Here is a 144,179-nt window from a genome sequence, read left to right on the forward strand (position 1 = left end):
ACTTTTTAATAGTAAAATTGTTATTTTCCCATTTGGGATTCCATCAAACCCCCAAAACAAGTTTGAAAACTACTTATCAAAATCAGTGGGGTTGGGCAGATGCAGTGGGGTTGGGCAGGCACAGTGGGGTTGGGCAGGTGCAGTGGGGTTGGGCACCTGCAGTGCAGTTGGGCAGGTGCAGTTCGGTTGGACAGCTGCAGTGCTGTTGAGCAGGTGCAGTGCGGTTGGGCAGGTGCAGTGGGGTTAGATTAGGCGGTTTTCAATTTACTACTCAATTGGGTATTTCTTGCTCTCATTTTAATCATCAATCAAAATTTAAATATTAAATAATAATATTAAATAATAAAAGGATCAAATAAAAATGTTAAACAACCAGGGGGAGGGGTGAGGGATAGCATTAGGAGATATACCTAATGCTAAATGATGAGTTAATGCTTCTGAGCTAAATGGGGCCTGAGGTCTCTGAAAACCCACAGGTTCCTACCCAGGGATGTGGTGCTCCCTTGGGGAGGTGGACCTGCTTCCTGGGGCACTCCGTGAGGGTCTCCTCCTCTCACTTCTAGCGGGCCCAGGGGATTCCACACTTTTTCTTCCGTGCTGTGTTTTAGACGCTTCTCCCCACCAAGAGCCTGGCCCCATCTCCTCCCCAAGCTTTGACTTGTGAATCAAAAGGTCAGGGGTAGAAGGTTCTGGAAGGCTGCCTCTGCTCCATCATCAAATCTCCCCTGAAACTCGGAAGCAAGGGGCTGGCTGGGGTTTGCAGGAGGGAAGTGGAATGCCCATGAGGGAGGAAAGAGCTGCCATCTCATCATCAGATCCATCCCAAGCTCAGCTCTCCCTTGGCTCCAAGCCCTGAAGTCCCCTATAGGCTCTAGACCACCTATCAGCCACCATCTCACATCTGTGGCAAGTGAATCAATCACTGATAGTGGGAGGCAAAATAATGTCCCGTAAATATGGTCATGTCCTAATCCCATGTGGCAGACAGAATAATGGCCCCAAAGATGGCCACGTCCTAATCCTCATGTGGGAGAAAGAATGATGGCCCCAAAGATGTCCACGTCCTGATCCCATGTGGGAGACAGACTAATGGCCCCAAAGATGGCCACGTCCTAATTCCATGTGGGAGACAGAATATTGTCCCCAAATATGGCCACGTCTTAATCCCATGTGGTAGACAGAATAATGGTCCCAAAGATGTCCACGTCCTAATTCCCATGTGTTACACAGAATAACAGCCCCCAACATGTTCTTACCTGGATAAGCATCCTGTCGACACAATACATAATTCTTTCTATGGAAGGAGGACTTTTATTCCAGGGATATTGACATGGAGAGATGATTCTGGACTGTCCACGTGGGCCTGACATTTAATTATAATTGTCCTTATAAGGGCCAGGTGCAGTGGTTCATGCCTGTAATCCCAGCACTTTGAGAGGTTGAGGCAGGTGGATCACGTGCGGTCAGGTCAACATGGTGAAACCACATCTCTACTAAAAATACAAAAATTAGCCAGGTGTGGTGGCAGGCGCCTGTCATCCCAGCTACTGAAGAGGCTGAGGCATGAGAATTGCCTGAACCTGGGAGGCAGAGGTTGTAGTGAGCTGAGATCATGCCACTGCACTCCAGCCTGAGTGACAGAGTGAGACTCCATCTCAAATAATAATAATAATTAATAATAATAATAATAATAATTGTCCTTATAAGAGGGAGGCAGGAGAGTCACAGTCTAGTGAGATATGAGGAGGCAAGAGCAGGCCTGAGTGACAGCAACCATCAATGAAGAAAGTCAACCTTTTCTAGATGTGGGAAATGGAGGGAAATGAGTTTCCGTCTTGTCTTAGTCAGTTTTGTGTTGCTACAAAGGAATTCCCCAGGCTGGATAATGTATTTTAAAAAGAGGTTTATTTTGTCAGAGGTGGTGGCTCACGCCTGTCATCCCAGCACTTTGAGAGGCCGAGGGGGTCAGATCACGAGGTCAGGAGTTCGAGACCAGCCTGACCAACATAGTGAAACACTGTCTCTACTAAAAATACAAAACAAAACACAAAATAGCTGGGTGTGGTGGCTGGCGCCTGTATTCCCAGCCACTTGGGAGGCTGAGGCAGGGGAACTGCTTGAACCGGGGAGGCGGAGGTTGCAGTGAGCCGAGATTGCGCCACTGCACTCCAGCCTGGGGAGTGCAGACTCCATCTCAAAAAAAAAAAAAAGGTTTATTTGGCTCATGATTCTGCAGACTGTACAAGAATCATGCCTTCAGCATCTGCTGCAGGTGAGAACCTCAGCAACTTCCACTCCTGGTGGGAGAGGAAGGGGAGCTGGTGTTACATGGTGGGAGAGGTGGCAAGAGGCAGGGAAGGAGGTACCAGCCTCTTTTTGTTTCTACTTTTTTTTTTTCTTGGAGACAGAGTCTCACTCTGTTGCCCAGGCTGGAGTGCAATGGCATGATCTTGGCTCACTGCAACCTCCACCTCCCAGGTTCAAGCGATTCTGCTGCCTCAGCCTCCTGAGTACCTGGGACTACAGGTGCACGCCACCACGCTCAGCTAATTTTTTGTACTTTAGTACAGACGGGTTTCACCATGTTGCCCAGGCTGGTCTTGAACTCCCGAGCTCAGGCAATCCACCCGCCTCAGCCTCCCAAAGTGCTTGGATTACAGGTGTGAGCCACCATGCCCAGCCACCAGCCTCTTTTTCATAACCAGCTCTTTCAGGAACAAAGAGAGAAAGAACTCACTCATTGCTACAAGAAAGGCACCAAGCCATTTATAAGGAGTCTGCCCCCCTTGATTCAAACACCTCCTGCCAGATCCCACCTCCAACCCGGAGAACCAAATTTCAAAGCGAGATTTGCAAGGGAGAAACAACCAAACTATATCATCACTTTGTCCTCCAGAAGGAACCACACCTACTAAAAACTGGATTTTCAACCCAGGGAAGCCTGGCACTGTACAATAATAAATTAAATTTTTTTTTTTTTTTTGAGATGGAGTCTCGCTATGTCTCCCAGGCTGGAGGGCAGTGGTGTGATCTAGGCTCACTGCAACCTCCCCCTCCTGGGTTCACGCCATTCTCCTGCCTCAGCCTCCCGAGTAGCTGGGACTACAGGCGCCCGCTACCACGCTCGGCTAATTTTTTGTATTTTTAGTAGAGACGGGGTTTCACCATGTTAGTCAGGATGCTCTCAATCTCCTGACCTCGTGATCCACCTGCCTCGGCCTCCCAAAGTGCTGGGATTACAGGTGTGAGCCACTGCACCTGGCTATGAATTTTTGTTTTTTTTAATGAGATGGAGTTTCACTCTTGTGGCCCAGGCTGGATTGCAATTGTGCAATCTCAGCTCACCAGGTCAGTTATTTAAGGAGGAGGCAAGACAGTGCCTCAGTGGTTGGGTTGGAAGAAGATGCAAAAGCTTCTTGGAGTCTAAGCATCTTTGTGAAATATCACTTTTTTTGAGACAGAGAGATGGGGTTTTAGTTTGTTACCCAGGCTGGAGTGCAGGGGTGCAATCATAGCTTACTGTCAGCTTGAACTCAAGTGATCTCCCACCCCAGCCTCCCAGATACCTGGGACTACAGGCACAAGCCACCACGCCCAGCTAATTTTTGCATTTTTTTGTAGAGAAAGGGTCTTGCTATGTTGCTCAGACTGGTCTTAAACTCCTGTCTCAAGCAATACTCCAAAGTGTTAGGATTACAGGAATGAGCCACGGCGCCTAGCCAAATATCAGGATTTATTATTTATTATTTATTATTATTATTTGCTTTGAGATGCAATCTTGCTCTGTTGCCCAGGTTGGCATGCAATGGCATGATCTCGGCTCACTGCAACCTCTGCCTCCTGGGTTCAAGCGATTCTCCTGCCTCAGCCTCCCGAGCAGCTCGGATGATGGGCATCCACCTGGGTAAGTTCCTGCATTTTTAGTCCAGATGGGGTTTTACCATGTTGGGCAGGCTGGTCTTGAATTTTTGACCTCAGGTGATCTGCCCGCCTTGGCCTCCCAAAGTGCTGGGATTACAGGCATGCGCCACTGTGCCTGGCCCGAAATATCATGTTTTTAAATAAAAACATAGAAAATTATATAAAGGCTCACAGCATCATCAACAAGAAAACAGTTCCCCAATGTCACAGAGGCGGAGATGTCCACGCCATTCCTACACCCTCTGGGTCTCAGGTAATTTCCTTCACGGTCAAGACCTCTTTGCAGTAGTCTTTCCCTTCCTCTGGGGTGAATTCCTCCCAGATGATCTGAGAAAAAGGAGGATTCAGGCTGTCAGATCTTCACGACCTCAGCCTGGGACTTAGTGGGCTGTGTTATTTTCTTTTCCTCCCTCGAGATGGAGTCTCACTCTGTTGCCCAGGCTGGAGTGCAGTGGTGTGATCTCAGCTCACTGCAACCTCGGCCTCCCGGGTTGAAGTGATTCTCCTGCCTCAGCCTCCCGAGTAGCTGGGATTACAGGTGCCCACCACCACAAATTTGACTGATTAGATGAGGCCCACCCTTCTCCTTTAGACCTCCAGCTGATTAGAGGAGACCCACTCTTCCCCCTTTAGACCTTCGACTGATTAGATGAGGCCCACCCTTCCCCCTATTTACCTTCGACTGATTAGATGAGGCCCACACTTCCCCCTTTAGACTTTTGACTGATTAGATGAGGCCCACCCTTCCCCCTTTAGACCTTTGACTGATTAGATGAGGCCCACCCTTCCCCCTATATACCTTCAACTGATTAGATGAGGCCCACCCTTCCCCCTGTATACCTTCAACTGATTAGATGAGGCCCACCCTTCCCCCTTTAGCTGCCACTGGCTAAATTTTGTATTTTCAGTAGAGATGGGGTTTCACCATGTTGGCCAGGCTCATCTCGAACTCCTGACCTCGAGGTGATCCACTCTCCTCGGCCTCCAAAGTGCTGGGATGACAGGCATGAGCCACTGCACCTGGCCAGGGGTTTTTCCTGGGGTAAAGATCTGAGACAGATCCACCCGTCACGATGAACACGGTGGCTTTTGGAAGAGCTTGTGAGTGTGAAACCTGGGCAGGGTACAGCAGACGCTAAGCCCCTGGGGCCGACGGAGCTCAGAGAAGGGAAGGTTGAAGCCTGAAGCCATCATCCTGGCACTTCGATGTGGGGGACCCCGGGAGTCAGTGGAAAGCAGGGGCCAAGGAGGAGGCTGGCGTGGGGGTGGAAGGTAACGGAATGACAGATGGCCGGGTCTAGGATGGGGGTGTGCAAGTGGCAGCCAGGAGGATGCGGATCACACAGATCCCTCACCCTTAGTCGCCCTCTCTAGGGTCTTGCTGTTGAGCCTCTCTCTTGGTCTCTCTGCCTCTTTTCTCTGTCTCTCTCTCTCTCTGTCTCTCTTTCCTCCCCCTCTCACTGTCTTCCACCCCCATCTCTGGGTCTCTCTCTATCTCCATCTTCCTGTGTGTCTACCTCTTTCGGGTTCAGTCTCTCTGTTTCTCTTTCATCTCTTGGTCTCTGTTTCGGATACCTGGCACCAATGATGCCTTGGATACCTGGCACCAATGACGTGTCCCTGTGACTAGGCTACAATCCCTAGTTATTGAATCAAGCCATGACTCAGGGGCTGCTATGAAGGTGCTTTGTAGATGTCAAGTTCACAATCAGATGATTTCCAGGAAAAGAGACTGGACTGGAGAATGTGGGTGGGCCTTATCTAATCAGTCAAAAGTCTAAAGGGGGTGGGCCTCATCTAATCAGTTGAAGGTCTAAAGGGGGTGGGCCTTGTCTAATTAATAAGCTGAAGGTCTAAAGGGGAAGGCGGAAAGGGTGGGCTTCACCTAATGAGTTGAAGGTCTAAATGAGAAGGGTGGGTCTCATCTAATCAGTCAAAGGTCTAAAAAGGGAAAGGTGGGCTTCATCTAGTGAGTCAAAGGTATATAGGGGGAAAGGTGGGCCTCGTCTAATCAGTTGAAAATCTAAAGGGGAAGGATGGACCTCATCCAATCAGTCAAAGGTATGAAGGGGAGGGTAGGCCTCATCTAATCAGTTGAAGGACTGAAGAGGAAGGGTGGGCCTCATCTAATCAGGTGAAGGACTGAAGGGGAAGGATGGGCCTCATCTAATCAGTTGAAGGTCCAAAGGACAAGCATGGGCCTCATCTAATCAGTCAAAGGTATAAGGAGAATGGTGGGCTTCATCTAATCAGTCAAAGGACTAAACAAGGAGAGTGGGCCTCATTTAATCAGTTGAAAGTCTAAAGGGTAAGGGTGGGCCTTATCTAATTAATAAGCTGAAGGTCTAAAGGGGGAAGGATGGGCCTCATCTAGTCAGTTGAAGGTATATAGGGGAAGGGTGGGCCTCATCTAATCAGTCAAAAGTCTAAAGGGGAAGAGTGGGCCTCATCTAATCAGTTGAAGGTCTAAAGGAGAAGGGTGGGCCTCATTTAATCAGTCGAAGGTCTAGAGGATAAAAGCTGAGGTTCCCCAGACAAGAGTTTTATTTCCTTTTTAAAAATTTCATCTCCTACTCTGAGAATGCAGGATGATTCTGCCTCTGGGATGCAGCATCAGCCCTGACCTGACTTTCCAGCCTGCCAGCCTACTGCAACATAAGACACAGAGAGGTGGGTGGGAGATGAGCACCAATGGGGTCTCAGGGTGCAGGTCACATGGTTCCTCGCCCTTGTTCACCTTCTCTGGGCTGTCACTGAGACTAAGTCTCACTCCTCTGTCTTCCCTGTCTCTCTCAGTGTCTCTGTATCTCTTTTCTCTGCCTCCCTCTCTGTCTCTTTCCCCTTTCTGTCTCTCTCTTCCACTCCCATCCCTTGGTCTCTTTCTCTTTCTGTCTCTCTCTCTCTCTCCCCTCTCCGTGTCCACCTATGTCTCTCTGTTTCTCCCTCTATCTCTCTGTCTTTTTCTCTTTGTCCCTGTCTGTATCTCTCCTTCTCCATCTCTCTCTCTTTCTGTCTTTATGTCTTTCTCTGTGTCTCTCGGTCTTTGTCTCTCTCACCTCTCTGTGCCTCTGTTCTTTGTCTCTCTCCTCTCCCTGCTGCGGTTGTTTTTTGTTTTGTTTTGTTTTGTTTTTGATAGAGAGTTTTGCTCTTGTTGCCCAGGTTAGAGTGCAATGGCACTGTCTTGGCTCACTGCAACCTCCGCCTCCTGGGTTCTAGTGATTCTCCTGCCTCAGCCTCCAGAGTAGGTGGGATTACACACGTGCGCCACTACACCTGGCTAATTTTTGTAATTTTAGTAGAGACAAGGTTTCTCCATGTTGGTCAGGCTGGTCTCGAACTCCCGACCTCAAGTGATCCACCCGCCTAGGCCTCCCAAAGTGCTGGGATGACAGGTGTGAGCCACCGCGCCCAGCCTCCGCCTGGGTCTTTATGTTTGTTGTTTGTCTGTCTCTGTTTCTCCATCTCTGTCTCTCTGTCTTTTTCTCTCCGTATGTGTCTGTCTTCCTGTCTGTCTTTCTCTCTCTCTCTTTCCTTCTCCCTTTTCTCCCTCCCTTTCTCTGTTTCTTTCTGTCTGTGTGTCTGCCTTTGTTTCTGTCTGTCTGCCTGTTTCCCTCTCTCGTGTCTCCTTCTCATTATCTCCTATGTTCCTCGCTCTCTCCTCCATCTCTCTCCCTCCATCTTTCTCCACCTCTGTCTCTTGTCTCTTTATTTCTGCCTCTCCTCTCTACCTTCATTTTTTTCTTTTGAGATAGAGTCTCACTCTGTCACCCAGGCTGGAGTGCAGTGGTGCGATCTCGGCTCACTGCAACCTCTGCCTCCTGGGTTCAAGCCATTCTCCCACCCCAGCCTCCCTAGTAACTGGGATTACAGGCGTACACCACCACACCCGGCTAACTTTTTGTATTTTTAGCAGAGATGGGGTTTCACCATGTTGGCCAGGCTGGTCTCGAACTTCTGACCTCACGTGATCCATCTGCCTCCACCTCCCAAAGTGCTGGGATGACAGGCGTGAGCCACCGTGCCTGGCCCTCTCTGCCATCTTCTCCTCCTTTTTTTGACCACTACCCTGCCTCAATTTCTCCTGATGGAGCTCACAGAGACAACCCTGACCCCAACCTGGGAGAAGACCCAGGAGAGGGATACAGATTCCAGCCACATCCATGGCGACACTGCGGTCGCAGCTGGTGGAGAAGCAAGATAGTCGACACTCAGAGGCCGTGTCCCACGCTCCCCACTACCCACTTTCCATCCCAGGTCACCGCTCCGCCCATCCCTACTTACCTCGTCTTCCACCTCATGGTTATCATTCAGTTTGTCTTTGATCTGTGGAACTGGTGGCAACAGTCGCTGTATCCTAAGGAACCTGAGACACAGAGAAAAAGTGTGAAGAGAATGAACCGCAGGTCACCAGAGTTCTTTCCATCAATGCCCTGTGCCGAGGGATGCTGCGTGCGGGGTGTCCGCCCTCAACCACACAAAACAACTTCACTAAGAATCACCAAGTGATGAAAATCTTAAGGAACTAGGCCGGGCGCAGTGGCTCACGCCTGTAATCCCAGCACTTTGGGAGGCTGAGGCGGGTGGATCACTTGATGTCTGGAGTTCGAGAACAGCCTGGCCAACGTGGTGAAACCACGTCTCTACTAAAAATACAAAAATTAGCTGAGTATCGTGGTGCACAGCTGTAATCCCAGCTACTCAGGAGGCTGAGGCAGGAGAATCGCTTGAACCCGGGGGGTGGAGGTTGCAGTGAGCCAAGATTGCACCACTGCACTCCAGCCTGGATGACAGAGCAAGACTCTATCTTAAAAAAAAAAAAAAAAAAATCACCAAATGACGAAAATCTTAAGGAACTAGGCCAGTTGTGGTGGCTCATCCCTGTAATCCCAGCACTTTGGGAGGCCAAGGCGGGTGGATCACTTGAGGTCAAGAGTTCGAGATTAGACCGGGCATGGTGGCTCATGCCTGTAATCCCAACACTTTGGGAGGCCAAGGCGGGTGAATCATAAGGTCAGGAGTTCGAGACCAGCCTGGCCAACATGGTGAAACCCCGTCTCTACTAAAAATACAAAAAATTAGCTGGGTGTGGTGGCGGATGCCTGTATTCCCAGCTACTAGGGAGGCTGAGGCAAGAGAATCATTTGAACCTGGGAGGCAGAGGTTGCAATGAGCTGAGATTGTGCCACTGCACTCTAGCCCAGGCAACAGTATGAGACTCCGTCTCAAAAAGAGTTTGAGACCAGCCTGGCCAACATGGAGAAACCCCATCTCTACTAAAATTACAAAAATTAGCTGAGCATCATTGGGCATGCCTGTAATCCCAGCTACTCAGGAGGCTGAGGCAGGAGAATCGCTTTAACCTGGGAGGCAGAGGATGCAGTGAGCCAAGATTGCACCACTGCACTCCAGCCTGGGCAACAGAGTGAGACTCCATCTCAAAAAAATAAAATAAAATAAAAAAGAACACCTCCAACCCAGAAACCATGCTCTTCAAGGCTGGTGGGATCAAGCTCCCCTCTGGAGCTCAGCCCTTCAACACCAGTCACCTCAGACTCCCTGAAGCTTCCCACAGCTGACCACCTCTTCCATTCCCATCCCTGTGCCTGAGAGGCTGAGGGAAGATTCTAGAAAGATTCCCTGTGAGCATCACTGCATATTCCTGTAGGATCTCCTGTTTTTTCAGTTCTTTTTGTTTGTTTTGAGTCTCACTCTGTCACCCAGGCTGGACTGCAGTGGTGCAATCTCAGCTCACTGCAAGCTCTGCCTCCTGAGTTCAAGTGATTCTCCTACTTCAGCCTCATGAGTCGCTGGGACTACAGGAATGCACCACCACGCTCGGCTAATTTTGTAATTTTAGTAGAGACAGAGTTTTCCCATGTTAGTCAGGCTGGTCTCAAACTCCTGACCTCGGATGATCCTCCCACCTCAGCCTCCCAAAGTTCTGGGATTACAGGCGTGGGCCACCACGCCTAGCCTAATTCCTGAAGATTTTCATAATTTGGTTTTTTTTTTTTTTTTTGAGACGGAGTCTCATTCTGTCACCCAGGCTGGAGTGCAGTGGCGCGATCTCCACTCACTGCAAGCTCTGCCTCCCGGGTTCATGCCATTCTTCTGCCTAAGCCTCCCCGAGTAGCTGGGACTACAGGTGCCCTCCATCACGCCCAGCTAATTTTTTAGTAGAGACGGTGTTTCACTATGTTAGCCAGGATGGTCTCAATCTCCTGACCTCGTGATCCACGTGCCTCAACCTCCCAAAGTGCTGGGATTACAGGTGTGAGCCACCATGCCCGGCCCATTTGGTGATTCTTAGTGTGTATCTGTGTGCTCCCTGAATCCAATGACAGATGCCCTTCTAAGAGACAGAAGAGGAGACACAGACACAGAGGAAGAGGTCACGTGGAGACAGAAGCGGAGATGGAGGCAGAGACGGCAGTGATGCGGCCACAAGCCCAGGGACGCAGGGAGACTCCAGGAGCTGGGAAAGGCAGAAAAGATCTTCCCTTAGAGGCAAAGCCACAGGAGACAGGAAGATACCGTAACCTTTGTGACCTCAGCTGAGCTCTGCGGGTGTCTCATGTCTGTCAAAAAGGTGGGGTCCCAAGCAAGTTCTCCATATTACTGGATGGGTCATGGAACCACCAGGCAGCTTTGCAGGCTGTGTTTCTCTCTTTTTATTTATTATTATTATTTTTTTCTTTTGAGATGGAGTTTCACTTTTGTTGCCCAGGCTGGAGTGCAATGGCATGATCTCGGCTCACTGCAACCTCCGCCTCCCGGGTTCCAGCGATTCTCCTGCCTCAGCCTCCCGAGTAGCTGGGATTACAGGCGCCCGCCACCACACCTGGCTAATTTTGTATTTTTAATAGAGACGGGGTTTCTCCACGTTGGTCAGGCTGGTCTCGAACTCCCGACCTCAAGAGATCCACCCGCCTCGGCCTCCCAAAGTGCTGGGATGACAGGCATGAGCCGCTGCACCCGGCCAAGGCTGTGTTTCTCTTTCTCAGAGACAGAGACAGAGACTTTGGAGAAAGCGCTTTTTTTCCCGGCCTGGCCTGTTTGCCTGGGGGGAGGCCCAGGTGTTTCACAGATTACCTTTTAAAGAGGAAGCTGAGGATGAGGCCACAGACAAGGGTTCCCACGATCAGGAGCACATAAATGTGCACAGAGCTGAGGTTTCTGCTGTCAGAGCCTAGAGAGACACACCGGTTTGCGTCTGCAGTGAATCACTGATGAACGTGTGAAAGGAAATTAAAACTCTTTGGATGTCCAAACGCATTTAGCCAAAGGGAACAGTCAAGCTGGGAACTGGGTCCAACAAACCTGCCTCCCTCTTTTTGGTTCCTAAGTAAGATGGCTCTGAGATGAAAGGTGACCCACCTGCCCCATGTTTTGCCCACAAGGAAATTTGTGGTGAGCTGTTAAAACTTTGCCACCATGGGCTGGGCATGGTGGCTCATGCCTGTAATCCCAGCACTTTGAGAGGCTGAGGAAGACAGATGACTTGAGGTCAGGAGTTCGAGACCAGCCTAGGCAACATGGTGAAACCCCCGTCTCTACTAAAAACACAAAAATTAGGCCAGGCACGGTGGCTCATACCTGTCATCCCAGCACTTTGGGAGGCCAAAGCCACAGGAGACAGGAAGATACCGTAACCTTTGTGCCCTCAGCTGAGCTCTGCGGGTGTCTCATGTCTGTCAAAAAGGTGGGGTCCCAAGCAAGTTCTCCATATTACTGGATGGGTCATGGAACCACCAGGCAGCTTTGCAGGCTGTGTTTCTCTCTTTTTATTTATTATTATTATTATTTTTTTTTTGAGATGGAGTTTTGCTTTTGTTGCCCAGGCTGGAGTGCAATGGCATGATCTCGGCTCACTGCAACCTCCGCCTCCCGGGTTCCAGCGATTCTCCTGCCTCAGCCTCCCAAGTAGCTGGGATTACAGGCCTGAGGTCAGGAGGTCAGGAGTTCGAGACAAGCCTCACTAACATGGCGAAACCCCGTCTCTACTAAAAAAAAAATACAAAATTAGCCAGACATAATGGTGTGCACCTGTAATCCTATCTACTTGGGAGTCTGAAGCAGGATAATCGCTTGAACCTGGGAGGTGGAGGTTGCAGTGAGCCGAGATTGTGCCATTGCACTCCAGCCTGGGTGACAGAGTGAGACTTTCTCAAAAAACAAAAAATCAACAAACAAATAACATTTCTTACAGATGCAGTCACCCCAGCCCACCAGACACGAATGGATCCCTGATCATCTCTGTACCCATTTTGTCTGTGTGATCTGGGAGGTGGAGGTGCACCACTGCATTCCAGCCCACATTTTTTCCTCCATCCCCTTTGTTTAGGTGAAAACCGTGTACTTCTCAATATCCTGCCCCTTCCACTTTTCAATTTGGAGCCCTCAAAACCATCTTCAGAGAAAAGCATAGACCCGTCTCCTGGGTGACCCAGACCTGGCTTTGAAGAGACCTTCCCCGGCCGGGCATGGTGGCTCACGCCTGTCATCCCAGCACCTTGGGAGGGAGAGGCAGGTGGATCACCTGAGGTTGGGAGTTCGAGACCAGCCTGACCAACATGGAGAAACCCCGTCTCTATTAAAAATACAAAATTAGCCGGGTGTGGTGGCAGGTGCCTGTAATCCCAGCTACTCAGAAGACAGGCTGGACAATCACTTGAACCTGAGAGGCGGAGATTGCGGTGAGCCGAGATGGTGCCATTGCACTCCAGCCTGGGCAACAAGAGTGAAACGCCATCTCAAAAAAAAAAAAAAAAAAAAAAGAGGGAGAGAGCATCCCCTTGGCCAGGGAGCCAGAATGGTGATGGTTTAACTGGACAAAGACTGACTGATTATTTCTCAGTGGAGCAGAGGGAGGTGGGGCTTTAGGAGGGCTATTAGTGGGGTCCTTGTCTGGCTATTAAGGGATTCCAGCTCATCCACCCTGAAAAAAACACCAGCAAAGCAATGTTGCATGACCCTGTACGAGTATGAGACCACCTCCTTCTACTTTTTGTTTTTTTTTTTTTTTTTTTTTTTTGAGACAGAGTCTCACTCTGTCGCCTGAGCTGGAGTGCAGTGGTGTGATCTCGGCACACTGCAACCTCTGCCGCCTGGGTTCAAGCCATTCTCCTGCCCTCAGCCTCCTGAGTAGCTGGGATTACAGGCATGTGCCACCATGTCTGGTTAGTTTTTTTTTCTGAGATGGAATCTTGTTCTGTCATGCAGGCTAGAGTGCAGTGGTGTGATCCCAGCTCACTGCAACCTCTGCCTCCCAGGTTCAAGTGATTCTCCTGCCCCCAGCCTCCTGAGTAGCTGGGATTACAGGCATGTGCCACCATGCCTGGCTAGTTTTTGTATTTTTTTTTTTTTGAGATGGAGTCTTGCTCTGTCACCCAGGCTGGAGTGCAGTGGCATGATCCCAGCTCACTGCAACCTCCGCCTCCAGGGTTCAAGTGATTCTCCTGCCTCAGCCTCACGAGTAGCTGGGATTACAGGCACCTGCCACCACGCCGGGCTAATTTTGTATTTTTAGAAGAGACGGGGTTTCACCATGTTAGACAGGCTGGCCTCAAACTCCTGACCTTTTGATCCACCTGCCTCGGCCTCCCAAAGTGCTGGGATTACAGGCGTGAGCCACCGCACCCGGCCGAGTATTTGTATTTTTAGTAGAGATGGGGTGTCACCATGTTGGCCAGGCTGGTCTCAAACTCCTGACCTCATCTGCCCGCCTCAGCCTCTCGAAGTGCTGGGATTACAGACGTGAACTGCTGCGCCTGGCCCTTCTCTGGTTATTAAGGGAGCCTAGCTCATCCGTCCTGAAAAAACATCAGCAAAGCAATGTTGCTTGACCGAGTAGGAGACCACCTCCTTCTTTTGAGCCTCAGCGATAAACTCAGAGCCTGACACTACTCCCAGTGACGTTCACAACTCAATCTCAGTACCCAGGACAGAGCACCTGACCTCTGTGCCTGCTCCAAGGTGGCGGCAGATGGCACAAACATCCCTTACCTCCGCCCAACACTTACCAAATTCAGTGGCTTCACTCCAGGAACTCCAATTCAGGATGCGGACGTCTGCAGCTCTGATCTTCACACTATGTTTTGCTCTGGGCTCAGAGCTTGGAAAGTTGTATCTATTTTCCAAATCACCAGAAACATTAATCTTTGGAGGAAAAAAGAAAGTTAGAGATAGGCGTCTTCTGCGTGGAGGAAAAGGTTGCCTTTTTTCATTCTTTTGTCTTTTACAGTTTTTCTCCTTTTTTTTTTTCTACTATTCTGAATGCACTTAGTCTGATCGGGTCTTGGAAGCTAAGCAGAGTCAAGCCTCGTTAGTATTTGGATGGGAGACAAGTTGGGAAAATTTGGGTGATGTAGGCTTTAAATCATTTTATTTTATTTATTTATTTATTTATTTATTTATTTATTTATTTATTTATTTATGAGAGGGAGTCTCGCTCTGTCTCCCAGGCTGGAGTGGAGTGGTGCAATCTCGGCTCACTGCAAGCTCCGCCTCTCGGGTTCATGCCATTCTCCTGCCTCATCCTCCTGAGTAGCTGGGACTACAGGTGCCCAGCACTATCCCTGGCTAATTTTTGTATTTTTTAGTAGAGACAGGGTTTCAACATGTTAGCCAGGATGGTCTCAAACCCCTGACCTCGTGATCCACCCACCTCGGCCTCCCAAAGTGCTGGGATTATAGGTGTAAGCCACCGCACCCAGCCTATTGTATTTTGTTTGAGACAGTATCTCACTCTGTTGCCCGGGCTGGAGTGCAGTGGCATGATCTGGGCTCACCACAACCTCCACCTCCTGAGTTCAAGTGATTCTCCTGCCTCAGCCTCCCACATAGCTGGGATTACAGGTACCCGCCACCACGCATGGGTAATTTTTGTATTTTTAGTAGAGATGGGGTTTCTCCATGTTGGCCAGGCTGGTCATGAACTCGTGACCTCTACTGATTTGCCTGCCTCAGCCTCCCAAGGTGCTGGGATGACAGGTGTGAGCCACCATGCCTAGCTAAAATTTTATTTTTTGATAGAGAAATTGTTGGCCAGGTGTGGTGGCAGGCACCTATAGTCCCAGCTACCAGGGAGGCTGAGGCAGGAGAATCGCTTGAACCTGGGAGGTGGAGGTTGCAGTGAGCTGAGATCACACCACTGCACTCCAGCCTGGGGGACAGAGCGAGACTCCATCTCAAAAATAAATACATACATAAATAAATGATTCAGGAGCAACAACTGGTATTAACAGAGCGTCAGATGGATAGTTTAGCAAGGGATATTAAGATCCCCAAGTCTAGCATACGCATTGGACAGAGGTGAATACTGAGGGTCAGAGTGGCCGTAAGACTTGGTAAATATCCAGCAACAGTACTCACCCTAAAGGCATTTTAGAGGGAGACATTATCTCCTTAGACTGTCACTGGAATATATTCTTAACCCAAGTACAGGAAAGAGGAATAAAATGGGAAAATTGGTAGAACAGGCTGAGCATAAATATTTCAACCACTGGGACATGAAGGTTGAGGCCAAGAGTAGACCCTGCCCAGTGAGAACTATAGGGGGCCCTCACCCATGTGAGATCTGCATCCTCCGGTTCAGGGTCCACCGTGTCCACCCCTGGGCCACACTGGCACTAAGTGTCCCATAAACCAAGACTGTAGGGTTATGCTGGGTTCATGGAGACTGTACGGTGACACTAGGGTTGTGAGTGGTTCAACTGTATGTGGGGCAGAGTATTCTCCTGTCTACACTGGATCCAGGTAGATGTGGGGCAGGCTCTCCTTCTTGTCTACACTGGGTCTAGGTGGAGGTGGGACAGGGTCTCCTCCTGTCTACACTGGGTCCAGGTAGACATGGGTCATGGGCAGGGGACTGTAGGGTTATACTGGGGGTCATGTGGGGTTATGCTAGGGGTCATCAGTAAGGGACTGTAGGGTTCCACCAGGGGTCATGGGTACGGGACTGTACAGTTACACTGGGGTCGTGAGTAGGGGACTGTAGGGTTCCACCAGAGGTCATGGGTAGGGGACTGTAGGTTTCCAACCGGGGGTTGTGAGTAGGGGATTTTAGGGTCACACTATGGCTCGTGAATAGGGGACTGTAGGGTTACTCCAGGGGTCATGAGTAGGAGACTGTAGAGGTCGTGAGTAGGGGACTGTAGGGTTATGCTAGGGGTTGTGAGTAGGGGACTGTAGGGGTCGTGAGTAGAGGACTGTAGGGTTCCACCAGGGTTGTGAATAGGGAACTGTAGTGTTCCACCAGGGGTCATGGGTAGAGAACTTTATGGTTACACTAGGTGTGGTGAGTAGGGAACTGTAGGGTTGTGAAAGGGGTCATGCGTAGGGGACTGTATGGTTACGCTAGGGGTCATGAGTAGGGGACTGTAGGGTTATGCTAGGGGTCATGAGTAGGGGACTGTATGGTTACGCTAGGGGTCATGAGTAGGGGACTGTAGAGGTCGTGAGTAGGGGACTGTAGGGTTATGCTAGGTGTCATGAGTAGGGGATTGTAGGGTTATGCCAGGGGCCATGGGTAGGGGACTGTATGGTTACGCTAGGGGTCATGAGTAGGGAACTGTAAGGATCGTGAGTAGGAGACTATAGGGTTACCCTGGGGGTTGTGACTAGGGGACTGTAGGGTTACACTAGGTGTGGTGAGTAGGGGACTGTAGGGTTACCCTAGGTGTGTTGAGTAGGGGACTGTAGGGTTACACTAGGTATTGTGAGTAGGGGAATGTAGGGTTACACTAGGTCTGGTGATAGGGGACTGTAGGGTTACACTAGGTCTGGTGAATAGGGGACTGTAGGGTTACGCTGAGGGTCGTCAGTAGGGTCTGTGGTTTCACTTACCAGTAGGTTTTCAGTGCCAGGCTGGGTATTCTAGAAACAAAACAGAACACAATACAAGGTTCACTGTTCCCATTTCTAAAACACTTTAGATGGTTCACACAGTATCCCCCTTGGTGTGGGTACCGAATGGGAAAGAGTCCCTGAGGAGTGGTGGGCAGGTCTCCCTCCACAAACCCCGAATCTACAAGACAGGTAGGATGAGGAGCTGCAAACACAGAATTCTTCCTCGCCAGATATCTTCCTGTAACCCATCCAGCAAGGTCCCACTGGCCTTGGGGCAGGGTATTCTCCTGTCGTCCAGGTAGATATGGAGCAGGCTCTCCTTGTCTACACTGGGTCCAGGTGGTTGTAGGACAAGATCTCCTCCTGTCTACACTGGATCGAGGTGGACGTGGGGCAGGGTCTCCTCCTGTCTACACTGGGTCTCCGTGGAGGTGGGGCAGGGTCTCCTTCTGTCTACACTGAGTGTAGGTGGAGGTGGGATCGGGTCTCCTCCTATCTACACTGGTTCTACGTAGACATGGGGTAGGCTCTCCTTGTCTACACTGGGTCCAGGTGGTTGTGGGACAAGATCTCCTCTTTTCTACACTGGATCGAGGTGGAGGTGGGGTCGGATCTCCTGTCTACACTGGGTCCAGGTAGACATGGGTCAGGGTTTCCTTCTGTCTACACTGGGTGTAAGTGGAGGTGGGGTTTGGTCTCCTCCTATCTACACTGGTTCCAGGTAGACATGGGGCAGGCTCTCTTTGTCTACACTGGGTCCAAGTGGTTGTGGGACAAGATCTCATCTTGTCTACACTGGATTGAGGTTGACATGGGGCAGGGTCTCTCCCTGTCTACACTGGGTCCAGGTAGTTGTGGGACAAGATCTCCTCTTGTCTACACTGGATCGAGGTGGACATGAGGCAGTCTTTCTTCCTGTCTACACTGGGTCCAGGTGGTTGTGGGACAAGAGCTCCTCCTGTCTACACTGGCTCTGCGTGGAGGTGGGGCAAGGTTTCCTCCTGTCTACACTGAATGTAGGTGGAGGTGGGGTCAGGTCTCCTCCTATCTACACTGGTTCTAGGTAGACATGGGGCAGGTTCTCCTTGTCTACACTGGGTCCAGGTGGTTGTAGGACAAGATCTCCTCTTGTCTACACTGGATCGAGGTGGAGGTGGGGTCGGATCTCCTGTCTACACTGGGTCCAGGTAGACATGGGGCAGGGTCTCCTTCTGTCTACACTGGGTGTAGGTGGAGGTGGGGTTTGGTCTCCTCCTATCTACACTGCTTCCAGGTAGACATGGGGCAGGCTCTCCTTCTGTCTACACCGCGTCCAGCTCCAGGTGGAGCAGAGGCTCTCCCTTGCTTGTGGCATCATCCCCCACACCTCCCGGTCCACTTCCTGGTTCCATGGTTGCAGGATCATCCTTGTCCATCCTCCCCACAACCTCCTTCAAAGTGGCTTCACAGGCCACAGATCCTTCACCTCTTCCTCTGCTACCTGAAGTGCGTTCACCCCAGAGTCCCTGCTCACCACCCACCCATCCTTCCCCCAGGCCACTTCCCAGGGATTCCCAGGCTCCTCTGTGGCCGTGTCGCATACACCTCCCTCCTGGTGCCCAGCCCCGGGGAGCTCTCACCGACCTTTCTATGGACGTCCAGCTGGTACTGAGAGTCCAGGTACGACAGCTTCTGATAGGTCCTGGGCTGTTTCCACCATACGAGGCAGTGCGTTGTGTTGCAACGTACAGTGACATTGCCGGGAGGGTTGAATCGTTCTGTAATGAGGGCACAGGACACACCCCTGAACCTGAGAGGTCCTGTCTACACTGGGTCCAGGTGGAGGTGGTGCAGAGTCTCCTGTCTACACTGGGTCCAGGTGGAGGTGGAGTAGGGACATCTCTTTGTCTACACTGGGTCCAGTTGGAGGTGGGGCAGGGTCTCCTCCTGTCTACACTCAGTCCAGTTGGATGTGGACTAGGGACACCTCATTGTCTACCCTGGGTCCAGGTGGATGTGGAGTCGGAACACCTCTTTCTCTACACTGGGTCCAGGTGGAGATGGAGTAGAGACACCACTTTGTCTACATTGGGTCCAGGTGGAGGTTGGGCCAGGGTCTCCTCCTGTCTACACTGGGTCCAGGTAAATGTGGAGTAGGGACACCTCTTTGTCTACTCTGTGTAGGGAAAAGAAAGACCAGGGGGCTGGGCATGGTGGCTCACACCTGTAATTTCAGCACTTTGGGAGGTCAAGGTGGGCGGATCACGAGGTCAGGAGATCGAGACAATCCTGGCTAACACAGTGAAACCCTGTCTCTACTAAAAATCCAAAAAAAATTAGGGGGTGTGGTGGCGGGTGCCTGTAGTCCCAGCTACTGCGGGAGGAGAATGGCGTGAACCTAGGAGGTGGAGCTTGCAGTGAGCCAAGATTGCGCCACTGCACTCCAGCCTGGGTGGGCAACAGAGTGAGACTCTGTCTCAGGAAAAAAAAAAAAAAAACAACAACCAAAAAAAAAAAAAAAAAAAAAAAGAAAGAGTGATCAGACTGTTACTGTGTCTACGCAGAAAAGGAAGGTAAGAAGCTCCATTTTGATCTGTTTTGCCTTGAGATGCTGTTAGTCTGTAAATTTAGCCCTAAACTTGTGCTCACAGAAACATGTATGGAATCAAGGTTTAAGGGATTTAGGGCTGTGCAGGATGTGCCTTGTTAACAATATGTTTGCAGACAGTGTGCTTGGTAAAAGTCATTGCCATTCTCCATTCTCTATTAACCAGGGACAAAATGCACTGCGGAAAGCCACAGGGACCTCTGCCCAAGAAAGCCTGGGTATTGTCCAAGGTTTCCCCCAACTGAGACAGCCTGAGATATGGCCTCATGGGAAGGGAAAGACCTGACCATCCCCCAGCCCGACACCCATAAAGGTTCTGTGCTGAGGTGGATTAGTAAAAGAGGAAGGCCTCTCACGATTGAGATAAGAGGAAGCCCTCTGTCTCCTGCCTGTCCCTGGGAATGAAATGTCTTGTGTAAAACCCGATCGTACATTCATTCTATTCTGACTGGAGAAAACCGCCCTGTGGCTGGAGGCCAGATATGCTGGCGGCAATACTGCTCTGTTACTCTTTGCTACACTGAGATGTTTGGGTAGAGAGAAGCATAAACCTGGCTGGTGTGCACATCCAGGCATAGTAGCTTCCCGTGAACTTATTTGTGACACAGATTCCTTTGCTCACATTTTCCTGCTGACCTTCTCCCCACTATACTGTGTCCTCCTGCCGCATTCCTCTTGCTGAGATAGTGAAAATAGTAATCAATAAATACTGAGAGAACTCAGAGACTGGTGCCAGTGCCGGTCCTCTGTCTGCTGAGCGCCGGTCCTCTGGGCTTACTGTTCTTTCTCTATACTTTGTCTCTGTGTCTTATTTCTTTTCTCAGTCTCTCATCCCACCTGACGAGAAATACTCACAGGTGTGGAGGGACTGGCCCCCTTTGCACTGGGTCCAGGTAGAGGTGGGGCAGTGTCTCCTCCTGTCTACACTGGGTCCAGGTAAATGTGGAGTAGGGACACCTCTTTGTCTACACTGGGTCCAGGTGGAGGTGGTGCAGGGTCTCCTCCTGTCTACACTGGGTCCAGGTGGAGGTGGTGCTGTCTCCTCCTGTCTACACTGGGTCCAGGTGGATGTGGAGTAGAGATACCTCCTTGTCTACACTGGGTCCAAGTGGAGGTGGTGCAGGGTCTCCTCCTGTCTACACTGGGTCCAGGTGGACGTGGAGTAGGGACACCTCTTTGTCTACACTGGGTCCAAGTGGAGGTGGTACAGGGTCTCCTCCTGTCTACACTGGGTCCAGGTGGACGTGGAGTAGGGACACCTCTTTGTCTACACTGGGTCCAGGTGGAGGTGGTGCAGGGTCTCTTTCTGTCTACACTGGGTCCAAGTGGAGGTGGGGCAGCTACCATGTACAGGAGAGATACCCAATGGGGCAAGTGGTCTAGGGTGGGAGGTGGGGAAGGGCTCGGTGGGCAGGAGTCACACTTCTGTGAGATTCCTAAGCCTGAAGAGGCTGGGAACGTCCAACGGGATGAAGGAGTCCACAGGTGGGATGCAGTGGGCTTGGGAAGAGGACAGTGTGTGGGCATATGGGGCTGGCTCCAAGAGGCCATCCAGGAGTGGGGCACTGGGACACGAAGAGATGTTGGTGAGGAAAAAATGAACAAAAAGAGGAAGGAAGGAGGAAAGGAGTGAAGGTGAAGGAAGGAGAGGAAGAAAGAAGGAAGGAAGAAGGGAGGGAGAGAGGGAGGAAGGGAAGGAAGGAGGGAGGGAAGAAGGGAGGGAGGGAAGGAAGGAAGGGAGGGAGGGAAGGAAGGAAGGAAATAAAGAAAGAAGGGAAGAAAGAAGAAAGGCAGAAAGGCAGGAAGGAAAGAAGGAAGGAGAGAAACAGGGAGGTCGGGTGCGTTTGCTGACACCTGTAATCCCAGCACTTTGGGAGACCAAGGCCAGCCCAGCCAAGATGGTGAAACACCGTCTCTACTAAAAATACAAAAATTAGCTGGGCATGGTGGCGAGCACCTGTAATCCAAGCTACTAAGGAGGCTGAGACAGGAGAATCGCTTGAACCTGGGAGGCAGAGGTTGCAGTGAGCTGAGATTGCACCACTGCACTCCAGTCTGGGCAACCGCATGAGACTGTGTCTCAAAAAGAGGAAAGTTAAATCGGCTCAGTTCTAATTTGTTACAGCACCAAAGTTACACTTTTTTTTGTTGTTTGTTTGTTTGCTTGTTTTTGAGAAAGAGTCTTGCTCTGTCGCTCAAGCTGGAGTGCAGTGGCACAATCTCACCTCACTGCAACGTCCACCTCCTAGGTTCAAGTGATTCTCCTCAGCCTCCCAAGTAGCTGGGATTACAGGCACGTGCCACCAAGCCTGGCTAATTTTTGTATTTTTAGTAGAGATGGGGTTTCCCCATGTTTGTCAGGCTGGTCTCAAACACCCGATCTCAGGTGACTGGCCTGCCTCGGCCTCCCAAAGTGCTGGGATTACAGGTGTGAGCCATCACACCTGGCCTCAGTTACACAGATTTTAAGGCAAATTCCATTTCACGTATAAACAATAGGAAAATCATATGTGTTATTCTCACCTATTTTCTTTGTGTCCAAAAGTGAATCGAAGAATTGAATGCCAATTTCTCGGCTGGTTCTGTTAACCAGAAAGTAATTGTGAGACGTTAATCCTGACAGTTTATCCAGGTGACATCCCACATGGGTCCCCGAGTCTTGTATGTAATAAGGACAATGGATCTCCCTCTTTCTCCTGAAAGATTAGAAAGTGCTCAGAGAGCAATCAGGAAAACAAAACAAAACACAATAACACAAAACAAAACAAAAACACAAAAACACAAAACAAAACAAAAACAAACACAAAACAAAACACAAAAAAACAAAACAAACACAAAACAAAACAAAAACACAAAAACACAAAACAAAAGAAAAACAAACACAAAACAAAACAAAAACACAAGACAAACACAAAAACACAAAACAAAACAAAAACAAACACAAAACAAAACAACACAAAACAAACACAAAAACACAAAACAAAAACACAAAACAAAAAAACACAAAAACACGAAACGAAAAAACACAAGAACACAAAACAAAACAAAAACAAAAACACAAAACACAAAAACACGAAACACAAAAACATGAAACATAAAAACAGAAACACAAAACAAAAGAAAAACACAAGACAAAAGAAAAACACAAAAACAGAAAACTAAATAACACAAAACAAAACAAAAAAAACAACAGGCCTGGTGCGGTGGCTCACGCCTGTAATCCCAACACTTTGGGAGGCCTAGACGGGTGGATCACTTGAGGTCAGGAGTTGGAGACCAACCTGGCCAGCATGGTGAAACCCTGTCTCTACTAAAAATAGAAAAATTATATGGGTATGGTGGAATGCACCTGTAGTTCCGGCTACTCGGGAGGCTGAGGCAAGAGAATCCCTTGAACCTGGGAGGGAGGATCAGGTTGCAGGGAGCTGAGATTGCATCACTACACTCCAGCCTGGGCGACAGAGCAAGACTCCATCTCTAAATAAATATGTGGAGCCTGGTGTGGTGACTCACGCCTGCAATTCCAGCACCTTGGGAGGCCAAGGCAGGCAGATCACTTCAGGTCAGGAGTTCGAGACCAACCTGGGCAACATGACAAAACCCTGTCTCTACTAAAAATACAAAATTTAGCTGGATGTGGTGGTGGGCGCCTGTAATCCCAGCTACCTGGGAAGCTGAGGCAGGAAAATTGCTTGAACCCAGGAGGTCGAGGTTGCGGTGAGCTGAGATGGTGCCATTGCACTCCAGCCTGGGCAAGAGAGCAAGAATATGTCTTGGAAAAAAAATAAAATAAAATAAAATCAGCATGATTTTTCTCCCATCCCTCCATTCCTCATAATTCTTCACATGAGGTGAACACTTACTTTGAATTTTGTATGTACAAAAAATACTGGATGTCATGGGGGGCCATTGGACCCCACACCCAGGTACAGTTCATGAAATCCACATTGTAGATGAAACAGGAGAAATTCTGAGCAGCAGTACCCTCCCTTCCTGGGAAGAGGCAGGAACAAAATAATTTTCACTCTGAAGTTCAATGGGGTGTACTTTGATGGTGGTGGGATGGTGGGGGGTAGTGCTGTAAATGGATCCCTGAGCTGTCTTGCTTACCTGAGTTTGGATAAAGCAGTTTTTGCTGAAATCCTCTTTGACTGGTATTCACGTGAACCTCAAATGTGACTCCTCCATGTATACAATTTCATGAAATGTGCACGAACATTCATTGTTACTGAGCTGAAGAGTTGCAACCAGACAGAGCCGATTAGGAAACAACCTTCTGTCTCCTACACTCTTCAGGCTGGAGTGCAGTGGCGCAATCTCGGCTCACTGCAACCTCCGCCTCCCAGGTTCAAGTGATTCTCCTGCCTCAGCCTCCCGAGTAGCTTGGATTACAGACACCTGCCACCACACCCAGCTAATTTGTGTATTTGTAGTAGAGACAGGATTTCACCATGTTGGCCAGGCTGGTCTCAAACTCCTGATCTCAGGTGAGCCACCCACCTCACCCTCCCAAAGTGCTGGGATTACAGGCATGAGCCACCACGCCTGGCCATGGTATTAGTTTTTACCTGGATTTGGTGACACACTCCTGCCTCCCTTTGTGAAATCATCCCCCTACGCTTCCTCTGAGGACTCTGAGTGGATACACCAAATACCGGCTTGCAGGTGAAAACTCAATCTTATACTCTAGCAGTGCTGAAAGTATCAGACTAGAGACCAGGTGCAGTGGCTCACACCTGTAATCCCAGCACTTTGGGAGGCCGAGGTGGGTGGATCACTTGAGGTCTGGAGTTTGAGACCAGCCCGGCCAACATGGTGAAACCCTGTCTCTACTAAAAATACAAAAATTAGCCAGGTGTGGTGGCGGGTGCCTTTAATGCCAGCTACTCAGGAGGCTGAGGCAGGAGAATCTCTTGAACCCGGGAGGCGGAGGTTGCAGTGAGCTGAGATCGCGCCAGTGCACTCCAGCCTGGGCGACAGAGCAAAACTCCATCCCAAAAAATAAAGGTTGGACACGATGGCTCACACCTGTAATGCCAGCACTTTGGGAGGCCAAGGGGGGGCAGATCATGAGGTCAGGAGTTGGAGACCAGCCTGGCCAAAATGGTGAAACCTCGTCTCTACTAAAAATACAAAAATTAGCCGTGCATGGTGGCAGGCACCTGTAATCCCAGTTACTCGGGAGGCTGAGGCAGGAGACTCACTTGAATCTGGGAGGTGAAGGTTGCAGTGAGCCAAGATCACACCAGTGCATTCCAGCCTGGGGAACAAGAGCGAAACTCCATCTCAAAAAAAAAAAAAAAAATGTATGTCATCTGGGGTAACATAGCAAGACCACCCGTCCATCCATGTAACATCTATCTATAGAATTGATTATCAATCTCCCAATTATCTATTGTCACCTATCAATCAATAAATCATCTATCACCTATCTATCAATCATCTATATTTCTCTCTTCCTCTCCCTCTTCTGTTCTCTCTTTCTCTGTGTTTCTCCCTCCTTCCCTCCCCTCTCCCCGCTCTTCTGTCTCTGTCTCCTGTGTTCCAAAAACCCTGACCTTTATCCCTTGGGGGACCAGGACGGTGACACACTGACAAAGTCACTGACACTTTAGTTTTCTCCACCCTTCTTCCACCACAGACCCAGGCTCACATCCAGCTGCATTTGCCAGGATTTCTGTTATCTTGGGGTAAAATATGCTCTTGGGGTAAAATACAGTAAAATATGCTCTGCCTCAGGGAATCAGCCTCTGGTACACATTGCAGACATGAGCCAACAGCACTTTCCCAGTCCCCCTGAGATTGTGGCTCCAACATCTCTCCAAATACCACACTTGTGTTGTGTCCGTGGCCTTCTCACTTTTATTTAATTTGATTTATTATTATTATTTTTTGAGACAGAGTTTTGCTCTTGTTGCCCAGGCTGGAGTGCAATGGCGCCATCTCGGCTCACCGCAACCTCCACCTTCCAAGTTTGAGTAATTCTCCTGCCTCAGCCTCCCGAGTAGCTGGGATTACAGGCATGCACCAGCACACCTGGCTAATTTTGTATTTGTAGTAGAGATGGGGTTTCACCATGTTGGTCAGGCTGGTCTCGAACTTCTGACCTCAGGTGATCCACCCGCCTCCACCTCCCAAAGTGCTGGGATTACAGGCGTGAGCCACCGTGCCCGGCCATCCCTGTTGCTTTTAACTCAGAAAGGGCTGTGTAAAAGACAGGGGTTGAGCATGGGAAATTCATCTCACCCTGGGTTCCACGACTCTGTTCTTGTCAATTAAGAAACACCTGCTGAAGGTTGTATTTTCTTGGCAGTCCCAGCTTAGATTCATCGTCCTGGAGTCAAACCTCACATTAAGACTAGAGGCTGGTACCACTGTTCGTGGCTCTGCAAGGAGTGGGCACTGGATTCAGAATTTCCTCTTTTCCTTTTTTTTTTTTTTTTTTTTGAGGCGGAGTCTGGCTCTGTCACCCAGGCTAGAGTGCAATAGCATGATCTTGGCTCACTGCAAGCTCTGCCACCCGGGTTCAAGTGATTCTCCTGCCTCAGCCTCCTGAGTAGCTGGGATTACAGGCACCGACAACCATGCCCAGCTAATTTTTGTATTTTTAGTAGAGATGGGGTTTCACCATGTTGGTCAGGCTGGTCTCAAACTCCCGACCTCAGGTGATCCACCCACCTTGGCCTCCCAAAGTGCTGGGATTACAGGCATGAGCCACCACGCCTGGCCGGCCCTGTTTTCTCTCCTCCCACCCAGCTCTGGGAGGTGAAGTTCAGGGCTGGAGCCTGCTGACTTTCCTCTCTCACCACGTGGCCCCAGGACGTCCCAATCCTCAGGTATCTGTTCCTCCCTTGTCAATCTTCCCTCCTTTTCTCAGCCCCCTTGCTGTTTCTGAAAAAGGAGAATTCTACTGCAGAAATACTCAAACATCACCTGAAGACTGGGGGTGGTGGCTCACGCCTCTAATCCCAACACCTTGGGAGGCTGAGGCCAAAAGCTGACTTGAGCCCAGTAGGTTGAGATCCATCTGGGCAACATAGCAAGATCGCATCTCTTAAAACAGTTTTCTAAAAAAATGTAAATGAGGCAGGCGTGGTGGTGCACGTCTGTAGTCCCAGTTTGCTCCCTCTCCACATGGAGATGTTTACTGCAGAAATCATCAAAAACCAGCTGGGAATGGTGGCTCACGCCTGCAATCCCAGCACTTTGGGAGGCTGAGGTGGGTGGATCACCTGAGGTCAGGAATTCAAGAACAGCCTGGCCAACATGGTAAAACCCTGTCTCTACTAAAGATACAAAAAAATTAGGTGGACATGGTGGCAGGTGCCTATAATCCCAGCTACTCAGGAGACTGAGGCAGGAGAATCAGTTGAACCTGGGAGGTGGAGGCTGCAGTGAGCCAAGATCGCGCCACTGCACTCCAGCCTGGGAGACAGAGCAAGTCTCCATCTCAAAAAAAAAAAAAAAAAATTGAAAACCAGTCTCGGCAACATAGCAAGATCCCATCTCTACAAAATTAAAAAAAAATTTAAATTAGCTTGGCGTGGTGGTGTATTTCCATAGTCCCAGCTACTTGGGAGGCTGAAGTGGGAGGATACTTGATCCCAGGAAGATGAGGCTGCAGTGAGCCGAGATCATGCCACTGCACTCCAGCCTGGGTGATAGAGCGAGACCCTGTCTCAGAAAAAAAAAAGAGAGAGAGAAAGAAAGAAAACCACTTGAATGAGAACAGGCAAAGGCTCTTTATCCCGAATGATGTGGCTCTGAACACACTTCCCAAATTATGGAACCTTGGCAGTTTAAAATAAAGCTGAAGAAATTTGAGAAAATTGCAGAAATAGAAAGCTGTCTTTGTCTGTCTTCCCTGAACCAGGTCACAAAAACGTGGAAATATTTTCCTGAAGCAGGCCCTCACACCCTCAATCAAGAGGGTCCCTCCCGGCAATGCAAATCAAAACCACAATGAGCTATCATTCCACACCAGTCACAATGGCTATTATTAAGAAGTCAAAAAACAAGAGGCTGGGTGTGGTGGCTCACAGCTGTGATCCCAGCACTTTGGGAGGCCGAGGCGGGGTATCATCTGAGGCCAGGAGTTTGAGACCAGCCTGGCCAACATGAAAAAGCCCCGTCTCTATTAAAAATACAAAAATTAACTGGGCATGGTGGCTGGCACCTGTAATCCCAGCACTTTGGGAGGCCAAGGCAGGTGGATCACCTGAGGCCAGGAGTTTGAGACCAGCCTGGCCAACATGACAAAACCCCATCTCTACTAAAAATACCAAAAATTAGCTGGGCCTCATGGCAGGCACCTGTAATCCCAGCTAATCAGGAGGCTGATGCAGGAGAATCGCTTGAACCCAGGAGGCTGAGTTTGCAGTGAGCTGAGATTGAGCCATTGCACTCCAGTCTGGGCAACAAGAGGGAGACTCTGAAAAAAAGGAAAGAAAGAGAAAAAGAAAGAAAGAGAAAAAGAAAGAAAGAGAAAAAGAAAGAAAGTGAAGAAAGAGAAAGAAAGGAGAAGAAACAAAGAAGGAGAAAGAAAAAGGAAAGAAAGAAAGGAAGAAAGAAAGGAGGGAGGGAGGGAGGGAAGGAAAGAAGGAAGGAAAGAAACAATGGAAGGAAGAAAGAGAGAGGGAAGGAGGGAAGGAAAGAAGGAAGAAGGAAGGAAAGAAAGAAAGGAATAAGGAAGGAAAGAAAGAAGGAAGGAAAAAAGAAACAATGGAAGGAAGAAAGAGAGAGGGAAGCAGGGAAGGAAGGAAGGAAGGGAGGTGAAAGAAAGAAAGAAAGAAAGAAAGAAAGAAAAAAAGTAAGTAAGAAAGAAAGAAAGGAAGAAATGAATCAGGAGGGAGAGAAGGATGGAAGGAAGGAGAGAAGGAAGGATGGAAAGAGGGAGGGCAGGGAGAAGGAAGCAAGGGAGGGAAGAAGAGAGGGAGGAAAAAGGAAGGAAGCAGAAAAGGAAGGAAGGAAGGAAGGAAGGAAGGAAGGAAGGAAGGAAGGAAGGAAGGAAAGAAGGAACACTTTGGCCCTATGCAGACGTGGGTCCTCATCCTGGCCCCATCACTACCTGGATGTTCGTTGGGTTAAACCGTGGAGGTATCTGAGCCTCTGTTTTCTCATCTGTAGAATGGATGGATGGGCATTAACAGCAGAAAAGGAGGTGAGGACAAGAGGAGCTCTGAGCTTCTGGTGGGTTGGCTGGTGCTTATTGGGTCCCTCACAAACATTAGAGATAAAATGCAGATGGACCCAGGTATCCAGATAGGTCTCCAGATGCAGGACATCTAAACAGGGGCTGCAGGGAAGGTTCAGCCAGGTTTCCACACTTACCAGATTTCTCTGGGATCAGGAGGAATGCTGGGTGTGGCAACTCACAGAACAGAAGGCTTGTCACCAGGAGAAGCATGGTGCTGGTCAGAGGGAAGGGAAGAGCTGCAGGAGAGAAAATGTCACACAGTGAGAATGGTGGCTCTCCCAGGACATTCCTGGCAGGGGACCCCAGGGAGGTGATTTGGGGAAACAAACCCAGGATGGTGGTCAGCTGCTGACCTGGTCGAATGAGGGGTCATGGCCAGCTAGGGAAGGTCTGCAGGGCCATTATTCTGTCTACCACATGGGATTAGGCTGTGGACATCTTTGGGGCCATTATTCTGTCTATCACATGGGATTAGGCTGTGGACATCTTTGGGGCCATTATTCTGTCTATCACATGGGGATCAGGATGTGAACATCTTTAGGGTCATTATTCTGTCTCCCATATGGGATTAGGACATGGACATCTATCTTTGGGGCCATTATTCTGTCTACCACATGGGATTAGGACATGGACATCTTTGGCATCTCAAGATGGTCAATCTAGAGTCAAGCTTCCATCATTCATGGGTCACAGCTCAGCTGACCTTCATGAGGGAACCCATAGCTGACACTAACGGCGGGTTCTAACACACTTCAAGGAAATTGTAGTCACTTTTATACATTTCTGATAGCTTTTAATTTCTGTTAATCATTAGTGGATTTGGGGAAATAAAATAAGAAAGGATGGCTCAGGTTTTCACTTTCATAACTGGTTTTTCTGTTTTGTTTTGCTCTTTTGTACTTTTTTTCTTTTTTTTTTTTGAGATGGAGTCAGGCTCTGTCACCCAGGCCGGAGTGCAGTGGTGTGATCTCCGCTTACTGCAACCTCCACCTCCCAGGTTCACATCATTCTTGTGCCTCAGCTTCCCAAGTAGCTGGGACTGCAGGCGCTCACCACCACATCCAGCTATTTTTTTTTTTTTTGTATTTTTAGTAGAGACAGGGTTTCACCGTGTTAGCCAGGATGGTCTCGATCTCCTGACCTCGTGATCCACCTGCCTCGGCCTCCCAAAGTGCTGGGATTACAGGCATGAGCCACCGCACCCGGCCTTGCTCTTTTATACTTTTTTTAAAATCTTGACTTTTGCAACAGCTATAAAAGGCAAGTTAAAAAGAACAAAAAAGAAGAGGAAGAAAAAAAGTGTGAGTACATAAAACGACATGAATGAATTTTAAATACTTATGACTAAGGGAAAGAAGCCACTTTGAGATGGCTGCAGACTGAGTCATTCTAACACTTGGACACTGTGGAAAAGACAAAATCATGGAAATAGTAAAAAGATCTGGAGCTGGTAGGCATTGGGCAGAGGGAGGGATGAATACATGGACCTCAGAGGATTTTTAGGGCAGTGAAACTACTCTTGATACTCCTTTAGGCAAAAAAAGGAAGAAGAAGAGGAAGAAGAAGAAGGAGGAGGAGGAGGAGAAGGAGGAGGAGAAGCAGCAGGAGGAGGAGAAGGAGGAGGATGAGAGGGAGGAGGATGAGGAGAAGGAGGAGGATGAGGAGAAGGAGCAGGAAGAGAAGGAGGAGGAGGAGAAGGAGGAGGAGGAGAAGGGGAAGGAGGAGAAGGAGGAGGAGGAGAAGAGGAAGGAGGAGGAGGAGAAGAGGAAGGAGGAGGAGGAGAAGAGGAAGGAGGAGGAGGAGAAGAAGAAGGAGGAGAAGGAGGAGGAGGAGAAGGAGGAGGAGGAGAAGGGGAAGATGGAGGAGGAGGAGGAGGAGAAGGAGGAGGAGGAGGAGGACGAGGAGGAGAAGGAGAAGGAGGAGGAGGAGAAGGAGGAGGAGGAGAAGGAGGAGGAGGAGGAGGAGGAGGAGGAGGAGAAGGGGAAGGAGGAGAAGGAGGAGGAGAAGGGGAAGGAGGAGAAGGAGGGGGAGGAGAAGGGGAAGGAGGAGGAGGAGGAGAAGAAGGAGGAGGAGAAGGGGGAGGAGGAGGAGGAGGAGAAGGAGGAGGAGGAGGAGAAGGAGGATTTGCAAATATTTGCAAATATTCAAATCTGTTTGCTGGACTTCATTGAAATCTGGGAGTTTTCCAGAATTAATCCATTCAGGGATAAGACAGGTTTAATTCTGGGGCCAGAAGGCAGAGACTAAAGACAAACAATCTCTGTAATAGCCAAGTGATCATATACCTGGATGCATAAGCATAGTGGAGGGAGAGGGATAAATAATCTTTTGGAATCGTCAAGTCGCAGAAATCTCTTAATTCTCCAGCACCAGTAGATAGAGCCATCCAAAAGCAGGAGAAGAAGCCAAGTAAAACCTGGAAGAAGGAATGTTAGAGAGTAGAAGGTGCAAGGACAAGCTTTTACTGCTCACTGGACAGAGCAAACTCTCAGCTTCAGAAAGAAGGAGTGAAGGTAGAAAGAGTGGCCCTTGCTCTGGGACCAACACAGTAGAGCACTTCCAAAATGGCCTTTCCAATATAACCCTGCTGGAGGAGAAGGCTGTGAAGTTTTCTGGCTCCTAGAGTGCCTCTTGGAATTCCAAATCCCAAATTCCCTATCTGAACGAGGAGTTTCTTACCTTTTTCTTCCTATTTTTCCCAGAGCAGATGAGCCAATATTGCTCCCTGCTGAGGTCTTGAAACCATCCTTTTAAATGCCATAAAATTAATCAGGGAAGAAGAGACTGGGTGAAATAAAAATAAACCCAACTTGCAACATTTTCAGAATAAATTATTAGGTGAACTAGATCTCTGAACTGCTTTTTCATAGTCATTTATTACCTATTTCCTAGAATCAGGTAGACCCTAGTTTATAGTTCTCTGCAACTGTTCTATCCTGCATCCCAATTAAACTACAGACTCTGTGGTGCTGACAGTCCCCGGAAGCAACTGACTCATCAAATAATGCAGTGTCCACATCCTGATAATTTCATACCCCCTTTCAGCGACCAATCAAGCAGAATTTTCCAGCCCCTCACCTTCCACAATCCCCTTAAAAATTCCAGCCCAGAACTCCTTGGAAAGATGGATTTGAGGGTCTCCTCCAATGTTCTCACTCAGAACACTGTGATCATTAAACTTATTATCTGCTGCAAATCTCCTGTCTGAGTGTGGTTGGCATGTTACCGCACAGTAGGCTGTTACTGTACAACCTGTTGATCCTATAACAATCTGGCAATTCTAAACTCAGCACAGCCTTCTATGTTATGAGGAAGTTATATACTATTTTTTAAAGAAAATGGATGCGAAATCTTTATTGACAGATTGTTAGCTAGAATTATACATTTTAAACATTTGGACATTTGTATGTGGGCCTCTATTTATTTCCTTGTAGTGGTTTACAAGTATGGGAAGATGTCTGCCAAAAAGTCATTACCAAAAGTTTAACAGTCAAAAGGATGAGCTGTGTGGAAAGAATACTGGTAATTAAGTGAAACCACGTTTTGACGTGCACATTTTTCCAGGCCGTTGACTCTTCCCAGGTCGTCTACTTTGATTATTGCTTATTTCCTCATTTTAATATTTAGTTTACAAAATTTTATAAATAGCATTCAAACAAAAAAGGCAAAATGGGGGGAAAATAATAAAGAATAATTTTAAATGAATAACTCACTTCCCAACTCTACCAAAACTGAATAATGAAATCTGGATGCCTTCCTATTCTGAAGTATTTCTTATCTAGATACAACTCTAGCCATGAAGAGTTTTGGGAAGAAATGCGTCTCTAAGCTTTCCACAATATGAGTGTATATATTCCAGGTAGACCCTATTAAGGTGCTGTTAATTTTTGTAATAGGGGACTGAGGGATCTGGAGACCGCAAGACTGAAGGACCATAGATGTGCTGAACTCACCGCTGGCGTCGGGCTTCAAGAGAAGCACAAGGCGCATGCATAGTCTCCAGATGTTTGGATGTTTTCTGCCTGGCTTTCTTCTGAGCCTCCTACCTCCTATGCTGCTGCGACCCTTCAATTTGGCTATAGCCTTTACCACCACCTCTGGCTTTGGTTCCCTCTTTTTTTCTAAAATTACGTTGAAGCAAGAAGTTTTAAAAGATGGTTTTCACAGACTTTTTAAGTAAAGGGAAATTCGTTGAAAGCATTGAAGATTTACCTACGTACAGATCCTTAACAACACGTAGGAGTACACTGTTTCTAGAGCCATATGAGTTAGCTTCCCAATAAGAGAGAAATATCCCAGAGGCAATGATGGTTTCAGACAATTTAAACATAGCGTCTCAACTTATTTGCTTACGGAATCTGAAGTTTTCATTAACTTCAGATCTGACTCACAAGCTGTTTATCTTTTGCAAAGAATGGCACATAGTCAGGATGGACGAAATTTATCATGAATGACAATGCACAATTACTGATCTTTTATCACCAAGACTCCCAATTTGAAGTTAACATTGAACAAAACATAGATGATAATAAAATGACTTCGACAAACCAGCATTTATGAGAATATTGAAGATAAGAATCAGCTGCGTTTGGTGGCTCACATTTGTCATGCCAGCACTTTGGGAGGCCAAGGCGGGCATATCACTTGAGGTCAGGAGTTTGAGACCAGCCTAGCCAACGTGGTGAAATCCTGTGGTCTCGGTTAAAAATGCAAAAATTAGCCAGGCGTGGTGACATGGGCCTGTAATCCCAGCAACTCAGGAGGCTGAGAATCGCTTGAACCCGGGAGGTGGAGGTTGCAGTGAGCCCATGACAGGCATCTGTATTTCCAGCCTGGGGGATAGAGGGAGTCACAGCCTCAAAAAAATAAAATAAATAATCTATGCTAGAAGCAAAAAAAAAAAAAAAAAAAAGAATTTGTTCAGCTAAAAATTATTTGCATCAAAACAAACTTCTTCAAAGCTTTTCCAGTCTAAGTTTACATTTTATGATGCTACTTTGGAATGCATGCAAGGGCCACTGAAACCAAGAACTATAATTGAGTGTATATGTCAATAAGACAATTCAGTTCACTCTTATAACTAATACATTTTACACATTTACAAAAATCAGCAATTTTTAGTAACTGATGATCCAGACCATGTTTTGTATTATTTGCTTTGCATAAAATGTCTACAATACAAAAATCCACAAAGATCTGAAGTACAAAAGGGATTGTGGGTCGAATGGGTGGGGAAGGTGCAATGAATAGAGAGTAATGATAAAGAGTTTTGGGGTTCATTTTGGGGTGTATAAAATGTCCAGGAATCAGACAGTTATGGTTTTTCACAATTCTTTATTAAAGTTAAATTTAGGAAACAAACGTATAATTTCCGTGTGGTTATCCCATTTCATACTCAGATAATAATTTTCTTTCTTCAAGTTACAGTGAGCTCAAAGATGCTCACACATTGTCCTATTGTCTCACATGAGAAGGTCTTGAGATTGGAATTTTTTTCAGGCAAGAGAGCTCACTAAGGAATCATAATGAAACCTGACTTTCATGGGGAACCAATACAAACGAAAGGTGTCAAAAGGGAAGACAAAGAGGAAGGGAAAAAGCTGTATATGAGGGAACCTTTTGAAACATCGTAAAAGCTCACAACTGTGTTGTCATAATCCAGAAACACCCCAACCCGACCCAAAGGTCTTTGCGCATAGTGAGTTAAGGGAAGAAAGATGTTGGAGAGGCTATAAAGGTTGTTTCTCTTTGAAGAAAATAGAAAAAATGCTTCCTCAAAAGCAGGAACGTGATTTGTGTTTGCTGTCCTGGAATCTTTACAGACTCCCAGAATCCAGTTGGAGGAGTGGGTTACATCCACTTCCCAGTAATGCCTGCCGGAGGAGAAGGCCTGAGCTCCCCATGCTGCAAAGTTCTCTGATCTCTGGGACTCCCCGCGAGCACCATCACAGTCATCTCCAAATATCACATTTCTCACATCCTCAGAAAGGCTCATATAGTGACTTGCCCTTTCCTTACTCAGAGGATCATCCACTGCAAGAAGAACAAAAATCAGGTCAAGGAGTTACATGGGGGTCAGATGTCATCTGCCCAGGTACTGGCTTTATTTGTACCTCCTGTAAGTGACAGAATACAGGGAGCAAAAAGACTTTGGAGACTCTCATCTATGAAGATCAAGGGTTATTATGACTTCTACAGCACAGGAGAATCCTTAAAATCACACAGAAAAACAAATAAACAAACTGTCTGGCTTTGCATGATTTGTTTCAAGATATATGTAACATTATTTATTTAGTAGAAAATGCCACTTGCATTGTTTGTATTCAATATAAATAACAAATAGACTTCACACTGCTATGATGCTCTTATTTAATGGGATATAAAATGTGCCTGTTCCTTTTTTTTCTTTTTTTTGTGACAGAGTCTCACTCTGCTGCCCAGGCTGGAGTGCAGTGGTGTGATCTCGGCTCACTGCAGCCTCCTGGGCTCAAGCGATTCTGCTTCCTCAGCCTCCCGAGTAGCTGGGATTACAGGCATGTGCCACCATGCCCGGCTAATTTTTGTATTTTTAGTATAGATGGGGTTTTGCCATGTTGGCCAGGCTGGTTTCCAACCGTTGACCTCAGGTGATACGCTCGCCTCAACCTTAGAGGATTACAGGCGTGAGCCACTCTGCCAGCCCTCACCTCCTCCATTTTTAAACATCAAAATATGATGGACTTCCATCCATGTGCAGTTTACAAGTTTCTGAAAATAGTGATCATGTTCTGCTTTTACATGACCTGGTCAGCCACTGCTTCATTCAGTCTAATCCTGGTTTTAGCCCTCTGTTGTCTAATGGCTGCCTTACAAGTTTGGGCCATTTTCACAGAATCCTCAGCTTCCAGTTGTTGTGAAATGTATCTTACAGCAGTAAAGTTTTTCTGTTTATGAAAGTTTTAGTTATTTGCTTGGTCAAAGCTTTCTAATTTTTATGATAAATATTATTTCTACAATATATGATAAATTCATAGAAATTAAAACCAAAATGGGGAATGGCTCAACCAAGGAATCCACTAAACAGAAGTTGAGGCTGTACTGCCAAGCAGCTGGCTCTTACCTCTGAACTTGTTGAGCATCTCTAGCACTCCGGTGATGTGCCAGGAAGTGAGTTCTGGGTTCACTGGCTGGGGCTTTTCCATTTGCACCAACTCTGTCCTGCAAAGAACAACTTCAGTTACACTTTTAGGCCCAGGGATAATCACCCAGTCATACAAATGTTTCAGATTTTCATCCAAGATATTTCTTGAGAAATCTCCCTTTTTTGTTAAATTAAGTATACATTTTATTCAACTATATTGGGGATACAGCAATGTTACTTTTATCTAAATTTAACATGTTAAAGTCCAGTTTCTCCATTCTCATACATGATCCTAATTTAAAATTACTGAGTGTCATTTCCTCCCTCTCCCCCTCTGGCCTCTTCAAAGCATACAGATATCCTGGGATTCTTGCTGAGAGAAGAAAACTCAGCCAAAGCCTTTGGGACCTCAGTCGGTAGTTGTCGCCAGTGATGCAGTCAGGGTCTTACAGGGAATGCCCACTGACACTAAAGGTTTTGAACTTTTGTTCAAACCAAAGGAGTCTATTTTCAGCCTGTCAGCTCTGGTGCTGAGGGTCCTGAGGCAGCCATTCCCCTCTTAGATTCTGCCTACAACAGGGGAGTGCAGAGATGGAACAGGGCCTGGCTATTGATGTCCCTGGGAACAAATCCTCCCTCTCTTTCCTGTCCTTAGGGCGTTTCCCTCCTTCCTCTCTTTTTCACCTCTCACTTCTCTAGAATAGGAGACTCCTTTGTGATAACGCAGAGTAATCTTTTTCTTAAGATTTGCTGGGGCAGGGCTGGAGAAGATGGGGTGAGTGGGTAGAAGAAAATCCAGAATGGCACACTGCTGTTAGATACATTTTCATTCAGCCAGATAAGAAGGAAACTTCTGAGACAAAGAAGCTTAAGGTCTCAGGTTCTCCTTTGAAACCAAAATGGAGCACAGCCACAGATCAATGCTAAATACCTCAAAACATTGTAGCTGATCCTTAAGCAACAAGGGTTTGAAATTTAGGGGTCCCCTTATAAGTGGACTTTTTTCAATGAAAGTTTCACCTAGCTTGCCTGCCTCTCCTGCCTCCCACTCCGTTTTGTTTGTTTCTGCCTCTGCCACTGCTGAGACACTGTCTTCTCTTCCTCCTCCTCTTCAGCCTACTCAATGTGAAGACAGTGAAGATGAAGACCCTTATGGTGATCAACTTCTTAATGAGTAATAAGTATATTTTCTCTTCCTTATAATTTTCTCAATTATATTTTTTTCTCCAGCTTACTTTATTGTTAGGATACAGCATATAATACATATAACATACAATATATGTTAATTGACTGTTTACGGTATCAACAGGCTTCCAGTCAATAAGAGGTAATTCACAGTTTGGTTTTGGAAAAGTCAGAAGTTATACTTGGGTTTTCAACTATGTGGAATTGCATGAAGGTAGTTAGTTAACCTAATCCCCACCTTTTTCAATGGTACATTGACTTTCAAGGGTACATTGACTTTATCAATAAGGGAATGACTTTCTCAGAAATCAAAGTTCATTACTGTAACTCACCATTCCAGTATGTTTTCCAAGTCCTGCAAAGAAAAACACAAGTACTTAATCATGAGAATTCTGTCCTACTTTCCCTAGTATTCTTTTTTGTTTTTCTGGGTTAACAAGGTAGGTTTATTGATACATCTCTAAGGAACCATCCAAGGCTGTGTTAATAACAGAACCTCAACTGAACCATGGTGGGCTTCCTCAGTGGGCACTAGGAATGAAGGAGCTGAGAATAAGACTGTGGAGTGATGTACGCGGCTATCTAGGTTCTCAGTCACTCATCTCCCAGGCTTAATCTCAAGAAGTGAGGATGTACTAGGGAACTTAAATTGAGTTTTATTTACAAAGCTAATATTCTCCTGGCCTAGCATTTGGTTCATTTTGGACAACATTTCTTTGTGGCTAGTACTCCTGATTATACTGAAGAGGATTTTATTCTATGTGATCTACCAAAATGGCAAAAATCTCCCAAAGATTACCAGAATATGCAAAAATAAGTCACTGGACAAACGCAATGACAGAGTCAAGGAGTACGTGTCACTCATCTAAGAGTAGTTACATTTGCAGGTAGCATATGAATGTCCTGGCAGCATTGCCAAACAAAGTCTTCGTGACTCTGGATGATGGACCCTCCATCCTCACCTGGAGCAGCTTCATATCAGGCATGTGGCACATCTCCCACAGCTCTCTGTACATGTCTTTCGTCTTTTTTATATGTTGGGTCATTCTTACTTCACTGTCTTGGAGTTGTCGAACAATCTCTTCTGCTTCTCTGTCCATTGTCTCCAGATGGCGTTGCTCCTCCTCCAGGAGAAATTGGCGCAACTTCTGATATTGATATCTGATCATCCCTTTCCTGAGGGCCACATAGTCCTGCAGAGATGCTCAGTTAAAAGAATTGCATCTCCTCACTCTCAACAAAACTCTTAACACTTCAACTGTTATTCTCCTAGGATATGCAAGCAGTAAACTCATAAGCTCTGTGTCTCATACTTGGAAAGGTTCTTGAAGATCTGCTAGTCTCCTCTACCCATCCTTTCTTCATGTTCCTCCTAGTCTCCCTTCCTGTATAAATCAGTACCTCAAAAGGACTCAAGATCCCTTCCTGTGATGCTTCTAGAAGATTCTTACTTCATTGTCTTTTTTACCTGGTTCTTCTTAATTTTCTCTTGTTCTTTTGCCTGATTCTTCTAAACATTTTTAAATATTTCAGTATACACTCTACTGCCAAGTTTTTAAAGAAATTACTTCAGGGTTTTTTTTTTCCCCCACTAATTTCTCTATTTCTCTCCTCACCTTCACAATAAAACTTTAAACTACTCAATGTGAATACAATGCTTTAAACAACTCAATGCTATCCTATTCTTAGTGCCTTGGAAGTTTTATCTAAACCCTCAAGGTTACATCAGGAATAACTATCATGCCCTGTTTATTTCATCTACATGTACATACTAGTATTTTTTGCACCAGCTCCTGTTGGCCTGTATAATGATAATTGCTGATATATCATTTGAAACCACTGTTTTGTTTTTTTCTGGAAAGAGGACACTGCTATTTTTTAGCTGGTAAGCAGAATTCTGCTAAGAAGTCTAAGCTAGCATTGTGCCAATCTACATTAAAAATATAAAACCTTTTTATCCCTACCGTTAATGAATGGATTTTGCTAATTTCCTGATTTAGATTGTTTTGCATTTCTTGAGTGCTCTTCCATAAAGGATCCATTTTCTTTAGAAGTTTCTCCTGCAAAATAGACATGACCTTTAGTAGCAGATAAGACATTACTGGATATGTTATTCCCTTTTTATGAGAAAAGCCTGTTGTTGAGAGAACAGTAAATTTGAGTTCCCCTGAAGTGGTCAGGGTTTTTACAAGTTAACCTAATTTGATTCTAATATGTGGAATATCAGAGGTAACAGAAACATATAGTAGAGAGTTTGAGGAGACTCAACAGCTAATCAATTTTTTAAGAAATGGGATTTCATATATCCTGGCTCTGGAGAAGTCAAGCTTGCAGCAAAAGCAACCCGTGTTCCCAAAATTCAACCTTTACATAAATACAATGAAAAAGTGTCATTTCTTATTCAAGACAATGTTTTTGCTCAGAATGAGTTCAGACCATCAGAGTATCTTCATATTTTGAAATGGTGACAACGCAAGCTATGAAAGTACTCAGCAACAATTAATTTTTACTTAAACCGAAAAAGAAAGTAAACACTCAAATTTTTTCTTTCTTTCTTTCTTTTTTTTTTTTTTTGAAACAGAGTCTCGCTCTGTCACCCAGGCTGGAGTGCAGTGGTGTGATCTCCGCTCACTGTGAGCTCTGCCTCCCAGGTTCACACCATTCTCTTGCCTCAGCCTTCTGAGTAGCTGGGACTACAGATGCCTGCCACCACGCCCAGCTACTTTTTTTGTATTTTTAGTAGAGACGGGGTTTAACCCTGTTAGCCACGGTGATCTTGATCTCCTGACCTCGTGATCCTCCCACCTCCGCCTCCCAAAGTGCTGGGATTACAGGTGTGAGCCACCGTGTCCGGCCAAAATTTTTTCTTTAAAGAATCCAGAGATGTAATTAATGGAAGCATGACCACCAATTTATCTTTATTCCCTGTATTCCTCCACAGTGATCAAAGTCCCTACTTCCTGGGAGTCTTTACCAGTTGATGGGATCTATTAGAACACTTTTCAAATCCAGTCTGCTCGTTGAAAATTTGAAAAGGACTACAGACATGACCTTTACAACAAGGGTTTTCCAATTAATCCTACACATTTAACACTTACACTGACAACCTGTAGTATACTACAAAGCTACAGTAAGCAAAGCAGCATGGTACTGGTGTCAAAATAGACAAGTAAACCAGTGGAACAGATCAGAGAACCCAGAAACCGTTACACTTCTCTACAGCCAACTGAATTTTGACAAAGGTAGCAGCAGTATTTACTGGGGAAAGGGCAGTCTTTTCAATCAACACTACGGCAAAACTGGATATTTACATGCAGGGAATAAAATTATACCCTCACCTCTCACCCTATGCCAAAATCAACTCAAAATAGATTGAAAACTTTAATGTAAAACCTGAAAAAACAAATCTACTATAAGAAAACAGGACAGATGCTCCAGGATATTAATCTGAGAAAAAATTGTATGAATAAAATCACAAAAACCTAGTCCACAAAAGCAAAAATCAACAACTAGAATTATATTAAACTGCAAAGCTTCTGCACAGCAAAGGAAACAATCAATGGAGTGAAAACACAACTGACAGAATGAGAAAAAATATTTACCAACTATTCACTGGACGGGAGATTGATATCCTGAATATCAAATAACTCAACAGCCAATTAAAAAGAAGAAAAAAAAACCCCAAACAACCAAATAAAAAATGGGCAAATGATCTGAACAGACAATTAACATATGCCAATTTACAAAATAAAATTGAAGTGGAAAAAGGCTAGTCCGTATATGTAACATATTGAAAATTGTAAGCTCTTTCTGGAATCCATAATTACACAAATACGGTGGAATTATAGCTGCTAAGACACAACATGTCAAATAATGCATAAGGTAATATAATACAAAATGGGGGCTAGGCATAGTGCTGTGTGCCTCTAATCCTGGCATTGAGGAGGCCAAGGTATGAGGATGGATTCAGCTCAGCAGTTCTAGACCAGCCTGAGCATCTTATTGACATCTCATCTCTACTAAAAATTCTTTTAAAAATAATGCTGGCGTGATGGCACATGCTTATAGTCTCAGCTACTCTGGAGACTGTGGCGGCAGGATTGCTTGAGCCCAGGAGGTCCAGGGTGCAGTGAGCCATGATAGTGCCACTTCAGTCCAGCCTAGGTGACAGAGTGAGACCCTATCTCAAAAAAAATAAAACCCAGTCAAATAACTCGATATAGCACAAACCAATATATTATAAATACTCTAATTACAGATATTATAAACGATGTTATTTCAAATAACTGGGTAAGCTACTCATTTGCTTAGACAAGATGTAAATGTCCTGGCCAGTGAGTTTGAAGTATTTTTATAAGAAAAATTAAGCATGAAGGGCCTTAGTACAAATGTCATACACACCAAAATCTGCGATGTATTGTCTCAAGTCTAGAAGATTCGTGGATATCCAGGTCAGCAGCAACACTGACCTCACCAAAGCTCAGGCTCCACAAATTCAGTCTGACGTCTCTGGAGAAGTCTTCTCCAGACAACTCTGCTTTTTAAGTGATTAGCCTCACCTGAGAACACTCCCACTTCCTGGGATTGGCTACTGTCTGGGGAAAGAAGTGGAAATGGAAGATTAGGTTACACAGAAGGGTGTAACATTGGGGAAGGGTGTATCATGGGGTGATTGGATTTATCGAGTATAGACAATCATGCCTAGGGGATTATAGCTCAACAGAAGCTAGAGGATTTTGGAATGAGATGCAAGAATCTTAACCTGACATAGGTAGTTCACAGACATTAAAACTGAAACAATTATTTCATTGAGTAATGTTTTATTTCACAAACAATGTCCTCACAATTAAAAACAATTGCTTTATTATTTTGAACTGAAATGTATCATCTATATTTCCATTAAAGATTTTTTATTTATTCTTCAACAAGCATATACTAATGACAATGAACTAGGTATTAGAAATAAATTATATTAAAATATAATAGACAATTTCAGTCCTGCTAGAACATCCAGACTAGTGAATGAGATGTATCATAATTAAAGAATCACACAAGTAAATATACAATTAGAACTATAAGCTCAATAAATGAGCAGTACATGTTTTGAGGGTCTGTAGTAGGAGGGAGGTGCTGAATGCAAGTTTACACAAGGCTTTCATGAAGATATGAGAGCATTGAGATTGTCTTCCCTATTTTATGACTATTTTCAATGGTGAATTTTTGCAAAAATAAAATGTGTTTTTTTGATTTTACACCACGGTGAATAATTTTAAATTAGATACTTTACATAAGTATATGTGTAGGGACATGTAGAAGATGTACAGCATGTGTATTTATATTAAAACATGATGCAATGTCATAAATAATTATTTAAACGATAATTATGTGTATAATTATCTTTAACAAAGTACATTCAGAAAACTAATTTTGAATAGAGTTTGGTGACTTCTGTCTGTAATTCCAGCTACTTGGACAGCTGGGCAAAAGGGTCACTTGACTCTAGGAATTCTGGGTTTCCCCAGGCAACATAGGGTGACATCTGTCTCTAAAAAAAAAAAAAAATATTTTTACCCAGGCCTGGAAGCAAGCACATGTAGTTCTGGCTAATCAGGAGGACCAGGCAGGAAGATCACTTGAGCCTAGGTGTTTGAGGCTGCAATGAGCTATGATCATGCACTGCACTTTGCCCTGAGTGACAGAGGGACAACTTGTCTAAATAAAGGAAAGAAAAAAATGAAAGAAAAACAAAGTCGTAAGTTAGAAAGTGTTACTTTTTCCCTGTTCTCTAGAAGAATTTGTCTAAAAGTGTGTTATTTCTTTCTAAAATGCTTTGAAAACTTCGCTGAAAGAGATCACTGGAGTTTTCTTTGTGAGTTTTGTTTTTTAAATACTACAGGGAATTTTAAGAATACAAATCATATCTTACATTTTTCTATGTTCTCTTCCATCTGTTTTAGTCAGCTGTGTTTTTCAAGAAATTTTCTCATGTCATCAAAATTGTCAAATGTATAGGCATAAATTGTTCTTAAAATATTCGTACTGGCTTGTTGATATCTGGATGACCTATGAGTTTGCCTGTTTATTCTTGATTTGAACTCCCCCTCTCCAGTGTTGAAATGAATCTTATTGGGAATTTATTAATTTAATTTATCTATTTAAAGAGGCTACTTTTGATTTTGTTGATTTATCTTTTGCATGCTTTTTAATCAATTTTCTGCAATTTTTCTAATTTTTTTTCAGTTTTTTAACGGGAATTTGCTTTAATTTTTCTGGCTGCTTGTGACAGACCCTTCTTTGTTAATAACAGATGCATTTAATGATATACGTTGTTTTGTTAGCATTGTCTTAAATACATTTCAAAAGTTTTTTGTTTTGTATTTTGAATTTTATTTAATTAAACATACTTTCTTCATTGTTTTTCTGTAGTGCATGTATTTTCAGGGAAACTATAAAGTAGAGGGGAGGGAATGTATTTTTCTAATGATATTTAAAACAATTAGAAACAATTGAAATTAATTTTAATAAAACATTATAACCCAATATATCCAAAATGTTTTCAACGTAATAAACATCACAAATATTAGTGAGATATTTTATATATTTTTTTTGAGACAGAGTCTGGCTTTGTCACCCAGGCTGGAGTGCAGTCGCTGGATCGTGTCAACCCCCCGGGCTATAGCAATCTTCCCACCTCAGCTTCCCCAGTACCTGGGACTACAGGTTCATGCCACCATGCTCCGCTAATTTTTATTTTTTTGGAGACACGACTTTTTGCAATGTTGCCTAGGCTTTTCTCAAACTCCTTTCCTGTGTCCACCTCTCGATGTGCTGCGATGACAGGCTTGAAAAATTATGTTCATACATTTTAGGAAGAAAGTCCTAAGCCTACTTAGGTTTTTAAAAAAAGGGTAGATTGGAATTTACTTTCTCGAAACTCAATAGTTTCTAGAACTATAAATTAGAGTCAAGTATTAAAGGCCCCAGGAAGACAATTTTAGAAGAAAAGTTTTGAAAGTGAGCTAAGCTAGATGCTTTATAATTGAGCATTCACTGGATATGTCTTGGCATCCTAATGGCCAGTGCTGAGGGTTTTTATTTGTTTTAATAATGTGAAAGACTGAACTTTGTTACATGTACCTTGTGCAGAATTTCCAAACTTAGAAACTTTTCTTAAAACACTTCACTACATTCATTTTATTTATGTATTTTTTGAAAAATTAAACTATGCATGGATACACCCTTAATAGAAGATTAGGTTTCTGCAGTTTCAAAGGCAAAACCTAGTCATTTTGATTGGCTCAATTTAATTGTATAATTGCTTTATCAATTAAAATTAAAAAAAAACTTCTACAAATACATTCCAATGATAGATAACTATATCAGTTGTCTGATGTCATTATACAATGTTACGTTTTTTTTTTTTTCTTTGAGATGGAGTCTGGCTCTTTCACCCAGGCTGGAGTGAAGTGGCAGGATTTCAACTCACTGCAACCTCAACCCCAGGAGTTCAAGCAAACCTCCTGCTGGGATTACAGGTGCCTGCCGCCATGTCCAGCTAATTTTTGTATTTTTAGTAGAGAGGGCGTTTCACCATGTTTGCCAGGCTGATCTCAAACTCCTGACCTCAGGTAATCCACCCGCCTCAGCCTCCCAAAATGTTGGGATTACAGGCATGAGCTGCCACAGCAGCCTGATGTTACCTTTTTAATTCCACATAAAGTGACTTTATAATTATCTTTTAATGACTCCTTATTAAAACCTAAAATATATGAAAAACAATTTTGTTTTCTACTTTTATCTACAATACTAGATTTTCCATGATTTTTAAAGAGTAGAAGACTTTTTTTTTTTTGAAATGTAGTCTCGCTCTGTTGCCCAGGCTGAATTGCAGTGGCACCATCAGGGTTCACTGCATCCTCTGCCTCCCAGGTTCAGGTGATTCTCCTGCCACAGCCTCCTGAGTAGCTGGGACTACAGGTCTGTGCAATTATGCCAGCCTAATTTTTGTATTTTTATTAGATACAGGGTTTTGTCATATTGGTCAGACTTGTCTCAAACTCCTGACCTCAAGGGATCCACTCTCCTGGGCTTCCCAAAGTGTTGGGACTGAGCCACCACACCCAGACTGGATCGGTTTTCAAGAACTTGATTTATACATGTTTAGTTTTAAAGAATGATTTTTGTGTTTTTAAACTTTTTAAAGTTAAAGACATTTCACAAGAAACTGGTGAACTTAAATGACATTGAAGATAATTTACTATTACTTAACAGAGGGGTCATCTTTGGAGAATGGGTTATGGGTATAAAATTGAAAAATATATTTGCATCCTGAGATTAGTATTCTGAAGCTCTATCTCTAGTGACTTAGAGAAATTCTCAAATCACCAAGCACAATAAATAAATGAATATAAAAGTACAGTGGCTCACTCACTTCTCTAAAGCATTTTCTAAACTCCCAGAATTACGAAAAAGAAGGAAGACTCAAATATTTTGCTGAAATGGCTCAGAATGGGAGGTATCTACTTAGCCGATGGGTGCTTTCAACTCTGACTCCTCTGTGGCCTACTCCTCACACCTTTCTAACCCATTCTTGCTCAATATTCTTCTTAACTCTGCATCTAGACTTGCTATCATATTACCATCCAAATAATAATTGATCTGGATGTATTTACATAATACAAAGTTCTTTAAGTAACTAATAACATTTACTTAGCATTAATTGGTCCCTTTCTATGTATGAAGCACTATTCTAGTTGCTGATACCTACAATAATTTTACAGACTTTAAAATACATCGGCATACACAGTGTGAAATCATTTTTGTGTGTGCTTGTTATTTAGGTCACAATATAAAATACATACTGCTAGAATTCTAATAAAAACATACTGCACAGGAATGGTGAGATAGCATTTAAATGGAGAAAGTTCAGCTTGACAGGGTCCTATTACCAGTGCATCCTGTTAGCCTAACAACATTCAACATCATAAGTAGCACATCAGTAACAAGCTCTTAATGGAGACGAGGTTAGAAATGTGTATTTTTATTTTATAAATAATCTCTGAAAAAGACAGCCTTCTTAAGCACAAATGTCATTTATTATGGTATGTTCGGTCTTTTTCAATCTTTCAAACAATATTCTCAAATGTATTTAGAAAAAGGTTTTAAGGCAAAGTATTTCATTAATGCTCATCGTTTGGGAAAAAAAACCCAACTGGAATACAAGCACATGAATTTATGTTTATTTTTGAACTGTGGATTATCGTGGTATTTAATCTACTGACTACAAAAAATTTTTGAAAACAGTAATTGATATAACTTGAGACTTTTCATTGAAATTCAAAGAGATCTAACAACATGCATAATGAATTTGAGTTGGAAAAAATGCATTTTCCATTCCTACCTGGAGAAAAAAAAGATGAAATACCAGACAGGTTCAGCATCACTAATCAAAATATCTAAAAATCCAAAATACTCCAAAATCTCAAGTGTTTTGAGCTGTGAAATGTCACCAAAAGTGAAATATCCCACACGTGACCTCATGTGAGAAGTTACAGTCCAAACATATTCTCAGTGGACAAAACACTCTCCCCGCCCCTTCAGTTGCAATATATGTTTCTGTGTCCACCTAGATGCTCCCTAGCAAGAGCAATCACAATGGGTAATAAAATGGCATGTGTACACAAACTTTGCTTCATGAATGAAATTATTCAAAATATTGTCTAAAATCATCTTTAGCCTATCTGTATAAGGTGTATATGAAACATGAATTTTGTGTTTACACTTGGGTTGATACACAAGATATATTATGTATATGCAAATATTCTGGAATCCACAAATATCCAAAACCTGAAATTCTTCTGGCCCTAACATTGCGAATAACAAATAGTCAACTTGTATTACATGGTTTTTATAATGCATTTATTTGAAAATGTGACTGAAATCTGTGGATGAAATTTTACAAACATCAGTTTAAGCCAAATAGTATTATTTTGTATAGCAGAAGGGGATACACTGGGTTAAGTTTGAAAACAAAAAAAAAATTGGCAATATAAAGCTTATCTGTAAAAATAAAAAGGTGGCCCCCCATATGTGTGGGTTTCTTTCCTTCAGTACTGTATTTCATTTTATTTTCTTAAGAGATGGAGTCTTGCTCTTTCACCAGGCTGGAGTGCAGTGGCTTGATCATACCTCACTAAAACCTCAAACTCCTGGGCTCAAGCAATCCTCCTTTCTCAGTTTCCTAGGTACCTGGGATTACAGTGAATAATACTGTATTTTCTATCCACCTTTGCTTGCTGATGTGAAATCTACAGATAGAAAGGGCTGACTATATGTATATTTAAAAAAATTGTGACCCGGGCGTGGTGGCTCACTCCTGTAATCCCAGCCTTTTGGGAGGCCGAGGCAGGCGAATCACCTGAGGTCGAGAGTTTGAGACCTGCCTGACCAAAATGGAGAAACCCCGTCTCTACTAAAAATATAAAAAATTAGCCAGGCGTGGTGGCACATGCCTGTAATCCCAGCTACTCGGGAGGCCGAGGCAGGAGAATCACTTGAACCCCAGAGGCAGAGATTGTGGTGAGCTGAGATTGCTCCATTGCAGTCTAACCTGGGCAACAAGAGTGAAACTCCATCTCAAAAAACAAACAAACAAACAAACAAACAAAAATTGTTCTTAATAGACCTGTACAATTCAGATCAGTGTTCTTCAAGCATGAAAGGCATATTTTAAATTTCTATAATATGCAAATTTAAAACAGTAACATACATAGCTACCATATTTTTAAATCTTATAAAATGCTATTCTGCTGAGGCCTATGAAAGCACAGAAATAGCTGCATGTGCCAATGGGAAAAATGGTAGTCATTTGTATTTACATTGGAATAATAATTAACAGATAAACTCAGATATAAAAATATAGGCCAGACTTTCTTCACCTTAGATATCCTAGTAATGTGCTCACAGAAGTAATATCAACATTAAAATAAGATGATCTACTAATGTTTAGTAATATGCATGGCAAATTATAAATATTTGCCAAGTGATAACTAACAATATTCTTATTTTTAAAGCTAAAACTATTAGGAAAACAAAACATAGTGTTTATTTCAGTCTTTCTACAATATCTGGATGCCTGCTATGAATCAAACACTCCCTACTTTCACAGAACTTACATTCCAAAAGGTGTGACGGGATTGCTATTGCAATAGGAATGATTCAATCTAATTGAAAGTGTATCAGCAAGTTCTGTGTAGCTAAACAATGAGTAACGGAATTCAATATACCAATTCTGTCACGATGTAATTAACTAATGAGAAACAATTATTACATTAAGAAAGTGTTAATTATTATATTCACTACTTTATGTCTTACTTTTTTATAATTTAGTTTTACTAGCAGTTAGCATTTAGAACTGGCTGATCACTTCCTATGTGCCAATTACTGTTTTGAATGTTTATACAATACACGATTTTTAATCTTCAGAGCAATTGTGCAAGTTGGGCAGGGTAGTAGCCCTATTTCATAGATGAGATTACAAAGGGCCTGGAGTTAAATAACTTGCCTAAATTCACACTAGATAGTTTTAGGATGAAATGGGAGCTCCATATTGTTCTTTCAACTGCACCTTATTGACAAAAGAAAAATAGGAATAACCTTTAATAAGAAAACCCCTATAATTTGGATTTCAGCAGTATTCAACGTTTATGAATTTAGCATCGTGAACTCAGATTTTGTAATAGTGTATGATAAATGAAACACAGAATACCTGTTAACAGCTCCCATAAACAGATGAGACAATCAAATGAAACATAATTTCAATAAAATGCTACAGGTTTCTGAATCAAATTCACAAGGCATTCCTACAAATAAAAAATTGATGTGGCTACACCTATGTAAATACACACACAGGCACACAAAGTTCTCTTTCTCTGTATCATGTGTTAACACCCTATATCCTTTGATACAGGGGAAAGAAGTCATACAAGAAAAGCTGGATGAAGATATATCTCTTTCTTAGATTTCAAAGTTTTTGTTGAGAAATTCAACATTCAGCTTAATTTACTTAGTGAGAGGTTACTACTATTATGTGCAACTCACTGTTCAGGTGTTTCAGGAATTGTAAACATTATATAGAGACACAGATTGAATCCTTACTATCATTTGGGGAAAATGAAACAAACATAGAAATACTCAAGGAAGAAAAAGTGTGTCCTAAACAAGCCATAATTCAAATGATGAGGCATTTTGTCAGGGAGCGAAAACATCATTTTTCTTTTAAAGATAGAAAATCAGCTTCATGGAATATGCCATGATTGAAATCTGCTTAAATTTTCATACTCATTGTTGATTTTTTACCCACATAAAAAATTAGAAAGAATTGTACACAATAAGGAAATAATTCTCCCAATATTTCCCTGAAGATAACATATTTATTATACTACTTGATTAACTCCCTTTAAGTTTTTCCTGTATTTGTTAAATAAAATTAATGAAATTACATTTACAATTTTACATCCTTTCTGCTTACTTCATATTTTGTTATAAATATCTTCTTATATTGTATTTCTAATAATCACTTTTTTGGGGGCGGGCGGAATCTCGCTATGTTACTCACGCTGGAGTGCAGTGGCGGGATCTTATCTCCCCTCAACCTCCGCCTCCAGGGCTCAAGCCATTCTCCTACCTCGGCCTCCAGAGTAGCTGGGATTGCAGGTGCCTGCCACAGTGCCTGGCTAGTCTTTTATTTTGGTTTGTTTGTTTATTTATTTATTTATTGTATTTTTAATAGAGACAGGGTTTCACTATGTTTGTCAGGCCGATTTCAAACTCCTGACCTCAGGTGATCTGCCCGCCTCGTCTTCCCAAAGTACTGGGATAACTGTCATGAGTCACCGCGCCAGGCCTCTAATGATCAATTCTACTTATTATAAAATGTTCAAATTGGTGAATATCAACTTACCTAGCCATTTCTCTTCTCTTAGGAACAGGTTATTTTGAAATACTTGCTATTATCATTTTAGAACTCAAGTCTTTTTCAAAGCAGTCTTTCTTTTCCAAAATTGAGACTTTTTCTTAAGAAATAATTCAAGAAATGAAAATACTATGATAAAGTATAGAACTTTGTGACAGCTCTTGGACACTTTAGCAACACATAACTATCACTTTCAAAAAGGTTAATATAATTCACAATATTATCAGAAAAGCATATGCTTCAGTGTACCAACTAGAGCAATGGGCGCTACCAAGGTATAAATTGTTATGCTACTGTGAGCAGCAGAGCAATAGCAAAAGGGTTCCGTCTAATCATTTCAACATGGAAGCTAAAATATTTCAACATGGAAGCTAAAATATTTTTCATTTCCTGGGGAATGATATAAAATATTAATAGGTATGAGAAAATACACTGTCACTATGGAACGCAATAATTATTGAATGAGATAAACACAGAGTTTCACAGAAAGATAAAGTCTTTGAATGTTCACAAAGAGATTCTCAGATAAATTGAATGATAAAAAAATTCAACAAACTTAGAGTTGAGCCTTGAACAAAGTGGTGGCTGGGGTGCCGAGATCGCATGAAATCAGAAATCAGCATTACCATTTGACTTCCTCAAAACTTAGCTATCAATAGCCTACTGTTGACTAGAAGTCTTACTGATAATGTTAACAATTGATTAATGCATATTTTATATGTCATATGTATACTGTATTTTTACAATAAAGATAGTTAAAGGAAAGAAAATGTTATCAAGAAAATCAAAAGAAAAATATATTTGCTATCACTAACGGAATAGGAAATATATATAATTAGTGGAAGTGGATCATTATAAGGGTTTTCACCCTCATCATCCTCATGTTGATTAAGCTGAGAAGGAGAAGAAAGAGAAGGGGTTGGTCTTGCTGTCTCAAGGGTGGCAGAAGCGGAAGAAACTCCAATTATAAATGACTCACATAGTTCCAGAGTTATTCAAGGATCAACAGCATGTGTAAGTCAAAAGTTTTAAAACTATATTCTCTTTCATTTTCTAAATAAAATTAAAGTACATTACAAAAAAAATTAATGGGAAATTCCTGAGAATTTCAGGCAGGTAAATTTGGGCAGTGGGGTTGGAAACTATATACAAGATAAACCATCATACTATTGGAATTCCGTACAGTTCACATGTGTAATTTACATATATATCATGAGAGAGGCAGTGCTTAGAGATGTAGCAGAAAAAGTAGCATAGTGTAGTTCAAGATGGGGCCTAAATGCATGGCTGGAGAATCTGTATTAATTATTTATTGATTCAGAGAAAAAATGAATACTGCTAAGAGAAGAGATGAAATGAAAGTAGATATATATTCTGAAAGGAGTACAGATTTCCTGATGGAAAAGTAAAAACGAGCAATTTTTTTTACTGAGACAGAGTCTTGCTCTGTCACCCAGTCTGGAGTGCAGTGGTGCGATCTCGGCTAACTGCAAGCTTCGCCTCCCAGGTTCACGCCATTTTCCTGTCTCAGCCTCCCAAGTAGCTGGGACTACAGGCATCTGCCACCACGCAAGGCTAATTTTTTATATTTTTTTTAGTAGAGGCGGGTTTTCACCATGTTAGCCAGGAGGATGGTCTCGATCTCCTGACCTCATGATCCGCCCACCAGGGCCTCCCAAAGTGCTGCGTTTACAGGCGTGAGGCACTGCGCCCGGCCAAAAACAAACCATATTAAAGACACTTCTAAGCACTAAGAAAGAAATCAAATGCTTCTGTGTGAAAGACAGAGAGAGAGATCATCAGCTTAATTATTCATATTCTAAGTTAAAGTTGATATCTTTAAGGATATTACTTACAATACTTTTTTCTTCAAAATATCAACTGCCTACTGTGTCTTAATTAGTATTCTAAGCTGATGCAGAAATGAACAAAAGAGACAGATTTTCTTGCACCTAAAGAGCTAATGAAGTTGTAGGGTGAGAAACACAAGTCAAAAAAGTCAAAATATAACATTCAAAAAGTAAAGCTTGCCCAGTGGCTCTAGCTTGTAATACCAACGGTGTTCTTAGATTAAATTCTTACATTACAATATGAATTAATCGGTTGGGTGTGGTGGCGCACACCTGTAATACCAGCGCTTTTGTAGGCCGAGGCGGGCAGATCACTTGAGGTCTGGCGTTCCAGACAAATCTGGCCAACATGGTGAAACCCCCTCTCTACTAAAAATGCAAAAAAAAAAAAAAAAAAAAAAAAAAGCCAGCGACAGAGCCAGACTCCTTTCACAATACATAAATAAATAAATAAATAAACAAACAAACATAAAACTTCTGTTTTGAAGAAACTTAATCATCTATGTTAACACCCACTTACGCCCTGTGAAATGCAATCAATTGGAAGAAAGGGATGTGGTCTTCAGAGATTAATAAACGGACACTTCAGGAGCCAAGCTCATTATTCTCCAGAGCCCACAGAATAGCTTTGCAACTGGCCTTGGAGACTTCCAAAAGCTCCCAGCACTGCACTCTGAGACTCTCATTCTTGAGCTGAATTCATCTTATTCGACAGCAAGCTTTGATGAGAACATAGATATATTTCTGAGGTAAGTATACAATTTCCAGAGTAGGAGCTACTGTTAGGTTACAAACCAAAACAAAATTTGGGGACTTTAATTTATCTGCAAACTTGATTATTTTTAGATGAAATGATCTCATTTTCTGAGTTTTAAAAATGGCTCCATTTCTTTCTTAAAATTAATTTAAACATAATCCATAAGTTTATGGATTAAACATGGGCCACCATGTCCAGCTATTTATTTATTTATTTATTTACTTATTTTGAGATGGAATCATGCTCTATTGCCAGGCTGGAGTGCAGCGGCTCTCTTGGCTCACTGCAACCTCCACCTTCCAAATTCAAATGACTCCAGCTTCAACCTCCAGAATAGCTGGAAATACATGCACCCGCCACCACACCCAGCTAATTTTTGTATTTTTTTTTGTAGAGACGGGGTTTCATTATGTTGGCCAGGGTTGTCTCCATCTCTTGATCTTGTGGTCTGTCTGCCTTGGCCTCTGAAAGTGTTGGGATTACAGGCGTGAGCCACCGCGCCCGACCTATTTTTTTAAATTTACAGATGTATTTTTAGAGATGGGATTATTTAGACATTTTGCCGTGTCTCCAGTCTAGAGCTCCTGAGCCCAAAAAATCTGCCTGACTTGGCCTCCCAAAATGCTGGGATTACAGGCTTAAGTCACCTTGCCTGGCCTAGGTTTTTATTTTTATTTCTATTTTAGCAAAACATACATTTAAAATGCTGACTTATTGTCTAGTGCTAGTTTTTTGTTTTTTTGTTTTTGGAGACAGAGTCTTGCTCAGCTGTCCAGGCTGGAGTGCAGTGGTGCCATCTAGGCTCACTGCAAGCTCCACCTCCCGGGTTCACACAATTCTCTCACCTCAGCCTCCCGAGTAGCTGGGACTACAGGCGCCCACCACCACGTCTGGCTAATTTTTTCTATTTTTTGTAGTTTTTGGTAGATACAGGGTTTCACCATGTTAGCCTGGGTGGTCTCCATCTCCTGACCGCATGATCTGCCCGCTTCGGCTGCCTCGGCCTCCCAAAGGGCTCCCATTACAGGCGTGAGCCACCGTGCCCAGCCTCGGTGGTCAGAACAATGCTGGATTAATTGAATTTTTTTTTAAAAAGTAACTAAATATTGACTCCTACCTCAAAACACACACAGTCATTTCCAAATAGATTCAAGTCCTGAAGGTAAGGGGAACATGATACAATATTCTCATAAGGATTTCTTAACCAGGACAAAAATTAACAATTAAAAAAATTTAGTTGGTTTATATTAATGACGACTTCTGTGTTTCAAAAAACATGATACGAGACCTGAAATGCAAACCATTAGTGGAGAAAGATATTCACCCGAACATATATAAAATAAAATACAATACATGTGCATGATGAATACTTAAAATGTATTTTAAGTATTTTTCCAGATTCTTCCAGGTTGGCATAGAATAAGCTTGGATGGCAGAGTCAATGATGAGATTAGCTGTGGAAATGGGAAACCGTTTTTTGGAGGACAGTAGTGTCTGGTCAGGACCAGAAATGTCCATTTTTGACCTGGAAGCAGCAGACATCCAAGGCTTAGGGTAGATGTGGGGGCTCCATACCATTCCCAGTGCCAACTTCCCATGGCGGAAACAGGAAGGAATGTCTGGCAACCCGCCAAGGGTCAGATGCCACATCAGCCCGAGCAGAATCTGGCTGACACTGGCTGTTCCAATGACAATTAGACATTCTTGGGAAGGTGGAGCCATTTGTGAGAGCTCAGGATGGGTGTCCTGGAAGTGCCACTTAAAGGCGACTGAGGCCTCTCAAAATCCCTGTGTTAGAGCTGCAGCTGTCCATGTGGGCTGCAGTGCAGTCACCTGTGGAGCTTTAGGACAGGCCCAGGGCTCAGCTCCCCGGACCAGTGCCTTCAGAACTTTCGCAGCAGGGACAGCTGGCTTGGAAAGGCATGGCTGGGAGACCATGCGAGGCTGCCTGGCTGGGTCATGGGCTGACAGAGGTGAGCGTGGAGCTCCTGGTGACTTGGTAATGCTGTGAATTATGTACGTGTGGCAGGAAGGTGCCACAATGCCAAGGCCCCAAGTCTTGGAAATACCATGAGGTCCGCATGAGGTTGAACTAAACACCAAGTGCAGTCCTCAAAGAAAAAATAAAAGAAATAGCCACATAAGGGACTCTTTGGAACTGAGTCTGGAAGAGAGGGCTGCCTGGTCCACTCCAGGTCAATTTGCCTAAAATAAGTTTGCTTCCCATTGCATTCTCTTTCTTGTTCTAAACATCACTCCCCCCATTCCTGTAATTTGCATCATTCTGGGCTCCTTACTCTTAGTTGCATCCTTTTTTTACATTTTAAGGATGTCTGGATTCGATTTACTGAAGAGTATGTATGGCTTAATTTTGTGTTTCTGGTAATCATTTATTACATTTCCCCAGTTTTATCGAATGACACCTTTTCCTCATATCTATTTTTAATATGTTAAAGATTTTGTATCCAGTTAATCTAAAACTCCTTGATTAAAATGAATTTAATTCTAGCAATACATACATGCTTATCTCTGCATTGTTTTATAATTTGACGATAAATGTTTTTTCCCAATATATGACTGCATGGATAATACTTTTTAAAAAGATACAATAAAATATGATATCTCTTTCTCACTTGATCATGTGGCTGAATGAGTCAATCCCTCCATCAAATAGAAATACCCGGCATCCCTTAATCTAACTAATAAAAACATCCAGTGTGCACATGCACCCACAATGAGAAGAAAAGACCAAAGCAAACAGCCAAAAAGGAGAGAATCCCATGATTTCTGTGTAAACTCCTACAGGTATCATAAATATTTATTGTTAGAAACAGTATTTTAAATAAAAGGTCTTCAGGCAAGTGTATTAAAACTGCCTTGGATACAAGGGGCCCTATCACTTGTAAAACTTGGCAAATTGGATAATAATTAAAAATACAAAATTACACAGAAAATACCCTTTAATAAATTGAGTTTTTTTAATTGAGACAGAGTTTGGCTCTTGTTGCCCAGGCTGGAGTGCAATGGCACGATCTTGGCTCCCTGCCACCTCTGCCTCTGGGTTCAAGCGATTCTCCTGTCTCAGCCTCCCGAGTAGCTGGGATTACAGGCATGTGCCACCATGCTCGGCTAATTTTGTATTTTTAGTAGAGATGGGGTTTCTCCATGTTGGTCAGGCTACTCTCAGACTCCCAACCTCAGGTGATCCGCCCGCCTCGGCCTCCCAAAGTGCTGGGATTACAGGCGTGAGCCACCGCGCCCGGCCTAATAAGTTGATCTTTAAACAAATCTTAATTGAGGTTCTCTAATGGGAGCCTTTTAGGCAACATGCCTGCTAGGTGTACTGATCCCTAGGGTGGCTGGTGTCAGGCGAATCCATGTTGGTCCCCCAGCCCCTTCCTGGGAGCATCCTAGAAAGACAGTGTGGAAAAGCTTGCGGCCTGGTGGTCCCCGGAGCGGCCATGGTGCCCAGCCCCGCGGCCTCACTCTGCCCTCAAACCCCGTGTCAAGCACCCGCGGACTCTCATGTCCTCTTCTTCCAGGACGGCGGGTGCTTCTCCTGCACTTCTTCTCGTCCGCCTCAGCCTCCGGTTTCTCCTGCTTGGCCTCCTTCTAAGGCCACTTGGGTATCCGCAGGTGGCCACTGTCCTTGGTGCTGCCCTTCCGCGCTGGCCTCGCGGGCTGGAAGGTGGGCGCCGGCGCCTTGCTGAGGGGGACCCGGGGCACCACCAAGCCCAGCTGCAAGCTGCTCCGCCGCAAGCGCTGCAGGGGCAGGAGGCTGGCCTTCCGTCCGGCGGGGTAGGCGGAGCCCCAGGACCCCAGCAGCGGGGCAGGTGGGAGGCCGGCTCTTGGGGAGCCCTCCCTGGAGCCCACGGCCACTGGGCAGTGCCGCTTGTGCTGCTCTGCGCCCTCCGCTTCGCCCGCCTCCTGCGCCTGCCTCCCCACCCCCGGCCGTGCTGCCAGAATTTCCTGAGCCGCCAGGATTTCCAGCACCGCCAGCCGCCTCTTCCCCACGCACAGGGAGCTCTCGGGGCACACGGTCTGGCACGCGAGGGCCACGGCGGCGCTGTTAGAGGCTCGTGGTCATCATGACCATGTGATCCAGGGCGCCCAGGTCCTCCGGACCACGCAGGAGCACGGCGTCAGCGCGGACAACTGGCAGTCCCTGAGCCTCTACAGGCAGTTCTTCGAGCTCTCGGGCTTCAGCGCCCTCTCGTGGAGCGGAGGCAGCTCAAGCTGGTACTTTTCCCCCAACTAATGAAACTGGCAGAGCTTTGACTGTTTTAGCTCGGCAGGAAACCCAAATGAGGAATGCTATCTATCAGAATAGACTGGCCTTGGGCTACTTGCTAGCAGCTGAAGGAGGAGTTTGTGGAAAATTTAACTTAACCAATTGCTGCCTACAAATAGATGATCAAGGACAGGTGATTGAAAACATAGGGACATGACAAAGGTGGCACATGTGCCTGTACAGGTTTGGCACGAGTTTAATCCTGAGTCTTTATTTGGAAAATGGTTTCCAGCTATAGGAGGATTTAAAACTCTCATTGTAGGTGTATTGCTAGTGAAAGGTACTTGCTTGCTGCTCCCCTGTGTGTTACCCTTGCTTTTTCAAATGATAAAAGGTTTTGTTGCTACTTTGGTTCATCAGAAAACTTCAGCACACGTGTATTATATGAATCACTATCACTCAATCTCACAAAGAGACTCAGAAAGTGAGGATGAGAGTGAGAACTCCCACTAAAAAGTGAAAATTCTCAAAGGGGGGAAATATGGTATGAGATCACCACTTCTCCTGTTGTCCTTCCCAGTTTCTCCCCAACCTCCCCTTTTCCCTAGTTTATAAGACAGGAGAAAATGGAGAAAGCAAAAAGTTGGAAAGAAACAGAAGTAAGATAAATAGCTAGACGACCTTGGAGCCACCACTTGGCCCTGGTGGTTGAAATAATAATATTAACCCTGACCAAAACTATTGGTGTTATCTGTAAATTGCAGACATTGTATGAGAAAGCACTGTAAAACTTTTTGTTCTGTTAGCTGATGTATGTAGCCCCCAGTCACATTCCTCACACTTACTTGATCTATTATGACTTTTTCCCGTAGACCCCTTAGAGTGGTAAGCCCTTAAAAGGGCTAGGAATTTCTTTTTCAGGGAGCTCGGCTCTTAAGACACGAGTCTGCTGACGCTCCCGGCCGAATAAAAAAACCTCTTCCTTCTTTAATCCGGTGTCTGAGGAGTTTTGTCTGTGACTCGTCCTGCTAAATAGGACTGAGGAGAGAAGCCATTTCTCTTACTGTCTCCTGTCTCTGAAGAAGAGGGGGAAGTAAAAGTTGAAAACAGGAATGAAGTCAGTGGCAAGACCAGCTGGTGCCACTGATGACCCGGCCTGAGGTTAAAAGATTAACCACCCCCTCCAACTCTAACCACATGTGCTCTCAGTCCATCACGACCCTTTCTCGTGGAACCCCTTAGAGTTGTAAGCCCTTAAAAGGGCCAGGAACTCTGTCTCCGGGAAGCTCAGCTGTGAAGACACGAGTCTGTCGACGCTGCCGACTCGTCCTGTTATAGGACAAGGGAACTATGGGCAAAATAATTATAAGAGCGTGGTCAGGGAAAGTAAGTAGCTCTTCTATAATAGGGGAAGTAGCATCTTGAAGGCCTAATAGAATTGGATGAGCCATTAAGGCATACAAGATCTAACCTATAATTTAACTTTGACAAAGTTATGTAATGATTTTACTAATATCTTATGGAGAAAGTCATAGAGGTTATGGGACTGGCTTGAAACCAGTTTTTGGAGGCGCGATTCCTTCCTTTTTTGTCTGGAGTTTAACGTAGATTTGTTCTTCGAATGTGTGATCCATGTGGTGTACAGCCGTAAATTCATTCTAAATTAGATGATTATTCAGTTGTTAGAACTTTCGGAGCAAAGATTTCTCGGATTATAAAGATTGTTAATATAACTGCTGTTATTGAAATAAATGAGCCTACAGATGAGAGAATATTTCATTTGGTGTACGCATCAGGGTAATCGGACTAACATCGAGGTATACCACATAGGCCAAGGAAGTGCTGTGGGAAAAAGGTTAGATTTGTACCTATAAATACAATGGTGAAGTGGATTTTAGCATAGGCTTGATTAAGTCTGTAACCCGAAAATAAGGAGAATCAGTGGACAAAGCCTCCTATGATGCCGAATATTGCTCCTCTTGATAGGACCTAGTGGAAATGGGCTACAAAGTAATACGTATCATGTAAGACAATATCTAGTGATGAATTAGCTAGCACAATGCTGGTTAGACCTCCTACTGTGAAAAAGAAAATGAATTCTAGGGCTCAGAGTATTGTGGGCGATCATATGATGTTACCGCCGTGCAGTGTAGCTAATCAGCTAAACACTTTAACGCCAGTAGAGACAGCAATAATTACAGTGGCAGAAGTGAAGCATGCTCGTGTGTTTACGTCTATTCCTACTGTAAATATGTGATGGGCCCATACAAGAAACTCTAGGAAGCTAATTGATATTATGGCTCATACTATGCCCATGTACCCAAAGGGCTCTTTTTGTCCAGAGTAATACGTTACGATATGGAAGATTATCCTGAAGCCTGGTAGGATAAGGATATAGACTTCAGGGTGACCAAAGAATCAGAATAAATGTTGATATAAGAGAGGGCCACCCCTGCCAGCGGGGTCAAAAAAAATAGGGTTAAGGTTAAGGTCAGTTAATTGTATGGTAATGCTGGCAGCTAGGATTGGGAGAGAAAGGAGGGGAAGGACTGCCATAATGAGAACTCATCAGACGAAGAAGGGTGTTTGATACTGGGATATGGCTTGGGGTTTTATGTTAATAATTGTGGTAATAAAGTGAATGGCCCCTCGAGTAGAAGAAACACCTACCTGCCAAGTGGAGAGAAAAGATAGTAAGATCCACAGAGGCCCCTGCGTGTGTCAGGCTTCCTGCTAAAGGGGGATAAACTGTTCAGCCAGTTCCAGCGCCTGCTTCTGCTGTTGCGGATGCAAGTAGGAGTAGGAAGGAGGGTGGGAGAAGTCGGAAGCTTATATTATTTATCCGGGGAAATGCCATATCGGGTGCACTAACTGTCAGAGGGATTAGTCAGTTGCCAAAGCCTCCAATTATAATTGGTGTAACTATAAAGAAGATTATAATGAACGCTTGGGCAGTAGCAATAACATTATGGATCTGATCGTCTCCTAGCAGAGGTCCTGGTTGGCCTAATTCTGCTTGAATTAGAAGGCTTAAGGCAGTGCCCACTATCGCTACTCATGCACCGAATAGTAGATACCATGTTCCGGTATCTTTGTGGTTAGTTGGAAACAATCAACGATTGATTAACGTAAGTTGGGCCAGGCAGGGAGGTGGGGGGGGGTGGGGGGGGGGCGGTTGTAAAATGGCTGAATAAGCATTAGACTGTAAATCTAAAGACACAGGTTTTACCAGCCCTGAGGTGATTTCTCATGTTGAATTGCAAAATCAAAGGAGCAGCTTCAGTCCTGTCTGGGATTCTCCCGCCTTTTTTCCTCCAGTGGGAGAAGTAGATTGAAGCCAGTTGATTAAGGTGTTTGGCTGTCAAATAAATTTTCGTGGGTTTGAATTCTACCAGTCTAGTAAGGGCTTAGCTTTGCGTTCAATGCAGAATAGAGTCTTGCAGTCCTTAGGTCTGTTACAGAAATTAAGTGTCATTTACTTACTAAGGGCTTTGAAGGCTCTTGCTCTTATTTAACGTAAATTTCTAAATCATATTTAGTATTAATGGAGGGATGGGTAAGAGGAGGACGACAAAATGGTAAGTGGGGGGAGGAGTAGTATGGGTTTTGCTTTTTTGAACTCTCATTTTATTTTCATGTTATTCAATGTGGGGAATATTGTCACTGAGATGGAATAAATTAGGCATATATAAAAGCATAAGTTGAGTAGACTTATAATAGCAATAATTGTTGGGGCAATAAGACTATTGTTTTTTTGTAAATTCTTGAATAATTAGTCATTTAGGCCGAAAACCTATTAATGGAGGTAAACCTGCTAGGGATAGTAGAATTGTGGGATTATGGGTGTTAATCATGTTAATTTCTTTCAGGCATGAGATAGTGACAGGGTCGTGGTGCTGATATTCAGGTGGAGTGCTAGAAATGCGGTAATTGTTAAAGTAAATAATCAGGTTTAGAATACTAATGTTTGGATTATAAATTAACACTGCTATTATTCAAGCTATGTGAGTAATTGAGGAGTAGGCTAGAATTTCTCAGAGTTGTGTTTAAATCCTCCACAACTGCCCACGATAATGGATAGGATTGTGATAGATAGTAGGATGTTCGTGTTTATTGATGGAGAAATTTGAAACATAATTGATATAGGTTCTAGTTTTTGTTATGTGAGAAGTATACCAGACATTAGGGAGGTTCCTTGAGTTACCTCTGGGACTAAAAAGTGAAAGGAGCTGTTCCTAGTTTTATTACTAGGGCCATTATCATTATTAAAGATGAAAATTGATTCATAGTGTTTATTATTGTTCATTGCCCAGAGAACAGGTTATTGAAGAGAATACCTATTATGAGAACTGTAGATGTGATTGCTTGTGTAAGGAAATATTTGGTGGCTGCTTCTGTAGAGCTAGGATTTACTTTTTTAAAATTAAAATCAGGGTAAGAGCTAACATATTTATTTTTTTTTTATTATTATACTTTAGGTTTTAGGGTACATGTGCACAATGTGCAGGTTTGTTACATATGTATCCATGTGCCATGTTGGTTTGCTGCACCCATTAACTCGTCATTTAGCATTAGGCATATCTCCTAATGCTGTCCCTCCCCCCTCCCCCCACCCCACAACAGTCCCCGGAGTGTGATGTTCCCCTTCTTGTGCCCATGAGTTCTCATTGTTCAATTCCCACCTATGACTGAGAACATGCAGTGTTTGGTTTTTTGTCCTTGTGATAGTTTACTGAGAATGATGTTTTCCAGTTTCATCCATGTCCCTACAAAGGACATGAACTCATCACTTTTTATGGCTGCATAGTATTCCATGGTGTATATGTGCCACATTTTCTTAATCCAGTCTATTGTTGTTGGACATTTGGGTTGGTTCCAAGTCTTTGCTATTGTGAATAGTGCCACAATAAACATATGTGTGCATGTGTCTTTATAGCAGCATGATTTATAGTCCTTTGGGTATATATCCAATAATGGGATGGCTGGGTCAAATGGTATTTCTAGTTCGAGATCCCTGAGGAATCGCCACACTGACTTCCACAATGGTTGAACTAGTTTCTGCACAGCAAAAGAAACTACCAACCCACAGAATGGGAGAAAATTTTTGTAACCTACTCATCTGACAAAGGGCTAATATCCAGAATCTACAATGAACTCAAACAAATTTACAAGAAAAAAACAAACAACCCCATCAAAAAGTGGGCAAAGGACATGAACAGACACTTCTCAAAAGAAGACATTTATGCAGCCAAAAAACATGAAAAAATGCTCATCATCACTGGCCATCAGAGAAATGCAAATCAAAACCACAGTGTGATACCATCTCACACCAGTTAGAATGGCCATCATTAAAATGTCAGGAAACAACAGGTGCTGGAGAGGATGTGGAGAAATAGGAACACTTTTACACTGTTGGTGGGACTGTAAACTAACATATTTATTTCTAAGCATGTTCACATGAGAAATCAGTGAGCCTAGCATTGTGATAAGAGTTCCTGTGAAAATAGTGGTTCTAGGGTAGGTAGAACCACAAGAGGTGCTAGTCTTACTTTCTGCTCTATTCCTTAAAGTTTTTACACCCAACACTCATTAGTTCATAACCTGGAATCTAATGGAGGGAAAAGGCTAAGATCATGAGCCCCTTTAGAATATCTATGGTTAGATTGGCAGGGGCTAGGAAATAAGATGGGAACTCTACTTTGCATTACTCATTTCACTATTCTCTGCTATGAAACATAAATGTTAAATTGAAAACAAACATTTGGCAATAGGTTGTGTAAGAAAGTGATACTAAGCCAGATATGGGAAGAGTAAAGGACATTAATCTTCTACCTACCGAATTTAGAGATTAACAGAAGAAAACATTCTGTTAACTCTGCTATGAAAATGTTTTGAGGCTGGAAATGGTGGCTTACAGCTGTAATCCCATTGCCTTGGGAGGTATAGGCAGGAAGATGTTTTGAGTCTAGGAGTTGGAGACCAGCCTGGGTGGCATAGGAAGGCTATGCCTCTACAAAAAATTTTTTAAAAATAACCCAGAATGGTAGTGCCTGACAGTAGTTCTTTCTACTCAGGAGGCAGAGATGGAGGATGGCTTGACCCCAGGAGGTTGAGGCTGTTGTAAGCTAGGAACCACCCACTGCACTATAGCCTGGGTGACACAGCCAGACCCTGCCTCTAAGAAAATAAATAAGAAGAGAAAAAAAAGTTTAAAATCTTGCATCTATGGTACTGTTTGCAATTGCTGCCTTCATTATTTTCTTAAGGAATATAATCTATTTGATTCTGATTTTTTTATAATAATAAATTTAGTACATTCTTACATTTAAAGGCATAACACTTGTAACATAAAAGCTATGGTAGCATAAAGGAAGACATTCTGAATTGTTGTATTATTTGATTCTGATTTTTTACAGGCTTCTATCATGTTATAGTGTTCAACAACTGAATGCTTTATTTGTGAGATAAATAAACCTGAAAATGTAGGCTGAATCAGCTGGACAAACACAAAAGGAATCCTACATGTTTCTGTGGTTCTAGATAAGGCAATACATTGAAACATTTGAGAATTTATGGAGTTGGTGACATGGGACTGATTCCTGACCCCCTCCCATACAGGAGATAGGATGGAAAAGAGATTGCTTACTCTTTATGTGCTCATATATGAAATTTGGACAATGGGACACATTCTATGTTTTCTGTTGTGATTATGGAAGGTGTGGGTAGGGAGATAGCAAAGTATGTGGTACCTCATAGCCCATGTAGTACATTGTTCCCTTCCTTTTTCTAACATATTTATCTTAACAGAAACAAATAAGGGGTTTAAAGAGAAAATGACTGAGGTTTCCAGAAGAATATCTAATAAATGGGATTTTCAAAGAAAGGACATTTAAAAGACTTAAAAATAGTCTTGGACATTCAGAGGCCACAAAGCAAAATATAATTTATTATTAAATTAATGAATTTTTATTAGCATGGATAGAGTTGTGCACACCTCTCCATCTGAGCAAATAAAACAAAGTAGCAATTACAATTTCAATGGAATTTTAACTGTTGAATTTTAAATAATTTGCTATAATTGAATTTTCATTAAAAAAAATTTCTAAAATAAAATAACTTTAGTTTTCTATGCATATTAAGAAAGCAGAAATACATCCCCAACTCCTGTATGAAAATTTTGTAATGAGTTATGAAACCCAGATGAGGGAGAGAGTCTCTTAACGGTTCTCAAAAACAGAATTGTAATTCAATAGAAATCTTTGTTGTAGAGTAAGGTTTCAGATGCTAGAGTGGAAACAGACTCTCAGGTCCAAAACAGAACCTTTTGTATTGAAAGGGGATTCAGTTGGAAATGAGGAAATGATCAAGATTGTTTAGAGTGCTCTTTGTCCACATCATGTACTGTTCTTGCCCATACACACATCTCTAATGCCCATACCCATCTCTAATCCTGCTTCTGGCTTGGTTAGGACTTTTAGAACCTACAAAATGCCAACTCCAAAGGGACTTACATTCTCATATTTGTTTCATGGTTTGAGATTCATGTAGGAAAATAAGTTGTTTCATTAGTGATGCCACGGTAGACAGAAGTAGGTCTAGAATTGAGAGCTCCTAATTTCCAGGGTTCTAGACTTCATCTGCCTAAAGTTGACAGTTGGGATGAGTCAATTATGTGGTGCAAAAAGTTGTGGAAATTAAATTAGAAGCTACCCTTTTTCCTTTCTCTCCTTGCCCCAATTCTTTCCTGATACACATAGTCATCTGACCTTGTGATGGAATACCAGAGCCCCATCAGGGAGCCCCTGAATCTCAGCAGAGGATGCCTGCAGGGTCCAGTCCATGAACTAAGGTCTCAAAGGCTTCCCACTCTTGAGTGCAGGGCTGAGTCCCCAGTAACCCCATGCACCCAGGGCAGATCTCACCTCTGTGTGGACACTAGGATTACCTCAATTTATTGAGTTACAGAATGTATATCCAAGGGCTTCAGTCTGTTGGTGGTCTTGCACAGTAAACTTAGAAAGGAGCAAGGAATCCTATTTTTCTCTTAAATTTATGGCACATAACCTTTTAATGATTTTTCAGTGTGGCAAATTGGCTAGGTTTAACTACAAGGAGGGAAATGAAAACAGCATCAATTTGTAGCATACACACACCTCCTTCTTATTCAATGAAATGCTAACCTAGCCCCTGCTGGGAAGGCAGTTTTCAGATGTAAATAAAGGTTCTAATTCTGGGACCTGGAAGTTTACCCAAGTAAGTCTGACTTTAACAGTGAAAGTCCTCTGAAGGAAGACTTAGACTTTCCTTGGACAAGGCTAAACTGTGAAGGATCTCTATTGTTCCAGTTGATCCGTACTGACTGTGAACTAAAGCTTTATTCCATGACCATTGGGATCCAACCAGCAGAATTTGTTTTTTTTCCTGATTGACTGTACCAGAGATCTTATACTTCCTTCATCAGCCACCACAATTGAGTAAGCTAATTCCATGTACTAAATCCATATATGAATCTTCCTAAGTGTACATATATCTTATGAGTTCTGCTTTTGTCTTTGAACCTTGACTGATATAAGGCTGATAGATATGTTTTCACTGTTCTGACAGTCTTGACCATAAATCTTGTGAGCCATTGGCAAATAATTCCTCTGTCAGAAGATATTTAGGTATCCCCTTCTGAAATCTTTTCCTTCTTTTGGAGTTTCATATCACAAAACAAACTTTGGAATAGAAAAAAAACATACATGGTCTCTCCCCATCATTTGGATTCTGTATTCGTGAATTTGCCTACATCTTAATAGATATTTATAATCCCAAAATCAATACTCATCGTACTTTTCCAGCCATTCTAGGATATTATGCACTATGTGGAGGAAAGCAGTTGAAAGAGTAACTCATGTTTTACCCATGAGATTGGAAAATCTTTTGAAAATTTGATAAGATGCTAAATTATCATTTGGATTATTTGATTAATTAGTGAATTCTCTTAGAGTGCTAAAAAAGAAAAAAAGGAAATTTTAGTTCCTGTTGGCCTACTCTGAGAATGCCACGTAGATAAAGGAGCATTTATGACTGGGTGATGTGGCTTACCCTGTATTCCCATTGTTTTGGGAGGCCGAAGTCAGAGGATAACTTGAAGACAGGAATTAGAGACTAGACTGGGAAACATAGCCATATCCTGTCTTTAAGAAAAAATAAACGAAAAATTAGCTAGGTGCAATGGCATAAACCTCTAGTCTTTTTTACTTTGAAAGCTGAAGTGGGAGGATTATTTGAGCCCTGGGATTCAAGGCTTCGGTGAGCTAAAATTGTGCCACTGCACTCCAGAGGGTGAAAGTTTCTTTGGCATAAATAAATAAATGTGCTCTTAGAGGAATGCTTGTGCCTTGGAAGAAACTCAAGAAACAGTATTAAGCAATTTTAGTTAATTTCTAGCACATGTTTACCCTGATAAGATTGATGATAGATATGCCTCATTCAGGCAGTGGGTTTTACAATAGTGTGATGCTAATTTAATCAGTGATGAGAAGGTCCGTACTAAATATTGCATAAACCTAATCATCTCTATCTTCACCTTTCTTAATACCCTAAATATCACCGAAAGAGGTGGCTGTGGTCTTCAAAGATTCACATAAAAGGATGTAGAAGAGACAAGCTCATATTTCTCCAGAGGGGGACAGCACTTAGAGTTAACTGCATTCAGGTGACCTCTGAAAGTCAGTTCTGCAGGGAATGAGCTCCTGATCTTGGGGAGTACTTAAAATTTTTTTTTTTTTTTGAGGCAGAATCTCACTCTGTCACCCAGGCTGGAGTGCAGTGGCATCATCTCGGCTCACTGCAAGCTCCGCCTGTCAGGTTCCCGCCATTCTCCTGCCTCAGCCTCCCCAGCAGCTGGGACTACAGGTGCCCGCCACCACGCCCGACTAATTTTTTTTATTTTTTTAGTAGAGACGGGGTTTCACCGTGGTTTCGATCTCCTGACCTCGTGATCCGCCCGCCTCGGCCTCCCAAAGTGCTGGGATTACAAGCGTGAGCCACCACGCCCGGCCTTTTTTTTTTTTTGAAGAATTACTGTAGGAAACATTCATAGAACCATGGGGTGAGTGCAACTTATATGGAGAAAATTCTCTCTTCCTTTACCAAATAGCAAATTACAGTGATAAAAATATTTAACTGTCTAAACTTAATGATCTTATTTGTAACTCATATTATTGCTATTCATTTTATGACATGAGGTTATTAATTGTTGTCATTTTGTGTGTTCCAAAAGTGTTTAATATATTTTTGAAAAATTTTAGATATCTAGTGTTTGCTGCAATAGATTTGTATGCATCATGAATATATGGAATTCACATTAAAACATATATGTGTACTGCATGTACTAATATTGGTACATTGAATTAAGAAAAGAGATAATTATTGAATACTGTAAATGTTGTGCTTTTATAACATTAACTTTTAGACATGATTTTAAGTTACTGAGGCAATGATGAGTTAAAAATGGTGATACTAAAGGAAATAAGAATGCTCTCCAAAACACCCTAGCTTAGATATCAAAACACAATTGTTTAGCAGATAATTGTATAAGGAATGATTTGATACTTGATACTAGTTGTCATTTTAATTGAGGCTTGCCTCAGATGAAACTATGAAAAATTCCTTGAAATGGCTCAGATGATCTCTGAAAAATATTTGCAATTCTTTTTTTTTTTTTTTTTTTTGTGGCGGAGTCTCGCTCTGTCACCCAGGCTGGAGTGGCGCAATATCTGCTCACTGCAAGCTATGCCTCCTGGGTTCACGCCATTCTCCTGCCTCAGCCTCTCCGAGTAGCTGGGACTACAGGCGCCCGCCACCACGCCTGGCTAATTTTTTGTATTTTTAGTAGAGACAGCGTTTCACCATGTTCTCGATCCCCTGACCTCGTGATCCGCCCGCCTCAGCCTCCCAAAGTGCTGGGATTACAAGCGTGAGCCACCGAACCTGGCCTGCAATTCTTAAATTTTCACTTTTGGCACTTAAATTCAGCAGTGTTTAGTAAAAGAGAGTAAGATAAAGGATTTCAAACTGCCAAAGCAAAGATTACAGTTTGTATTGTTCAGGGCTCTCTAGAGAGACAGAACCATAGGATGTGTACATAACTGTATATATATACATATATATGTGTATATATATGTATATATATACACATATATATACATATACATATATATATATACACACACAAAAAAATACTTACCACTGTGACACAATTGCCTATCGTATACCATACGGGTTTGCAGCCTAGGATCAATATGCTATACAGTATATCATAGGTGTGTAGTAGGCTATACCATCTAGGTTTCTGTAAGTATACCCTATGATCAAACAATAACAAAACTGTCTAATGTGTACCTCAGATCATATATCTGTCCTCACTCTACACATGACACTGTATATGAGAGGAAATCTACTAGGGGAATTTGTTCCCTTGATTATGGAATCTGAGAAGTTGAACATAGGCTGTCATTAAGCTAGTGTCCTGGAGATACCAATATCCTGGCTGAGTTAGAATCAGCTTCAGGAGAGAGAGAGGAAACTGCCTTCTCTCAGCCCTTTATCTTCAGTCTGAGCTACCAGCTGATTGGATAGTGTCTACCCACATTGAGGGCTGCTGTTCCCCACTCAGCTCACCAACTTACATGTCTCTCTGGAAACACCTTCACAGACTCACCCAGAAATAATATTTACCAATTCTCTGTGTATTATTTAATCCAGTCAAGTCAACACCTAAAATTAACCATAATACCATAGTAATATAATTATATATATTTCACTTTTTAAAAAACTGACTGAATGTCAGTTCATAGTTTGAGTAGCCCAAAGAAGAAGTTAATTTAAGCCATAAGAAAAATAAACCCAAGTTTTTTCATTATTTATTTTATCTCCTAGTGATCCTAGACTGGTTTAATTGCTGTCTTTTTGTTTATCTGGTCGGTTGGTTTGTTTTGGGGTTGTTTTTGTTTTAAGGAGCCAGCTTCTGGGTCCCTCTCTCTAAAAATATGTCACAGCGCCCTCTGACCATCTTCTCATGTTTTGTTACCCAATGTAGGTTTTCTACTCCTCTCCCATAGTCATTCAGTAGTTATTTGAAAGAGAAATAGGGACAAGCATGTTTTATTCTAGAACACTTAAGATTAAAACCCGAGTTTCATATCGACATCCAGGGAATAGGTTTTTGAACAGATTTGCATTATGTTATGGGCAGGAACTAGGAGTAGAAGAGGTTGTGAGTCATCTGGTCAGTAGTGTCTGCTATAAGGCCTAAAGGCTCTCTTTGTATATGAATTTTTCATTTTTGTTACAGAGGAAATAGTTTGTTCTGCTTTAATGAGCACTGTCAAGAAGAAAATATAGCTATCACATATCACCACATGTTCACAGGTTTTCACCAACCCAGGCCCCAAAATGACATGCTGCTCTTTCTTCCTCAGAAACATGAATTCTGGAATCTCGCAAGTCTTCCAGAGGGAACTCACCTGTCCCATCTGCATGAACTACTTCATAGACCCGGTCACCATAGACTGTGGGCACAGCTTTTGCAGGCCCTGTTTCTACCTCCACTGGCAAGACACTGCAGTTCTTGCTCAGTGTTCTAAATGCAAGAAGACAACATGGCAGAGAAATCTCAAAACTGGCATTCGTTTGAAGAACATGGCTTCCATTGCCAGAAAAGCCCGTCTCTGGGAATTCCTTAGCTCTGAGGAGCAAATATGTGGGACACACAGAGAGACAAAGAAGATGTTCTGTGAAGTGGACAAGAGCCTGCTCTGTTTGCTGTGCTCCAACTCTTAGGAGCACCGGAATCGCAGACACTGTTCCATTGAGCGGGCTGTTGAGGAACACCAGGTAAGTGATGCCTCTGAATATCTATTTCTATACAGGACACATGAAATTGTTGTAAGTCTATTTCCTTGGAGATTGGATGATGCCATCTCTGTGTCCCCTTAAGCATGTCTGTTATGAGCTTCCTTGACTTCACACCTCTCAGATTTGACAAACATGAGGAGAAACAAAGCAAACTCTATATTCTGTGGGCGAATTTGTCTCTCATTTTGGGTCCTTCGTATATCAGAGTGTGAATGATACTTTATTGTCTTCACTTGTGCTTCAATTCATGGCTCTTTCGCAGGAGGAGCTCCTAAAAAAAATGCAATCTTTATGGGAAAAATATTGTGAAAATCACAGAAACTTGAACATGGAAACCACTAGAACCAGATGCTGGAAGGTTAGTACCGTATTACTCTACCTTCTTCAGGAACTTATAGTGAACAAATGGGTGACTCTTAAAATAGGAACTTGATCTCAACCCATAATGTTTCCGGAATTCAATAAACAAGGATAAAACACTTGAGAAAAAAACACCCTAATTTTTTATGTAAGTTAGTGTGACTCTTTGGTAGGATTTCTTATCAGACCACAGACGTTACCCAAGCATGCTCATCTGTTTCCATACAAACTTATAGCAATACCCCAACGAATACAAGAAACTGGGCCATTTCACACTGTTCCCAATGGGCTGCCTGGATAAATTCTGGACACAAGAGTTATTTATCAGTCATGGAAATTTCAGGTGACCCTTCTAAGGCTGAGTCAGTATGGATTTGAATACTGGTGGGCAAGTATATTGAAATGTGGGCTACATTTCAGGTGGAAGGAGCAAGAGCACAAACTTAGGGAAAACATGAAATGAAATATCAGAACTAATTAATATTGAATAAGTCATAACACATAATGGGAAAAGTGGTGAGAAATGTAGACTTGTGTCTTGATGAAGACATAAATATGTGAGAAATAGGGGAACTAGTATTTAATATAAGGAGAACTCTAGGGACTTGAGAAGAATTCTAGAAATGATTTTCTCTGTGGATGTTTATATTGAGGGTATGATATCTAATATTACTTCATTAATTTATTCTAATATTAATTAATTGAAAGATATTTTATGAGTACTTAGTCTATGTCAAATATCATCTTAGAAAATTAAGGAGTAAAGAAGAAAGGAAACACACAAATCTTGCAATGGAAATGAGAAAAGCAAATGGTCACCATGCAGATATGTGAAGTACATGATGTGTTAGAGTGTAGTAGTGTCTTTGGAGAATAATCAAGCAGGAAAGTAGAAAAGGAGCACAGAGACCAGAGACTGGGGATGAGGGCTTGAGTTGTAAATAGGGTGGTCAGAAAAAAGGCTCATGGAAAAATTCACACTGAAACAAAATCTTGATCAGGAAGAAATATATGTATCCTCCTGTTTGCCTTCCTCTTCCTCATAATATATGAATATATATGTGTATCTGGGTGTATATATATATATATATATATCGATATATATGAGGAATATATATATGCACACACAGATACACATATATATTCCTCATATATCAATATATACCTATATTTGAGAAATATATATAAGTACATATATGAGAAATATATATATATGAAAATAATTCTAGGTATAGAAAACAGCATGTGTAGTAATATATACTTTGCATTTATTTGGGGGTTTGAGGAACCACAAAGAAGTCCATGTTGCGGATTAGGGTGAGTTTGGAAGAGAATAAATGAAACCTTATTAGAGTATGTTATGCTGGGTGAAATGCATTGAGTTGACAATGTTAGTCTGTGGTCATGTCATCATTTCTCATATAATGGTTTTAAATAACTTGCCCCAATTCTCCAAAATAGAAATAATGGTTTCTTACCTAGTCAATATAACTCGATACTTCGATTCTTAAGCAAGAACTGTGTTTTCTTTCCATAAATGTGGTGTGGAAGAAAGAAATCCATTTTTATATACCTATCTTAGAAAAGATTTTATCATTAATCAAGTAATTGTAACTGGGCAGAAACAACTATGTTGATAATAGTACAGAAAAAAAGGAAAGGAATAAAATTTTGTGAAATCTGAGAATTGACAAGATTGAGAATTAAAATATTGGGTGTTCAGAATGCTAAGAGGAATCAGTGAAATTCAAGAGAAGATGGATAAAACATCTTCTATTTTGACTAATTGTCACTGCAGGATTATATGAGTTTAAGGATAGAAGCAATCAGAGCTGAATATCAGAAGATACCTGCATTTCTCCATGAAGAACAGCAACATCACTTGGAGAGGCTGCGACAGGTGGGTGAGGATACTTTTCAGCAACTCAATGAAAGCAAAGCCAGAATGGAACATTTGAGGGAGCTTTTAAGAGGAACGTATGAGGATCTGAAGCAAATGTGCCATAAAGCAGATGTTCAGCTACTTCAGGTACGGACTGACCATGGGGTATCATGATGTTGAACATTCACATGCGTGGGTGTTTTTCATCTCTCCTGAAATCCATCTCCCCCTTTACTTCCATGATTTGTTTCCAAAAACACGATTCGATAACTAATGCTACTTGGTTGGGAGGGTATAGCCTCTCCTAGTGATTCTACCAGACTGGAGGTCCCTCCTACTTTATCTACCAGCAACAAAACTTTGTAGAATGGCCAAGGTAACAGACAGCCCCAAGAAATATTTCCCATCAAAAGTCAGTGATGTATTTAGGATTTTTGAAAGTGGATAAAATGAGAAGTGATTCATTGGCATTTAGGCTAATTTGGAGACATGGCATGATGGAGAAGTTGGGGAATCTAGGATCACACTAATATTATTTTGGGGTCCACTCATTTTGGTAACAGGGCTTAGGGATGATGACTGAGTAGCTTCTTTATGGTTACCGCAGAGCATAGACTCTGTGGGCCTCCTCTCCCTTCACTTGTAAAGAGAATGTCTTCAAGACTTAGACTTTATCAGGACATTAATTCATGACATATGATAGACTGGGGTTTTCATGAGAACAGAAACAGAAAATGCTTTCCAGGAGGGAGCATTGTAGGAAAATAATATCTTCAGAAACTGTCTCCAAATCTCACGCTGAACTTAGTGGAAGATTCATCTTGTGGAAAGCACTAAGCCTTTCTTTTTTTTTTTTTTTTTTTTTTTTTTTTTTTTTTTTTTTTTTTTTACAGGCTTCTGGAGAGATATTACACAGGAGGTGAGTGCATACCGAGATTTTAGCAGATGCTTTCAGTTTCCACAAATATCAAGCAGGAACTTTGATATTGAAGGTATAATTGATTCAGATAGTGATACTGCCTTGTGCTGGTTGTACTTTCTCCATCCCCCACCCCATGTAGTCATCTATTTTGTTGCCATACTCAGCGATTTTATTAAGCTGTTCAATGAAAGTTCTGCAAAACCAAAAATGAATAAATAAATAAATAAGAAAGAAAACAAAACATAAATAAATGAAAGAAAAATAAAGGAAGTGAGCATCTCTATTCCTAATTTCCTTTTTATTGCTCAAAAGCCTTCATATTTGAAAGAGAAAATGTCACATTTACTACATGGCTACAAAGTCAACCAGAGGAAGCCAGAGAGAAAAGGGGAAAGTATTTTAGCAGTGAAAAGTGTTGATGATTTCTAGTTTATATTTAAGTATATAATTCTGAAAAATAGATGAATAAACTAATCGGAATGTTTGAACTGTGTAGGCCTCCAGAGAATCTCAACTATAAAAGGCAGATCTCCCTGCCTAGAGCAAGTTTCAACACCCTGGCCTTGAGAAGGAAGCAACAGATGCAGCAGTCTTAAAAATAACCCCACTTTTCCAGACAGTGATTTCAGGAATTTCTGGTGATGTCTGGAACCCAGAATTTCATTTTTGAATATTCTCCTAGTCTTAAGACTAATGATCCTTACTAATTTGGAGCAATACAAAGAAAGATCCAAATGAATTCTCGCTCAGATTGACTTTTCCATCGTGCTTGAAAATCAGGAACTGTGAATAAGAATGAATTTGAAATAGAAAATGATAATTTTGGAATTAGCAAATGTATGGGTTAAAGGGATTCTCATGAAATGTCTTTTAAATAAAAGTGGTGATTTTTATGTAATTTTTTGGCTGTAGATGTGGTAACTGTATCTTTCTCCTTGCAGGTGTGAGTCCCTGCTGCTACAAGTGTCTGAGCCTGTGAATCCAGAGCTCAGTGCAGGGCCCATCACTGGACTGCTGGACAGGCTCAATGGATTCAGAAGTAAGTGTCAGCCCATTGGCAGAATTCCCAGAGTGAATTACTTCTTGTTAGAATCATGGGGCTAATACTTTACCCTTAACCAAATCTTTATTCCATTTCAGCAGGAAGTGAACCATATGGCTATGCAACCCTTTTATATCTGTGTTTCTATTTATAGTCCAATTTATAACATGAAGAGTAAAACACAGTGAAAAACAAATATGTTCTGGGCTCACATGTATAGAGTTATATATTGGGTAAATGGAATGACATAAGAAATAAAAAATTGAACAAATTGAACAATGCTCAGAAGGAAGCTTAATAATCCAAGGTTACATAAAAATTTTACATTTCTTTACTGTATTTCATTTGAATTGTTAAACACATTTCATTGGGGAATAGAGTTCACCGCAGTTTGTTGGAGTATTTGTATTTTCTTACAATAAATGTATATTATTGATATAACGTAAAATTTTGACTTAACATGTAAAAAGAAAGAAGAAATTATTATGTAAATAGGAAGTAAAAATAGAAATGATAATTTCAGTTCAGTTACAACATGAGGAGCTACGTGTAAAGTCTAAAATTCGGTTTCAGTCTAGAGCTAGCAGGGATGTCTGCAGGGTGACTGGTAAAAGGTTTTGCAAAAATCTGCCTTAAGTTACCACTTAGAATTTGAACATATGGACTTTTATCCAGTTATCTAGAGCAGTGCTTGAGTAAGCTAAAATCTTCCCATTCTTGCCAAAATTGTATCACTAGTATTTAAGAACAAGAAATATTTTACTAATAATGACCTTGATAGCTAAACGGCATTCAGGGCATATAATATTTCACATTTACATTGGAGATTGGATTAAAACAGCCTGGTCTTATATTCGACTCTCAATTTTTAAGTTTGCAATAAATGTTCAATGTCTGTTTTTAGGGTTTTGTTCTTCCTATAGAGAATATTAATCATCCTTATACTTTATTAAATGTTGTAGTCACAATTCTCCTGTCCTTGTAACTTCAAATTTCTTGGTAAAGTAAATTCTTGGTAGAACAACATTTCCCTCAAGAATTCTAATTTCTATTAATTACATGTAGCTATACTTTTTTGAAATTATTTTTGCAGTTGATTTTACTCTGCAGCATGAAAGAGCCAATAGTCGTATCTTCCTGTATGGAGATGTGAGAAGCATGAATGTTGGATGTGAACCTCAAGATGATCCCCATATCACTGCAAAATCTGAATGTTTTCCTGTATGGGGGGCTCAGGCTTTCACATCTGGCAAATATTATTGGGAGGTTCACGTGGGGGACTCTTGGAATTGGGCTTTTGGTGTCTGTAACAATTACTGGAAAGAGAAGAGACAGAATGACAAGATAGATGGAGAGGAGGGACACTTTCTTCTTGGATGTGTTAAGGAGGACACTCACTGCAGTCTCTTTACCACCTCCTGACTTGTGGTGCAATATGTTCCAAGACCTACCAGCACAGTAGGATTATTCCTGGATTGTGAAGGTAGAACCATGAGCTTTGTTGATGTTGATCAAAGTTCCCCGATATACACCATCCCTAATTGATCCTTCTCACCTCCTCTCAGGCCTATCTTTTGCTGTAGTCGCTTCTGACCAGAGAAAATCAGAAATGTGTCTATGTGCTCTGGGAACCTGTTTATCCCAGAAAGCCCTCTTTTTTGCACCTCATCAAACAGGACAAATAAGTTATATTTAATGTCTTTAGTTGCATTCTAATGTCATCAAAACTCATTTATAGTGTTTCTATTAAATATGGTGAAAACACTAAAACCATGTGTATTGGTTCCTTTTTTAATCATTTTTGGAAAATCCTTACCCATGATTTATGGCATAGAATACAGTCTCTGGTTTTTCATTATTTCTGAATGTCACAAAGTGAAATAATAGATAACAGACTTGTCTAATTGAAGTCAAAATCAATGGAGGAAAGTAGAGATCTTGGGCTTCATAAAAAACTTGGAGTAAAAAGACTCAGTGGTAACCTGGAACTATTTTCTTTCTCTTCATCTAACAATATTATACTTATCCATGTGTTTTATTTATGAACCTATACTTTGAGGTAACCTTATTTGACCTCCAATGCTGTGCTTATCTTTGTAAATCTCATCTTATATACAAATGCCCATGCATTATTAGAGTGCTGATCTACAGCGAAATTTACAAGGGGATCAGGACAATGCTGAATCAATTAAATATTCAAATGGACACAACTGAATACTGTCCCTTACCTCAAACCGTACACAGTGCATTTCCACATGGATTCATGTTCTGAAGGTGAAGGGAACACAATAAAATATTCTCACACAGAAAGATTTCCTAACCAGGACAAAAAAATAACAATTAAGGAGAAAAATGTAGTTAGTTTATATCAAAAATGATGACTTATGTGTTTCAAAATATACCATCCAAGAATCAAAATGCAAACCAAGAGTGGAGAAAAATATTTATCCCAACAAATATGCAATAAAATACAACACATGTGATTAATGAATGTAATAAATAAAAGAAAATGAACCCAATATAAAATTGGGAAAATATTTGAACAGGCATTTCATCAAATTGGAGGCATAAATATCTGGACAAATGAAAAAGGGGTTACTTTTATTAGTCCTCAGAATAATAAAAATTAATCCATAAGTTGAACTACAGGCCTCCATAAAAATTAGCAAAATTTAAAGACACATAATATTGTGTGTTGTGAAAGATAAAGAATCAATGAAAATTATTCATGGCTGGAGGGATGTAAACTGAAATACTTCCTGGCAAAGTGACTATGAGCATTCTTTATGGGCTAGATGTCCTAATTCTAAAATATATTCCACAGACTTCCTATGTGTATTTCAAGATAAACACAATGTTGATCATTGCAACAAAATTTTTATAGTAGCTCCAAATTGGAGACAAAATAAATATTCATCAACAGTAGAATTGTTAAATAAATTGTAATCTCATCATGCAAAAGAATTTTACAAAACAGATAACACTGAAATGCAACAAATTAATGAATCTCAAAGAGAAGTTTAAGAAAAGAATTGAAACACACAAATGTTATATTACAGTGTTTTATTTAGATAAATTGTGAACTCCACTAATTGATATTAGAAGTTCGAATATTGAATAATGTTTTGGAAGGTAATGGTTAGGAAACTTAAAAATTAACCAGGATAAGATACAGGAAGCATTGAAATCAAGGAGAGAAACTATAAGCATTTTACATGCAGAAGAGAATTTTATATATATGTATTAAGTATTTTAACATATAAAATAAGTTTGAAATAAATGAATTTGATGTTTTGCCTTATTTCTCAAGTGCATATATATACAATTTAATTTATGATAATTTAATGTCAACATTAAGACATAAAACTTTATTATTATACTTTAAGTTCTGGGGTACATGTGCAGAACGTTCAGGTTTGTTACATAGGTATACACGTGCTATGGTGGTTTGCTACACCCATCAACCTATCATCTACATTAAGTAGTTATCCCAGTGATATCCCTCCCCTGGCCGCCCACCCCCAACAGGCCCCAGTGTGTGATGTTTCCCTCCCTGTGTACATGTGTTCTCACTGTTCAACTCCCACTTATGAGTGAGAACATGCGGTGTTTGGTTTTCTGTTGTTGTGTTAGTTTGCTGAGAATGATGGTTTCCAGCTTCATCCATATCCCTGCAAAGGACATGAATTCATCTTTTTATGGCTACACAGTATTCCACGGTGTATATGTGCCACATACGTTTGCTTTACAGTCTGTGAAGAGATTCAGATAATATCACATTTTAAGACCTGTATTTACCTCCCCGTCTCCCCCGTGTAACAAAACCTAAAACTACAAAGGGAAATATAAGGAATGCCATTTCCCTTGGAATGTCGGTAAAACTAATTGAACTTTGGAAAAAGGAAAAGAAAAAATAGGAAATAAAATATGTGGAGGATTTAGACCTACACCTGAAGGTTGGACAGGATTATTAAGAAGGTTCCAACCATGAAGACCCAGAAACAGTGTCAACCTGTGACTGAGCTTCATCAGAATGACAGAGGATGCTTCTCCATCCTCATCGCCACCCCCAGCTAGGCAAAAAATTGTTGAGTAACAGGTCAAAGCAGTGCCTTCTGGGGGACTGAGCAGAATTTGGAGGGAAACTTAAAGTTGAGGATACAGCAGATACTGAGAAAAGCTGTTGAACCAGTCCAATCCGAAACACAAAGTAATGCTAGATGAGCAGGAAACCTATGGTTCACTGGAATTAACTCTAAGAGGAAGAAGTCTCAAAACCAAATCAACTCCTGACTAGATTGATTCAACCTTCTCCCTCAAAACACACACAGACAGCCTAGTAAAAGGGAACACATGCGGGTTTTGCTTTCTATATTAGTCCACTCTACATAATTCCCTTTTTGAGTAAAACTTACCAGACATATATAGAAACAGAAAAGATACATAAAGGAAACACTGTTAAGAGAAAAAGCAATTAATAAAGCCAGATTCAAATGTGGTAGAGGTGTCGGAATTATCTTTCAAGTAGATCTCATGGGTACTGTTCTAGAAGCCCTTAGTAGGGTATAAAGCCCCTTTATTTTTTTATTATACATATGTGACAAGATCTTCCTTTTATCCTCTTATATAAAAGATATTTCCGATCCATATTCATTTCTGTATGGGCAATCACACTTTTTGACACTTTACAAATATTGGTCGACTGCCTTATACTTACATTTATGATTATGGAGCAGTCTGTTGTCATTCTATTAAGTGTTCCCTCAAAATGAAACAGTTTATTTGGCTGCTTTTAAGAGATTCTTCATCTTTGGTGGTGGTTTCAAGCTTAAACACATCATAAAGAATCAGCCAACAAAGACAGATAAATACTAAAAATCAGCCAAAATATATTGTGTTACACATTCAAAACAAAGTAAATTTATGTTTTATACATCCAAAATGGGAATTGTTTGGCTTCCTGAATTCAATTCATTTGCTTATTCTGAAAAAATTATCAAACATTATACCCTTGAATATGTACTCTCCTCATCTTCTCTACTTAGCTCTACTGTGTGCTACAGCCAATCACACATTATGCTGTTTATAAAGGACATACATGATACTCTCATCCTCCTTATGTCACTATCATTCTCCTAGTTTACCTCATTTGTCCATCTGTGAAGTCCTCATGACATATCTTTATATCTATTATCCAATTCACACTTTCTGCAGCTTCATTTAACTTGCTAAACAAAGTTTTCGCTAAACAGTAAATTTTACTTATTTCACTTTTTATCAGTATAAATTCTAATTTTTATTCTTAAGTGACTGCCAAATGTGAAAAAATTCACGTATATATTATATATATTTACATATGTATGTGTTCTATAGAGATACACAAAATTGCTATTGGTAATGGCGGTTTTCATAAGAGTTTATAACTACTGAAGATTTTATTTTTCCTTAAAGATATAATATTTCCTTAAAGATATTCTGTTTCTTAATTTATAATAAAGATAATTCTTATGCTTTTATCAACAACATAAATTAATAGGCTGGGTGCAGTGGCTCACATCTGTAATTTTGGCTCTTTGAGAAAATGAGGCAAAAGGATCACTTGAGCCTAGCAGTTTAAGGCTGCTGTGAGCTGTGACTGCAACACCGCACTGCAGCCTGGGCTACAGAACCAGAATATATATATATATATATATATATGTATATGTATATATATGTATGTATATGTGTATATATATATGTATATGTATATATGTGTGTGTATATATAATACATATAAAATACATATAATGTATACTATATATTATATATTATATAAGTATAAATATATAATATATAAAATATGTTATTTATATATATATAAATTGACAGTAATACATTAAAACCTGAAATCAAGCTTCAAAAGCAACAGCAAAGTGCATTTCCAGTCTAGTTCAGTGACTATTAGAATTAAAGCCGACTTCAGTCAAAACATTTCCAAAAACACAATAAAAAAAACAAAAAGAAAAAGGAGAAAAAATATTCCAGGCTTTTGAAGACATTTATTAAAATCATAAATTGATGGTATCTTCTTTCTCATCTTTTGATGAGTAAAATATCAAAGTACTCCAAAAATTATCTACAGATTTGGTATTTGAGGGTTCATTTGTTGTAAACTCAGTGGTTCTTGATGAGAGGAAGTTTAAAGTTTGTTTATGGAGATTAGTCAAGGTGATGAATCAATCATTTCCTCTCTTCTGGTGAGACCTAACCAAGAATCCTAATGGCTATCCCAAACTCCAAGAAATGTACAACCTTTTTGAAATGGGTGTGATTTTTCAGAGATTCGACATAAAGTGGTACAAGTAGCCAAGCTGATTCTTCTCTGGGACACACAGAGTGGCTTTGGAACTGGCTGTGAAGACGTCTGAAAGCCACTACCACTATATGGTGAGGCCCTGATCCCTGATCAGACTTTACAGTATTGCTTCTACAGCAATTATCAGTGATATCATAAGTATATTTCTAGGGTGAGAACACAACTAACAGAGTAGGAGTTCCTGCTACTTTTCCAATCCAAAACAGACTGCCCTATGTTTAATTTTTCAACAAACTGAGCTTGTTTCTCTAAGTGATGTCATTTGCTTACTTAGTAAAAACGTTTTTACTCTTATTTTGTCATCCTGTCTTCCTACATACTTGTGAAATACAGTGAAGATTAATTTTACTTGTATCATTTATGTATTCCTTAGTTGTTCCTACGTATTCTAAGAACACAGAAAATAGTTTTCAGATATCTTGCAATTTCATACTTGTTATATCTCCTAAATGTAATTGAGAATATTTTATTTTATATATTGTGCATAATTGTAATACCTTCTGTTCTAAAGTTGGCACATAAATATATGCACAAGACAGAATATTCTATAATATACAGCTTAGGTAGCGTGTTGAATAATTTGAGGATAATATTGTTTTAGAGTATACTAAATGTCTCTTCAGCATTTCTGGGTGAAATCTGATCAAATCCCACAATGTTCAGTAAATAAATAATGGTTATTTAGAAATTATTTGGCAGTGGTGGATTGTGACTGAGATTTTTCAAAATACTTTAAAGGAGAAAATTGTGACATCTAAATGAAACAATGAGAGTAAAACTGCAGTTAAATACCATTTCCTAAAAAAATGACTTTTTTTCCTTTATACTAAATCAGTCTTTTCTAAACCAATCACAATGAGCATTAAGAATGATTTTCAGACTATTCAGGACCCATCATCTAATGATATAAATTGGTCCTAATTTCATACTCTTAAAGCTGAAGCTTTTTGGAGTAAAGTCAAAACTCAACAAAACTGAGGTTTCTTTTCTTTTCTTTTTTCACTTTTCTTTTCTTTTCTTTTCTTTCTTTCTTCTTTCTTTTTTCTCTTTCTCTCTCTCTTTCTTTCTCTCTCTTTCTTTCTCTCCCTCTCTCTTTCTTTCTTTCTTTCTTTCTTTCTTTCTTTCTTTCTTTCTTTCTTTCTTTCTTTCCTTCTTTCTTTCTTTCCTTCTTTCTTTCTTCTTGCTTTATTGCCCAGGCTGAAGAGCAGTGGCTCAATCTCAGCTGACTGTAACTTCAGGGTTCAAGCGATTCTCCTGCCCAGTCTCCTAAGTTTCTGAGATTACAGGTACGTGCCACCACTCCTGGCTGATTTTTGTGTTTTTAGTAGAGGCAGGGTTTCTCCATATTGGCCAGGTTGGTCTCCAACATGATCTACTATTCTTGGCATCCCAAAGTGCTGGGATTACAGGTGTGAGCCATCACACATGGCCTCTCTGAGGTTCATTTTTCTATGCAAAAGGAAATGGTAGGATGTAGTTCCCTGTGAGTTGTGCATGAACCCAACAATTTTACCTACAGATCCAAGAGCTCTCTTTGTGCCTCAGGTTCTATTTTTGTCTTCTACAAAATAAAGCCTGTTCTACTCTAGACAGAAGTTTATCACTGAGTCGCAACCTGCATCAAATTTTGCTTTGATCTTTGTTGTCCCAAGGTATAAGATGAAGTTTTAATCATACCTTTCCTAATTTCCTTCCTTCAGGAAAATGTTCTCAGACATCACACAAGCCTTCCAGAAAGAACCCATCTGCCTCTTATGTCTGAACTAAATCGTAGACCCCATCACCACAGGCTGCGGCCCCAGCTTCAGTAGGCCCTGTCTCTGCCTTTCTTGGGAAGAAGCCAAAGTTCCTACCTGCCGCTCACATGCAGGGAACTGTCACAGCAGGAGGATGTCAAAACCAATATTCTTCTGAAGAATCTAGTGTGCATTGCCAGAAAAGCCAGTCTCTGGCAATTCCTGAGCTCTAATGAACAAATCTGTGGGATACACAGGGAGGAAAAAAGATATTTGGAGTGGTGGATAAGAGCCTGCTTCATTTGCTGTACACTCAGGAGCACGGGGCTCACAGACACTGTGAGGGGAAACTAAGAAACACTGGGTAAGTGATGGCTCTGAGAGCACTTTGAAAGCTGCAGGATGGCACGGGTAAAGAGATTAGGGGGAAGATGAAGAGCATGAGGATTATTCTGTTCTGTACTAGATGTCATGTGGTGCCTAGGTATCAACGATAAAAATTCAAATGGAATCCGTGAGAATACCTTCCTTGCTGGAAATTGCATTTCACTGAGGGAGTGATGAAGTTAATAATCATCATAATTTGACTATTTACTTTAACGTTCAAGGCACTGTAAAGAGCTCAATATCAGAAAGGGTTTCTGGCTATCTAAACTACAAGTTCAAAAGCCTTCTATATAAGAAACCTATTTACCAACACTGGAAATAATAGAATAAAATATGCTAGAATTAGCAAGGCACGTTGTCAGTGGATTCCAATTCTGATGCAAGATGCCATATTATCTGTAAATTAGCCCTGCTTATGATTTTCCTATTAAACTGGTTGTGTTCATGTTGTGTTTCTACAGTCTGAGATCTTCCAAAATCTCTCATATCTCATCCCTTGATTTCTTTATCAATGGGGGTCTGACACCCAAAAAGAATTGTTTCTGCAATGTTCAAATTCATAGTTCTTTTATGGGAGAAGATAATGAAGCAAATGAGATCTTTTTGGGCAAAAATTCAAGAAAACCAAAGAAAGTTAAATGAGGAGAGCAGGAAAACCACCAGTGGATTGTAAGTATTGGGCCTTTTCCCTCAGATTCAGCCTCAGACAGACATGCTACAAATGTATCCACTTTTCATTTGAGTGGAAAACATCTTGGTTAGGATTTGAGGAAGAATTTTTCTCGTGGCTTCCAATCCTGAGGGTACAATGCAGCATTGATTACTGCTCAGAGAGAGCGGTCAGGCTATGGAGTAGGGAGGTTTTGTACTAAAGACTACTTTAAAAACATAATACTGCAAAAAATTATCTGTGAATCACCATAAATTCCAATGACTCTCCTGTAGGTTGTCTGATATCAAAGGGTGTATTTTGAAGAAATGATGAATAATAACCTTTCTTTGGGTGTTTTAGGAAGTCATATAATGAATAAAAGTGGTTTAAGAAAAGAATGAATTTGGCTTCTAGTATTGTTAAGAAGCAATAAAAATGAAAGAAAGGGAGGAGTGATTGATTTCATGGTTCTGAGAAGTGGGAAGACATGAGTTTATGTACATAGCTTATTGGTAGAATACATCAGTCAGTCTAGTCTCAGTGCCTCAAGTTCATAATCCCCATAATTTGGGACTGCTACATCAGGAAAGGGTTTTAAAGATGAATTTCCCTTGAATGATTATTTGCTTTTAAATCCTGTGATGAAATATTTGGTATTAGAAAGCTCAATTGTATTTTCCTCTTTAAAGGAGTGAGTCAGAGCAGCGGCACATGCCCCAGTGTGTGAGCTCAGAGCTCAGTGCTCAACCCGTCACTGGCCTAATTGACAGACTTCATGACCTCCTGGTGAGTGTCAACCTGCTGAAGTGATGACCACCCAGTGCCCTTGAGGCATGGCTCTTTCTTTTCTTTTTTCTTTCTTTCTTTCTTCTTTCTTTCTTTCTTTCTTTCTTTTCTTTCTTCTTTCTCTTTCTTTCTCTCTTTCTTTCTTCTTTCTCTTTCTTTCTTTCTCTCTTTCTTCCTCTCTCTTTTTTCTTTCTTTCTTTCTTTCGTCTCTCTTTCTCTCTCTTTTTCTCTCTCTCTCTCTCCCCCACCTCCCTCCCTCCCTCCCTCTCTCTCTCTTTCATCCACACTGGAGGGCAATGCTGCAATCTCAGCTCACTACAACCTCCACCTCCCAGGTTCAAGTGATTCTCCTTCTCAGCCACCCAAGTATCTGGAATAACAGGCACTCACTATCATGCCCAGCTAATTTTTTATTTTTTGTATTTTGTAGAGTTGGGGTTTCCCCATGTTGTCCCAGCTGGTCTCGAACTACTTACCTCAGGTGATCTGCCCATCTTGGCCTCCCAAAGTGCTGGGATTACAGGCATGAGCCACCACTCCTGGCCTCAGGCATGGTTTTACTGCAGGCAATTTTTTGTTCTTTATTAATCTTTCATCATATAAAAGGGAAAAGACTGTAAATAGCACACTTAGTAATACAGTCCTTATGATCATTTGGAAAAAATAAATGAAAGCTGGTGTAATGGTAAATGTCATTCAGTTTCCTCTTGAGTCTGGGCCTTTTGGGTCTGGGTCCCTCTGTGCAGCCAAGGTAGGTCAGATGGAGAGAGATGGTCCAGACCTGGCCAAATGGGTTCTACATGAGCCTTCTGGGTCAACACTGCCTTTCAATAAAGAGCTGGGCTGTGACGACTCCAGCCGTGTTCTCCACCACAGTGGGGGGAGTGCTCATAGTGGGTCCTTGGGCCATGGGAGACCCCATTATATGCATTGAACAAAATGTCATCAAAGCATTTCTCATCTGGCACTGCCCGGGGCACATAACAAGCTACAGCAGCATCATAACCTTTGCCAGCATGAAGCCCGGTGTCCTTTCGGTTTATCTGTGTGTATGAGTAAACACACTTACGCTCGCCTGTGCATACCCTCACACCAAAGTGTACACTGTCCACAGTGGCACAGCCTGCTACTGAGGGCTGTGCCTTTTATCAAGTCTGATTTCAATCTGGCTCAGCATGGGGAAATTGTGTATGCAACACTGACTTTCAACTGAGTCACTCAAAAATTAGTAAAATCATTTCAGGTAGTGTGTGCTTTTCTTTTTCCTGCTTTCAAAAACAACCTCCAGAGGAGTTTTATTAGCCACTTATTTAAAATGTTAATGAAGGGACCTGTGAGTGCAGGGGCACAGAAATGAGCAGTTGATTTAAGTCATTCCAACGCATAAGCAAGTTCCAAATTCACTGAGAGGCGAGGAGGGGAAGAAGCAAAGGGCGTCTTGGGAAGAACTGCTTTTGCGGTAAGCCCTTGGTGGCTCCCAGCATGCCCGCTGCGATGGCATTCACCCCACTGCAGTCGTCCTCATTAATGTGACTTTGTTGGTTTAGAGGGATCTGTTGTGGTCAGGGTTCCACCTGTCCTTACCTAGAACATGGCCCTCGAGTCAGTTCTAGGCAGGTCCCAGCCAAAAGGTACTGGGGTAGAAACCAAGGAGCAGGCCCACAGAAACAGGGACCCCAGGGGCTTCCAAGAGGGAGTGCTGACTGCCAGGTGCTGAATCCACAGAATTACCCACCATGGGAGCCAGAGGGACCTGTGCAAATCCTGGGGAGTGTGTTAGAATTTCCCCAAATACTATAAAAGAGAAAAGTGCTGATACTTTATCACATGAAAGACTAATGACGTCTAGGAGCTGATACAGAACAGGAGGACTCTGACCACCACAGGACCAGCGAGATGTGTCAGGGCAGAAATGAGCAAACTTGAGTCTCTGGGCACACCTGGGGAAAGAGTAATGCAAGGCACACCTCAGGGATGTGACTCACTTCTCAAATCAGGCTTGGGTCCCCAGGGTAAGGGTGAAGAGACAGCCTTCCCACATCATGTAGTGTGGTGGGGATGCGTAGGGTTGCAGGGGATGTAGCCCTCTTGCCGGTGGGCTGCCAGAGACCTGGCAGCCAGACCCACTTCTTAGTGAGGGCACATTCATTTCCTCTCTGGGATGCATTTCATCATATTCACTTTGTGCCCACGATTCTTCCTGACAGCCTGAAACAGCAGGCTTTGCATCCTTTTCAGGCCTGGGGTCTGGCCTTACCCCAGGGACTTCTGTTTCACCCACAACAGACTCGCCTCCACACCGCAGACCTGGTCGCTGCTGACAACAGTGACAGAAGCAGGCAGAGGGGCCCAGCACGGCCCTCCTGCATTCAGAAATCGTATTTTCCAACGAACATCACGAACTCTGTCTCCTGCTCCCAGGAGGAGCCTCGGGTCTCAGGCGTGGTCAATGCTGAGATGACAAAGCTATTGAAATTCTGATCTCCACAGTCTTGAGGTCTCTAGTGTTGCCAGGAGACTGTCAGGAGAGAGCTTGAAAAGAAAGAGGCACATGATGTTTCACACTGCTTTTCCCAAGTGCAGCCAAGGGACAGCCTCTGCACACTGAGGTAATTCTAGATGATTGGCTCCATGCTCTTCCCTCCTCCTTTCTAGTGAGTTTAGTGCTGGCTGACTATAGAACACTTTATTCACATAAGCAAGTAGAAAAAATTGTCACTCTTAATTCACATGCTCCAACGTCAGACCAGCAGTGACCGGTTCTGGAGGGAAGTGCTAAGACTGGCTTATTTGTGTTCTCATCAGCCACCTCCATGCACATGAAGGTGGATTTCACTGGTGTTGATATATGCTTTCACATCCACAAGAGGCTCTCCGAGGGGACAGAAGTGACTTTACACTCAACACAAAGCCATTTCTGCTGCCAGAGTCCCCAATCTACAATCACCAAAAAATTATCCACCAAGGGGCGAGCTCCAGCCATCTCACTTGTAAGTAGTAGCATCAACACTGTCTGAGAAATATTTATTCCGTCCAGTTGAAGCTTAATTTTCACAAACACTAAAAAGTAGTAAAATAGATTTTAGCTTTTCCTCTAAGTATATTTATGTAGAAATCCCTGAGATGGTATCTGTCAACTTGAAATTCACTATCTACAGTTAAATAACATCAGGGTGCAGGGAGGGACCCTGAGCCCCATCCCTGTACACGGCAGGGGCTGGGCTGTCATTGCAGGGGAGCAAACCTGGTTTCCCTTCTGAGCAAAGAGCAGGGGGTGAGAGGGGCACGGCGGTGTAGGAATTCTTAGCCATCAGCACAGATGCTGGCAGGCCAGCTGTTTACTCACTCTGGGGGCCTGGAGGTCCCACCATGATAACACCACATTGCCTCACAGAGGCCCCTGCTTTTATATCCTTGGTAGACCTCAGGGTAGGTGGTGCCAGGGACCATAAAGAACTTAACCAAGTGGGAGAAGAAAACATGAAAAGGAAGGAAGTGTGAATGAGGAAGAAGAGATGAGGCAACAGGGGTGGGAGAACGTGGTGATAAAGCCAGGGGAGGCAGTGTGGTGGCAACTGACAGGAGAGGAGAAGGGGGCCCATGCTCATCAGTCCCCTCCTTCCTGAACAACATGAAGGGTACAGGGAGGGCGAGCCCTCAGTGAGTGAATGCAGCAGTTCAAAGAAACAAAAATAGACAAAAATAATAAATGTTCTCCTAGGACACCAGGTTTTTAGAGAGGCCACTGTGATACATCTGAATGCCGGATGCCCAGTACTGCTGAGTGGTTAAGTGACAAGAAGCCTGCACCTCCCAGCCCTGTGCATCATCTGTGACCGAGGAGCCTGTGTCACCAGTGCCTAGGGCTAGAGGAAAGGGCTTCCAAATGGCTCAGGAAGATGAGTGGGCATTTCACTCCCCCTCTGGGACCAGATGACCACACCTCCCCTGAGGAATCCCTTACCCAAAATAATTGAACATAATAATGTTGCTTAAATATAAACTGGCTCATCTGATCACCCCGACACTGACCCCAGGACACCCCCATCAAGGTGGCTCCAGTTCCTCATCATCTAGACTTTTCTCCCTGCCCTCCCCACACTCCCTGAGCCTGGCTGGAGGCCTGCTTGTCCCCTGTGCTGCTCACTCCAAAGACAATAAGAAACCAAGAGCATGGGCTCGCCATAGGTCAAGGAAAGAGGCTTGGTGACACTTCCTTTGACTTGGAAAATACCTCTACTAGCAAATCTGCTTCCACATGGCAAAAATGAGAAGTGCTGGGCCAGTAGCCAGGCACACAGCTGCAGAAGCTACCTGGATCTGCCTCATGGGCCAAAGGGAAGGGCTGCCCACAGGCAAGCCACGTCTAGAGTGAGTCCAGAGAGACCAGGGAGAGTCTGGGATCCAATCAGGGATGACCCTTCTTTCAGTTGGGTCTGGTGGGTTTTCAAAATCCAGTCTTTCCACTGGGGCCATACCAAAGCTCCCTGGAAGGTCAGGCTTCCCAGTCCCACCAGAGCCGCCCGTGAAGCTGTCATTTTCTCTCAAGTTGCGTACACTGGCCAGGTAAAGGCAGCTTCTACTCACCAGGCAAGTGGCCAGATCACATTCAGATTTGCCAAAGAAATCTAGGTCCTGCCCCATACTTGCTGGCTTGGCAGGCTTTTCAAAATGCAGGTATCTCTGGAGCTGTTTTGTGGACACCAGGAGCATTACTTGACAAGCTCTGTGCTGGCCCCAGGGTACCCAGTGCACCTGGGTAAAGCTGGAACACATTGGGAACAGGGACCCAACATGCCCACTCCAGAACAGCATGGGACCTGGGGAAATCACCAGCTGTTTGCTGTCCTGCCATTGCTGTTCTACACATCCCTGGAGACTATGAGCATCGGTTACAGTGTGGTAGTGGCTGGTCAGGACCAGAAATGTCCATTTTTGACCTGGAAGCAGCAGACACCCAAGGCTTAGGGTAGATGTGGGGGCTCCATACCATTCCCAGTGCCAACTTCCCATGGCGGAAACAGGAAGGAATGTCTGGCAACCCACCAAAGGTCAGATGCCACATCAGCCCGAGCAGAAGCTGCCTGACACTGGCTGTTCCAATGACAATTAGACATTCATGGGAAGGTGGAGCCATTTGTGAGAGCTCAGGATGGGTGTCCCGGAAGTGCCACTTAAAGGCGACTGAGGCCTCTCAAAATCCCTGTGTTAGAGCTGCAGCTGTCCATGTGGGCTGCAGTGCAGTCACCTGTGGAGCTTTAGGACAGGCCCAGGGCTCAGCTCCCCGGACCAGTGCCTTCAGAACTTTCGCAGCAGGGACAGCTGGCTTGGAAAGGCATGGCTGGGAGACCATGCGAGGCTGCCTGGCTGGGTCATGGGCTGACAGAGGTGGAGCTCCTGGTGACTTAGAAATGCTGTGAATTATGTACGTGTGGCAGGAAGGTGCTACAATGCCAAGGCCCCAAGTCTTGGAAATTCCATGAGGTCCGCACGAGGTTGAACTAAACACCAAGTGCTGTCCTCAAAGGAAAAATAAAAGAAATATCCACATAAGGGACTCTTTGGAACTGAGTCTGGAAGAGAGGGCTGCCTGGTCCACTCCAGGACAATTTGCCTAAAATAAGTTTGTTTCCCATTGCATTCTCTTTGCTTGTTCTAAACATCACCTCCCCCCATTCCTGTAATTTGCATCATTCTGGGCTCCTTACTCTTGTTGCATCCCTTTTTTACATTTTAAGGATGTCTGGATTTGATTTACTGAAGAGCACATAGGGCTTAATTTTGTGTTTCTGGTAATCATCTATTACCTTTCCCCCATTTTATCAAATGACATGTTTTCCTCATATCTATTTTTAATGTGTTAAATATTTTCTATCCAGTTTATCTAAAACTCCTTGATTAAAATGTGTTTAATTCTAGCAATACATACATGCTCATCTCCGCATTGTTTTACAATTTGATGATAAATGTTTTTCCCCAATATATGACTGCATGGATAATACTTTTTAGAAAGATACAATAAAATATGATATCTCTTTCTCACTTGATCATGTGGCTGAATGAGTCAATCCCTCCATCAAATAGAAATATCCGGCATCCCTTAATCTAACTAATAAAAACATCCAGTGTGCACGTGCACCCACAATGAGAAGAAAAGACCAAAGCAAACAGCCAAAAAGGAGAGAATCCCATGATTTCTGTGTAAACTCCTATGGATATCATAAATATTTATTGTTAGAAACAGTATTTTAAATAAAAGGTCTTCAGGCAAGTGTATTAAAACCGCCTTGGATACAAGGGGCCCTATCACTTGTAAAACTTGGCAAATTGGATAATAATTAAAAATACAAAATTACACAGAAAATACCCTTTAATAAATTGAGTTTTTTTTAATTGAGACGGAGTTTGGCTGTTGTTGCCCAGGCCGGAGTGCAATGGCGTGATCTTGGCTCCCTGCCACCTCTGCTTCTGGGTTCAAGTGATTCTCCTGTCTCAGCCTCCCGAGTAGCTGGGATTACAGGCATGTGCCACCATGCTCGGCTAATTTTGTATTTTTAGTAGAGACGGGGTTTCTCCATGTTGGTCAGGCTACTCTCAGACTCCCAACCTCAGGTGATCCGCCCGCCTCGGCCTCCCAAAGTGCTGGGATTACAGGCGCGAGGAACCGCGCCCGGCCTAATAAATTGATCTTTAAACAAATCTTAATTGAGGTTCTCTAAAGGGAGCCTTTTAGGCAACATGCCCGCTAGGTGTACTGATCGCTAGGGTGGCTGGTGTCAGGCGAATCCATGTGGCTCCCCCAGTCCCTTCTTGGGAGCATCCTAGAAGGACAGCGTGGAAACGCGGGCGGCCTGGTGGTCCCGGGAGCGGCCCTGGTGCCCAGCCCCGCGGCCTCACCCTGCCCTCCATCCCCGTGTCAAGCACCCGCGGACTCTCACGTCCTCTTCTTCCAGGGCGGCGGGCGCTTCTCCTGCACCTTGGCCCGGCGCTTCTTCTCGGCCTCCTCAGCCTCCGGTTTCTCCTCCTTGGCCACCTTGTAAGGCCACTTGGTTATCCGCAGGTGGCCACTGTCCTTGGTGCTGCCTTTCCGCGCTGGCCTCGCAGCCTGGAATGTGGGCGCCCGCGCCTTGCTGAGGCGGAGGCGCGGCACCACCACGCCGGGCCACAAGCTGCTCCGCCGCAGGCGCTGCAGGGGCAGGAGGCTGGCCTTCGGCCGGGCGGGGTAGGCGGAGCCCCAGGACACCGGAAGAGGGGCAGGTGGGAGGTGGGAGGCCGGCTCTTGGGGAGCCCTCCCGGGAGCCCGCGCCGCTAGGCAGTGCCACTTGTGCTGCTCTGCGCCCTCTGCTTCGCCCGCCTCCTGCGCCTGCCTCCCCACCCCCCGCCGCGCCGCCTGAATTTCCTGAGCCGCCAGGATTTCCTGCACCGCCAGCCGCCACTTCCCCACGCACAGGGAGCACTCGGGGCACACGAGGGCCACGGCGGGGCTGTTAGAGGCTCGTGGTCATCCTGACCATGTGGTCCAGGGCGCCAAGGTCCTCGGGACCACGCACGGAGCGCGGCGTCAGCGCGGACAGCTCGCAGTCCCTGAGCCTCTGCAGGCAGTTCTTCCAGCCCTCGGGCTTCCGCGCCCACTGGTGGAGCGGAGGCAGCTCAAGCTGGTACTTTTCCCCCAACCGCTCCTGGCAGGGGTGCTCCAAGAGCCTCTGCATGAGGCGGAGGTGTAAGTGGCCACTCCTCTGGCGACATCCCACGGCGGGGGCCCTCGCGTGGACACCCGCCCCTGCTAGCTCAGGGCTCGGATGCGATCCATTGGACCCTGCATGGAGGCTTTCAACCCGAACGCGTCCGTCCTTCAAGGTCAACACACGGGACATAGTTCAACAAGCAGTTGGTGATGACAGCGTGCCTTGACTGGGCCAGAACAGCCTCTTTAGTAAAACAGCGCAGGAAAGTCATGAAACAGATGCTCAGCTCCTTTCTTCATTTTCACTTTAATTCCGTGATGCCTCTCTGTCCGTCTGACGACATCTCTCCTGGGGTCTGGGACTCTGCTGGTCTTCAATGCCTACTCAGAAGGGTTCCTGGCCATCATCAGGCATGAAGACCTCAAAGCCCTCCGTCCTCAACGTGGGATCCCTGTGCCAGCGGCATCAGCCTCACCAGGAAACCTGTTCCTCTGCTCCTTCTTGGGCCCCACCCCAGGCCTATTCAAAGAAAGAAGCCAGGGGCAGGGCCTGGCAGCCTGTGTTTCCACCAGATCTGTGTTAAAGCTCCTATCAACCAGCCCAGGTGATGCTGACTCAGGAAGCGCAAGGCTGAGAGCCAGTGTCTAAGTCAACTGTGCCTATGGGGCCAGGGGCACCAGAGTCTGCAGCAGCCCCAGGCCTCCTGGCCGCCCTCCTCCAGGACGCCCTCCTCCAGGACTCTCCCCACGCCCTCGAGGCCCTGCTCCTCTTCGTCCTGGAAAGGGTAGAAAGAGTCATCCTAGGCGATGCTGTGGGTGTCGGGCAGACTGGAGAAGTCCTGGAACTCTTTGTAGTCAGCGCAGTCCTCCTCGACCTGTGTGCCTAGGAGTGGGGACAGCGGTGGCGGGGTCATGCAGCGCGCCCCGCCACCCTGCGGCTGGGTCCCAGCCAGCAGCACTATGCTGGCGGCTGGAGGCGTGGGCGGGGGGCGGAGGCGTGGGCGGGGGGCGGAGGCTCTGTCCAGGAAAGCCTGCTGCGCGCCAAGGTCCCTGCTTCTTGCTTCTGTGTCCCCAGGGAAGCCCTAGCTCCCGCCCCCAGCCCGGCGGAAACCTCGCTTCTTTTATATTATTGTTGGTTTTTATTTTAAATTTTTAGGACATTGATAAAACACTTTCTGATTTTTGAGATTAAAAATTAAATAATTTTCAACTTTACCCTTTATTAAATGTTTCACTATTTTAATGCTTTTATTTTTTGTATATTTTAATTATTGTAATTTTTATCTTCAATTATTATGGAAGAATTTTAGAAAAGTCTTTTCGTATAATAAAGTCTAATTAATTAACTATTATTTATTCACTCCTCTATCTCAAATACGTACTTTAACCTTTTACAACACTTTGTTTTGAGACTCTTGTTACTTATGTGACATTTTAACTATTATTCTTCACTCTTCTAGTGAATTTTTAATGTCATTCAAAGGGTACATCTTTCTATACTGAGAATTAAACATAGTTCTCAACAATATTCTCAGATATTAGGAATTTCACCTTCCAATGGCATCTTAAGTATGTTCTCCTTCCCTTCTAATGCATATTCCCCGCCCCCTGACCCCTGCTAATTTTGTATTTTATGTAAAGACAAAGTTTTACCATGTTGAACAGGCCAGTCTTGAACTCTTGACCTCAAGTGGTCCACCTGCCTAGGCCTCCCAAAATGCTGGGATTACAGAAACAGCAACTAAATGGTCGAATGATGATTGGGAACTTGTCTAGAGTCTCCAGTGATTATCCTCCTTACAACAAGGCAGAAAGCCTTCCTCAGAATTATCTGGACTGACATTACTCATTGTCCAGACCTGTTAACAGACTCCTGCAACCAATGCTGTGAGTCTCAAATGTGCTCCTTCAATAATGCAGTAGAAGGCCTGAGTTTCCACATAGAAGTATCCTTCAGTGCCTGGAGACTTTTAAGGCATAAGAACGTATTGATCCTATGAACTATATGTTTTGTAAAATCTCAGGTTATGTGAGGTGTTTGGACAAATTAAGTTTCAGGGTGATATCCACTATTGAGACAGAAAATTAGTCTAAAGAATTAAGACCTCAAAGTCCAGAATGAGAAAAAATTGTTTTGCTTAGAGCCTCCTTATAATTGTCTTACTTGTTTTATAGATATAAGCAGTAGAGGACAAGCTCTACCTGATATAGCTGGCCTAGACATATGCGGATTTAATTGTAGAAGAAAGAATTATACCTTTCAGGTAAAATGGCTACAAATAATAATTAGCTGCTGTTTTTGAGACAAGTTCTCACTCTGTCTCCCAGGCTGGGGTGTAATGGCACAACCAGAACTCACAGCAGTTTTATAATCCTGGACACAAGCAATCCTCCCAACTCAGCCTCCTGAGAAGCTGGGACAACAGGTGCACACCACCACTCAAGGCTAATTTTCTGTTTATTTTTTGGTAGAGATAAGGTCTTATTATGTCGCCCAGGCTGATCTCAAACTCTTGGCCTCCAGTGATTTTTCTGCCTTGGCCTCCCAAAGCACTGGGATTACAAGTAATGCCACTGTAACCAGCTTTAGATCCATTTTATTTAATACAGATAGCTTCCCAACTAAGCATATTTTATTAGAATTCTCTTAATTCAGCAAAGCATTGTTATTACTGACCCAGTCTTCACTTATTTTCATCTTACATGCAAGAACAAAATTAACTTTATGTTTTAATTTGTTTCATTTTATATTTTGAAGGTGAACAATATGTCGTTTTGAGATACATGTGCATAAGGAAATGATTACTATAATGGAGAAAATTAACAAATTGATCATATCACTTAGCTGTGCTTCTTTTTTATGATAAGAACACCAAAAATCTAGTCTCTCAGAATATTTCCCCAAAACAATACAAGATTATCTAATATACCTAGAGTTTGTACATCACATTCATTTATTCTACGTTAATGCACCTTTACAACTTTTACCCTTCATTTACCTATTTTCTTCCCACCAATGTAACCACCTTTTTTAATGTATTGAACTTTTAAAAATTGATTTCAAATATGAGTGGGACAATGAAGTATTTTTGTCTGTGTGTCTGTCTTAGTTCACTTAGGAAACCTGCCATTTACATGTCTCCTAAATTTAGTACAGAAATAAAATGCTAGTCAAGAATGTGTCTCAGTTTTGTTAGACTAATTTCTGAAAAAGAAATCAGATTAAAAAAAGAACTTACATTGTATGATTTTATTTACCTGAATGCAAAAACATAAAAAGTAGATTAAGTGCTGTCAAGGAATGGGGGAGGGCGAGTGGAGAATAAATGTTAATGTGTATTGGGATTCTTCTGGAAGTGATAAAAGTGCACAGGCAGTAGAGAGCTCTGATGCCTGCACAAGTGTGATATACTAACAATCTCTGAATTAAATACATTAGAACATGACTTTCACGGTAAGTGAATGAATCTCAACAAAACTAGTAGAAAAAAAATTATTGATATTCTAGTAAAGATTCCACAATAGTTTATTAATTAAAATAACTGAATTAACAAATGTACACATTCAAGGTGGTTATCCCATTTATAACCATAAAGTAATTACATTCCATGAAGTTACAATGAGCTCACAGGCTCTCACACATAGGGTCTTAGGACACTATTTGCCTCATATATGGGAGGTCACAATAAATCATCATGAAGCCAACTTTTCATGTACAACCAAAGCAAAAGAAAGGCCTCAGAGGGGAAAAGAAGGACGAAGGTGGAAAACCATAGATAAGAGAACTTTTAGAAACATCATAAAAACTCACAGATCCATTATCATAATCCAGAAACACCCCAACCCGACCCAGAGGCCTTTGCACATACTGAATTAAAGGTGGAGAGTTGGTGGAGAGACTACAGTGATTGCTCCTTTTTGAGGATATTAAAAAAAAGGTTTCGTCAGAATCAATGATGATATTGGCATCTGCAGTCCTGAAATCTCTACAGACTCCCAGAATCCAGTTGGAGGAGAGGGTTACATCCACCTCCCAGTAATGCCTGCCGGAGGTGAATGCTTGCACTCCCCACACAGCAAAGCTCTCCACTCCCTGGGGATCCACGGGAGCGCTGAGATGGTCATCTCCAAATATCACATATCTCACATCCTCAGCAAGGCTTATATAGCAAGGAATCATTTCCGTGCTCAGAGCATTATCCACTGTCAAGGAAAAAATATTATATTAGTGAGTGCTATGAGGGACAGAGGCTCTGTGGCCCAATTATTAACTTCATTTGCTCTTCTTCCAAGAAAATACAGAAAAAAGGAAGCCAAGAGAGTTCAGCCCCATGCATGCATGAAGATGAAATGTTATTACACCTCTACAGCATATACAATTATGTATTATTCCTTAAATAACAGAGAAAAAATGTGACCATATCACTGGGCCAAGTAATGATTTAATGTCTATCTCTGCATAGTTTGTTTCAGGACATATCTAAAATGTTTTTTTTTTCTTCAATAGAAATATGTTCTTGTATCATTTGTCTTTAAGATCATCAACAGGTAGACATCAATTTGCTGTGATGTGAGTATTTATTGGAATGTAAGTAATGCCTGTTATAGTCTCAAACATCAAAAATTTGGTAGAAATTAACACATGTAAAATTTATAAGTTACTGAAAAGAATACTCTGGCTTTACATTATCTATTTAGCTCCTGATTCAATCTACTCTGGGTTCCTGCCCTCTGCTACTTAGACCTGCTCTCTAGAATGGGCCTAACATGGTTAAGCCACGTTCACAGATCCCTCACCTTTCACTTGTTACGAGATGTATCTGATGGCATTAGAATTGTCCTGATTATCGATATTTTAGTCATTTTCTTTGTTGATCAAAATGTTCTGATTTTGTAAATAATAAAGGTTACTTGTAGAATGCATGTAAATGCACATAGAATAGAAAGAATTAAAAACCATTATGCCACATGTAAGACTTCAGAATTGAATTAAATTGAATAACACGAAATACTGATGCCAACATGAGAACTAGTGTCTTCATAACTACATGATCTGAATATTCTTTGTCCTCTTATTCTGCAGATAAACTGTGTATCTTGCTTTACGTTTTCATGAAACTGTAAGTCAGGAAATTTAATTTTGATCATTGTAATATTACTATGCAGGTAGAGAAGATGCACATGTTTTCAAAAACTATGTATTACCTACATGTCAAAACTAATAAAACTTAAATAGGAAAAGCCTCAACCAAGGGACCCAATAAGGAAATAATTTGAGGCTGGACTGCCAAGCAGCTGGCTCTTACCTCTGAAGTTGTTGAGCATGTCTAGGACTCCAGTTATGCGCCATGAAGTGAGCTCTGGGTTCACTGGCTGGGGCTTTTGCATCTGTGCCAAATCAGTCCTGCAAAAAAAATGGCCTCAGTTGTATTTCCAGGCCCAAAGTTAATCACACAGTCATACAAAGATATCACATTTTCATATAAGATGTTTCCTCAGAATTCTGCCAGTTCTGGTTAACTGGTTGTACATTTTATTCCACACTCTAGAGGCTACAAGGATGTTACGTTTTCTAAAATTTACTTCCATAAAAACCCAATTTCCCCAGATATGTTATTCTCAGACATTATACAACTTCTAAAGCCATTAAAAGTCATTGCCTCCCTCTGCCCATCACACCCCCTGAGGGTAGGCAGAAATCTTGGAAATATTTCAGAGAGCAGAAAACTCAGACAAAAACCTTTGGGACCTCAGGCTGCAGTTTTCACTAATGCTAGTCAGTGTCTAACAGAGAATGTTCACTGAGACAGAAGACTTTAATCTTTTGGGCAAATCAAAGGAGTCTAATTCCAGCCTGAGAACCCTGCTGCTGAGGGTCCGGAGGCAACCATTTTCCTGAGGTCTTTCCTAGAACTTGGTGTATGGTGATGGAGCAGGCCCAGGTCATTGATGCTTTTAGGAACAAAACATCCCTCCTCAGCCTATCCTTAGGGAATCTCTCTCCTCCCTCTGTCTTTTTTTTTTTTTTTTACCTCCCACCCCTCCAGAGTAGAAGACGCCTTTGTGATTCCTCCGAGTAATTTTGTATTAAGATCTGTGGAGTATGGCTGGTCAGGATGGATGGATTGGGAGGACAAACTTCCGAATGGCAAATTGTTTTTATGTAAATTTTAATTCATACAAACTTTAAGATGAAAACTTTCCAGACCAAAGAGAAGAAGACCTCAGGCCCTCTTTTGAAACAAAATTGGAAATAGCCACTGACAACGATGTTAGTACTCAAAATGTATACATCCCTTTCATTCACAAGAGAACAAACTTTTCAGAAATAGCATTTTTTTTTAGTGTAAACTCACCTTGCTGATGCATTTCCCACATCCTGCAAAAAAATAAAAGATAATGGTAATTATGAGAGATTTTTCCTTCTGCATCTTTTCTCATACACTTGTTTCTTTCTGTTTTAGTGTTTTAATAATGTATAACTTTTTATTTCCTGCTAAGGAATCATTCAAGGCTACGTGAATAACAGAACCTCAACTAAACAAGAAAAAGCTTCACTAGTGTGCGTTAAAAAGAAAGGAGCTCAGCAAGAGACGGTGGAGTAAAGCAAAGATATCTAGGTTTCCAGTGTCATTAATTTCCTAATCTTATTTCCAAGGAAAGGTCTGACCACACATGACAACTATTAAAACAAAACAGAGAACCATATGAGAAACAGAGTACATGGACATTGATGAGCAGCTTTGAGAAATCTTGCCCAGGAAAGGGGAAACCCCTCAATGTCTTCAGCAAATCACGGCTGTCTGGGACATCAGAGTGAGGAGGAACTAGGGCATGTAAATGGAGTATTACTAACCTTCCCCTGGCCTAGAGTTCTAATGATTTTGGATGATCCCTCTGCGTGGATAGTACTCCAAATTATATTGAAGAGAACTTTCTTATATGTTATCAGCTAAAATGGCAAAAATTTCCCAAAGATTACCAAAGTATGCAGTCATAAATGACTGGAAAAATGTAATGGTGGAAGTCAGAGAGCATGTGTCACTTAGTTTAGAGCAGTGACATATGCAGGTGATATTTGCGTGTCCTGGCAACATTGTCCAGCAAAGGCTTCCTGTCTCTCAGGATGGACCCTCCCTCCTTACCTGGAGCAGCTCCACATCAGGCATGCGGCATGTCTTCCACAGCTCTCTGTACATGTCTTTCATCCCTTCCAAATGTTGGGTCATTCTCACTTGACTGTCTTGTAGTTGTTGGAAAAGCTCTTTTGCTTCTCTTTCCAGTGCCTGCAGATGCAGTTGTTCCTCCTCTTCGAGAAATATACGCATCTTTTGATATTGAATACGGATTATCATCTTCCTTAATGACACATAGTTCTGCAGAGATGTTTGGTTAAAAGGATTACATGTTCTCACTCTCAATAGAAAACTTCAAATAATTATATGCTGAGTTTAATCAAGCAACTTATAAACTTTCTGCCTCACTCTTGCAAGGAGTCTTGAATATTTGCTATCTTCTCTGTCCATCTTTTTCAATGTTCCTATTCTCTCTCCCTTTTTAAATCAAACCTATATAAAGACTCCTGGTTTCAGTCACTGTGATGCTTCTTCGCAGTTGTTGCTGAGTCAATTATTTCCTCTATTAATCTCTCTTTTAGGATTTTTCCGTGTCTGATTCGCCTACATGTTAAAAAACATTTAGCCATACAGCATATTATGCAGTTTTTTTCACTTTTACCATATTTTTATTCTATATACTATTCTATTTTTTTCATCTTCCTCATACCCTGTCTTAGTGAAATGTTGTCTCATCTGCAGTGTCCGAAAAGGTTTATACCAACCTTCAAATTTGAACTAGAATACACATCATGCCGTTTATCCAATATACCAGAATTAATTTGGCTAGATTGTGTGGGCTTCTCTGTTTGCAATTCCTATTATATCAATTGAAATCACTACATTTTCTTGGGATGAAATCACTATCTTTCAACTGGTAGTTTGAATTTAGCTAAAAATTATAAGCTAACATTGTGTTTATTTGCATAAAAACAAAGAAAACATTTTCATTCTTACCTCTAATGAATGAAATTTGCTAGTTTCCTGATTTAGATTGTTTCGTGTCTCTTGATTGATTTTCCATAAATAGTCCATTTCCTTTATAAGTTTCTCCTGCAAAAGAAGCAAGAAGCTTAGCAATAATGAAGGCAGTATAGTAGATTTCATCCCCTTATCAATAAAAAGAAGGCTGTAATTGAAAGAAACATAAATTAAGTTAGAGTGGAGTGGTCAGATTTTTCCAAGTTCAACACATTTGGTTCTAATAATTGGGATGTGAAAAGTGATAGAACCATAATAGAGAGTTTTAAGGGACCCTTCAGATAATATCATCAATTTTCTGATAAGCTGGCTTTTATATAACCTGACTTTGAACAGTGTTCTTTGTGCCGGCCACCAGCTCCACAGCTCCATTCTACACGTTGGAACACCGTTTCTAAGGAAACCTCCTTTACTGAAGTCTCAACACAGCTACGATTAGAGTGCCAAATTAGTCAGCAACATTGAAAGGACACATTTATGTGTTATGATTGACATGGAATAATCACCACCTCCACCATCTGCATTCTCATCACCATCATTATCATAGGCCCTCATCATTCTTATTTGGGATTCTGTATAATTCAAACTGCCTTAGAGGCATCACGTACCCTACATTCCTCAGCAGCCCATCCTATTGGGCTGTGGCTGTGAGCCATGTGCTCTGGTGACTCAGAGCAGGGCTCACAGAGCAATCTCTTTTCAGCCTCACAGAAGAGCTCCTTAGTCTCCTCATGGAGCACACAGATATTGTGTGAGCTGTTGATGTTCTGAGGTCTGGTCTGTCTGGCTAGGGAAGCCAGCTTTTTGAGTGCCACATTGGTGTTGAAGTTGGGCTTCTCTGAGATTTGTCTGCACAAAGGGCAGTGAATTGGTGCTCTGCCTTCTTCTGAGCAGAGGCAGAGGCAGGGCCTGCAAAAGCTGTGCCCACAGTCAATGGTGACCGGGTCTATGAAGTAGCTCATGCAAATGCAGCAAATGAGCTCATTCTGGAAGACTCGCAGGGCGTCTGAATCCATGTTTCTGAAAATAAAAAAAAAAAAAGTGAGAATTTCTCTCCCTTATTTTTATTTGCCCCGATGAAAAGGAAAAAAAGGCCGGTGGACCATTTTCCTTGTCTACTTGAGCTCTGTCCAATATGTCTAATAAGTTAGCTCCAGTACAAACTGAGACATAGTAAATGCAAACATGCTGGATTTATAAAGTTTTCCCTCATTAGCCATTGAAGATTCGGTCCAGGACTCCCTGAGATACCAAGATCCTAAGATGTTCAAGTCTCTTATTAGTAAATGGTGTGGGATTTGTATGTAACCTAAACCTATCCTCCTGAATACTTTATGTCTAGATTACTTTGAATGCCTAATACAATGTACATGCTGTATAAATACTTGTAATGCCATACTGTTTAGGAACAGCAAGAAGATTAAAAATATGTACATGTTTGGCAGGGGGCGGTCACTCATGCCTGTAATCCCAGAACTTTGGTATGCCGAGGAGGGCGTATCACGAGGTCAGGAGATTGAGACCATCCTGGCTAACACGGTGAAACCCCGTTTCTACTGAAAATACAAAAAATTAAGAGGGCGTGGTGGCGCCTACCTGTAGTCCCAGCTATTTGGGGGTCTGAGGCAGGAGAATAGCTTGAACCCAGGAGGCGGAGGTTGCAGTGAGCCCAGATCTCACCACTGCAGTCCATCCAGCATGGGTAATAGAGTGAGGCTCTGTCTCAAAAAAAAAAAAAAAAAAAAAAAATTACGTGTTCAGTACAGCTGCTTTTTTCTCCCTGTAAATATTTTTTATCTGAGATTAGTTGAATTCACGGGTATGAAACTTATGGATATGAACAACCGTGATGCAAATGAGAAAACGAAACGAATGTCCTCATGGCATTTTTGTTAAACAAGCTGTGCTCTCAATCATTCCCAGTTACTTAGACAAGCTTAAAGCCTGGGTGGAGGGTAAAAGCTGGGATGATTTCTGAGTCTCTTATATAAGCTAATTAAGGAAGAAGCACATTCTGAATGTCATCCTGTCTATGTCATTCTATCTCTTTCAATGATTCCATGATGATAATATACGAAAGACACTTAGTATCTATGGTATTATTCCATAATCCCTGCCTCCAAACTCACCTATGAAGTTTGCTCAGACAATTATAAATAAAGTAGCTTTTATCTAAGATTGATTAATCAGAGTGGACTGTCAACTCCTAAAATTAACAATCATTAAATTTGTCCTTTTAACTTTAACATCAAAACTCTTCCTTTCAATACATTAAATGTAAATAATATCTATTATTTTTGATTAGGAAAGTTTTTTCTCATAGTCAATTCAGATGATTAGAGAGAACACTATCACATTCTCAAAGAGCCAATATTTCAACTATAATAATTAACAAGAATTAATCAACAATTAATTATCTTCTAAAATAACAAAAAAATGAATATATGTATTAGGTTTTCCACTCTACACTAGAAAATCCAGAAATGCAGTTAATGGAAGCACCTTTCCCCTTAGTGACTTGGAAGTTGCAGCTTCTTGGGAGCCCTTGCCAATTGATTAGATCTATTGATCTATTTTCTTTCTTTCTTTCTTTCTTTTTTTTGTTATTGTTGTTGTTGAGATGCAGTCTCAGTCTGTCACCCTGGCTGGAGTGCAGTGGCGTGAGCTCAGCTTACTGCAACCTCCACCTCCCAGGTTCAAGCAATTCTCCTACCGCAGCCTCCTGAGTAGCTGGTATTACAGGCGCCCGCCACCATGCCAGGATAATTTTTTTGTAATTTTAGTAGAGACCGGGTTTCACCATGTTGGCCAGGCTGGTGTCTAACTCTAGACCTCAAGCGATGTGCCTGCCTTGGCTTCTCAAAGTGCTAGGCTGCAAACATGAGCCATCATGCCCGGCCGATTAAATCTATTTTCAACAGCTTTCAAATCTAGTCTGCAAACTGCAAATTTTGAAGAGACAACAAATAAGACCTTTGCAACAAGAATTTTCAAAGTAATTCAACATTTTTAACACTCACTTTGGCATACATTATGACCACTGCTACATGCCCACATTCCAGTGAACATTTTAGGTATTTTACGCGTTCTATCATTGCATGAAACTATGGAAATATATCTTTTCACACTTTAGAAAAAATCTAACAATACAGAAAACAGTCACAAAAAAAGAATCAAATAGCAAAGGAACACAAACTGTATCTTACAAACTGAAGATACTTTATATTGATTTTCTGTAAAATCACCAAGACAGTTATTTGTTTGCTTAAAAAAGACCCAAGCATGCTGCCAGGTAAATTTAAAGTATTTTTAAGAGTAAAAGTGAGCATGATGGTTTTGCTGCACATTTTATACTCACAAGGCTACTATGAATGGTCTCAGTCTAGAAGTTCTGTAGATATCCAGATTAGAAGTAACTCCTGGTGCTCCAAAGCCCAGCAGCCACAAATCCAGTGGGTCCTCACTGAAGGAGAGAGAAATCTCTGGACAAGCATCCTTTTAAAGTGTATGGGCCAACGAAAGACCACACCCACTTCCTGAGGTTGATTAGGTTACATAGAAACTGGTAAATTGGCTGATTAGGTTTATAAAGTATTGAAAACCACACTTGGGGGCTCAAAGCTCAACAGACAAGTTTGGAATGAGATGCAAGAAAGTTGACTTAACACAGGGTATTCAAAGAAATATTTTAAGTATAACAATTATTTCACTAAATATTATCACATGCTAATTTTTGTTTTGTTTTGTTTTTGTTTTTGTTTGTTTGAGAGGGTATCTCGCTCTGTGGCCAAGGCTGGAGTGCAATGGCTCGGTCTCAGCTCACTGCAACCTCTGTCTCTTGAGTTCAAGTGATTCTCCTGCCTCAGCCTCCCAAGTAGCTGGGATTACCGTCGCCCACCACTAGGCCCAACTAATTTTTGTAGTTTTAGTAGAGACCGGGTTTTAGTAGAGACCGGGTTTCACCATGTTGCTCAGGCTGGTCTCAAACTCCTGATCTCAGGTAATCTGCCCACCTTGGCCTCCCAAAGTGCTGGGATTACAAGCGTGAGCCACTGCACCGGGCCACATGCTAACTTTAAAATTTTGTTTCTCACTCTGTTTCAAAATTATAATTGCTTAAGTGCCCAGCCGTTATTTATCTGAAAATGTTCATAGATAAAACATTAACTGGGATTACCAACACATCTGTGCTGTGTAACTCTCTTGTTTAAAAAAGTATAACAAGGAACTTAATTGTGTTTTACAAAATTGTATATATAATGGTTGATAGAATTAGCTGTATCGGTCTGTTTTTCTTATTTTTACTATTTTATGACTATTTCCTAATGATGGATTTATATGAAAATAAAATCTGTTTTTTATTTATCCACCTTTTTGAATAATTTTAAAACTGAAAGTTTACATATATATGTACAAACTATAACAATGTTATGTATCCATATTTTTAAAATTATATAATAATGAATTTACACAATAAAAATAATTATTATTACTTTTTTTTTTTTTGACATGCCGTCGCCCTCTGTCACCCAGGCTGGATGCAATGGCATGATCTCGGCTTACTGCAACCTCTGCCTCCCAGGTTCAAGTGATTCTCCTGCCTCAGCCTCCCGAGTAGCTTGGGATTACAGGTGTCTGCCACCGTGACCGGCTAATTTTGGTATTTTTAGTAGAGATAAGGTTTCACCAAGTTGGCCAGGCTGGTCTCGAACTCCTGACCTCAGGTGATCCGCCCAATCTCGGCCTCCCAAAGTGCTGGGATTACAGGCATGAGCCATGGCATCTGGCTGTTATTTACACAATAATTATGTCCATAATTATCTTTAATAGCGCATGAAAGTTATTTGTAACACAGTTGCCATACCAACATATTTTGTTGTCTTTTACCATGATTTAATAAATCACCAACGTTTATACAGAATTGTATTCATAAATTATGTAATGTTTGGGGATTTAGGTCATTTCTATAAACTTAAAATTAACAAACCTTGCTAGAATTTGAAAAAGTAGAAATCTATATAAAAGTCACCATTTACATATTAATAGACATTTAAAAAATTATAAAATTCATAAAAGCCAGCATATCCTAGAAAAAGATGAAGTGGCTGTCTTTTTAATCAGTCCATGGCATTGCAAATTAGTATGTTTTCTGAAGTGTCATTTCATCAGCATTATGCTTCAAAAAATATATCCAATAAAGTTAAGAAAAGGTAATCATAGATATAGATGTGCAGACTTTTCCACAAATGTTGTTCTTTGAAAACAAACTCAAACACTTCTTAAAATGTTGCATATTATCTACCTAAGTGTAGAGAAGAAAGACTTTCTGGTATTGTCACTTCTCAGTAAAAATTCGATTCTACATTTTGTAGACTGCCCTGTATTAGACAGAAATAAACAAAAAGCAACTTATGAGATGGATATAAAAGAATAAAAAAGAGTTTCAAATTTTAGTGCTAGAAGCTAAAAAAGTTATCTATTTTACTACTAGTGTGTTATCATGCAGCGCAGGTAAGAGAGAAAAAGCAGTATTTCCTTAGCTAACTAAATAGTCTGTCATTCAAGTGAAAATACCAGACATTTATTGATTACCAATTTTATGCTAAAAACTGTTGTAAGTGCTTCACATGTTCTAGCTTACTTGTTACAGCAACCCCATAAGATAAATAATATTTTATACTCATTTAAAGATTAAGAAACATAAGAACAGGAAACTTTAATAATTTGACCATAGGCATACTCTAATTAAGTAGGAGAACTAGGGTTTGAAACCAGGCGGTCTGTCTCTGAAAACTGTGTTCCTTTCAGTGACATTAAATATGTTGCCAAAGTATCTTCCTAAGCCACCAAATTACATACAATATTTTGGGGGGATGCTTCTTGCATGCTGGCAGAATTGATTGAAAGTTGACAAAGCTTTCAAGTATTGTGCAGGCTTTGGTCCACTTTTTTGAATAATAATATGCACACTGTCCTACATCTACCATACTGTCCAACCCTCTATCAATGACATCACAAAAACCCTGTGGGCATGCTCGGCCAAACCCTGTAATAACGGCATTGTGGAAAACCTAGTGTGCAGTGCAGCTCTTCTTTTCAAAGCACAGAATGTCTCAGAGGGTCTCTTATGTGCGCTACTCTGATTACTCACAAAATAAGTGTCTACTGTGCACTCTCCTTACTGGTAGAGATTGGAGTCAAAGTTGTAATAAACCTGCACGTTCTGCACATGTATCCCAAAAATTAAAGTATAATTTTTAAAAAAGTGTAAAAAAAACAAGACTACGTCCTTAAGGTGCTCATGGTCTAGTAGTTGATACAAAGGAAGGGACAGTCATCCTAAAAGTCTTCCTAAAAGAAATGACACCTAAGCTGAAACCCAAAGGTTGAGGGTAGTCTTATCTTTTCTGATAGTAAAGTCCAAGTGACAGCAGTTGTCATGAGAAAAGATTTTGGGGCCTGGCATGGTGGCTCATGCCTGTAATCCCAGCACTTTGGGAGGCCGAGGTGGCTTGACCGGTCAAGCTGAGAAGTTCGAGACCAGGCTGGGCAACATGGAGAAACTCCATCTCCACAAAACATACAAAAATTAGAGAGGCATGTGGGTGCATGCCTGTAACCTCAGCTAAGTCTTAAGCTGGACGATTGCCTGAGCCCAGGAGGCAGAGGTTGCATTAAGCAGGGATTATGCCACTGACTCTAGCTTGGGTGACAGAGTGAGACACTGTCTCACACACACACACACAAAATATTAGTTCTGTTCTCTTCCTGGGTTGATATCCTTCTATTCTATCTAGGCCAGAATGCTTTCTGAAATGGAAATGTGCCTATATTCCTACCTGCTTAACCTTATTATGGGATTTTGATAAACTACAAGAAAGTAGTTACACTCCTCTCGATGTCTTCCAAAAATTACTTGATGTATTTGGTGCTCAGTGTATGAATTGTTCTTCCCACAAATGCCTTGGATTCTAGTAAGGGTGAGTTCCTTGTATTTCTTTAACTTGCCACAATCATCCATACTTCTATTATTTTGTATACCATGATTACCTTGTCAGTGGAAATATAAATAAATAAAATTACTTTAAAGCTCTGTGGCATTGCCCAATAGAATTGACGATCCACCAATTTTATAACCCAGACATTCCAGTTATCAGAAGATACTGTCGGGAAAGAGAATCTATTGGCTATTTACATTAGGAGACATGTTCACAAAATCAAAATAGAAAAATCATTCCAAATGTACAACAGCAGAAAATGAACAAATGTATATTAGTATGCACCATTTATCCAACTTTGGGTTTTCCACTACAAACTCACTCTCGATTGTTTACATAAATAGATCTGGACCATTTAAATATTTTTATCTTTGCCACGTGTTAAGATGTCAATCTTTGTGAGTAGAAAGCATTGGAGAGAAATTCCAAAAAAGCGCTTCCAATCTGCTTTGGAAATGACGCCTCCGGTGTCTGGCCCGGAGGGCATACAGGGATACACCAATGCCCAGACTGTGTAGTTCAGGCAGCTGCTATAGCACCCACTTCCTGAAGTTCATGGTGGCCAGGAGAACTCAGCAGCTACGAGCTTCTCCTGATACTGCCCTTTGCCAGATTTGCAGTGGAGGCTGTCTGGCATGACGTTTCTTCATAAACAGCTTTACAAGTGGCCCGGAAGGCAAGTTTCTGGGGAGCTCTGAAGTGTGGATTTAAAGCAAATTTTTCAAGCGCAACAGCACAGCGACTTCTTAACATTCAGTGAGGCCAAGGGGTGAGGGGACTCTTCACTGGCTACTCCAACTTCACCCTGGAAACAATGGTAATTCCTTATATGTGCTCATCACGTATTATTTAGACTTCTCCTTACACTCTACTAGACAATATTTCCTTGCTCAAATGTTGTTATAATTAATCATTCTTTATATTAACTTTCCCTATTCACATTATTATATGTTTTCTCTGTCTTGACAGACCCTGAATCTTCCTTTCATTTGAATAAATGCTATCTATCTATCTATCTATCTATCTATCTATCTATCTATCTACTTACTTATCTATCTATCTGAACACTTAAAGAGCAGTGGAAAAAAATTGAGTACCATAAAACTATACATGGTATGATTTTATTTAAAAAAGTTCAAAACTCCCTAAAGCCAAACCGTAAAACATGTAAATAATACAGCCATGTGTGATAAAATTCTAAAGAATAACAGAGGAAATAAAGATAAACACAAAATTCAAGAAAGTGAAAAAGCACAACTGTCATTAGTGCATGGGGAACACAAAGATATTGGAAATGTTATTTTCTTAATATGACTAGTAGGTTCACAAATGTTCATTACTATTTTTCTCTATACTTGGGTGTTATATTACAGTCTTTTACATAAATAAAATATTTTAATAAAAAATAATGATTTCTTATGCTATAGAGTGATTACATATACTAAAAGTGTAATTTAACCAGTGTCCCAACTAGTGCGCTGAGATAGTGATCCTCTCAGCTGTGGGAGGGCAGGCAGGGCATGAGGCCTCTGGCTTGGAGCAGTTGCACATATTCGTCAGTGTGCTCTATGACAAACTGATGATTTCCCATGTGTGAAGCAACATGGACACATTAGACTTGATTTCCCGAAAATGCCGGATGAGAGTTTTACGATAGTTGTCCATACCCCTTGGATTTAATACTGACTTTGATTCTTCCACTTCAGAATAATCTTGTATAATTATAAATTTTGATTTTTTATTTTTAATCCACAAAGAGAAAATAAAAGAAAAAATATATACACAAATATATGAACACTCACATAACTGTATATACTATCCATCTTTATTTCTAAAATACTAATTTTAAAATCCATCAATATACCCATCAGGATTCTTTCTGAGTGACATACCACACATATTCAATATGGGTTCTCTAAGGAATCCTCTTAGGCTACTTGTTTCCAAGCCTCTGAATCTGCCTGCACAGTGAAGCCTGCAACAAAGCTTTCTCTTCACTTCTCCCTTAGCCTTGCATGGGTCCACTTTCCTTTCAATATCAAACAGAGTGTTAGAAATTCCTGGAAATGACTCCCCTGAATACTTGCTGTGGCTGCTTGGAGCATAGATGACACACCTGTTGATAAAACAGTATACTGTTTACTAGTTGCTCAAATGATATGGAAGAGAAACACAAGGGCACTCTACAATTCTAACACTGAATATTTCGAATTTAACAATTTGAACCAGCCACTTGGCAACTAAACTTCCACATTCAATCAACTCTAAAGAGTAGTATGGTCAGGCGTGGTGGCTCAAGCCTGTAGCCCCAGCATTTTGGGAGGCCAAGGTTGGTGGATCACGAGGTTAGGGGTTCGAGAATAGCCTGGAAAGCATGGTGAAACCTTGTCTCTACTAAAAATACAAAAAATTAGCCAGGCATGGTGACACGTGTCTGTTGTCCCAGGTACTCAGGAGTCTGAGGCAGGAGAATTGCTTGAGCCCGGCAGGAAGTGGTCACAGTGAGCTGATATCATGCCACGCCACTGCAATCCAGGCTGGGCTACAAAGCAAGGCTCCATCCTTTAAAAAATAAATAAATAAATAAAATGGAAAAGACTAGTTTATGAAATATGTGTTAATTAATAATATTTGACTTCGAACAAATAACCTAAAGTGGTAAGTGCTTCAATGCTACAACAGTAACAACGATAAAGTAACCACAGCAATAGTGCTTGGCAATAAAGTATTTACTTACAAGTTTTCTAATTCTTCAAGATAAACTACACACAGTTGATATTAGTATTTCCAAGAAGAGGAAACTGAGGTCTGAGAAATCAAGTTGCTAAATGGTTTGTCTCAAGGCACATTACAAGTAAGTGCTGATTTTTTAATATATCATGATAAATGATAGCACAACTGTGATCCTTAAAGTCCTGTTGGCGATTAGTCAGCCCTCTATTGTGTTTACTTTGTCCTTTTTAAAAAAGCCACACTACCATGTTAGAATACTTAACCTAAAACACGAAGAAACATCAAAAACAATTTTGTAATGTTTCATATGACCACGACAGAAGAATGTTTTATGGAATGGGCAGAGACATTTCATGTCATAGACCTAGAAAGGAAGGACAAACTCTGAAGAGATAAATAAGGCCAGGAGCGGTGGCTCGTTACTGTAATTCCATAAATTTGGGAGGCTTAAGTGGGAGAATTGCTTGAGGCCAGGAGTTTGAGACCATCCTGGGCAACATAGGGACACCCTGTCTCAACAAGTGAAAGTACAAATATTAGCTGAGCACTGCGGCACGTGACGGTAGTCCTAGCGATTTTGGAGGCTGAGGTGGAAAGATTGATCAAGCCCAGGAGTTTGAGGCTGCAGTGAGCTAAGATTGCACACTGAACTCCAGCTTGGGAGACAGTGTGAAAACCTGTCTCTTAAGAACAACCACAAAATAAGCTGGGGCAATGGGTAAGTTAAAAATATGCTGCCATTGGCCAAGCAATCGAACTGTTTAAAACATGCTCTTACTCCCAAGTCAGACACTTTGATAATCCCTGGACAGAAAGATGGAGCCATTTCTGGCCGTCCAATGACCTAACCCCTTTCAATACATATAAGACCAACCTGGGGATAGTCAATATTTGGCAGAAAAAAATTACAATAGTCAAGATTTAGGAAAAAAAAACCCTCTAAATATGAAAAATATGAAAAAGAACAAATAAATATGTGTTGATTACATACCTTACATATAGAGAGATTTACTGGGTTTTGTGTATACGTAAACAAAATATATTTAAAATAGGAAAGGGGCTAGAATTATACACACAAGAATATAACCATGTTTTCATATTTTTCTGATGGAATTAGGCAGATATTTATTTTCTGCTGTGGCTTTCTTGATCTTTACGGTTTCTAAAATAAACACTATTTTAAAATAAGAAACAAAAAGATACTGAAAATAAAGATATGCAAAAATTATATTACATTGTAGGAGAGAATATTATATTTATCATTTACTAGCTACATATTGAAATTTTCTATTGGCTTGCAAGGAATCAACTGTGATATTTTTCCACAGTACAAAAAAAAAAGAAAACATGATATTATAACAGGAAATCATTTTTTCTTTTCCTACCTATAAAAACATCTATCTGGTAACCCTAAGGATCAATCCTAAAATGCTCATTACAGAAACATTGGTTGATTATTCATAATTCTCAACAGTATTGGAATGAGAAATAAAATGAATATAGTTATAGCTTCATGAAAATGTATTTCTATAGACAAAATAAAAATTTCAGAACAAAACTGAACTTAATCAGTCAGCTCTGGGGATTGGTTCCAGGACACTGATAGATATCAAAACTTGTGCATACTCAAGTCCTGCAGAAAAGACACATATACATGAAAAGTAGGCCCCCCTCTTCTGTGGAATTAAGAAGCTGAATGTGAAAAAAACCACTAAACAAATCAAATTGATTTATCAGAATAATAATCCAAATTTTAGTATAAATTATTTAATATTTCATCTTTTCAAGTGATTTTCCGAATAATGTAAGTCCAGCAGTCTCGGAGTCTGAAAAGACTTTCTGGATTACCTTGCTCTGCCTCAGTGAGGAAAGGTAGCTGCGTATATGGAATGTGAAGCCACGTCTGACCTACCTTGGGTTAACTGGCCATAATATAACTCTCACCACATGCCTAATGCCCTTTGACATCCTAGTCTTCATATTGTTAAGACAATGAAGTAGGCAATAATATAAAGCAAAATATTTCTGAAAAACATGGCTAAGAGTCCCAATGGAACGCAACAGTTTTGCTTTATTTTGTTTTGTTTTTTAGAAAAACATTCATAATTTTCTTACTTTACACATTTTTCATTAGTTCTTTATTGGCCACATCTGAGGTTCTCAGATTCAAGCTCATGTAATGAGTATCATTCTGTGTAAAAAGTTCTAACATAGCAAAGCTAAAGGAAAAATAATTGTTGAGGTTTGCTCCATAGAAATAAATTGACTCACTTAAAAGCCTTTTTTTCTGGATTTACGTCCTTCCTACTTTGTGATATTTTTAACAAAATCATTTTCTGTATGCAATACTAATATTTAAAAAGATAAGTCTGAAAAAAACAGTTTGGCAAAATAAAATTTACCATCTTTAAAAATAAAAAGTCGGCCCTCTATAAACATGGGATTCTTTCCTTCAATACTGTATTTTATTATGTTATCTTAAGACATGGAATTTTGCTCTTTTGCCAGGGTGGATTGCAGTGGCTTGATCACACCTCACCACAGCCTCAAACTCCTGGGCTTAACCAATTCTCCTTTCTCAGCTTCCTAAGTACTTGGGATTACAGTGAATAACACTGTATTTTCTACCTATCTTTGCTTGCTGATGTGAAATCTACAGATAGAAAGGGCTGACCGTATTTTTTAAAAACATTGTGCTTAAGTAGACCTGTGCAATTCAAATCAGTGTTCTTCAAGTATGAAATGTATAGTTTAAATTCCTGTACTACACAGATTAAGAACAATAAAATACATAGCTACCATATTTTAAAATCTTATAAAATACTATTCTGCTAAAGTTTATGAAAGCACATAAAGAGCTGCATGTGCCAATGGGATAGAAGATAGTGATTTTTATTTACATTGATAATAATTAACTGATAAACCCAGGTATACAAATATAGGCAAGACTTTCTTCGCCTTAGGTCTCCTAGTAATCTACTCACAGAAATAATATTAATATTATATTAAAATAATCTAGTAATGTTTAGTAAGATGCCTGAGAAATTATAAATATTTACCAAGTGATAACTAACAATATTCTAATTTTTAAAGCTAAACCTATTAGGAACACAAGACATGGTGCTTATTTCAGTCTTTCTACAATATCTGGATGCCTGCTATGAATCAAACACTCCCTGCTTTCACAGAACTTACAGTCCAAAAGGAGTGATGGGGTTGCTATTGCAATAGGAATGATTCAATCTAATTGAAAGTGTATCAACAAGCTCTGAGTAGATGAACAATGAGTCACTGAATTCAATATACCAATTCTGTCACAATGTAATTAACTAATGAGAAATCGTCATTACATTAAAAAACGATTAATTATTATATTCATTCATTTATCTCTTACTATTTATAACGTAGTTTTACTAACAGTTGGCATTTAGAAATGGCTGATCACCTCCTATAGCCAATTACTGTTTTGAATGTTTATACAATACATGATTTTTAATCTTCAGAGCAATTCTGCAAGTTGGGCAGGCTAGTAGCCCCATTTCATAGATGAGATAATAAAGGATCAGGAGTTAAATAACTTACCTAAACTCACACTAGATAGTTTTAGAATGAAATGGGAGGTCTATATTGACTGCACCCTGTTGACAAAGGAAAAATAGGAATAACTACAACCCCCATAATTTGGATATCAGCTCTATTCAACATTTATGAATTTAGCATCATGAACTCAGATTTTGAAATAGTATATAGTAAATGAAACACAGACTATCTGTTAGCAGCTCTCATAAACAGATGAGACAATCAAATAAAACATAATTGCAATAAAATGCTGTGGGTTTCTGAATCAAATTCACAATCCATTGCTACAAATACAAAAATTGATGTGGCTACACACATGTAAATGCACAAAGACACACACACACACACACACACACTTCTCTCTCTCTGTATCCTGTGTTAACACCCTGTATCCTTTGATACAGGGGAAAGAAGTTGTACAAGAAAAGCAGGATGAAGACATGTCTCTTTCTTAGATTTCAAAGCTTTGGTTGAGAAATTCAACATTCAACTTAATTTACTTAGTGAGAAATTACTATTATTACATGAAATGCACTGCTCAGGTGTTTCAGGAATTGTAAACATCATATAGAGCCACAGACTGGATCTTTACTATCATTTGGAGAAAATGAAACAAATATAGAAATACTCAAGGAAGAAAAAGCTGTGTGTCCTTAACAAACCATAATTCAAATGATGAGGCATTTTGTCAGAGAGAGAAAATATCATTTTTCTTTTAAAGATAGAAAATCAGTTTCATGGAATCTGCTCACATTTTCATTCTCATTGTTGACTTTTTACCCACATAAAAAAAAATTGGAAAGAATTGTTAACAATGAGGAAACAATTCTCCCAATATTCCTCTGAAGATAATGCAACGCTTATACTAACTGATTAACTCCCTTTAAGTTTTTCGTATATTTGTTGAATAAAATTAATCAAATTATATTTACAACATTATATTCTTTCTGCTGACTTCATATTTTGTTATAAATGTCTCCTTATATTGTATCTCTAATAATCTTTTTTTTTTTTGAGACGGAATCTTGCTCTGTCATCCAGGCTGGCCACCTCTTGGGCTCAAGCGATTCTCCTGCCCCAGTCTGGTGCCTGCCACAATGCCTGGCTAGTTTTTTTTTGTTTGTTCGTTTGTTTGTCTGTTTTTTGGTAGAGATGGGATTTCACCATGTTAGCCAGACTGGTTTCAAACTCCTGACCTCAGGAGTTTTCCCTCACCCACCCAAATTGCTGGAATTACAGGCATGAGTGACCACACCTGACTCTAATCATCGATTCTAATGATTATAAAATGTTCTCTTTGGGGAATATCGACTTCTTTAGTAATTTCTCTTCTCTTAGGCAAGAGGTTGTTTTGAAATACTTGCTATTATCATTTTAGAACTCAAGTCTTTTTCAAAGCAGTCTTTCCAAATTTGAGACTTTTTCTTAAGAAATAATTCAAGAAATGAAAATACTGTGACAAAATATAGAACTTTGTGACAGTTCTTGGACACTTTAGCAATATATGGCTATTACTTTAAAAATGATTAATATAATTCACAATATTATCAGAAATCCATGGAGAGCATATGCTTCAGTGTACCAGACAGAGCAATGGGCACAACCAAGGTGTCAATTGTTGTGCTACTGTGAGCAGCAGAAAAATAGCAAAAGGGTTCTATCTAATCATTTCAACATGAGAGCAAACTTTTTATTAGGATTTCTTGCTAGTATCAAAATATTCAGCAAAAATTTTGTTTCCTGGGAAATGATATAAAATATCAATAAGTATGATAAAATACACTATCACTATGAAATGCAATAATTACTGCATGAGATAAACAGGGTTTCACAGAAAGATAAAGTCTTTGTTCACAAAGAGTTTCCCAGATTATTTGAATGATATTTAATAAACTTAGAGTTGACCCTTGAACACCATGGTGGTTGGGGTGCCGAGATCCCATGCAGTCAGAAATCAGCGTATAACGTTTGACTTCCTCAAAACTTAGCTGTCAATAGCCTACTGTTGACTAGAAGCCATAATGATAATATTCACCGTTGATTAATGCATATTTTATATGTTATATGTATACTGTATTTTTACACCAAAGTTATCTAAAGGAACGAAAATGTTATTAAGAAAATGAAAAGAAAAATATATTTAATATTCATTAATGGAATACTATATCTAATTAGTGGAAGTGGATCATTATGAGGGTTTTCATCCTCATCATTTTCATGTTGAGTAATCAGAGAGGGAGGAGAAAGAGGAGAGGTTGTTCTTGATGTCTCAGGGGTAGCAGAAGCAGAAGAAAGTCCAATTATAAGTGACTCACAGAGCTCCAACCAGTGTTATTCAAGGGTCAACAGTATATATAGGTCAAAAGCTTTAAAACTGTATTCTCTAATTTTCTAAATAAAATTAAACTACATTACATAAAAAAATTAATAGGAAATTTCTTGGAATTTCAGGCAGGTAAATTGGGGCGGGGGTGCTGGAAACTATATAGTAGATAAATCATTGTACTATTGGATTTCCACATAGTTCAGATATATGATTAACACATATATGATGAGAGAGGCACTGCTTAGAGATGTAGCAGAAAAGGTAGCATAGGGTAGTTCAAGATGGGGCCTGGATGCATGGCTGAATAATCTGTACCGATCATTTACTGACTCAAACATAAAATGAATACTATGAAGAGAAGAGATGAAATGAAATTACATGTACATTCTGAAAGAAGTAAAGATTTCCTGATGGAAAAGTAAAAACAAATAATATTAAAGACACTCCGAGGCACTAAGAAAGAAATTGGCTCTGAGTGAAAGAGAGAGATATTGTCAGCTTAATTATTTATAGTATAAGTCATCTTGATTTTTTTATTACTATAAAATAAATAATAATTTATTATTTATTATAAAATAAATAAATTTAGGGTACATGTGCACAATCTGCAGGTTTGCTACATATGTATGCATGCGCCATGTTGGTGTGCTGCACCCATTAACTCATCATTTAGCATTAGATGTATCTCCTAATGCTGTCCCTCCCCCCTCCCCCCACCCCACAACAGTCCCCGGAGTGTGATGTTCCCCTTCCTGTGTACATGTGTTCTCATTGTTCAATTCCCACCTATGAGTGAGAACATCTGGTGCTTGGTTTTTTGTCCTGGTGATAGTTTACTGAGAATGATGTTTTCCAGTTTCATCCATGTCCCTACAAAGACATGAATTCATCATTTTTTATAGCTGCATAGTATTCCATGGTGTATATGTGCCACATTTTCTTAATCCAGTCTATCATTGTTGGATATTTGGGTTGGTTCCTAGTGTTTACTATTGTGAATAGTGCCGCAATAAGCATACGTGTGCATGTGTCTTTATAGCAGCATGATTTATAGTCTTTTGGGTATATACCCAGTAATGGGATGGCTGGGTCAAATGGTATTTCTAGTTCTAGATCCCTGAGGAATCGCCACACTGACTTCCACAATGGTTGAACTAGTTTACAGTCCCACCAACAGTGTGAAAGTGTTCCTGTTTCTCCACATCCTCTCCAGCACCTGTTGTTTCCTGACTTTTTAATGATGGCCATTCTAACTGGTGTGAGATGGTATCTCATTGCGGTTTTGATTTGCATTTCTCTGATGGCCAGTGATGATGAGCATTTTTTCATGTGTTTTTTGGCTGCATAAATGTCTTCTTTTGAGAAGTGTCTGTTCATGTCCTTTGTCCACTTTTTGATGGGGTTGTTTGTTTTTTTCTTGTAAATTTGTTTGAGTTCATTGTAGATTCTGGATATTAGCCCTTTGTCAGATGAGTAGGTTGCGAAAATTTTCTCCCATTCTGTAGGTTGCCTGTTCACTCTGATGGTAGTTTCTTTTGCTGTGCAGAAGCTCTTTAGTTTAATTAGATCCCATTTGTCAATTTTGGCTTTTGTTGCCATTGCTTTTGGTGTTTTAGACATGAAGTCCTTGCCCATGCCTATGTCCTGAATGTTGTTGCCTAGGTTTTCTTCTAGGGTTTTTATAGTTTCAGGTCTAACATGTAAGTCTTTAATCCATCTTGAATTAATTTTTGCATAAGGTGTAAGGAAGGGATCCAGTTTCAGCTTTCAACATATGGCTAGCCAGTTTTCCCAGCACCATTTATTAAATAGGGAACCCTTTTCCCATTTCTTGTTTTTCTCAGGTTTGTCAAAGATCAGATAATTGGATAAATGGAAAAGCACAGGGCCCTCAGAAATAATGCCAAATATCTACAACTCTCTTGACTCTTTAAAGGTGATATCCTTAAGGGTATAAATTACAATACTTTTTTCTTCAAAATATCAAGTGCCTACTATGTCTTAATAAATATTCTAAGCCAATGCAGAAATGAACAAATGAGACAGATTTTCTTGCTCCTAAATAGTTAATGAGGTCGCAGGGTGAGAAACACAAGTCAACAAGTCAAAATACAACATTGAAAAAGTGAAGCTGGCACAGTGGCTCTGGCCTGTAATACCAGCAGTTCAGGATTCTGAAGCAGCAGGATCACTTGTGCTTAGAAGTTCAAGACCAGCCTCAGCAATAAAGTGAGAGCCTATCTCTAAGAAAAGATAAACAAAATTAGCTGGGGTTGTGGCATGTTCCTGTATTCTCAGACACTGGCTTAGATGAGAGGATTGCTTGAAACTGGGAAGTCAAGGCTGCAGTGAGCTGGTATTGCACCACGCTTAAGCCTGGATGACAGAGCAAGACCCTGTTTTGAAAAAAAAAAATTGTTAGAGTGACACATTGTGATAAGTACTTTAGAGAAAAATACAGCAGGAAAGGAAAATAAAGAAAATATCGGCCGGGCGCGGTGGCTCACGCTTGTAATCCCAGCACGTTGGGAGGCCGAGGCGGGCGGATCACGAGGTCAGGAGATCGAGACCACGGTGAAACCCCGTCTCTACTAAAAAATACAAAAAATTAGCCGGGCGCGGTGGCTGGCGCCTGTAGTCCCAGCTACTCGGAGAGGCTGAGGCGGGAGAATGGCGTGAACCCGGGAGGCGGAGCTTGCAGTGAGCCGAGATTGCGCCACTGCACTCCAGCCTGGGCGACAGAGCGAGACTCCGTCTCAAGAAAAAAAAAAAAAAAAAAAAAAAGAAAATATCATAGAAAAAATTGATTTTTGTTTTGTTTTGTTTTATTTTGTTTTGTTTTTGAGACAGAGTCTTGCTCTGTCACTCAGGCTGGAGTGCAGTGGCCTGATCTCAGCTCACTGCAAGCCCCGCCTCCTGGGTTCACGCCATTCTCCTGCCTCAGGCTCCCGAGCAGCTAGGAGTACAGGTGACCGCCACCACACCAGGCTAATTTTTTTTGTATTCTTAGTAGAGATGGGGTTTCACTGTGTTAGCCAGGATGGTCTCCATCTCCTGACCTCGTGATCCGCCCGCCTCGCCCTCCCAAAGTGCTGGGATTACAGGCATGAGCCACCGCACCCGGCCCAAAATTGATTTTATAATATCATGGTCAGAAAAGACATAGTATAGAATATATTTGGGCAGATACCTAAAGGAGGCTAGAAATGAAGGCAGGTGGCTATTTCATGTATTTCAACTTTTTCCTAGCTTTTTAGGAAGCAATAATTTCATTAAAAAATATCTAAATGTAAACTGATTATTTCTCCACACCATATTTGCCCCCATTGTCTATTATGAAGATTCCGATATAAAGGAGAAGGAATGAGAATAGAGAAAATTGAAGCCCGATCTCAAGGTTGAGAGTAACTTATTTATGATCAGTAAAGTCTCATAATATGTATGGCAATTTAAGCATGGTAGATGAGTGTTATTCCGTGTGAAATGAATCAAAATCTTACTGGGAATACTGAAAGTAAATATGTCAAATGTATGTGGAGACCAGAGACAAGTGCTCTGCTGCTTTTGGCACAGAGCACAAGCAACACTTTAAGGCTTTATTACTTGTTTCTCAATATAAGAGGAGAGGAGAATGTCTACCTATTGACCTCAACAGCATCCTCCTGCAACTAATCATCCTTCATTCCCCTTCTCCCTGAATTCCCTTGACCCGCCCCTCTTCCATTTGATTGGCTCTGTGTACTTGTTAGAATCAGAAGATCTGGGGGAACTGTGGCTTCTGAACATGTACACTAGACTCTACCCATATCCAGCCCTGTGACCCTACAAACGTGCTCGACTGAATTTTCCTCCCATAAAGATACTCTTCCTGCTGAGGTTCTCTCCTCTGCTCCTAGAGCCAAATGGCATCTCCTGTCCTATCCCTGGGTGGCTTAACCCAGGAAAATTCCTGGATCCAAGAGGAGTCAGATAAAGGAACGGTGGCCTTGTGGGTGCTGAGATTCTCATAGAGATAAAGGGGATATCCTGAAATCTAGGGTTTCTTTCTTCCCTTTTCCCTCCCTTACAGCTTCTGCTGCCCTTGGGAGCTTTGCTCTATCTCTCATCCAGCTCAGACTGTTGCTGGGCCTGAGAGTCTTTGCATAGCCAAGGTGGTTCTCGAAGAACTCTTGTCTGCGTGAGGTCTGAGCTCCTTCTCCAGAATCTGCAGCACGGGTTTCCATAACTGCATGAAGATCTGGAGCCACCGGTAACTAGGCAGAGAGTGTTCTCATGTGTCTAACATGGCATGTCACTCCTCTCCATGAGCAGTAGAATAAATGCATTCAGATGAAGCCCTGCCATCATTACTTTGTCAAGTAGAAATACATTTCAGTTTACCTCAGAGCAACATGTCCTACACTACCGTGGCCCAGGGAGATCCTTGAGATGGAGCTTTGTAGACTTTCTCTCCTTTAACCCTTGAGCTGGGATGAGCGATGCCAGGTAATATAGGAGGGAATCTTACATCCTGTGGTTGCCAAGAGGCCCTTGGAATCCTTCATCTGGAGCATGAGGAGCAGGAGAAATGTCCCTTCTGGAGTGGAGGCCGACAGTGTTCTCAGATTAAACTCTTACATTACAATGAAAGTGAATCGCCTGGCCACGGTGGCTCATGCCTGTAATCCCAGCACTTTACTAAACACTCTACTAAAAATGCAAAAAAAAAAAAAAAATTAGCCAGCCATGGCAGTGGGCACCTGTAATCCCAGCTACTTGGGAGGCTGAGGCAGGAGTATTGCTTGAACCTGAGAGGCAGAGGATGCAGTGAGCCGAGATCACTTCACTGCACTCCAGCCTAGGCAAGGCAATAGAGCAAGACTCCATCCAAAAAAAAAAAAACTTCTGTTTTGAAAAGACTTAATCATCATCTATCTTAACACCCCTCTATGCCCCCTGAAATGCAGTCAATTGAAAGAAAGGGGTTGGTCTTCAGAGATTTATATAAGGACACTTCAAATGCCAAGCTCATTCTTCTCCAGAACCCACAGAGTGGCTTTGCGACTGGCCTTGGAGACTTCCAGAAGCTACCAGCACTGCACCCTGAGGCTCTGATCCCTGAACTGAATTCATCTTATTTGTCAGCAGGCTTTGGTGAGAACATAGATATTTTTCTGAGGTAAGTTCAAAATTTCTAGAGTAGGAGCTACTATTAGGTTACAAACCAAAACAAACAAAATTTGGGGACTTTAATTTATCTGCAAACTTAGATTTTTTTTAGATGAAATGATCTCATTTTCTGAGTTTTAAAAACGGCTCCATTTCTTTTTTAAAATTATTCTAAAAATAATCCGTAGGTTTACAAGCTCCATTTACTTAACGTATTTACAAATTAACATTTTTGTCATCTGTCTTGCTACATGTTCCTCAAATTAAGGTTAGGATTAATTTTTTACTCAATGTATTTCTAAGTTATTTGTATAGATTGTAAGCATTTTGCAATAGTTTCCAAATATCTAGTAATTTTTTAATCTCTGTAGATTCTATAAATGGCTTATGGGTGTTGTAATTTATGAGTATAAATGTGTTACATTCTACTGTACCAGTGGTAATGTGCCTGTGTTACAATGTATGACCATATATAGGTAGAGAGTGCCTTGAATGATTTGGGCAAACATTTTTTTCTAAAAAATGGTAAAAGTCTCTTCACAAACTTCAGTCTGCCAAAGAAAACAATAAATGAGTATTTCTGCAGAAAAGTCTCACTGGCAATCATGCAGAAATGTCAGAAATAGAGGGATCATATATTTATACAGTGTAGAAACCAGGATTTAGGTTTTTCATTTCTTTGTTTCTTTGTTTGCTTTGGATAGGGCCACCCAGGCTGGAGTGCAGGGGTGGAAATAAGACTCAGTATTGCCTCTACTTCCCACTTCAAGCAATCCTACAGCCTCATCTCCCACATCTATACACAGCAGCTCTCCTGTGAATAGATGTCTGTTTGTGGCAGGGGGTCAGGGTATTCATGCTGCAGAAGACAAGCTGAAATCGCCCTCCACCCCCATTTCAACCCAACCAAGGGCTCTGGTTCCTTTCCTAAAACTGCCTCTAGTCTTCCCCACCTTTCTCTGTTCCAATCCCCTCTCTAATTGCTGGATGAGGCTGTACTGCTGCACCCAACTGTCTGGCCCCTCAGCATTACATCCCCATACTCGAGGCCTTTATTCATCATCAAAACAGCATGGTACTGGTATAAAAATAGGCACATAGGGCCGGGCGCGGTGGCTCACGCTTGTAATCCCAGCACTTTGGGAGGCCGAGGCGGGCGGATCACGAGGTCAGGAGATCGAGACCACGGTGAAACCCCGTCTCTACTAAAAAATTCAAAAAATTAGCCGGGCGCGGTGGCGGGCGCCTGTAGTCCCAGCTACTCGGAGGCTGAGGCAGGAGAATGGCGTGAACCCGGGAGGCGGAGCTTGCAGTGAGCCGAGATTGCGCCACTGCACTCCAGCCAGGGCGACAGAGCGAGACTCTGTCTCAAAAAAAAAAAAAAAAAATAGGCACATAGGCCAGTGGAACAGAATAGAGAACCCAGAAATGAACCCAAATACTTATAACCAACTGATCTTCGACAAAGCAAACAAAAACATAAAGTGCGGAGAGGACACCCTATTCAACAAATGGTGCTGAGATAATTGGCAAGCCACATGTAGAAGAATGAAACTGGATTTTGTGGCATAGACAAACTTTCTTATTATTATTCAATGAAACACTCCCATAGGACCTACTGGGAAGGTATTTTGCAGATGTAACCAAAGGTCATACTCTTGTAACTAGCAAGTGTACCCAGGTAAGCCTGACTTCATCAGTGAAAGTCCCTTAAAGAAAGACATAGGCATTCCTTGAACAACATTTAAAATAGCAAATGGGACTCTAATCTTCCAATTGCCCCCTACTGACTTTGGACCAAAGCTTTGAAACATGACCATTGTGATCCAGACAGCTGAGGATTTTTCTTCCTAACTGACTTTAACAGGGATCTCATACTTGCTTAGGCAGCCTATCAACTGTGGAAACCAGTTCCTTGCACTTAATTCATATGTGGATCTCCTTAATTATACATATATATTATGGGTTCTGCTTTGATTTTTGAACCCTGACAGACTTTTTGAACCTTGACAGACATAGGGCTGATAGATTTGTCTTCACTGTTCTGACACTCTTGAATATAAGTCTTGTGGGGGCTATTGGCAAAGAATTCCTCTGTCAGAAAATATTTGAGTAGCCGCTTCTGAAATCTCTTTTCTTTTTTAAATTGTCACATGACAACAAAAATATTTGTTATAGAAAGAAAAATGTAGTCCATCCCTATCATTTGGATTCTGTATTTGTGAATCAGCCTACATCTTAAACTTGTGTATAATCCCGAAATTAATTATTATATTGCACATCTAGTCATGGTAGAACATCATGCACCATGTGGAGAAAAGCATTAAAATAATAACTCATATTTCACCCATGAGATTGGCAAAGTTTTGTAAATTCAACAAGAGACTTCAAGTTAGTAGTTATTTGGTTAGTCAGTGATGTCTCTTGGAGTGGTAGAAAACAAAAAAAGTTTTATCTTCCTGTTGGACTTCTCTTCGAATATCCTATAAATGTACTAAAGCAGCATTTAAGGCTGGACAAGGTGGTTTATGCCTGTACTCCCAAGCACTTTGGAAGTCCAAGACCAGAGGATCACTTGAAGACAGGAGTTGGAGAACAGCCTGGGCTACAGAGCCATTCACTGACTCTATGAAAAGTTTTAAAAAACATTAGCCAGGTGAGATGGTGTGCGCCTGTACTCCTAGCTACTTGGGAGGCTGAAGCAGGAGGATCCCTTGAGCCTTGGAATTCAAGGCTGCAGTGAGCTATGATTGTACCACTGCTCTCCACAAGGACACAGTTTCTCTAGAATAAATAAATGCGCCCTTAGAGGAATGCCTGTATCTTGGATGAAACTCAATAAACAGTATAAAATGCATCTTAGTTGATTTCCAGTGTGTGTCTAATCTGATAGGATTTACGTTACATATGATTCATTTCAGTCATGGTTTTTTAAGGAGTGATGATAATTTAATCAGTGGTGCAAAGGTGTGATCTACATACTGCATAAACCTAATCATCTTATTCTCAACCTTTCTCAATACTCCACCCACTTAAAGAGGTGGGTGTGGTCTTCACAGATTCTTATAAAAGGACATAGAAGAGACAAGCTCAGTTTTCTCCAAAGGAGAAGGAGTGCGCTTAGAGGGAGCTGTATTTTGGTGACCTCTGAAATTCGGTACTGCAGTGAATGAGCTCCTGACCTTGAGGAGTACTTAACAGAATTATTTCTGGAAGAATCATCGTGGGAAGCATTCAAAGAACCCAGCAGTGAGTGAAACTTATGTTGATAAAATGATATCTTCTTTCCTTTACAAAATAATAAGAGTGTTAAAAATATCTCATTATCTTAAATCTACACAATGATACCATTTGTAATTCATATTCTTACTATAGATTTTATGAATTATGAGGATACTAATTGTTGTTACTTTGCATTTTCTATCATTCTTCAATATAGTTTTGAAAAAATTGAAATATCTAGTGTTTGCTGCAACCGATATGTATGCATAATGAATACATGGAGTTGATATTTATGCATGTATGTACACATAGGTGTGTGTAAATATATGTGTAATGAGTGTATTAATATTATACAATTGGATTGAGAAGACATTAATGAATGTTAATTAATTCATTCAGCATTTAGACATAACTTTAAATTAGTAAGGTAATGATGAGAGTCTCAAAATAGTGAAACTGAAAAAAATGAGAAAGCTCCCCAAAACATCCTAGTTTGGAAATCAAAACACAATTTTTTGACCAAATAAATATGTAAGATATAATTTGATACGTGATGGTGGTTGCCATCTCGCTTGAGTCTTAATCTTATTAAATGATGAAAAATTCCTTAAAATGACTTAGATGACCTCTGGAGAATATTTACAATTCTAAGATTTTTCATTTCTTTCACTAAAATTCAGCAGTGTTATCAAAGAAAGGAGAGTAAAGAAAAGGACTTAAAATTGCCAAAGACCATAGTTTATGTATTAGTCAGGGCTCTCTAGACAGACAGAATCATGGGATGTATATGTATACATGTAGAGATACATTCATGAGCCATTTCAGCCAACCACAAACCACATATGGTGGTCACATAAGATTATAATACCAGTATGTTTACTGTACCTTTTATGTATTTAAATATGTTTACATACTAAATAATTACCACTGTGTTACAATTGCCTACAGTATACAGTACAGAACATGCTGTACAGTTTTGTAGTCTAGAAGCAGTAGGCTGTACTCCATATCATAGGTGTGTAGCAGGCTATACCACCTAGGTTTGTATAAGTATATGCTATCATGTCAAAACAATAAAATCGCCTGGCTAGGTGCAGTGGCTCATGCCTGTAGTCTCAGCACTTTTGGAGGCTGTGGCGGGCAGATCACTTGAGGCCAGGAGTTCAAGTCCAGCCTGGCCAACGGGGCGAAACCTCATCTCTACTGGAAAAAAAAAAAATGAAAAAATTTGCCGGGTGTATTGGCATGTTCCTGTAATCCCAGGTACTCAGGAGGCTAAGGCAGGAGACTCGCTTGACCCAGGAGGCGGAGGTTGCCGTGAACCGAGATTGCACCACTGCACTCCAGCCTGGGTGACAGAGTGAGTCTCCATCTCAAAAAGTAAATAAATAAAACCTCCTTACACATTTCTCAGAACATGTATCTGTCCTCAAGCTACACATGATTCTACAGGAGAGGAAATTCATCAGGATAATTCGTTTGCTTGATTATGGAGTCTGAGCAGTTCCAAATATAGGCTGTCTTTAAGCTGATGTCCTGAGGATGCCGGTATCTTGACTGAGCTCAAGGCTGAAAGCCTCAGAACCAGCTTCAGGAGAAAGAAAGAGGAAATTGCCTTTTCTCTGGCCTTTTCCTTTTATCTGAGCTACCAGCTGATTGAATGGTGCCCACTCACATTGAGGGATGATGGTCCCACTCAGCTCACCAACTCACATGTCTCTTTCCTCTGGAAACACCTTCACAGACTCACCCAGAAACAATGTTGCACCAGTTCCCTAGGTGTTGGTTAATCTAGCCAGACTGATACCTAAAATTCACCATCACACCATAGAAATATAATTACACCTCTTTAAGTTTCACAAAAATCCTACCATATGTTAGTTCAGAGTTTGGGTATCCCTAGGAGAAGTTAATTTAATCCACGAGAAAATAAAAAGGCCCAATATCTTTAATTATTTTTTCTCTTCTATTCAACCTAAATTGGTTTAATTGCTGTTTTTTATTTGTTTATTTGGTTGGTTGACTGGTTTTTCTATTTTCTTTTGGTTTTGGTTTTTTATTTTACTTTAATTTTATATTATTTTAAGTCCTGAGATAAATGTGCAGGACGTGCAGGCTTGTTATACAGGTAAACATGTGCCATGGTGGTTTGCTGCCCCACTGTTGTGTCTCTCTCTAAAAATACATCATAAGACCCTCTGGCCATCTTCTCGTATTTCTTTGGCCAAGGCAGTTTTTCCCACTCTTTCATACTCATTCAGCAGTTATATGAAAGAAGAATAGGAACAACTACAATTTATTCTAGGCCACTTAGAATCAAACCCAATTTCCAGATCCACATTCAGAAAATGGGAAATTGAAGAGATTAGTATTATGTTACAGACAGGAGCTAGGAGTAGAAGGGGTTGTGAGTCATCTAGTCAGTAATATCTACTATAAAGCCGGGAGACTCTCTCTGTGTGAGATTTTTATTTTTGTTACAGAAGAAATAGTTTGCTGTGCTTTAATGACCACTGTCAAGAGAAGAAACTAGAGCTATCACTTATCTCCACGTGTTCAGAATCTTTTCATCAACCCAGACCCCAAAATGACATGTTGCTCTTTCTTCCTCAGAAACATGAATTCTGGAATCTCGCAAGTCTTCCAGAGGGAACTCACCTGCCCCCTCTGCATGAACTACTTCATAGACCCGGTCACCATAGACTGTGGGCACAGCTTTTGCAGGCCCTGTTTCTACCTCAACTGGCGAGACATCCCAATTCTGACTCAGTGCTTTGAATGCATAAAGTCAACACAGCAGAGTAACCTCAAAACTAACCTTCATTTGAAGAAGATGGCTTCCCTTGCCAGGAAAGCCAGTCTCTGGCTATTCCTGAGCTCTGAGGAGCAAATGTGTGGCACTCACAGGGAGACAAAAAAGATGTTCTGTGAAGTGGACAAGAGCCTGCTCTGTTCGCTATGCTCCAGCTCTCAGGAGCACCGGGATCACAGACACTGTCCCGTTGAGTGGGCTGCTGAGGAACACCGGGTAAGTGATGCCTCTGAAGGTCTATTTCTATTAAGGACACATGAAATTCCTGTGGGCCTATTTTCTTGGAGATTGGGTAAAGCCAACTCTGCGTCCCTTTAAGCAACTCTCTTTTGGGCTTTCTTAGCTTCAAACCTCTGAGATTTGATGAAGATGAAGGGAAATAGAAGAAATGCCATTTCCTAGGGACTTACTTGTCCCTCATTCTGGGCCCCCTCCCTATGAAACGGTCTGCATGTTACTTTATTGTCTTCACTGGTGCTTCAATTTGTGGCTCTTTTGCAGGAGAAGCTTTTAAAGCAAATGCAGTCTTTATGGGGAAAAGCTCGTGAAAATCAGAGAAACCTGAACGTGGAAACCACCAGAATCAGCCACTGGAAGGTTAGTCCTGTACTACGCTACCTTCTCCAGGAACTTAGGGTGGGCAAATGGGTGACTCTTAAAATAGGAACTTGATATCAAACCATAATGTTTCTGGGAGTCCATTAAAAAAAAAAAAGAAAACATTGAGAAAAACTGACCTCATTTCTTATGTAGAATAGTATGACTGTTAGATGGGATTTCTAACAAAACCATTGATGTTACCCAAAGCATGCTGGTTTGTTTTCATACAAACCTGTAGCTATACACCAACAGATACAAGAAATTGGGCCATCTCACAGCGTTCTATATGTGCTGGTTGGATATGCTGGGCATAAGAGTTATTTGACAGTCATGGAAAGCTCAAGTGAACCTTCTGAGCCTGGGTCAGCATTAATCTGAATGCTGGTGGACAAGTAGTATTTGGAATTGCATGGAAAATTTGAGGCAGAAAGAGTGACAGGGAAAATCTAGGGCAACCATGAAATTAAGAATCTAAACTAGTTAATATTGAATAATACATAACATGATGAGAAAAGTGGTGAGAAATACGGATTTGTGTCTTGAGGGAGACATGCAAACATGCCCAAAATGTAGGAACTAGTATCTAAATATAAGGAGAACTCTGAGGACTTCAGAGAAATATTAAAAATGATTTTCTCTTTGTGGATGTATACTCTGAGGGTATGATAGCTAATATTAGTGTGTTGAAAAGTATTTCATAAGAACCTAGTCTATGTTGAACATTAAATTAGAAAATCTGCTAGTATAGAAGAAAGAAATCATCTTTGTCCTCACAAATCATACAATCCAAATGAGAGAGGCAAAAATGGTCAACATGCAAGTATGTGCAATACATGATGTGTTCGAGTGTGGTAGGTTTTTTGTTGGAGAATAATCAAGCAGGGAAGTAGAAAAGGACAATAGAGGCCAGAAACTGGAGATTAGTGTCTGAGTTTTAAATAGGGTGGTCAGAAAAAAGACTCACTGAAAGATTCAAATTGAACAAAGTTTTGAAGAGGAAGGAGAGCACGAAAGTGTCTATGGATATATATGTGGACCATGAGTGTGTATATATGTATATGTATATGTGTGTGTGTGTGTAAAAATCTAGTTGGAGAGAACAGCATATGCAGTAATTTTGAGTTTGTGTATATTTGGAGGCCCGGGGAACCACAAAGAAGTCTGTGTTTCAGATTGGGATGACTTAGAAAAAGAATTGAAGGAAATGAACTCAGGGAGACAAAGGTGGCCAAATCATAAACGCAGCCTTATTAGGATAGGTTTTGCTGGGCAAAATGCATTTAGCTGGACATGTTAGTCTAAGGTCATTTCATATATAATGAGTTTAACCAACTTGTTGTGTATCTCAGAAACAGAAATAATTATTTCCTTTCTAGTAACTATAGCTCTATACTCCAACTCTTAAGCATGAACTGTTCTTACTTTTCCATAAATATGGATTGGAATAGAGAAATTCAAATTGTGTTTTGTTTTTATTTCCAACTATCCTAGAACACACATTATCTTGAATAAATTTAATGTAATTGGTCAGATACATCTATGTTGATCTTTATGCAGAAAGAAAGGAAAGGAAAAAAAATTGTGGATTCTAAGAACTGGCAAGACTGAGGTTTAAACTATTGGGTGTTTGAGAGACAAAGGGAATCAGTGAGGTTTAATAGGAGATGGATAAATACATTTCTCTTTTGACTAACCCATTATCACTGCAGGATTATGTGAATGTAAGGCTAGAAGCTATTAGAGCTGAGTATCAGAAGATGCCTGCATGTCATCATGAGGAAGAAAAACAGAATTTGGAGATGCTGAAAAAGAAGGGGAGAGATATTTTTCATCAACTGCACTTAAGTAAAGCCAAAATGGCTCATAGGAGGGAGATTTTAAGAGGAACGTATGAGGAGCTGATGAAAATGTGCCATAAACCAGATGTGGAGCTACTTCAGGTACAAACTCACAATGTGGTTTCAGGTTTCTGACTATTCACATGTATAAGTATTTTCCTCATGGCTGAAATCCATCTCCCTACCTTTATTTCCATGATGTGTTTCCAAAAACACATTCGCATAACTAATGCTACTTTATTGGGAGAGTAGAGCCCCGCCATGGGATTCTACCAGGCCAAAGATCCCTCCTACTTTATCCACCAGCCACAAAACTTTGTGGAATGGTCAAGGTAACAGCCCCAATAACTATTCCCCAGCTAGGTCAATAATACATTTTGGGTTGTCAAACGTGTATAAAATATTGAGTGATTCATTTACATTTAGGTTAATTTGAGGACATTGCAAGATCAGAAGTTTTGGGAATCTAGGCTCACATTAATATTATTTTGGGATCCACTCATTTGGGTAATAGGTTCTGGGAAAGATGACTGAGTAGGTTATTCGAGCTTACCACGGAGCACAGACTCTATGGGCCTCTTCTCCCTTCACTTCTTTAGAGAATGTCTTCAAGACTCAGACCTTCCCAGGACATTAATTAGTGACAATACGACTGACTGGGTTTTTCATTACAGAAGAAATAGAAAATGCTTTGCAGAAGAGAAGATGGTAGGGAAATAATATCTTGAGGAACTGACTCCAGATTTCACACTGAACTTAATGAAAGATGCATCTTGTGAACTGCACTAAATCTTTCTATTTTTTTGTTTTTTTACAGGCTTTTGGAGACATATTATACAGGTGAGTGTGTACCTGGATTTTAGCGTATGTTCTTTCGGTTTCAACGAATATCAAAGTAGGCTCTACCAAAGTCATGGCATAAATGATTAAGATATTGATTGATACTACTTTATTTTTTTTTCGCATCTACTTTTGTTCCCACACCAGAAAAGACAAGACCACTAAGTAAATAAATACATACATAAATAGTGAAATAAAATTTTAAAAAAATGTTTATTCCTGATTTTGTTTTATTGCTTAAAAGCCTGCATAGGTGAAAGATGAAGTTTTGTTTTGTGGATGGTGAGAAAGTCACCAGAGGAAGCAGGAGAGAAGTGGGGGAAGTATTTTAGCAGTGAAAAAGTTGATGATTTGTTGTTCATACCTACATACATATATATATATACAGTTAACAGTTCTGAAAAATAGATTGAAAAAACTGTGGAGTGTTAGAACTGTGTAAGTCTCTAGGAAAGCTTGTTTCTAAAAGGCAGGTCTAGCTGCCTAGAACAAGTTTCACATCCTTTATCTTGAAAAGGAAGCAGCAGATGCAGCAGGCTCCCCAGAACCCCGCTATTTCAGACAAAGATGTCAGGGGAGTCTACCAAGAAGTGGAACTCAGAATTTCATTTCTGAATATTCTCAAGGCCATAAGGCTAAGGAACCTTACACATTTGGGGCAAAAAAGAAGAAAGATCAGACTGAATTCTGACTCAGACTCTCCCACTATGCTTTAAAATATGGAAACTGTAAATAGGAATTAATTTCAAAAAGAAAGTAATTTTTGAATTATCAAATTTGTGGGTTCAAAGGATTCTCATGAAATGTCTTTTAAATGCAAATAGTGACTTTTATTTATTTTATGGCTGTAGATGTTGTAACTGCAGGTTTTTCCTTGCAGGAGTGAGTGCGTGCTGCTGCATATGCCCCAGCCTCTGAATCTAGAGCTCAGGGCGGGGCCCATCACTGGACTGAGGGACAGGCTCAACCAATTCCGAGGTAAGTCTCCAACCACAGGCAGCACTCCCACTATCTAAATATTATTATTGTTAAGATCACATATTTCACCCTTTATCAAATATTTTACTTCTTTATAGACATAAGTGAACAATATAGTCATGCAACCCTTTTGTATCTGTGTCTGTATAGTCAGATTTATAGCATTAAGTTTGAAAGATAGTGAAAAACAAATGCATGATGGCCTCATATGTACTGAGTAATGTAACGGGAAAAAGGAGCAGTGTAGCAAATTTTAAAAAGGAGCAGATGGAACAATGCTCAGAATGAAGGTGAGTTATTTAATGTTAAATACAAAATTTTACATTTCTTTAGTGTATTCATTTGAACAGCTAAGAACTCTTCTTTGGGGGAATATAGTTTACTGGAGATTCCTGGGGTTTTTTAATTTTTTAAATGGATATATATTGTGTATTTCCAAGAAAATGAGTTAATGGGTAAAAATAAAAAGTAGAAATCATTTTGTGAATACAAGTAAAATTACAAACCAAAAGAAGTTCAGTTTAATTGCAATATGAAAAGCTACATGTGAAGTCTAAAATCCAGCTTCAGCCCCAAGTTAGCAATGGAGGGCCACAGAGAGACTGGTAAAAGATTTTGCAGAAATCTGCTTTAAATTATCACTTATGACATGTACTTATGGATTTTTATCCAGTTATCTAGAGCAGTTCTTGAGTAACTGAAAATCTTCACATTCTTTCCAAAATGATAGCACTAGTTTTTAAGAATAAGAAACATTTCTAAATAATGATATTGATAACAGCATAGCATTTAGGGCATATAATGTGCAAATTTTGCTTTGAAAATTGGATTGAAAGAAGTTGGTCTTACATTTGGCTCTCAGTGTGTAAGTTTTCGAAACACTTTTAATATCTGTGGTTAGTGTTTTGTTTGTCTTGTAGATAATATTAATCATCTCTATACTTTTTTAGAATTTACAAGCAAAAATGTCCTTGTGACTTTATGTTTCCTGGTAAATTAACTCCTTGATAGAACAATTTTTGCTTATTTACACATGTCTATACATGTTTTCTTTCTTCTTATTTGTTTATTTATTTTGCAGTGGATATTACTCTGCATCATAATGAAGCCAACAGTCATATCTTTCGATGTGGAGATTTGAGAAGCATTTGTATTGGATGTGACCGTCAAAATGCACCCCGTATCACTGCAACACCTACAAGTTTTCTTGCATGGGGTGCTCAGACTTTCACCTCCGGCAAATATTACTGGGAGGCCCATGTGGGGGACTCTTGGAATTGGGCTTTTGGTGTCTGTAATAAGTATTGGCAAGGGAAGAATTGGAATGGCAATATATATGGAGAGGAGGGACTCTTTAGTCTTGGGTGTGTTAAGAACGACATTCAGTGCAGTCTCTTTACCACCTTCCCAATTACACTGCAATATGTCCGAAGACCTACCAGCCACGTAGGATTATTCCTGGATTGTGAAGCTAGAACTGTGAGCTTTGTTGATGTTAATCAAAGCTCCCCTATATACACCATCCCTAATTGCTCCTTCTCACCTCCTCTCGGGCCTGTCTTTTGCTGTATTCACCTCTGACCAGAGACAAATCAGAAATGTGTTCATCTGCTGTGAGAATCCCTTTATCCCAGAAAGCCCTCTTCCTTGTGCCTTATCAAACAGGACAAATAGTTTCTGTTCTATGTCTTGAATTGCATTCTAATGTTATTAAAACTCATTTATTGTGTTACTATTAAATGCGGTAAAAACACTAAAAGTATATGTATTGGTTCTTCATTAATTAATTTCTGAAAAATCATTATTCATGATCATGGCATAAAATATATTCTCTGTTTTCTTTTTTCTTCACTTCTGACTGCCACTGAGTGAAATAATAGATGACAGACATGTCTGAATGAAGTTAAAATCAGTGGAAGACAGTCGGGATCTTTTGCTTCATGCAAAAACTTGGAGTGAAGTCTCAATGATAACTGCGAAATGTTTTTCTTTCTCTTTATCTAACTAAATTGCACTTATCCATCATGTTTCATTGTACTAATCTATCCCTTGAGTTAATATCATTTGACCTTTCATGCTGGGCTTCATTTTAGAACTCTCACCACATATATAAATAATCCCGCATTATTAGTGTGCTCTTCTACATTGAAATACACAAGGTGATCAGAACAATGCTGGATTAATTGAATTTTTTTTAAAAATGTAACTAAATATTGACTCCTACCTCAAAACACACACAGTCATTTCCAAATAGATTCAAGTCCTGAAGGTAAGGGGAACATGATACAATATTCTCATAAGCCTTTCTTAACCAGGACAAAAATTAACAATTAAAAAAATTAGTTGGTTTATATTAATGACGAATTCCGTGTTTCAAAAAACATGATTCAAGGATTGAAATGCAAACCATTAGTGGAGAAAGATATTCACCAGAACATATATAAAATAAAATACAATACATGTGCATGACGAATACTTAAAATGTATTTTAAGTATTTTTCCAGATTCTTCCAGGTTGGCATAGAATAAACTTGGATGGCAGAGTCAATGATGAGATTTGCTGTGGAAATGGGAAACCACTTTTTGGAGGACAGTAGTAATGCTGTGAACTTATGAAAACAACCAAGTATTCAGTAGCAACTAAAACGTGTCTCCATAACATTATTTTACAGATGCGTATCTGAAATCTGAAATTTGGGAGAACATTCTACTAGTCCTCTCTAGTGAGAAAATACAGCTGGAAGGAAGAAGGGAGGGAAGATGAAGGAGAGAGAAACAGAATGTATTGGAGAGAAAATGCTATTTAGACTAAAATAGAATACTGCAGATACCACAACAAAGTGGTTAAAGTGTGTCTTATGGAGCAGAAATGGCAGAAAATACCACAGTAAAGAGATCTACAATTGGATTATTAGTTCTGGCTTTTATTCTGTCAATGTTGTGGCTTCTAAACACATCAGTAATCTCCTTTGATCCCTGTGCTAATTAACAACCAGCACTCTGCCCCCTCTCCCAGATTCTTTCATTGTTTTAAACCCAATCTAATTCTAATCCAGCTGGTCACTGTAACAAACATAATCATCTAAGAATTTTAAAAATATTTTTGATGAACTAGTGAATATACCGCATTCTCAACAAAAATACTATTTGAGAGGAAAATTCAATGGTATTTAAAACCATTTAAGTGCATCCACACATGCAGAGATATGCATATATATGTATATATTTATGTATCTGAGTTAATTGCATCAATTAGAGTGGCCACCTGGATTAGGATTACATTGGGCTTTGCTGATGAAAGAATTCGGAATGTTGTTTGGTTACCCCGTAATACCTATATGAATATATTAATCCCGTAATTTTATTACTGGAGAAATTCCCTTAGATTTCATCAAGGATGATTGTATAGGGATGTATATTGTGGCACTCTTTCCAATCATGAAAGAGAGAAAAACAAACATACTGTAATGTGGAAATTGTTTAGAAAACTAGAATGCATTTTACTAAACCCTATAAAAACAAACACCATCTATATGTATCAATATATTGATACTAACAGACTTTCTTTTATCTCTTACATGACTATAGTTCCTATTTTTCACTAGTATTTTTATTATGGACAGGCATAGAATTTTATTATGGATGGATATAGAAACAAAAATAATTCCCTCTACAGAGGGTATAAAAATTATATATAATTATATATTATATATATTACGTATTATATATTATAGGTAAATACTTATATATTTATATTTTATATAAATATATTAAATATTATATTTTTCTGTATATATATTATATTATTTATATTATAATTATAAATATAATTATTAAATATAAATAATATTTATATTATATTTATCATATAAATAATATTTTATATTTATATTTTATATAATATATTTTACATATAATGTAAAAATTACATATATATAATATAGGGACTCGATTAGTTTCTGCTAGTGTGAAGACAAGTCATATCATATCTAGGGTCCATGATGATAGGAGCAGTCAGAGGATTTCTTGCATTGTGATGAGTGCATATAAGTTAAACGAGCCACTTACCAGTAGAATTGATAGCAAGATAACGACTAGGGTTACTTCTCATGAAATTGTTTGGGCTACAACTTGTAACGCGCCAATTAGTGCATAATTTGAATTTAATTGCCCATCCTGATCATAGAATAGGGTAGACGGCTAGGCTTGATATGGTTAGTAAAAAGAGGAGGCCTATGTTAAAATTAATTGGACGATCTGGAATAGGGAGGGGGCTTCACAATAGGAGAGTGATAGAAAGGGCCAGGGTTGGAGCAATATTATAAAGGGTATTAGTAGATGTTGAGGGCCATAGGGGTTCTTTGCTGAAAAGTGTTATTGTGTTAGCGAATGGTTGAAGCAGTCCCTAAGGGCTTACAATGTTAGGCCCTTTGCGTAGTTGTATGTATCCTGAGTTTTCGTTAAGTGAGTGATTTAAAATCAATACCGATAATTATGATAATAATTATTAAATAGTTATATTAATGATAACAATAAATTATTAAGATTAATTATTAATAATGACTGATATTAACAATTGATACTGATCTTATTAATTCGAAAACAATACTATTGGGTACCAATAATTAATAATCATATGAAAACTTTTTATTAGCAATTATTTCTCAATATTGATATTGGTAATTAATATTAATGTCAATAATAAATAAGTAATAATAATAATATTACTCCTAATACTGCAGTGGGTGTACACCCACCTATGACATTGTTCCTAATGTCCAGGGAGGGAGAGAGCATGGTATTACTTTCAATATCACAGTAGGTGTACACCCACCCGGTGATATTGATCCGAATATCCAGGGGGTGGAGTATGACTTTACTCCCAATATAGCAGTGGGTGTACATCCACCCGGTGATATTGCTCCTAATATTCACGGAAGAAGAGAATGATATTACTCCCAGTATCGCAGGGAGTGTACACCCCTTCTGTGATATTGTTCCTAATATCGGGAGGGGAAGAGGGTGATATTACTCCCAATATCGCAGGCTGTGCACACCCACCCTGTGATATTGTTGCTAATAATATCCAGGAAGGGAGAGGATGATATGACTCCCCACACAGCAGCAGCTGAACACCCACCCTGGGATATCATTCCTAATATCCATGGAGGGTAGAGGCTGATATTACTCCCAATATCGCAGGGGGTGTACATCCATTCTGTGATACTGTTTTTAATATTCAAAGGCAGAGAAGCTGATATTACTCCCAATATCATAGAAAGTGTACAAACCCGTGTGATATTGTTCCTACTTCCAGAAGAAGAGAAGATGATATTACTCCCCATGTCGCAGGAGGTGTACACCCACTCTGTGATATGTTTCCTAATATGAAGTGTGGGAGAGGATAACATTATTGTTAATAGCGCAGGATGTGTACAGCCCCCCTGTGATATTGTCCTTAATATTCCAAGGCAGAGAGGATATTACTCCCAGTATCGCAGAAAGTGTACGCCACCCCAGTGATATTATTCTCATGATCCAGGAGAGAAGAGGATGATATTACTTTCAGTATCACATGGGGTGGACACGCCCCCAGTGATACTGTTTTGAATTTCAACGTGGGAGATGATGGTATTACTCCCAATATCGCAGGTGGTATAAACACTTCTTTGATATTCTTCCTAATATTCAGGGGTGGAGAGGATGTTATCACTCCCTACATTGCTGACGGTGTACACCCATCTGTGATATTGTTCATAATTTCTAGAGGGGGGATGATATTACTCACAATATCGTAAACACGCTGTGTGTTCACTGTGGGTCATGATATCCAGGGAGGGAGAGGAGGGTGATGTTACTCCCCATATCGCGAGGGGTGTCCACCCTGCCCGTCATAGTGTTTCTTATAGGCAAGGGGGAGGGGATGATATTACTACCAATATCAAAGAACTGTACAGCCCCCCTTGTGAGATTGTTCCTAATATCCACGTTGGGAGGATGATATCACACTCAATATCACAAAGGGTGTACACCCCGCCTGTGATATTGTTCCTACTATCCAGAATAAGAGAGAATGATATTACTCCTGATAGTGCCGGGGTGTACACCCCCACTCGTGATATTGTTCCTAGTATCCAGGGAGGGAGAGCATGATATTAATAACTGCCAATATTGCTATGGGTGTACACCCACCCTGTGATATTGCTCCAAATATCCAGGGGGTAGAGTATGACATTACTCCCAACATAGCAGTGGGTGTACATCCACCCGGGGATATTGCTCCTAATATTCATGGAAGGAGAAAATGATATTACTCCCAATATCACAGGGAATGTGGGCCCCTTCTGTGATATTGTTCCTAATATCTGGAGGGTGAGAGGATGATATTACAGTCAATATCCCAGGCTGTGTACACCCACCCTGTGATATTGTCCCTAATATCCAGGAAAAGAGAGGATATGACTCCATATGTAGCAGGAGGTGTAAACCCACCTTGAGATATTGTTCCTAATATCCATGGAGGGAAAGAGCCCAATATTACTCCCAATATCTCAGGGGCTGTACATCCCCCCTGTGATATTTCTCTTAATATTCAGAGGCGGAGAGGATGATATTACCCTCAGTCTCGAAGAAAGTGTACCCTCCCGAGTGATATTGTTCCTAATATCCAGAAGGGGAGAAGATGACATTACTACTCATATCACAGAAGGTGTACACCCACTCGGTGATATTTTTCCTAATATGTAGGTTGGGGAGAGGATAATATTATTGCCAATATCGCAGAGAATGTACACCCGCCCTGTGACATTGCCCTTAATATTCAAAGCAGAGAGGATGCCATTACTCCCAATATTGCAGAAAGCCTACACCTCCCATTAATATTGGTCCCATGATCCAGGAGAAAAGAGGATGATATTACTTTCAATATCACAGGGCGTGTACACGCCCCCAGTGATATTGTTCCTAATTTCAACGTGGGAGAGGATGATACTACACCCAATGCTGCTGTGGGTAGAAACACTCCTGTGATACTGTTGTTAATATCCAGGGGGAAGAGGATGCTAATATTGCAAATCCTGCAGAGGATGTACACCCGTCTATGATATACTTAGTAGTCTCCAGAGGCGGATAAGATATTACTCACAATAACATAAACACGCTGTGTGTCCACTGTGGATCGTAATATCCTGGGGGGGAGGAGGGTGGAGCCAAGATGGCCGAATAGGAACAGCTCCAGTCTACAGCTCCCAGCCTGAGCGACACAGAAGATCGGGGATTTCTGCATTTCTGTTTGAGGTACCAGTTTCATCTCACTAGGGAGTGCCAAACAGTGGGTGCAGGACAGTTGGTGAAGCGCACTGTGTGCGAGCCGAAGCAGGGCGAGGCATTGCCTCACTCGGGAAGCGCAAGGGGTCAGGGAGTTCCCTTTCCTAGTCAAATAAAGGGGTAACAGATGGCATCTGGAAGATCGGGTCAGTCCCACCCTAATACTGCACTTTTCCAACGGGCCTGGAAAACGGCACACTAGGATATTGTGTCCCGCACCTGGCTCGGAGGGTCCTATGCCCATGGAGTCTCGCTGATTGCTAGCACAGCAGTCTGAGATCAAACTGCAAGGTGGCAGTGAGGCTGAGGGAGGGGCGCCCGCCATTGCCCAGGCTTGCTTAGGTAAACAAAGCAGCCAGGAAGCTCGAACTGGGTGGAGCCCACCACAGCTCAAGGAGGCCTGCCTGCCTCTGTAGGCTCCACCTCTGGGGGCAGGGCACAGACAAACAAAAATTCAGCAGGAACCTCTACAGACTTAAATATTCCTGTCTGACTGACAGCTTTGAAGAGAGTAGTGGTTCTCCCAGCACACAGCTGGAGATCTGAGAATGGACAGACTACCTCCTAAAGTGGGTCCCTCACCCCTGAGCAGCCTAACTGGGAATCACTGCCCACTAGGGACAGACTGACACTTCACACGGCCGGGTACTCCTCTGAGACAAAACTTCCAGAGGAACTATCAGACAGCTGAATTTGTGGTCTCACGAAAATCCGCTGTTCTGCAGCCACCGCTGCTGACACCCAGCCAAACAGGGTCTGGAGTGGACCTCTGGTAAACTCCAAGAGACCTGCAGCTGAGGGTCCTGTCTGGTAGAAGGAAAGCTAACAAACAGAAAGGACATCCATACCAAAAACCCATCTGTACATCACCATCATCAAAGACCAAAAGTAGATAAAACCACAAAGATGGGGAAAAAAAAGAGCAGAAAAACTGGAAACTCTAAAAAGCAGAGCATCTCTCCTCCTCCAAAGGAATGCAGTTCCTCACCAGCAATGGAACAAAGCTGGATGGAGGATGACTTTGACGAGTTGAGAGAAGAAGGCTTCAGACGATCAAACTACTCTGAGCTATGGGAGGAAATTCAAAACAATAGCAAAGAAGTTAAAAACTTTGAAAAAAAATTAGAAGAATGGATAACTAGAATAACCAATGGAGAGAAGGGCTTAAAGGAGCTGATGGAGCTGAAAGCCAAGTATCGAGAACTACATGAAGATTGCAGAAGCCTCGGTAGCAGATGCGATGAACTGGAAGAAAGAGTATCGCCGATAGAAGATGAAATGAATGAAATGAAGGGAGAAAGGAAGCTTAGAGAAAAAAGAATAAAAAGAAATGAACAAAGCCTCGAAGAAATTTGGGACTATGTGAAAAGACCAAACCTACGTTTGATTGGTGTACCTGAAAATGACGGGGAGAATGGAACCAAGTTGGAAAACACTCTGCAAGATATTATCCAGGAGAACTTCCCCAATCTAGCAAGGCAAGCCAACATTCAGATTCAGGAAATACAGAGAACGCCACAGAGATACTCCTCGAGAAGAGCAACTCCGAGACACATAATTGTCAGATTCACCAAAGTTGAAATGAAGGAAAAAATGTTAAGGGCAGCCAGAGAGAAAGGTCGGGTTACCCACAAAGGGAAGCCCATCAGACTAACAGCTGATCTCTGGGCAGAAACTCTACAAGCCAGAAGAGAATGGGGGCCGATATTCAACATTCTTAAAGAAAAGAATTTTCAGCCCAGAATTTCATATCCAGCCAAACTAAGCTTCATAAGTGAAGGAGAAATAAAATACTTACAGACAAGCAAAGGCTGAGTGATTTTGTCACCAACAGGCCTGCCCTAAAAGAGCTCCTGAAGGAAGCACTAAACTTGGAAAGGGACAACCAGTACCAGCCCCTGCAAAAACATGCCAAATTGTAAAGACCATCGAAGCTAGGAAGAAACTGCATCAACTAATGAGCAAAATAACCAACTAACATCATAATGACAGATTCACACATAACAATATTAACTTTAAATGTAAATGGGCTAAATGCTACAATTAAAAGACACAGACTGGCAAACTGGATAAGGAGTCAGGACCCATCAGTGTGCTGTATTCAGGAAACCCATCTCACGTGTAGAGACACACATAGACTCAAAACAAAGGGATGGAGGAAGATCTATCAACCAAATGGAAAACAAAAAAAGGCAGGGGTTGCAATCCTAGTCTCTGATAAAACAGACTTTAAACCAACAAAGATCAAAAGAGACAAAGAAGGCCATTACATAATGGTAAAGGGATCAATTCAACAAGAAGAGCTAACTATCCTAAATATATATGCACCCAACACAGGAGCACCTAGATTCTTAAAGCAAGTCTTGAGTGACCTACAAAGGGACTTAAACTCCCACACAATAATAATGGGAGATTTTAACACCCCACTGTCAACATTAGACAGATCAACGAGACAGAAAGTTAACAAGGATATCCAGGAATTGAACTCAGCTCTGCACAAAGTGGACTTAATAGACATCTACAGAACTCTCCACCCCAAATCAACAGAATATACATTTTTTTCAGCACCACACCACACCTATTCCAAAATTGACCACATAGTTGGAAGTAAAGCTCTCCTCAGCAAATGTAAAAGAACAGAAATTATAACAAACTGTCTCTCAGACCACAGTGCAATCAAACTAGAACTCAGGATTAAGAAACTCACTCAAAAGCGCTCAACTACATGGAAACTGAACAACCTGCTCCTGAATGACTACTGGGTACATAACGAAATGAAGGCAGAAATAAAGATGTTCTTTGAAACCAGTGAGAACAAAGACACAACATACCAGAATCTCTGGGACACATTCAAAGCAGTGTGTAGAGGGAAATTTATAGTACTAAATGCCCACAAGAGAAAGCAGGAAAGATCCAAAATTGACACCCTAACATCACAATTAAAAGAACTAGAAAAGCAAGAGCAAACACATTCAAAAGCTAGCAGAAGGCTAGAAATAACTAAAATCAGAGCAGAACTGAAGGAAATAGAGACACAAAAAACCCTTCAAAAAATTAATGAATCCAGGAGCTGGTTTTTTGAAAAGATCAACAAAATTGATAGACCGCTAGCAAGACGAATAAAGAAGAAAAGAGAGAAGAATCAAATAGATGCAATAAAAAATGAAAAAGGGGATATCACCACTGATCCCACAGAAATACAATCTACCATCAGAGAATACTACAAACACCTCTATGCAAATAACTAGAAAATCTAGAAGAAATGGATGAATTTCTCGACAAATATACCCTCCCAAGACTAAACCAGGAAGAAGTTGAATCTCTGAATAGATTCAGAGATTGTGTGGGAGTTTAAGTCCCTTTGTAGGTCACTCTGAAATTGTGGCAATAATCAATAGCTTACCAACCAAAAAGAGTCCAGGACCTGATGGATTCACAGCCAAATTCTACCAGAGGTACAAGGAGGAATTGGTACCTTTCCTTCTGAAACTATTCCAATCGATAGAAAAAGAGGGAATCCTCCCTAACACATTTTATGAAGCCAGCATCATCCTGATACCAAAGCCTGGCAGAGACATAACCAAAAAAGAGAATTTCAGACCAATATCCTTGATGAACATTGATGCAAAAATCCTCAATAAAATACTGGCAAATCGAATCCAGCAGCACATCAAAAAGCTTATCCACCATGATCAAGTGGGCTTCATCCCTGGGATGCAAGGCTGGTTCAACATATGCAAATCAATAAATGTAATCCAGCATATAAACAGAACCAAAGACAAAAACCACATGACGATCTCAATAGATGCAGAAAAGGCCTTTGACAAAATTCAACAATGCTTCATGCTAAAATCTCTCAATAAATTAGGTATTGATGGGACGTATCTCAAAATAATAAGAGCGATCTATGACAAACCCACAGCCAATATCATACTGAATGGGCAAAAACTGGAAGTATTCCTTTTGAAAACTGGCACAAGACAGGGATGCCCTCTCTCACCACTCCTATTCAACATAGTGCTGGAAGTTCTGGCCAGAGCAATCAGGCAGGAGAAGGAAATAAAGGGTATTCAATTAGGAAAAGAGGAAGTCAAATTGTCCCTGTTTGCAGATGACATGGTTGTATATCTAGAAAACCCCATCGTCTCAGCCCAAAATCTCCTTAAGCTGATTAGCAACTTCAGCAAAGTCTCAGGATACAAAATCAATGTACAAAAATCACAAGCATTCTTGTACACCAATCACAGACAAACAAAGAGCCAAATCATGAGTGAACTCCCATTCACAATTGTTTCAAAGAGAATAAAATACCTAGGAATCCAACTTACAAGGGATGTGAAGGACCTCTTCAAGGAGAACAACAAACCACTGCTCAATGAAATAAAAGAGGATACAAACAAATGGAAGAAAATTCCATGCTCATGGGTAGGAAGAATCAATATCGTGAAAATGGTCATACTGCCCAAGGTAATTTATAGATTCAATGCCATCCCCATCAAGCTACCAATGACTTTCTTCACAGAATTGGAAAAAAACTACTTTAAAGTTCATATGGAACCAAAAAAGAGCCCGCATAGCCAAGTCAATCCTAAGCCAAAAGAACAAAGCTGGAGGCATCACGCTACCTGACTAAACTATACTACAAGGCTACAGTAGCCAAAACAGCATGGTACTGGTACCACAACAGAGACATAGATCAATGGAACAGAACAGAGCCCTCAGAAATGATGCTGCATAGCTACAACTATCTGATCTTTGACAAACCTGACAAAAACAAGAAATGGGGAAAGGATTCCCTATTTAATAAATGGTGCTGGGAAAACTGGCTAGCCATATGTAGAAAGCTGCAACTGGATCCCTTCCTTACACCTTATACAAAAATTAATTCAAGATGGATTAAAGACTTATATGTTAGACTTAAAAACATTAAAATCCTACAAGAAAACCTAGGCAATACCATTCAGGACATAGGCGTGGGCAAGGACTTCATGTCTAAAACACAAAAAGCAATGGCAACAAAAGCCAAAATCGACAAATGGGATCTCATTAAACTAAAGAGCTTCTGCACAGCAAAAGAAACTATCATCACAGTGAACAGACAACCTACAGAATGGGAGAAAATTTTTGCAACCTACTCATCTGACAAAGGGCTAATATCCAGAATCTACAATGAACTCAAACAAATTTACAAGAAAAAAACAAACAACCCCATCAAAAAGTGGGCAGAGGACATGAACAGACACTTCTCAAAAGAAGACATTTATGCAGCCAAAAAACACATGAAAAAATGCTCCTCATCACTGGCCATCAGAGAAATGCAAATCAAAACCACAGTGAGATACCATCTCACACCAGTTAGAATGGCCATAATTTAAAAATCTGGAAACAACAGGTGCTGGAGAGGATGTGGTGAAATAGGAACACTTTTACACTGTTGGTGGGACTGTAAAGTAGTTCAACCATTGTGGAAGTCAGTGTGGCGAATCCTCAGGGATCTCGAACTAGAAATACCATTTGACCCAGCCATCCCATTACTGGGTATATACCCAAAGGACTATAAATCATGCTGCTATAAAGACACATGCACACGTATGTTTATTGCGGCACTATTCACAATAGCAAAAAGTTGGAACCAACCCAAATGTCCAACAACGATAGACTGGATTAACAAAATGTGGCACATATACACCATGGAATACTATGCAGCCATAAAAAATGATGAGTTCGTGTCCTTTGTAGGGACATGGATGAAACTGGAAAACATCATTCTCAGTAAAGTATCGCAAGGACAAAAAACCAAATACCGCATGTTCTCACTCATAGGTGGGAATTGAATAATGAGAACTCATGGACACAGGAAGGGGAACATCACACTCCGGGGACTGTTGTGGGGTGGGGGGAGGGGGGAGGGACAGCATTAGGAGATACACCTAATGCTAAATGACGAGTTAATGGGTGCAGGAAATCAACATGGCACATGGATACATATGTAACAAACCTGCATATTGTGCACATGTACCCTAAAACCCTAAAGTATAATTAAAAAAAAAAAAAAAAAAAAAGAGCCCACATTGCCAAGTCAATCCTAAGCCAAAAGAACAAAGCTGGAGGCATCATGCTACCTGACTTCAAACTATACTACAAGGCTACAGTAACCAAAACAGCATGGTACTGGTACCACAACAGAGACATAGATCAATGGAACAGAACAGAGCCCTGAGAAATGATGCTGCATATCTACAACTATCTGATCTTTGACAAACCTGACAAACACAAGAAATGGGGAGAGGGTTCCCTATTTAATA

The 144,179-nt window shown here is 41.3% G+C and overlaps 2 protein-coding genes and 3 pseudogenes across 3 annotated transcripts; 2 read left to right on the plus strand and 3 right to left on the minus strand.

The window, feature by feature from the left end:
* Positions 1–4,152: 4,152 nt before the first annotated feature.
* Positions 4,153–28,763, minus strand: LOC129484734 (granulocyte-macrophage colony-stimulating factor receptor subunit alpha-like; annotated as a pseudogene).
* Positions 28,764–55,222: 26,459 nt separating this feature from the next.
* Positions 55,223–91,650, minus strand: LOC129485352 (ankyrin repeat domain-containing protein 33B-like; annotated as a pseudogene).
* On the plus strand, positions 69,141–75,371 carry LOC129484732 (tripartite motif-containing protein 51-like; annotated as a pseudogene).
* Positions 91,651–94,888: 3,238 nt separating the features above from the next.
* LOC129483974 (putative tripartite motif-containing protein 64B) lies at positions 94,889–102,948 on the minus strand. Its single transcript, XM_063642022.1, has 8 exons — positions 102,833–102,948; positions 101,071–101,192; positions 100,083–100,494; positions 99,451–99,546; positions 98,524–98,754; positions 97,735–97,757; positions 96,685–96,782; positions 94,889–95,581 (listed from the first exon to the last, which is right to left on the minus strand). The coding sequence occupies exons 3-8, from the start codon at positions 100,488–100,490 to the stop codon at positions 95,088–95,090; spliced, it is 1,350 nt and encodes a 449-aa protein (XP_063498092.1). The 5' UTR covers positions 100,491–100,494; positions 101,071–101,192; positions 102,833–102,948; the 3' UTR covers positions 94,889–95,087.
* A 23,145-nt stretch (positions 102,949–126,093) lies between these two features.
* Positions 126,094–132,129, plus strand: LOC129483975 (tripartite motif-containing protein 49D-like). Of its 2 annotated transcripts, XM_055281386.1 has the most exons (6): positions 126,098–126,508; positions 126,794–126,889; positions 128,602–128,832; positions 129,548–129,570; positions 130,451–130,548; positions 131,630–132,129. In XM_055281386.1, exons 1-6 carry the CDS (start codon positions 126,098–126,100, stop codon positions 132,127–132,129), a joined length of 1,359 nt encoding a protein of 452 aa, XP_055137361.1. The 2 variants fall into 2 exon arrangements, with proteins under 2 accessions (XP_063497874.1, XP_055137361.1); XM_063641804.1 differs by lacking the exon at positions 128,602–128,832 and having other exon boundaries at positions 126,094–126,508.
* Positions 132,130–144,179: the final 12,050 nt, after the last annotated feature.

Source organism: Symphalangus syndactylus, chromosome 6 (assembly GCF_028878055.3).
Source record: "Symphalangus syndactylus isolate Jambi chromosome 6, NHGRI_mSymSyn1-v2.1_pri, whole genome shotgun sequence".
Lineage (NCBI taxonomy): Eukaryota > Metazoa > Chordata > Mammalia > Primates > Hylobatidae > Symphalangus > Symphalangus syndactylus.

Coding starts and splice junctions, on each gene's coding strand:
- LOC129483974 (XM_063642022.1), bottom strand. CDS start 100,490: ATGGATTCAGACGCCCTGCGAGTCTTCCAGAATGAGCTCATTTGCTGC. Junction 99,547..100,082: donor GGGCTGCTGAGGAATGTAGG/GTACGTGATGCC, acceptor CTTCTTTTGCAG/GAGAAACTTATAAAGGAAAT. Junction 96,783..97,734: donor GTGGGAAATGCATCAGCAAG/GTGAGTTTACAC, acceptor TTTTTTTTGCAG/GACTGATTTGGCACAGATGC.
- LOC129483975 (XM_055281386.1), top strand. CDS start 126,098: ATGAATTCTGGAATCTCGCAAGTCTTCCAGAGGGAACTCACCTGCCCC. Junction 129,571..130,450: donor TTTGGAGACATATTATACAG/GTGAGTGTGTAC, acceptor TTTTCCTTGCAG/GAGTGAGTGCGTGCTGCTGC. Junction 130,549..131,629: donor CAGGCTCAACCAATTCCGAG/GTAAGTCTCCAA, acceptor TTTATTTTGCAG/TGGATATTACTCTGCATCAT.